General features: G+C 49.1%; 1 protein-coding gene across 1 annotated transcript; it reads right to left on the minus strand.

Annotated features, from left to right (window-relative positions):
• Positions 1 to 1138: 1138 nt before the first annotated feature.
• On the minus strand, positions 1139 to 97757 carry ITPKB (inositol-trisphosphate 3-kinase B). The gene is made up of 8 exons (XM_061187356.1): positions 97489 to 97757; positions 94000 to 96127; positions 15916 to 16015; positions 14370 to 14583; positions 9803 to 10007; positions 7605 to 7706; positions 5823 to 5894; positions 1139 to 4421 (listed from the first exon to the last, which is right to left on the minus strand). Exons 2-8 carry the CDS (start codon positions 95911 to 95913, stop codon positions 4206 to 4208), a joined length of 2823 nt encoding a protein of 940 aa, XP_061043339.1. The 5' UTR covers positions 95914 to 96127; positions 97489 to 97757; the 3' UTR covers positions 1139 to 4205.
• Between the last annotated feature and the right edge of the window lie 46422 nt (positions 97758 to 144179).

Consider the following 144179-nt stretch of genomic DNA (forward strand, 5'->3'; position numbering starts at 1 on the left):
GGGTGTGGTGAAGGGGCAGGGACCTATTGACCTGTTCTCATCTCCCATTGGGCAAAAGTTTGTACCATAGGGGGGTTAAACCCCAGACTTCAGGGTTACACGGGCACGGGCCTGGGTACATCCCAGAGCTCTGGGCTGACAGGGAAGGAAGGGCAGGAAGCAGTTTGCGTGAACCTGTGTAGACAATGGTTGGAGCCCACTGAGCCAGCTGTGGGGCAGGAATGAGATACAGGTGTGAGAATCTGGAGTGAGCATAGTTACCACATGATAACCTGGGGAGAGCAGTCCAGGCAGAAGGGAGAGAAGGTGCAAAGGCACTGTGGCCTTTTTGTACTTTTGTCCTATAATTTTTCAAAATGATAAAGGAAGGATGCACCAGCCCCCAGATACAGAATTCTGAGTTCTGCAAATGAAGCCACTAGCTATCCAGAGCTGGAGAGGCCTGAAGGGAAGTGCATGGTGAACCCTTGATGTGCTGCAGGGGCCCCTGCTCTCAGCTGTCTTCCTTGGCCATCCCAGCCATGTGGCCATTCATTAGTCCATTAAACCCTCGCTGGGCAGCTACTATGTGCCAGGCCCGGTGCTTAGCGCCTGGGATGCAGGGTAAAGATAAGACAAGCTCTCTGCCCTCTAGATGCTCCCTAGGGAGGGAGGAAGACAGAATTGGTTTTGAAACCAGACAAATTCTGGATCTGAAGACCTGCTTCCCACTTATTACCCAGGTCAAGGTGTTTGTTCTGAGCCTCAGTTTCCCCATCTGTAGACTATACAGCCTTTTTCATGGAGTTAATACAGGGATCAAAGGGGACTACAGATGCAAGCACCCAGTGCCTCGCACAGAGCGAGGCTCCATGAGCAAAAGCTGCTGGCAGCTCCGCCAGCCCGGGGGGGTGGAGTGGGGAGCGCTTTGTTGCTTCATCCCTGAGCTGCTATGTAAAAGTTTTCATGGAGAGAGCAGAAAAGAGCAGTTTTGAAGGGTGTTTAAAATCCTTTGCAGATTAAAATATTACCCAATCTGACCCCCATCCCTGGGGGTTGTCATAGCCCCACTGGATCCTCCAGCTTCCAAAGACCCCCTCACCCCCAGACACTCCTGGAGGGCTTGGGGTGAGAAGGACCACACGCAGACAGCACCCAGCACCGTGGTCTCCAGGGCCTTTATTCAGGAAGGTACAGAGCATCTGCAGTCTTTTTGACAGGCACCATGCGGGGGTTTGTAACAGCTCAGTTTTCTCCAAAGGTGTGGCGGGGAGAGGGGTGCAGAAGGAAGGAGGACGCTCAGGGGAGTTCTCTCCTCCAGAAAAAGGCACTGGCAGGGGGTGAGCACCCTGCTTCTTCCCAAGCAACGGCCTGGGTTATATACACGTGGGGGTTGACCAGACGCAGAGAAACTCAAAGCTAAATACAGCGAAGCGTGGAAAGAGTCCATGGCGGAGGGTGGCGGGGTAGGGTGGGAGGATGGCCAGGGCTGCATCCGGCTCTTTCCATTGGGTGGGAAAGGAAGTTCAGAAGGAAGGCAAAGCTTTAAAGGAGAAACAGAATCCAGCCTCTCAGACTTAGTGTTTTGTGCAATTAAAAAAACCCAACAAAATAAATATAACTTAAAAACTTCTTACATGACACTAAAGGCACATCTGGGACAAGCAGTTGAGATACCTCCCTCCACTGCTGAGCAGTGTTGAACCCCAAGAGCCCCGGGGCCCCACGGGGACAGGGCGGAAAGGGCGCCCACTCACCTGTGCGCAGGTGTGCACACCTCGTCCCACCCTCCTGGCACCTGCACGGCTGGGACCCAAGGAGTCCCTGCCTGGACCAGGCTGGCTGGGGAAGGTTTTCAGACCGCCTGGGCAGGGGTTCTGGGAAATCACATTCCAGGATCCATCTATCCCGCTCTCGGTTAAGGGAGTGGGGGACAGAGGGGAGAATGGGTTGAGAGAGAGAGTAGGTGTGCAGGAGAACTAGCATGGGAAATACAAAATCCCCAAACCCCTAATAGCATAACCCTAGAAAGATGCCACTTTCTACCATTCACATATATACTGTAACTCAAAGCAAAGGATCGCCAGTAAGAGGCCCGATGGGCCTCCTTTAATGAACAAGTCACTTGCATGTTAGCACATTGTTTGCAAACAACTGGTGCCTGCTTAAAGTGCTTGGAAAGTTTGTCCTCTTAAACTGGTTAAGCTGGTCCCCTGTAGTTTTTGTTCATAGCATTAATTTGCTTTAGCAGACTTTTTTCATAGATAGAATGAGGGTAACTTGGCCAGCCCATAGTTGTAGAACTTTTACATCTGAATTAATGATGTCCCTTCCCCGCAGACAGGAGCAGCCCAGACCCCCGGGGTCCCTTCTGACCCAGCTGACTACAGCTCCCAAGACCCCGGGCTGACTTTGGTGCTTCTGCCTTCTAGGGTCATGTGGTGTCACAAGGTCTCTCGTGCTCAGCCAGGAGGGGGTGTGACCTTTAGCAAGGCAGCCCACACAGGAGCTCACTGCTGTTTTGAACAAGAGCCAGGAAGTTCAAAAGTGATTTCCATTTTTAAACTCTGTACTTATGCATCCTCATGTGTCCCACCCTCTGCCCCCACCAACCGTCACTCACCCAGCATGAAAAGGGAAACGAACGTGTCACGTGGGCAAGTTGACAGTTCCCCCAGAGACCCTGCGGTGACAGGGGGCAGCCCAGGAAGGCTTCCCTCTGGATTGGTCCTCCAGGCACACACCCCTGGGGACACATCATCTCCAAGTGTCCCTGGAGCAGCTCCCTGCAGAGCAATGGGTCCAACCTCCAACAGCAAAGGTGAACACCTGGGGCCCAGCTCCAAATGGCCAAAGAGCTGGACTTTTGTTCTTTACAACTCACGCAAATTTACATTCTTCTCAATAATGTAGACCTACTTGCTTTACAAATAAAATAAGGCTTACAGTTGGTTCCTTGTGAATCTTCAAGCAACCTAGAGACCCCAGGAAGAGATGCCTGGCACCCTCCACATACTCTGGAAGCTGCTCACACCGTATCTGGGAAGCGGGTCTAAGCCCTTCAGGCTGTTAAGACTTATTTCGGGGGTGGGGGAGGGGGGGAATGATGGCAGTAAGCCAGCCTCCTGCCTCCTCCCTGCTTAGCACTGGCCTGGAGCTCTGCTCCATAACTGCTGGGGACCCTGGGCCTCATGAACATCCTGGGTGTGCAACAGGTGGACCACCTGGCACCAGGAAGTTGGGAGGTGAGGGAACAGGAGAGGAATGTCCTTGGCAGGTTCTGTCTTTTTTCCCCTGGGGCTGCCTGGGCCCTGGTCCACTGCCATCCAGCCCTGAGGACCCTGTCACAGCAAGGTGGGGAGTGGGAGGTACAAGTGGCTCTGGGGGTTGGGTGGCATCCCTGGAAGCTCAGGTTTGCAGAATGTCCCTCTGAATTCACGGGCGAAAATCACAGTCGGGAGAACACAGCTCCTGCCTGCTCCCTCCTGGGAAGGCCAATGTCAGAGAGCACAGTCAAGCTGGATCTGGACTTCTGGCTCCTGGGTCTGTCCCAATGCCGGAGGGTTTCAATACCGGATGGGTGGGGTCTCTGCTTTAGCAGCCCTACAAAGGCCACCACGGCATCTCTCGGAGTCCCTAGGCTGCTAAGCAGAGGGTACTTTATTCATGGCCAACATTCTGTTCCCAGTGGTTTTGTGCCCCAAATACCAGAAAGCCTGGCACCAGGCACCTATTTTTACAGCACCAGCCCATTCCCAGGCTGAGAGGATGGGGCAGGAACCGGCTGTGCCGAACAGTGGCGCCAATGGCACTGGCCACCAGGGGGCAGCAGGTCCTCACAGGTAACCTGCCCAGAGGCTTGGGGTTGGGGGCTCTTTTGTTAGGGTCCCCTCTGGAGCCAGGAACCCCACGGCTACCTGAACCTCCCTCCAGATCTAAACCCTACTGACCTCCCTGCAGGCGGCCAAGCCTGGGTTTGGGCATTTCTCTGCTAGTAGGAGATCCTATTGAGAAAGCAAAATGGAAGCCCCGGCTCCAAACCCTTCAATCAGGCAGTAACTAGAAAATCTCATCTCATCTCGTCTACAAAGTGTCTTGTAGTGCCATTCGGGAGGGTCAGTTCTAGGGCTTGCACCCAGGTGGAAGTGAAGGAAAAATTCAGAAGGAGAAGGGAAGCAAGGGGGAGGAGAGGCCAGGGTGGCGACGAGGTGGGGCGGAGGGTGGCCTCAGGAGAGGGGGGCGCCCGGGCACATTTCCGTCAGGATGTCTATGAGGTTGTTCAGACCCGACAGGTAGCCGTCCTCCCGGTTCCCTTCCTGCCACGGGATGTCGTGCTGCAGGGTCTGGCCCTCGGGCAGGGGCGTGGTTTTCCCAAAGTCGATCATCCACACCTTGGCCTGTTCCTTCTTGTCGTGGATGAAGAGGAGGGAGCTGCCGATGACCTGGAGGGGAGCAGGGAGGTGAGGCGGGGAAGGGCTGGGGCCCCGCCCTGCCCTCCAGACAGCAAGCCGGCACCTTAGGGGGGCTTGGAAAAGCCTGAGACCTCGGTGAAGTGAAGTGAGCTTTGCTCAGCCGATGGGCTCTGTCCCCCATTCTCACCTGAGCAGCAGAGCCTGCCCGAGTGGCCACGCCATGGATGGAGGACATGGGACCCAGAACAATGACCGCCCACACCGCCAGGGAGGACTGTCCAGGAGGGCAGACCCCGTCCCCATCCCCCAGTCCCAACCTGCACACTTTCCTCTATTTCTAGACCACAGCTAACCCATCCCTCGGCACCACTGAGTCCTCCCCAACTCCCCAAGGGGGAGGTGCCAAGGAGATGCCACACGCCTGCCTGCGGGAAGACCGGAAAGGACCCTGTCCCAAGGCACTCACAGCCCCCGGGGAGGGTGGGCCGTCAGGCCCAGGTCACCCCCCAGCCCGGGAGCACACCTGATGCAAGTCCTGGGCAGACAGGGCTTCTGAGGCTGGTCTTTGCTCACGGTCTCTGCCAGGGACAGTGGGCACCAAGACCCCTCCCTGCTGTGGGCCAGGTCAGGGCACCTGCGCGGGGTAAGGCGCTTTCCCAAATATGAACACACCCTCCAACCCCCTGGGTCACCTGTGTGAGGCCCGAAGGAGACATGGGGGTGTGGGGAGGCGCTGAAGTGTCATTCTAGCTCCCAGGGCCCCAGCCAGGGCAGGGAAGACCCCCTGGACATGCTGAGCCCAGAGAAGGGGGCATTCTCTTCCCAGATGGAAAAAAGCAGAAGCCCCAGCTAATTTGGCCTCGGTCTAGACCTGAAGTTTCCAAGTGAAACTCCAGAAAGAGTATAGTAAAACAGTTTTTCAGGAAATAACAGCAAAGTGCTGGAGAAGGGAGGGCAAAGCTGTGAGACGAAGCCTGGGGCTGCCAAGTAGGCAGCCGCGGGTCCTTCCGTCCACGCAGGAGGTCATGCGCGGCTCTTCGGCCTCAGGGCCTTTCAGCCTTGGCCCCAGGCTGTCCTCCAGAGAAAGCAGGCCAACTGGAGGAAGCTCTGCAGGCTGCACAAAGCTGAGAAGACAGAGAGACCCCAGGAGAAGCCAAGGACCCAGGGACACTGGGCTTCAGTGAGGACAAAGGGAGAAGAGGGCATTTCCAGAATGGCCGGACCCAGTGCAGCTACACAGGGCAGAGCCAGGCCGAGCCGGCCCTCCGTACGCCCCACTCCTTCCTTATGGGCGGCCCGTCTAGGAACAAGCAGGTCTGCTAGCATGGGGGTCAGGCCCACAGCTCAGGCGGGCGTGCCCAGGGGTCGTGGCCAACCACACGGAACACGGAACACGGCTCTCTGTCCCCGAGGACAAAGCCCAACACCTACCTCATGGCACTTGAAGAAGGGAGAGACTTCCAGGGTGGTCCGAATGTCCTTCAGCCGGTCCCGGTAGGCGATCTGGGAACAGAAAGATGACCAGATTTTTAAACACGTGGGTGTGGGAGGTGGATTTTAGGTGCTATTTGGCCCATTAGTCTCTGAGCGTCAGCATGAGAGGGCCTTACACCCTGATTATTCCCACCTCCTCATCTAGAAATGAAGAAACTGAGGCCCAAAGAAGGTGGAGCAGCTGGGGCCCTGGTCCCACGCTCCCTCCACTGCTTTGTGACAGGAGGCGCTGTTGGGGACGGGGGAGAGGGGGACAGTTCCCGAACAGCCGGGAGGCCTCCAGGAGCCCCTCGCACGAGGGTTAAGTCTATTCTGGAACGCCAGCAGTGTGGAGGCAGCACCCAGAGAGCCCGGTTGCCATGGTGCTTGTCTTCCTGATACAAACTTCAGTGCCCTGAACTCTTGAAAAGGACAGAATAAGAGAGCCAGAGCCACAAATATCTCTGCCAGTGGCCTCTCCACAGAGCTGTGCTGGCCCTGGGGGTGCCCACCCTCCCCAGGGGCCGCGAGGGAAGCATGTCGCACACAGGCACATAGGGTCCCTTGACGCCCATTTGAAGCAGCGCCAGCCTGGGGCTCAGGACCAGGAATAATCCCTCTCGTCCGGGTGCAGGCAGCACGCGTTCTGTGGTAAACTCCGCTGAGGAGCTGGAATCCTCCCCGGCCGCTGACCCGGAGTCCAGAGGCTCCAGCTATGGAAGAGTTGGGGTGCCTGCCCCGTGACTGAAGCCTCGGCTCTTACCATGGGCCAAGCGAAGTCTCCCAGCTGGAAAAGGGGGGTAGGGAAACTCCCCAGTTCCAGCCGGTGCTGAGTCTCCTTGGAGAAAGGCTGTCTGGGTCCAGCCCTCCCCACTCAGCATCCCGGGAGCCTGTGCCAGGGGAAGGTGCCTCTCACAGGGGCTCCAGAGCTCAGGTCCCTGGTGTACCCAGGTCTCTGACTGTCACAGGGCGCCCTGTCCTTGGGGTGTGGGGACTCAACACACCCTACCTCAGCTGATCCCAGCGCTCAGAGCATCCGTCCAGCAGCCTGCCTGCGGCGAATGAAGTCACTTTGTCGTGAACTTCTGCCACCCACACCTCCAGGCTCAGAGAGCCCATCAGTTCTGGCTGGGGAGGGTGACGCGGCACCTCGCCCCGCAATGCCCGCACACCTCCCTCACTCAGTCTCAGCCTGGTGGAGGCCCAGCCAGGCCTAGAAGCGCAGGGATCAGCAGGCTGCCGGCCCACCTGGGTGTGAGCTCCAGCTCCCCCTTTCCTAGCTGTGTGCCCTTGACCTCTCAGTCTCCTCATCTGTAAAATGGGGACAAGGATGCCAACCCGCTGCAGAGGGCTGCTACGAGGGTTTGGTGAGCACTTGGCACAATACTTGGCCTGCAGCGGGTGCTAGAGGAATACAGCATCGGGGGTGCTAGAGGAATACAGCATCGGGGGTGCTAGAGGAATACAGCATCGGAAAGGGTTGCTCTGAAGGGGATGGAGACGTTTTTTGGGAGCTGAGTTGCTGGCTAAGGGAAAGAGTGAGTGCATGTTCACCCGCTGGACGGGCTGACAACCACACCACCTCCCTCTTCACCTTCCAAGCAGAAGTTTGGGGCCAGGGTTTTCTGTGTGGGAACCTCGGCTCCGTCTCGGGCTAGGCAAGAACCTCCAGAGGGGGCGCAGCTACCCCTGCCCGGAGACCACACGGCCCGACCCCTTCGCCGGGGGCACCCGACTCACCAGGATGTTCCGGTTTCCTTTAGTGAATTCTCTGAAGGCCTCGATCACCTGCTCCCTCGTTTTGGTCTTCTTGAAGTCCCGGTTCACAGAGCCGTCTTCCTTCTGAGAAGGAGAATGATCCAGTGCCTCAGAGCCATGAGCCCCAGGCTGGCCCCCAGACAGCCAGGTGCCCACATGGGGCACAAGGAGGCAGGCGCTGCGTGGTCAATGCGACCGCATGGCACGGGGGAGCCTGTCCTGCGCCCTGGCTGAGGAGAACAAAGGGAGTGGCACCAGCGTCCCAGGCAGAGTAAACGGCATTAGGAAGGCCCGGAGGCACGAGGGGCGCTTGGACCAAGACTGGAGCAGCGAGGCTGCGGGGCCCGCCCGTCCATCCTGAGGGTCCTGAGTGTGAGCGGCAGGGGCTGAGGGAGGTGCACGGGCCTCTGCTTCCACGAGGGGCCGGGTCCCTGGAACCGGGGTGCCTGAAAGTCCCTGCTGCCCAGGGACACCCTCCCTCACCACAGGAGAGAGGCGCTCCTCGCCCCAAGTTCAGCTCGATCCCCTTTGTAATGGAAGGTCTCTTACTTAGGTCCCCTGAAAGCGAAGACATAACACAGCCCATCCTGCTCCCTGCCCCACCCAGCGCACGGGTGCCCATTTCCTGAACCCAGTACTACGTCTATTCCAGGCTGTTCAGGCAGCACATGGGGCTTAGCATCTCTACGAGGAAAGCTGTTCTTTAAGATCAAAGGGTGAGAAAGGCTGGCTCCACTAGGCCCCCAGACGTGCGTCTGTGCACCACCAGGGTGGAGCCGAGCACTGTCGCTGCCTCTGCAAGAACAGGCAGGACCCTGGGCAGAGGGAGAGAGCCGAGGGCTGGGCCTTCCCCACAGGGGTCTCTGCAGGGCCTTTCCTGGACCAGGGACGGGGGAGGCAGGGGCGTGCTGGTGAAGGCAGCTGGCTTCTTTGGGAGCTGGTGGCCCTCAGCCTGAGAAGATGGGCTGTTGGCCGTTCCTGCAGCTGGACAGTGGACAGAGACCAGGAGATCCAGCGAGAGACGGAGAGAGAGGTCAAGGGAAAAGCAGACTGTTTCAGCTAGATACAGAAAGGAACGGAGCATTAAGAGGAAGAGGACGAGCGTATAATTTACTCTCACACTGGCTCAAAAAAAACAGCAAAAGCCCATTTCAGAAGACAGGGGCGGGGCAAATGCCTTTCTCAGCCTGGAGATCGTAAAGCAGCTGTCACAGGGGAAGGTGAAAACTTTGCCCCACTCGAAACCATCAGCAGCGAGGCAGTGCCCCGCAGAAACTTCCAGCCAATGCCATCGGCAAGGAGGCTGTCCTGGCTTCTCTTCACTCGTGAGTCAGGGCTCCCCGCTGCCCTACTCTGACTCGAGGGCTGGCCAACGTGGGCCAAGAATGGGCAGAGAACAGAAACCCGAGTATGCTCAGACTGCCCTCTGCTTGAGAGGGACGGCTGTCCGAGATCGAGGGGCCACGTCTCACAGCCCTGCTCCTTGGGGTGAAGCGTGTGTCTGAGCCGGCTCTCAAATCTAACAGCAAAGGAGGCGTGTAGGAGCCTGGGTCTAGGGAGAGCATTCTCAGGCCCTTCTTGGGAGAGTGAAGAGGAAAGAAAAGAGAATGAGGTGGCCCAGACGTTGGGGGTGGCCTCGGTGCAGCCTCCCCAGAGGGGCTTGGTGAGCGTAGGAGCAGCGCCTAGTCCTGCCCCCCAGGCAGATGGCTCGGATGTCAAAGGCAGCCTGCACGCTCCCTCCTTTGGCTGCATCTCACTGCCAGTCCTGATTTTCGGGCCCTGGGCAGGATGAGCCGGCTCCCGGCACTGGCATCCAGCGAGCTGCCTCCTGGGTGGGTTCTCAGTGCTGGGCATGGTCTGGGCTAAATGTAGGGTCCTCGGCACAGGGCTCAACGCTGGGCGGGGCTAGAAGCCACCCCTGCTCCAAGGCCCCAGCCCCCTACATGGCCATCGCACCCAGACCCAGACCAAGGAGTAAGCCCACTTCCCCCAATGTCCGTCCCTGGGGCTGGCTGCCCATGCCCTGGGCCCATATGGGGAGGAATCTTACAGCCTCCGTAGGGTCTTGAGAGCAGCCAGGACCGCTGGGTGAATGCTGTTGGAGCCCAAGGACCCAGACCCTTCCCCACCCAGGAGCGGGGCGGCTCAGGCAGCCTCAGGCCACCGCTGGCTGTCCTCACCTTGATGCCCTCGATCCTGAACCCGAGCGTGGCTGTGGAGCTGATGGTCTCCCTCCACTGCATGTACCGCGGCTTGGTCACAGCCCGCTGGTCTTTCTCCTCCTCAGTAGGGGCCTCTGGGTCCACCTCAATCATCTTCTGGTACATGTCCTTCCGGAGGCTGGGCTTCTTCCGGGCCTTGGTGAGCTCCTCCTCCAGGTAGGTCCTGGGAGGGAGGGGAAGCCACATGAGGGCCGCTGGCCGGAGCGCGGCCCACTGGTGCCCTGCCCGAGGGCTGCAGTCAGCTTAGCCAAGTCAGCCTCATCCCGGACAGGCACACATTTGGTTGGGCTGGGCCTGGCTCTTGACCGAGCACGGGCCAGCCTTGCCTAGTGGGAGCAGCTTCGTTCCAAGGGCACTGGGAAGGCCCGACAAAGCCCAAGGAGCTCTTCCTTCTAGGGCACCTCACGGGACAAGCAGAGGAGGGAGGAGAAGGGGCAGCTTGGCGGCTCGTCCTGCTGGGGTGACGGTGGGGAAGGGGGCGGAGGGCAGGTCCGCTCAGGGTCCAGCTGTCCCCCCCCTTGGCTGCCTTCCACGAAGCGAGGGCTTCGTAGGCCAGCACCTGTGTGAGTCGGGGAGCGCATTTTGTCCACCCCACCCATCTCCCTGCTGCTCCGGCAGCCTAAGGGCTCTCTCCGAAGAGGGAACACCTTCAGGCCAGAAGACGGCCTCTGAAGTGGCCCCAGTGCTGGAGAGAGAAGCCCATGATGGGAGGGAAAGCCTCGGGGCTCTTTTTCTACCGCAGAGACGGGCTGGGCTCTCCCTGCCCCTCGGACCCCAGGGCTCAAGACAACGTCGCCAAGTAAACTGTTCACCGCCCTGCCCTCCGCACGGGCTGCGAGGGGACTGCAGGCCGAACTGGCAGGGGTCCCCTAGAAACTGGCAGAGGTAACAGGAGTGGGGACAGTACAGGATCTGGGCAGCCCGAGACCGGCTTCCTAGCCCCAGGCCGCCTCCCTGGTCCCCTTCGCCAACGGGGTGAGTCACCCCGGCTGCACATCACAGACGCCCACCCTCCTCCCTGCTCCTATTTTAAACTCCCCTTCTCCCCCACAGTGGGCTCAGCTGCTGCCTGTGACCCTTCCTGAAACAGGAGTCCGCAACGTCAGTTGAGTAGAGGGAAGTCTTCTCCCTGGGCCTGTGTGCGTGGGCGTTGCCCACACAGCGGCCTGTGACAGCAGGCCCAGCCTCCACTCTCCGTCTGTCCCCGGGGCCTTGCTCTACCGCTTCCCACCATACCTCCAACCTGCCGGTTTGGGACCCAGAACAGACTGGTCAAATCCTTTAAAAGATAAGTTTCCAGAACCACTGTACCAACTCTTTCAAGAAAAAAGCAAATCCTTGGTGGTGAACTTGGGTCTGGTCATTTAGGACCTTCCAGCGGGTGATGCAGACCATAAGGAGGTTCTGTCCTTGGTTGTGCCCTGGCGCACACACACACACACACACACACGCATGCACGTACACGTGCGTGTACAAACACTACTGCGTGCAGAGCCAGGTCAGTGCTGATGAGCGCTACAGGGCAGAGCTGCGAGGCAGGCTGCTTTTGCATGGACTTGTGTCATGCTGGCCCATGTGTGTATTTGTGTGCGTGCTGTGTGGCGGGCAAGGGTTTGCCGTCCCCAATGCTCCTGAGTGCACTGCAGGGGTCTGCGGGTGGGTGGGTGGTACACTTCTGCAAAGACTTCTCAGTAGCTCCTTAAGCAGGAAGCAGGCCTCACTGTCAAATCCCTTTCCACAAGGGGCTTGCTCCAGAAAGGGCCTGTGCAGCGCAGTCTGGGCAGAGTTGCTCACCCTCTGGGAGAGGAAAGGGGCCGGGCAGAGATGCCCACAGGGGTCACGAGCCTGGTGGTGGGGTTAGGGGTCCACCGGGAGGTGAGCTGCAAAGCCTCCCCAACCCTGGTGTCCCGACACTGGCCCAGCCCACTTCGCCCACCCCAGCAGGAAGGTCACATGTCCATGAAGCCTGCTGGGTGAAGCCACAAGACTAAGTAAAGGCAGTGTTCCTCTCAGGAAGGCAGCCAGCCCATGGGGAGCCAACAGGTGATACAACAAAGCCACCCACTTCCCACCACGCTCTCTCCAACCTGCTTCCCACCAGGGCACAGGTGCTACAGACAGCTCTGGTCTCCAGCTGCCAGCCCTGGTCCAGAGGTCAGGAAGACACTCCTGATTCTCCACGGCAGGCTACATGACACACAAGAGATACGGGGTCAAATCTAAGAAAACGCCCTAGAGCAATGTGAGCTTATGTCCATGTGGAACTGGGGTCCCAAGACACCCCTCGTTAGGACACCACAGGTGGCTGCATCACCTTTTCCTCAGGCCTCACCATGGCTGGGTCTGCTGACCAGCCAGCCCTTCCACCACTGTGACAAGTCTCAACCTCTCATGCCCCGGACTCAGGGTTTGTGGTGGCCCTGGGCTGCGGCCTCCTCCCTCTGGCAAGCACAGAATCCTTGGCGAGTGCCAAGCTGCAGTCCAGGCTCGACTGGTAGTCAGAGGCCTGGTGCAGAGGCGGGCTGTGTGGCTGCCTGCCTGCGTGGCCCTGGGGAGTCCCTTAGCCTCTGGTGTCAAAGGTCCTCCTGCTCAGACTGGATGGTGGCCCATCTGCCAGGGCGGCTGTAAGGAGCACCCAGCGCTCAGAGTACAGAAGGGCCTCCACCCCGTCCTCAGGACCCGTGAGACAGGGAAGGGGGTGCTGGGGTGGGACTCGTTCTGGGGAGACCTACCTCCTCCCCTCCATCCGGGATCCTCACACACCTCCTCCCTCAGCCTCCAGGCGGCCCCGCCCAGGACTGGGTTAAACACGTCCCAGCCTTGCTGGTCACTCTGGGTCTCTCCTGAGAGCCCTGGGTGCAGTGGGACAGAAGCTCCAGGCAGCAGGGGGATGGGGCAGCCTTGGTAAGAGAGGGGGCTCCTGTCCCCAGCAGCCTCCAGGGAACAGACAGGCACCCTGGCAGCCTTTTAGGACGGACTGGCCACACTTTCTTCCCACAGGGTGTACTTTTTTTGGCCCCGGTCTGAGTGAATACCGATCAGAATATTTATGTGTCTCCCCTTGAGAGGGCACATCCTGGTGCATCACGGGAAGGCCTTCCAGGGACAGAAATAAGACTCTGGGGAGAACAGTGGCTGAGTGGTGGCTGGAGGGACATTCTGTCTTCTCCCTGTGGGCTGGAGATGGTGAGACCCCTGGATGGAGGGAGGGAGAGGCTGGGGACAGTGCAAAGAGTGGGGTCTATACTTCCCCACCCCTTCGTCCCTGCCCTCGGGGCAAAGCCAAGGGAACACAGCGGGTCAGGCTGCAGGGTCAGGGTCTGATTTTATAACACAATTCCCAGGAGGAATGAGGCAGGAAGGAAAACTGACTGGCTTGGCCTGCTTCTTTCCTGCGGGCACACACACACACACACACACACACACACACACCCCTTTCTCAAACTCCTCTTATAAGAAATAAAACTGCTTAAACCATCCAAAGCAAACGCAGGCTCCAGCTGTGAGCTCTGCGTCTCGGAGCCTGGTCTCCCCGGAGAGCGGCGGGCCGGATGGAGGAGGCCCGCGTCTGGCCGTCCCGTCTGGGCACCTGCAGTCGGCGGCTCTCTGAGGCTTCAGAGGACTTCACCACCCGCTGACCCGCTGGGGAGGAGCTACTCCATGACTCCTGACACGGAATGGTCAGAGTTTGAGAGGAGATGAGAAAACCCTGCTGCCAAAGCAGGGCCCAGAGCTCAGGCGCCCCGGGCTCGCGTCCTCCTGGCTCTGCCCTCCACCCTGTCTTCTCCAGCCCGCTCCTCCCGCCTCCTTCCCTCCCGGGTCTTCTCTGGGAGGAGCCTGGTGGGGGGGACACCCATTTCCACACACATGCCCACATACCCATCTGGCCCTGTGCCCTGGACCACGCAGCCACTGGGCTGGGGTCACCGCCAGCCCCAGTCCAGAATGCGGCAAGCTGGTGACTGTTGTCAGGGCCTCTCACACTCCTCCCTCCTCCATTGCACCCTTATGACAGGCGCAAGTCTCTTTTGGCAAATCACCACAATCTGCTAACCGGCTCCCTCTTTGGCTTGGGGTTGGGGTGCAGGGCGGGGAGGGTGGGATGAGAACAGCCTCTACTCCAGTCTCCCCCTCGCAGCCCACATTAACGGGAAGCCGCCCCCTGCTCCCCCCAGCAATCCCACCTGACCAGATGGGCAGTTCTCTCTGCCCTCTCCCTGGGGAGGCTCCGCATCCACCAGGTCCCCTTTCTGGTCCCACCAGCTACCGGCTCCCGTCCCCTCCCCCGCCGGCCCCTGGCTCGCCAGAGAAGGGAAGGGGCCATCCTGGGCAAAGCCAGCACATATGTGAGATGACCAGAGCAGGGTCCAACCAGACCCCTGGCCCCGCCTCGCCCACATGAGGCCTCAGGGACAGCCCAGAAAGCCCGGCCTCCTGGAAGCCTGGAATGCCGTGCCTGGTATCTGCCGCCCGGCCAGCTGGGGGCTGAGGGGCGGGTGTGCCCCGTCTGAGGAGCCTGGCTCACCGGACGCCCATCTTGCAGTCCATCACGCACGGCGAGTCGAAGTCGGCCAGCAGGTCGTCCATCTGGTTGTAGCGCTCCCCGTCCTTCACCACGTCCCCGTGGTAGGCCGGCACGTAGGGTTTCAGCACGTCGGCCATCAGCCGGTCCAGGCAGCGCTGCTCCGACTCACAGTGCTTCTTCAGAATCCTGCCATTGGCAGCCGCCTTGAAGCTCCCTGCAGAGCAAGGTGGGAGGAGGCCCTGGGTCCCCAGCCTGAGCCCTCCTCGCTGTGACCCCCGCCCCTGCCAGACACGCCCTCCGTCACAGGGCCCGGGCCTCTCGGGGATGCTGTGGAGCTTGCCAAGCACGGGGCTGAAGGTGTGCCCAGGTCCCCACTGGTGGACCAAGCCCTTTAAGCGGAGTGGGTGCAAGTCCCCCCACCCCCCGCCATGCCCTGACGGCAACTCTGGGCTGGTTCCCCGACTTCCCAGACCCCAGGCTCCTCCTCTGAAGATGGAAGTACACCAGTGCTCACCGCTGGAGGGTGAGGAAGGCGAAGTGAGAGGTCTGCGCCAGGACCTATTCACCCCTCTCTGTGTGACTACCACCCCCCAACCCCACCGTCAACCCTGCTTCCCAGCCATGAAAGTGTCTCCGGTCTCAGTGGAGGAGAAGCCCTGATAGAACTGGATTTAGCGCCAGGAGAGGGAGACCGGCTGAGAAGCAGCGGTCCAAGGCTCTGCCCGCATGGGCGGTGCTCCTTCTGAGCCACACCCTCAGGTAAGTATTGAGGAAGGGTGTCCATCCACCTGCCTTGGGGTCTGGGCCAACGTGGTTAAGGGTGTAAAAAAAAAATGTCAGACCCTGTGCTGGCCTGAAGTCCACGGGCAGCCACTGAATTGTCCCCTGAGGACGATGCCCACCAAAGGACCACCATGAGTGGGTTAGACAGCTCTAGACATCCTCCCCTGTCACTGAGGGGCCACCTGGAGACCTCATGGCTAGCCCAGGGCGTGGCCACTGCAGCCAGTACTCCACTACGTCTTAACACTCTTGGGGCGACCTGCCTGCCTCTCCCACCAGCTACGAGCTCCTTTGGGGCAGACACTATATCTGCATACGTATTGTCACCCAGAGGAGCACCTTGATGAGGGCATACAACAGGCACTCAGGGAAGCACTTAGCTTTGTCTCTTTGTCCCAGGTGACAAATGGCAGGCAAGCTATAAAGACTGATGACTTCATCTGTTTTATTGAGTTAAAATGGTAGAGAGATTGAAAGAAAGAGATTGAAAGAGACAGAGAGACTGAGGGGGGAAAGTGTGTGATTTGTGAAGAGGTGGCACAGACTATGGAGAGGGCGGGTGTCCATGTGCATTTTCGAGGCAGTGTTAAGGCCCGTCTCTCAAGTACGCCTGCGACTGCAGACCACGAAGTCTCTCGGGGAGCACCTGTTCAGATGCTTCATCCCCGGGAGCATCCAGGGCCAGGCCCGTCCCCCACACGCGCTGGACGCCTCCCCAGAGAGCTGGACATCCTGTCAGAAAGTCCGGGAGAGCTGTGGCTACCTGCGTGTCCTGCCAGCTGGATCCAGGGGTACTTCTTCTTGAAGGACATGACAAAGGGAGACCAATGCACCATGTTTTTTATTTTCCTCCATGATTTGCTCTAGAAACAAGCAAACGAAAAGCTCTACATTAGAAACAGAACTACTGCTTTCCAGTTAGGATGAATTCAAAACCAGGGAACCCGCTGCCTGTGGCACAGGACAAGAGGTGAGTGCCAGGCCCACGGCGCAGGCAGCTCTGAGGACTTCACCTCCATCAACTACGTGGCATGCATCTATGGGCTTTGCCCCATTCTACAAACAGGCTGAGTAAAACACCCAGAATCAAGGCGACAAGGATCTGACAGGCTCTGGGAACAGAGGAAGGGAGGAGGGACAGAGTGTTCTCCATCCAGGGCTGACCCCATCCCACGCCACTCCCCCATCAGGGGACAACTAAACCCACACTGCCTTTCTTTGTGCCCCCTCTCAGTTTCCTCATCTGTCTAGTGAGGGATAGACAGCTGGTCCCCCATGCTCTTTGGATCAGTGGACACTCTAGGACTCTGGAAAATGACCTCTTGCATCCCAACAGCAAGGGCCCCTCAGAGGAAGACTAGAGAGGCCACGATCACCCAGCTGCAGCGTGTCACCTCCTACTGCATTTGCAGATGCGGTGCCAGCAGAGGCACCTCTTGCCTGTGAGAGGTTTGAGGAGACTTTAAAGGGAACTCCCCGGGGACAGCAGTGCCTCCAAGGCTTTGGTGCACACAGGGGTGAGCCAGCCCGCAGGACTCTCTCTCCACTGCACTTCTCCTTCTCAAGACATTTCTTAAGTAAAAACTCTGTGTGTGTGTGTGTAGGAGGGGCTCCTTGGGCAGAAAGGAGAACTAACGTTTATTGAGCACCTTATTTTATTTTCACAGCAAGCATGCAAGGTGATCATTGTTATTTCCATTTGCAGAACCCAAGCCTCAGACAAGTAAGTGATAAAGCAGCATTTAAACCTTCACCTATATGACTACTTTAAAGAAAATCCTTTTAATCCCCAGCTATACACATTTCTCTCTATAAAAATATCCCTAAGTTACTTTAATAAGACCGGGCTGTAGACATGAAGATCAAGTGTCCCCAGACTCGAGCCCCTGAAGGGAGTGATGAGAAGTGAAGCATTTCAAGCTCCTGAGAAGCGGATCCCTGACCAGCAAAACCACAGACAGTAAACCCCCAAGGCTCTGCGCTGGGAAGGAGGAGCTGGGAATTCTACAGAAGAGGGAGGTGAGGAGTGGTCCTGCCTGGACAGTGGACCCCTGGAGAGGCGGTTCCTCATTCTCTGTCCTGCAGCGTCCGCTAGCAGCCACACTGAGGTTGCTGGACTGACTCCAGCTGCTGGAGCCCAAGGTTAAATCAGTCTCCTTTGTTTTTTTTTCTCTGGTGAGACTCAGCTGCTTCTGTCATCAAGGTTTCAAGTTAAAATCTGTTTAAGGAGAAGAATTCTTCCCTACCGAACCTGGCAATGTTTACCCCACCCCAGAAACCCTCACTCTACCGCCAAGACCTAGTCTAAAGCGAGGGCAGCGCTCTGCCAGGCCATGTGACAAAGGGCCGGCCTCACCGACAAGGGTGTTTTTTCTAGATCCTTCTGATGGAGATCTCCGAAGAAGGCTAAGGAAAGCCAGCGTTTCTTATCCAAGTACCCAGAAGGCTGCACAAACACTCAGGACAGACAATGCATGAGGGCAGCAATGGGAAAACCTAATTACATGAGATGACCAACAAGTGATGGTTTGTTCCACCCACGGGGAAGACGTCTAGGTGGGTCCAGAAGAAACGTGCACAGCTCTCACCACCTGCTGGTCACACCCCTGCAATAGAGCTCAGAGGGGACGAGGGTCTGACGGGTTCAGAGTGGGGTGGGAGGAGGGGGAGGGCAGAGTGTTCTCCATCCAGGGCGGACCCCATCCCATGCCACTCCCCCATCAGGGGACCACTAAACCCACACTGCCTTTCTTCATGCCCCCTTCTCAGGGCCTCAGCTTCCTCATCTGTCTAGTGAGGGATGGATAACTGGTCCCCCCCACGCTCTTTGGATCAGTGGACACTCTAGGACTCTGAAAAATGACCTCTCGCATCCCAACAGCAAGGGCCCCTCAGAGGAAGTCTAGAGAGGCCACGATCACCCAGCTGCAGCGTGTCACCTCCTACTGCATTTGCAGATGCAGTGCCAGCAGAGGACCCAGGGAGGATGTGTCCCGCTGCCGGGGTCGGGGGCCTGCAAAGATTGATGCCTGCCGGGAAGGAAGGTCATCACAGAGGCTGACCCCACAGACACAGGCTGGGGGCACACTCAAGGGAGCAGGAGAAGACTACTGCAGGCAGCGGGGCCTGTGGGAACAGAGGTCCGGGACTGGGCTTTGGAGCAGTTGGGCCGGATGTGCTGGGAATGGGAGCCAGAAGCAGTGGCTGATAAGGGTGAGAGGGCGAGGCCGGCTCTGCACGCCGGGCCGAGACGCTTGGACTTCGGGGAGTGTGGTGTTGGGGAGGCAGGCTGCCCTGGGCCTGAGTCCTGGCTCCGTCCGCTCCTCACTGAGTGACCTGGGACAAGTTCCTGACCCTCCCCTTGAGGCCCTATTATCTTCCCTGTAAAATGGGAATAACACATACATTCCTTTGAGCCCGGGAGGTAAAGCCATTAGAAGTTCACGGGCACAGGGGTGTTTGTGGAAGAGTCTTAGTGGTCTGAGTTCAAGGAGGGGTGTCCCTGAAGTCATCCCAGGAACAGTCAGGCCGGAGCCAAGCGGAGGTGTTGCCATAGTTACTCAAGAATAAAGGTCACGGAGCCTGGGGCTGGACCAAACCCACCCTGTCAGGATGCAGCTCTCCGGGGATCCACGGGGACACACTGGGCAGTGGGCCTGGGACCCGGGAGGCAGGAGGGAAAAGAGCTGGGTGAGAATAGCCAGGTTCGAGTCCAGCAGGGGCATCTGAGCTGCGAAACCTCTAGTTCCCGGACCCCTCTTCAGGGGTCCAAAAAGGAGAGGGGTGCTCCAGGGCGGGGTCCTCTGATGGCTCGCGGGACCCAAGAGCCTCCCCACACGGCTGAGCTCTGAGTAAATGGGGCATTTTTCCGCGTAGCTTCCTCTTTCCCACACCTCCTCCACAAGGGAGCATTTCTTCAACATGAAAATTGGGCCCCATATGGCCAAGGCCTGAGCGTCCCCCCGCTTCCAAGGTGGAATATTCCACTGGGGCGGGTTTGCACACCACAGGATTTCTCGACTGTGCTGGCAGCAGCAAGCAGGGGATTTTCCTGTGGTTTTTAAATAGCAGCACCAAGGCAGTGCCTAGAGTCGCGGCCAAACATTAAACAGAAAAGCAGGTCCAGGAAAAGCCCAGGAAAGAAGGCGGCAGGGTGACCACCGCCCCTACCCCCGGCCCATGGGAGTAGAGAGAAACATCAGGGCAGGAGATTACAGAGAATCGATTCCCTTACGATGCCCGGGAGACCACAGCACCCATTTAGGAACCACCAACTCTAGGCAGAAGCCGCTTCCAGGTGGTGGGTCCCGGAGGGTCAGCTGGGCTAACAGTCTCCCGGCAAGCCCCTCGCTGGAGGAAGACACAGTCCTCAGAAAGGGATGCCAGGCCTCTTCCCCACCCAAGACAGCCGACGAGGCAAGAAAGGAGGGCAGCGCAACAACCTGGAAGAATTCCATCCAGAGGAATTGATCACCTTTTCTCTCCTGGGAGAGTCTCAATAGCCTCAGTCACTTCTCTGCAATCGGACTACAGTCCCAGATCTCGAATTTAACAAGCTGAGCTTTGTCAGACACACAGGCAGCTCTCAAATGCCTTGAACACGGTGTGGCGAAGGGCACCTGGTCCCTCCCCCTCGGCAGCGCTGGTTGCCAGCTGATTTCACTGGCCCCGTCCCTCCATCACCTCCCAATCACCAGGGTCATCTGGACACCCTCTGCTGACCCCTCCTGGAACGCCCCCCAGAGCTCCACATGCCTGACAGGCCCCCTGGCCTCTCTGGGTGGCGGGGTCCTCCTGTGTAAATCTGAGGAGTCAGCTAGCTGACTCCGCCAAGCTCTACTCTGGCACGCTACTTACACGCAGATCTGATGGATAAAATGGCCTACCTAATGGATAAACTGGGGTGTTCTTCCTAAGTCTGCTGGGCAAGACAGAGCAAAGGGAATGGCTCTTAGAAACTCCCTGCAAGCTGGCATCAGTTGTCATCTCACCGGCAGGGCTCTTTTCCCTAGATGTGCAACAGGACGGACGGCCAGCCTCCCTCAGCACTGGGCCTGGCGTGAGCGTTCATGACTCGTCACTTATGGGCTCTCACTATGTGACAGGAGCGGGACCGGGCTCCTTATGGCCTCATTTCTCATCTTCAAACAACCTGGTGGTAGATAGGATTATTTTCTCTGTAAGATGAAGAATCTTACAAGCTGAGTTGCTTCCCCAAAGTCATTCCATTCTCCTCCCTGCCAGTAGGTGCCAGATCACCCTGGGAACCTCAAACCGATTCACCAACTGCTGTGCCTATCAACAAGCAGGGGCCCTTCCAGCCCAGAGCACGCTGGGCAAGGTGATGGGGACAGAAGATTGGGCAGGGAGGACAAGGAGATTTCTTCAAGGAGGTTCCCCTGGGCAGCCAGGGAGGTGGGCTGGCAGGACAGTGCTCCGGGGTAGGGGGTCTTCTGGCTGCTTCTTCAGCAGAGGAGCCCAGAGCCTTTGGGAGAGGCTCCACAGCTGGCCATCAAAACCCCAGATAGGTCTCATTCTGGGGCTGGGCAGGTGCCACTTCCAGCTTAGCTACCAGGTGACACAAGGCTCTCCCATGAGTCAGATCAGACCAGCTAATCGCTCCTAGACTGTGGCTGGAATTTTACACTTGGGATGTTCTTGGGCGGCACTTCAAGGGAAAGGCAAGCCCCACAAAGCTGATTGCCTCTTGAGCAGGGAAGGAGCCACAGGGTGGGCTGACGACACACAGCTCTCACCTTGATTCTGTGCTGGGTGTAAGCCAACTGCAGACCAGAAGTGAGGTTTTTCAGGTAACACCTCAGGTTTATGGGCTTGGATGACCCAGCTCCACAAATCCCTAGATGACTGCACTCCTGGGTTAAATAAGCACTGATTTTGGTTTCACTCTGTTTTCTACTTGAGTGCAGGGCAGGGCCTTCTGCTGATGTTTGTTACAGCCCTGACTTCGCTCTGTAAGAGGTGGGGTCATGTTCTCTACTTTGGCTGCACAGGAAAAGGTAGGGCCCTAATTCACTCAGAGAAGTTCAGAAGGATCAGGAAATAGCCAGACCTGAGGAGTGGAGGTTGGTCCTTTAAGACTCAGAGTGGCTGGAGACGTCTGGTGCTCTGAAACTTCTCTGGGCAGTTCCCTCCCTTCATACCTGACTTGACAGGAGCTAAAATATTCAGAGAATGTGGAGAGGGATTTGTAGCAGGAGAAAAAGCCTAGTAACAACAAAACCCCAACCCTCTTCAAGCTTGAGGTGACAGAGTCACCTGGAAAGGGAGTTTCAGAACCTGGCCAACCCCAGCTGAGCCCTCTCCAGCCACTGGTGCCTTTGGAAGGCTCGGGGCTCTCACTTTTCCCTCCTCCTCTTTGCCCAAAGACTTCTGGCCTCACAGCAGATGTGCATCTACTCCCTAACGGCCGATACCAATGTGTGGCGACCTCTCCACTCAGCACGCAGAGCCTCAGAGCGCTCAGGCAGCCCTGGCGAGGAAGGCAGCTCCTCATCCCTCTGGCCTGGACTCACCCAGAGCCCTTGAGAGCCCAGCGCGGAAACGGTCCACTGGCCAGTGGGGCCCAAGGGAGGAAGCCTGGGCAGCGTCTCTGATTCTGTGTTTATCTAAACCAGACTCCAAGCCTCCCAGGGATGCTAATGGCTCCTGCGTAAACGCCACCCTCTGGCTGGTTCCCCCAGCCAGTCATCCGCCTCGTGCCGCAGGGAACACTGCCTTATATAAAAGGGCTAAGTGGATGACCTCAAAGGCAGGCCTTTGTCTTCCATCACACAGGCAAAAAGGACTGGTGGAGATGAGGAGGAGGAGGAAGAGGAGGAAGGCGGGGAAGCAGGGACCCAGAGCCGAGGCTGGGGGCTGAGGGGGCCTCTAGCCACCCCACTCACAGGACGCTTTAGCTGTCATCAGGATCAGCTGCATGACATGCACGGCCCAGAAGGGGCAGTGACATGGGGGCCAGCTGTTCCTTTGCTGGAGGACTGCCTCACATGCCCTAGGATGTCTGCAGCCCTAGTTCTCCTCCCCCATCCACACACGGAGGTATTTGCAGTTCAGCAAACACATGTTCTCTCAGGCCCATGAGATTCTGCAGGCGACTCCTGGCTCGCTGCATGTACCCCTCCTCACCCACCCTCAGGCACCGCAAGGGTGACACCTTCCGCCACCAGGGATTTTTCGCAAGCACGGGCGCAGAGGCAAAGGACTCCGCTAACCCCCTAGGCAGCTCAGAGACCCCGGAGGCCCTTCCTCTGCTGGAGCCGTCCCTCCTGGGTGCTCCCACAGTGCCCGGGGCACGCCTGCACCCCAGCTCTCCTCTGGGCGAGTGTACCCTCCCGACAGCCAGGACCCCCAGCACCTGGCTCCACCAGATCCTTGGCAACCCCCTGCCGCGGGTCCTGGAGAGGCCACCACAGCCAGTCAGCTAGGCCTGCAGGCTGAGCCAAGCCCCGCCCGGCTCAGGAGGACGGAGACCAAATTCAACATCACCCGATGGGAACCTGGTCAGAGCCTCTCGGAGTAAGCTGAAGTTTCCAGGGTGCTGCGGGCTCTGCTCCCCTCTTGTCGGCCCCAGCAGTGCTTGCACTGCCTCCTGTCTGGAGAAGCAGGCCTGAAGACAGCTCCCCACAATCCCACTTTACCCAAGGCAGCCGGCCCTTCCTGCAGCTTCCCTTCCCGCTGGCTTTGCCAGGCTTGCCGCTGTTTCTGCCCTGCAAACTCAGGCTGAAGCGACGCACTCTTCCCCTCCGTCTCGAGTGTGTTTACAATCCTCTGCCTCTGAGGCAGGCCACAGCATTGGATTTTGTTTCCAGAAGACAGCACACGACCCAGGCTTTGGAGCTAGAACGATCCCTTGCTCTGCCATCTCCTGGCTGCAGCTGTGAGCAAGGCTTTGAACCTCTCCGACCTCAACGTTCTCACCTGTAAACTGGGCACGATAACATCACACTTGCCCTGATGCACACTCTACCTGATCAGCTCTGAGAGAACTGATAAGGTGGTACACATGTACACGGGTGCTCTGTATACCGTCATTGGACAGGTGAACCTTAGATGTTCACTTTGTTTGTACTTCTGTGTCTGTTTTTTGTTTGTTTGTTTGTTTTAATTGAAACAGTTTTCTCCTCCAAGGCATAGGAGACTGGCAAAAATCCGCTGGGCACTTCCAGAGGGTCAATCATTGCCGGTGGCAAGAAGATGAGCTAATTGTGTGGTTAATTGCTTACAAAGCTTCCCATTGGATGTTCATGGCAACTAGGAACACACAGGGCGGCTCCTGGGGCCTCGAGCTCTGTGACTCAGGGAGAGCAGAGTCGACCGGCGTCCAGGTGCCTCGACTCCAGTTTCTGGTTCAGAAGGTCAGTAAAGTTGCTAAAAGGAGAAAGAAGAGTTCCCCAAAGAACGCCATTTCACACATGTGGAACTCTGCTAGGCACCAGCGAAGAACATAATAGATAGTGAGACTGCTGAACGGATTTCATTTTACACAGAGGGTTTACACACTCTTCTTAACCCCTTTCCCATCTGAGCTGTTCCCCCAATATTCTACTCTTTCCTCCAGTACTTCCCTTTTTATTTAAATAGTTAGATCACTTGCCAAACTTTTATTTTTAGATAATTATAAAGAGTATCCTTTTTTTTGAGTGAAAGAGATGAAGGGAAATCTCTAAAATATCAGAAAAGGGAAATTATCTCTGGACCCTATGACTCTCCAAAGCAATATTGCCAGAATCCTTTGCCTTGCTGCACATGTGTGCATGTGTATATGATGCCTGTGCATATGTGCTGGTTAGTGGTGATAACCTGGCTTGTCCGGGGAAAGAGGCAGAGAAATCACATATTAAATGCCTAACATGTTGCTAGGTACTATTCTAATATTTCATGTAATCCTCACTCACAGCACTGATACTTATCTACATTCTGCAAATGATGAAACATGTTCAGAGAGGTTAAGTAACTTGCTCAAGGTCACACAGCTTCCTGGTTTGCTCCGAGGATTTTGTTTTGTTTCAGCCAATAGGGTAACTGGGCCCCCATCGTCTCTCCTCCAGTTAAAAAATAGCCTCAGATAAACAGCAAGTGCTTTGTCAAAAGAGTGACCTTGCAGATGGGGCAGGCCTGAATAATGACCCGCCTTGCCCTCCTTTCCAAGTGGTTCCCAGAACAGCCTCACTGACACCCACTTTGGGAAGACACATTAACAAAGGGCTGAAAGTGGGTGAAGACGCCCCTGCCCGGGAAGGTTCATTCTGTGTCAGTGCCTTTGTTCTGGCCTTGCAGAAGTCTGAGCAAAAGGCATTGAGTTGTCCATGTTTGGAAAAAATGCTTTTTTCTTCCTTCTTTTCTTCTTTTGGTCTTTCTAAAAAAGCAGTTTGGGTTTCCCTAGTGATCGTTCTTTCCTTCGCTGGGGAAAAGCCTGTGCTTCTCCCAGGAGGCAGAGCCAAGGCAAGCCAACTTTGTTCATTGTATTCGCCCTGGCAGGGCCCTCCTGTGACGGCAGCTGGGTGCAAGCCCAGGCAGGTAGGGGCCCCTGGCTCAATAGCTCCGTCCTGGAGGCCTGGTTAGAAACCTGGCTGGGGCCAGACCCACCCCTGCCAAAGTGAGCTGGGAGCCTGGAGCGGAGAAGGGAAGGCCTTTCAAAACCAAGACACCAAGGGTAGGAGAAACAAAGCCCAAGGACTTGGCAGGGCAGGTAGCTCTGGCTAAAAATAAGAATCTGGATTTTAAGACTAACCGTCTTTCCCCTTAAACAAACAAGGAAACTCCCCTAAAAACTGAATGCAGAAACACTCTTTGAGAAAGACCTGAGTAATGTTGAATTTCATCCCTACCTCTCTCCCCACCCCACATGGTGTTCCCACAAGATGAGTGGTTCAGAGTCTACGGCTGGCACAGCGTTTCCTCACCTGTCCTGCAGGGAACCCACCCACAGGTGGTCGGAATCACGCTGAGGGCAGTGGGGTGGGCGATGTACCTCCCACAGCATCAGTGGCAGCTCTAGGGCAGGAGAATGAGGACGGCGGGCCCTCACCAGCCCCTGCAGGCCTGGACCCCTTGGCTACTGAGGGCGTGAGAAGCAGGAACCAGCTCTGTGTTCTCAGGGTGGGTGCTCCGTCCTCTCCACTCCTGGTCGGGTCAGAGGGCTGCTCTGCTCCGGGTTTGGAGCGTAGGACCCGGTCAGGGCCCAGAGCTCCTGTTGAAAAACGGGAGCTCCTGATGCAAGTGTTCAGCTCGGGCTGGCCCTCCCTGAGCGTTACCACCTTGGTCGGTGAACTCCCAGCAGCACATTCTGGCCAAAGCCAGGAAAACCCTGAGCGGCTGCCTAGCTGCCCTCTCCTGAGCAGCTGCCTTCTTCCTGTCGCAACCAGAGGCCCAGTTTCTGGGACAAGGGTAGCACCCAGATCGGCACACAGGGGTCCATCCCTCATTGCCATTCTCCCTCCCCTACCATCATTCAGAATCCCTGCCTGAGGAGTCCGCCCAGGCCCAGCTGGCCCGACTGGCCACCAAGAGTTCCCTGACTACCTACAGGCGGGATCAAGGCCCCACCAGGGACAGAGGGCCGCCCCAGACACCTGCCCACCCTCCTCTCCTACGCGCACGTTCTCGGACACCCTCTCTGATCCTGCAGGGCTGGCCACCTTCTTGTCCCATGCCTTCCCCACCTCTAGGTCCCCGCTCACGCAGGTGCTCTGCCTGCAGTGTTCTCCCCCCTCCTTTCCTTTATCCACATCCCACCTGTCCCCACAGCTGATGGTGCTGGAGTCCGTGAGCTGGCCCTACCTTCTCCATAAAGACCAGCCACAGGCCATTCCAAGAATCCTCCTCCTTAGCAGGATAGGTTTTGAGAGCTTCATGATTCTTGTGTCCTGTGCTGTGTCTCCCATCAGAGGGTAAGCTTCTGGAGAACCGGAATTTGCCCTAACACTTCTGGACGCGCCCCCAGGCTGGACACACAGTGGGAGTATGATACTACCAGCTGCGTGACCGATGAGAAAATTTTACAGGTGCATCACACGGCAGGGGCTCAGGCCCTGCTACGTGCCATCTCCTAGAAGTTGAAATACACCTCAACCAGCTCATACCTCTTCATGCTCACATGCTCAAGCTTGGATCTTTCCAGAGAGATCTCCAGGGGGAATACTTGGGGGAATTTCCTGTCCAATCTGCCTGGGGTTCACTACACACCACCAGGCTCCAGGACAGCGGGCCCCGGCCCCAGGGGCCTTTTCACATGCACACATGAGGGTCACTCTTTCACTCTGGTTAGTCAATCCAGCAAAGAAAGCACTTCTCCCAATGACTGTTCCAGATCCACCCTCCTTCCCTCTTCCTAACTTTACAGGAGCTGGCAACAAAGGGGCTCACAGTCTTGCCAAACCAGCGTTTTTTTTGGTTACCAAGGAATGGAGGTATCCTTCACCCAAAATGGAAATGTTCCAAACACTCCCTACCAGGAAGGCCCAGCAAATGCTCCATCTCTGATCTAGAAGGTCACAGACTTGGCTCCTCCTTCCTCCTCCCTCCTGGACTTCATCCTCTTAAGAACTAAAAATAATGGAGCGCTAGAAAAAAGAGGCGAGAGAGGGGAAGCAGTTGAAAGCAAAGGAAATGCTTTGGTGCACAGGGGCCTAGCCTACCTCTCACACCAGGAGCCTGCTGGGGCCGCTGGAGCAGAGGCTGGGGGGAGCCAACAATTGCAGGAAACAGGGAGTGGCCAGGGGGCTGAGGAAGAGCCCTGGGGGATGGGGAATGGCAGCCTCTAGCAGCTGACTTCCTAACGGACAAAGCTCAGAGGACAGAAAGGCTCAGCCTTTCCTCTGGGAAAGGGCATCCAGAGCCCTGCCCAGCTGGTGGAGGCGGCCCCTGCGACACACACCAGGTCCCTTCCCTCCCTTCGCTTCGTCCACCCCTCCCCAGAGATTTTATTTTTACTTTGGTTAAAATGCAAAAAACAAGGCCGAGTTACAGAGGGTGGAAATTTACTGAAGGTCTTTACTGGTCAACAGACAATTGGCACTGAAGGCCTGGGACGGCTGAGTACCCCCAGTGCCCCTCCTGGGCGACTTCCTCACAGGGGCCAGTCATGACACCCCCAAGCCCCAACACAGCTCCTCCAGCTCAATCCCTCCTTCTCAGCTCCCAAGACGTAAGGCCAGGCGGGCAGTGGGGTGGAGCCAATAGCATGTGGGCTGTTCTAGTAATAAATAGGTGATATGTCTCGACTGTTTTCTAGAGCCAGACACAATGCCAAGTGCTTGATAAGTATTATGTATGCATGATACAAATATCTCAACCTGTCACACAGGTCATCTCATTAGCCCATTTTACAGATGGGGACACTGAGGCACAGAGCGATTAAGCAACTTGTCCAAGGTTCTACACATGGTAAGTGGCAAAGCCAAGATTTGAACCCAGGCAGTCTGGCTCCAGGGTCCAAGCTCTCCATCACTCTGCTAGGCTGCCTCATTGGTCATTTGTAACATGTAAACTTATAGCCGGATAAACCTAGGTTTAGATCCTGTTATTCTTGGCTGGTGGTATTAGGCAAGTTACCAAACCTCTCTGAGTTTCAGTTTCCTCCTTATCTGTAAAATGGGAATACCACCTACCCTACAAACCTCTCATGTGTCCAGTCTGGTCTGTAAGCCCCCTGAGGGCATGAGACTGTCTGTGGGATGAAACACACAGGAGGGGACTCTGCGTTGGCTCAGCAGAATTAGCAGCAGGGTCTGATCACCTCCTCCTCTATCCCAGCCCTGGCCTTCAGGGGCCACTTTTCCAAGAGGAAAGGGCAGAGGGTGAAGGCCACAGATGGCAGGCAGTCCCCAGTAACAAGCCGATTCCTCGCCATGAAATGAACCCTGGAGGAGCTGGGGGCTGGCCTTAAACAGAGACTTTCTGGAAGTCCAGAACGCCCAGGAGCCCTTCTAGGATGGGTGTGAGAGGCAGCACATAAGGAGGCGGCCTCGCACGGAAGCCACCAGCGGTCCTTCTGTTTCCTGCAGACCCTCCCCTCCCACTGCCCCAGTCCACCCCATGGACCCAAAGTCTGAAGGAAGTAACTCTGCCTGTTCCTAGGGAGGCTCAACCCAGCAACAGGACCCATGGGCTCTGACAGGTGGCCCATGTGGAAACAGACTGCTTCATCCCATGCTGGAAGATGACATTTAAATTAAGCCAGCAATCTGAAAGGAAGTTTTCTGCAAAAAGAATCAGAAAAGTCTTCTTCTCTGCCCCCCGCTCTTACAAGCACAGCCCTGCTTATGGAAACAAGCTTCTCCTGTGTTAGGAGCTCCTGTATTTTCTCCGAGATTCCCTGAGATTGAAAATCTTCTGGTTGTAAATTTGAGAACCTAAGGATCCTACTGTGTACATAGTAGAAGGGACAAGATTTCCTCAATCTCCAGCTTGCTGAAAGTTTACTTCTCTAGGCTAAGAACATTCACAGACAAAATACTACCTTTTAAGTAGTTTCGGAGGACCCAGAAAGCACTTGTAAGGGATTTGGTAAGGGGCTTACTCTGGACTAACTCCAAAGTCAGACTTGGGGGGAACTCCCACCAAAGGAATTTCTAACAAGGAAACTTTTCAGGAAGAGCATGAATACCACATGAGAACAAATCATGTGCAGTATCAAATATTTAGCTATATTTAGAAAATATTTCCCAGCAAGACATACTGGTGCAATTCATATTTCTGACAGATTACACTGATTTGCCTGTGGCTAAACGGCGCTCAGCAAATGGGAAGGCAGACTCGCAGAGGCTCAGAAACCCAGCTGCTGCAGCCCTGCCCACCAGAGGCTGAGGTACAGCTCTGACACCGGCTCTGAGTCACCCGGCCTCCCTCTCCCGACCAGGGCTGTTCGGGGCACAGGCCTGTCTCAGTGAGGCGGTCATGCATCTGTTCATGTGTAGACTGCTGGAGGCCAAAAAGACACACCAGTGAACCCCCAAGTATGAGCAAGACTCGTCAGCTCTCAGAGCGCAGCTGTGAGATGACCCCGGGGGGGTCATCCTGACATCCGTGTCGGTATGTGTGATTTTCATAAACAGATTGACTCACCGCCTGTCCCCGTGCATCTCTGTCAGCTGGGGCCCCGAGTGCTTACTTAGCACTTTCCTGTGTAGCAGGAGCCTCCCGGGGCCCTGAGAAACAGGCAGCGGACTCACCTCTCATTCCCTGAGCAGCAGGGGCCAACGGGCTCAGCCAGGCTTGGGTCCCAATCAGGGGACAGACCTGGAGCTCCTGCCCCAACCCCTATCCCTGGCAGCCTGCATGCCCAACTGCAAGGGGGTCTCCCACACCCTGGAAGCAAGGACACCCCATCACTGTTTCCATCACTTTTTGGCTTTAGGCTACAATGCATTAACATTCATTTTATATTGAGGTATTTTACAGCAGCTCTTGGGGTAATTACACGGGGACGGACCTTCACAGCACTGTGGTGGGGATCTCCTGTGTTAGAGATGGGCAAAGCCGACTTCCGCTGCAGTCTCTCCTGTCCTCTCCCTCGGATTTAAAGAGAAGCTAACCCACAGCCCAGCATCAGCACCTGCATATGGATGGTACCTTTTCTATCTCAGGTACACACCATCCTCTACCTCAAAGCTTGACCCACAGAAGTCCCCCTCTTGCCTGTGCAGCTTACGGAAGGCTTCTGGTTCTCTTAGACGTGTTTCATCCCCTTCCTACTGAGTTAGAGGAAGTGAAACGTTATTGAGAGATGCGAGCAGGTTGTCTGGAAAATGTATTCTGGAATGGGAGGGGCTGAGGAAGGGGCTTAATGACTGAGGGTCCTTCCGGCCAGTGGCCCTGAACCAAAGGAACTGGAGAGACCCTTTGGAGGACTGGGCTGCTCAAGACAGACTGGGTTTAGGTGTCACCAAGCTCCGGGCCTCTGGGCACAGGGAAAAGGCAGGAGCTGAGTGAGCGCTTTGTCTGCCAATCCGTGACAAGTGCAAACCTTCTTTGCGATGTCCACCTGCCATGTGCTGGGAGACCGGCAGCTAAGCTGGGAGCCCGGACGAGACGTGAGAGCTGCCCTCCTGGGTGAACAGAGCCGCAGGGACTCTGTCCCAGACAGAGGGACACTCCGGAGTCTCACAATGACCGTGGCCCTGTCGCAGGCTCCGCCCGCACCCCTGGGTCTCTGGGGACGGCCCACATTTAGGAACTGTAAGATCACTTCTAGGGAACAGAACCAGCTGGCTGATTTATTCCCCTCAACTTTCAATGCTATTATTAGGGCACATCTGTCTCTGAATGAGGTCACCAAGGAAAAACCCAAATGAAGAAAATATTTTCAAGCCATCGTCATTTCAATCTTTGGAAAAGGAAGTGAGGCGATAAACCTCCAAAGAACCCCAGAATTCAGGGTGACCCAAGAGGAAAATGGAAAGTATTTGCCCTGGGAATGCAGGCGGCTGAGCTGTGTACACGGTGCTTGGCCAGCATGACGCGGATGGGCTGGCAGCTCCTGGGACCGTTTCCTCTTCCCTTGCTTCCCAAGCTCAGTTCTCCCCTGCCCTTCGCCAGGGAAGTCAGTCAGTGGAGCTCCCCCTCAACCCTGAATCAGACCCAGAGGAAAGCCACTTAGTGACCAGTGATGCAGGGCTGAGTTTCCGGCCAGTGGCCAGCAGACTTATTTTCTTTGGCAACAATTTTTGTTGTTGTTCTAAATTAGTTGCCAACATTTAAAAATCGGGACATTTCACACAAACATCCAGATCTCCAGCGTTCTTTGAAATACTGGGCCCACATTCCCGGTAGCGACCGTCTGTGGGCTGCACCTGAACTGCACACCTTGAGACGGGCCTTCCGCCCCCTGTCACCAGGCCCTGTTCATATGCATCACCTGTCCGGCCCCCGACGGCATTCGAGGACAGACGAAGGGGACGGAGTGCCAAGGACGGCCTTAGGACCCCAACTGGTCGTAAGCAGGCCACTCACTGCCATGTAACATGGACAAGTCACCTCCTTCCCTGAGCTTCTGTCTCTCCATCTGCAGACAGTGCTCAGAACCTCCCCGCCTCTCAGACTGTAGGGAGGATGACGTGGGGAAACAAGAGGAGTGCCTTGAACACCTGCCCACCCCACAGGCCAGGTGAGATGGCCGTTTAGGTCTAAAGGATAAAATAAAACACTCAAAGAAAGTTGGCCTCTATGATTGGATTAGTAGCCGGGGAGGGGGAGACAAGAGGTGGCTCAGTAGTTGCTTACAGGAGCTGAAATAGAACCGGGGACTTCTGAACCCCCCAACCAGGCCCCGCCTGCTCACCGGAGAGGTGGGACATCACTCAGTCACGGCTGAACAGAACAGGCTCTGATGGGCCTCGAGTCAGTTAGAGCAGAATTTAGAACTGGGGGTGCCTGGCCCTTGGGATTGCCAGCTGTGGCCCAGCCTTGGAGAGGTGACACTCGCCATGGCATCTGCAGCGGGTCAGGAGGAAGCCTCACGTCCTGGCTATGAAACTTAACACTCAAATGCTAGGGGAAAACCAGAGGGTCCCATGACCTCTGAGTATTTCACAGGACAGTCGCCACGCCAGAGCCAAAGCCCCTGCCCCATCCTCTCTCTTCCCCCAAACCTGCTGAAAATAAGAACGAAATGACAGACTCGACGGTAGAGGGCTAGCCACCCAGGGGCTTCTCCCAGACGAGGAGAGGTTTCAGTGGTAAATGCACTGGTCCCACCTCCATCCTTTAGTCCTCCCAAAGGCAACGCACGAGGGAAGGCTGGGGAGAGAGTGACTGAAACGAGAAGAGCAGGGAGCACGGGATGGGATCCCATGGCATGTGGGATGGGATCAGCGATGGGCCACCCAATCAGGGCGTCTCCCAAAAAGCCAGAGGCGCTCAGAGGGCGGAGCCCAAGTGCTCACTGCTCCTGGCATTACCAGCTCCTTCCCAGAGCATCCGGAGGGTAGGAGCCCCACTGCTTGTCCTCACCCCCAACCGGTTTCCTGGTGGCTGGGGGCTCTAGGGACTCTGGGCACAGTCCTGCTCCAATGCCCGGCCTTGTAGCTCCCGCCCAGCAGGCCTGATGGAACTATGAAGATCACAACGTATGTGGGGGACCCTGGAATCTCCCCTCAGGGGAGCTAAGGAGACTCTGGTACTGTGTTTCCAGGACATCCAGGAGATCGCCAAAGGCCCCCGATTCTACCTCCCTGACACCTCTCCCGTCCCTACCCGCGTCACCCCTTGCTCCTCCCATCTCTCCTGGATTAGATAGCCTTCCCAGTTCTCCAGGTGTGCCCTCCTGCAGGCCCCTCTCCACACCTCTGCCTTGGAGATCTTTCTAAAATGTAAAGCTCATCACAGCAATTCCAGCAGACCCCTCCCTGCTTTAAACCTTCATTCAATAGCTTCCCCAAAGCCTTCAGGACAAAGACCAAACTCCTTCAGATGGGCTCTCAAGAGCTCCTGCCCAGCCATGCCCCTTTACCCCCTATGCTGAAGAAAAACTGACCTATCCGCCAAGACACATCCTGCTGCTTCACGCTTCTGAGACTTTTGTGCTATTCCCTCTGGCTGGAGAGCCCTCCCCTAACCTGCCCAGAGAGTTCTCCTCCATTCTATCAAACCATGCTCACTTATCACCTCCTCCTTGCCCTTCCCCAGACCCCACTTCCCCTTGCCCAGCGTATGAAAAAGCTCATTGCTTCCTCCTCTGCAGAACTGCTCCTTCATACCCTGTACATGCATTCGCCGCTCCTTTTAGAGTGTATTCAAATCACCTGATTGTACCCCGGCTGTCGCCCCCACTACAGAGAGCCATCCTTGAGGGCAGCGAACAGCTGAACCCCTAGGCCCTAGCACACTACTTTCCCAGGGTCAGGAAGCAATAAGTGCCTGTTACACTAAACTGCTGGGAGCCCCCTAGACTCAGAGCCTGGTTGGGAAGGCAGGAGGGAGACTTGCCCGGAATCCCCAGCCCTCACTAAGGAGTCTGGCTGAAGGCTGGGGGTTCCTAAACCAGGAAGGGGAGCCTCACACTCACGCAGAGGTCAAGAAGCAGAGGCAGCAGCCTCTGAGGCCTGCACGAGGTCCCGCCACCAGGGCCAGCCCCTCAGGGAGAGCCCCAGAGCCCAGAGCCAGGCAGCTGTCCCTGGGTGGGCCCCCAGGCCTCCCCGCTGTCAGAGGCTGCTCCTGGCCTGCGCACAACACACTGTGGGTCAGCTTCCTCCCTCAGACCTAGGGCAGGGCCACCTGGGGACTAGGACACACAAGGAAGGCAGATCCCCCAAAGGCACCTTGTGTGATGCTCTGACCATTGGAGCAAGAAGCAGCCAGAGTTCAGGCCACACTGTGCAGGTCCATCACCGCAGAGAATGCCCAGAGGGAAGGGACCTGCCCAGATCACAAGCTCAGCAGAGAAGAATCCAGGTCTCTCCGTACCCAGGCCAAAGCTGGTTCCACAAGTATGTCTGTCACCTCTCTTTGTCAGCCCTCCTCTCCAGAAGGGTCTATCCTTACTGAGAGCAAACAGTCCAGCTGTGCTCTCTCCACTACTAATCCCCTGCCCCCCACCAAACACACAGTTTTTATTTACTGCCATGATCATATACACAAAATTCAGTAAGAGAAAAGTTTCACTGTCTGCAGTTCTTTTCTGGCCATTTTCACTATTTGTTTTCTCTCTTAATTATCACTGAAAATAACTCTGTCATACAGAAGAGAGGAGTGTTAAAAAAATCATCCATGCCAGGTGCCAAATATGATAGATATGCCACTGATTCAGCTTCCTGACAAGAAGGTTTCAAGAGGAGAGCAAAAGGTGAGGCTTTGGCAAGGGAGAACCGAGCCAAGATCACCAAGGCCTGGACTGCCAGGCTAATGAACTTGGACTAGAGTCTCTAGGGAAATAGGTAGAAATGACGGAGGAAATTAACAAGAGCTTTGACTATCCAAACTGTAAGACTTCCAAGTATCAAAGGCAAAGAAACCCCCAAATCAAAATAAAAGTCAAATAAACTGGAAAAAATATTTTACAAAATACATTATGGTGGAAGGGTTAACACATCTGTACATAAAGAGCTCAAAGAAATGGGTGAAAAAAACCTCTTAGATGCCAACAGATAACTTGGCAACATACACAAAATTCAACAAACACATAATGAAAATAACAATATACAATTTCCCTATTAAATTAGCAAAAAAACAGAAAAATAATCAATACAGGTGATTGTGAGGAGGAGGACGCCATGGAAGTCTGCTGGAGACACCCCAAGTGCACAGGACCCTTGGGGAAACCAGCCCTCGAATATGTTTCAAAGGCGATAGAAATTTCTGAACTTTTCATTAATTATTTTCCCTCTGGAAATCTCCTTAAGGAAATACTCTAAAATATGGAAAAAATTACAAGCACAGAGATGTTAATTAGGCCATTGTTTATTTAACAATAGCATTGAAAATAACCCAAGATCCAACAATAGAGGAATGATTAAATAAATTAGGGGTCTGTCCTTGGGATTTATCATTCGGTCCTGAACAATAAGACTTAGAAGGAAACATGGAAAATTTGGTAAAATGTTAAGTGGGGGCGAAAGCAGAAGAGACTGTGAAGAATGTACATATTTAAAAGGCCAGGAGGGGGAAATTCCCTGGCGGTCCAGTGGTTAGGACTCTGCGCTCTCACTGCTGAGGGCATGGGTTCGATCTCTGGTTGGGGAACTAAGATCCCACAAGCCGCGTGGTGTGGCCAAAAATAAAAAAAACAAAAACAAACAAAAAAAGGCCAGGAATTAATATACCAATTTATATGAATAGGTGCATTAGTAAGCACTTCTGCATATTAAATTTATACTGACTTCCATAAACTTATTTAACCCTTTGCTCTGATTTCTTAGCTATTTATTACATTCTATTGCACTACATATGTTTGTAAGCATCCTCAGACCTTTTTAAATTAAGATGGAATATAAAGTAACCAATTAATAATCAACAGAAGCAATAGATTTAGTTAAGATTTTAGGGTTATGATGATAGTATGGTTATAGGCCCTTTTGCTTTATTTTTTAAATGTCTGCGTGTGGTTAGTCTGCTTTGGACACAGCAAAGCCCCTCCCTTCCAAGTAGAAAAAGGCATAAATATATAAATAGTACATCATATAAATACATACACAGTACCTTGGATGGCAGCAAGTGTTTTGAAGAAAGAGAACGGGAGGTGGAGGAAAGGGTATGGCCGAGGGCAGGGGGAGGCTGTGCCATCTGGGCTGGGCGCTGAGGGAAGCCCTTCCTGCAGGAGGTGAGGGGCTGAGCCCTGCACACCTCCTGGTCCTGGCCAAGGGAACAGCCAAGTACAGAGGCCTGAGACAGGGCGTGCTGGGCAGGTTCAAAGGCCAGCAAGAGCAACAGAGTGGCCGAATGGAGTGAGCAAAGGGGTCGTGGAATGAAACCAGGTTCGCTCAGGCAGAGCTCTTCAGGCTGCACTGAGGATCTTGGATTTTATGTGAGTGAGACAGGAAGGCACTGGAGGGTTTCGGGAGAGGAGTGTCAAAATCAGGCTCACTCAGCCTGTGAAGAGCAGACCTGGGGAATAGAAAGCAGGGCAGAGAAGCGAGATCAGTTTTGAGGCTGCTGTAATAGTCCAGGTAAGAGAGGAAGATAGACTTTTAAGAAAACCAACAGCTCTCTGCTTTGGACCATGACTGTTGGTCTCTGGGTGTGAGAGCACAGCTCCTTAACATGCCCACTCTAGCCTGGAGGCGAGATCCCTGTTCAAAGTAGGTGCTTCCAAAGACCTTGGGATCCTGACAACAGGGAAGTGGGAAGGAATCCTGTGCCAGAGATAAGAGCCTGTCTGTGGGCAGGTGAGGGGTGCTGCCCTGGGTGGGCCTCGGTGGGAGGTGAAGCCTGGAAGGAATTCCACGTTTGATTAGGGGTGCAATAATCTCACTCCAGACTGCAGCTCCTAAGAGAGGTGTGAACTTGGGCAGACAAACAGGAAGTAGGTCCCAGGTACAGAGTCTGCACTCGGTTTCTGTCCCCCAATTCCAGTGATGAGAAATCCCCACCACGTTCAGAACACTGGCCCTTCCTAACCAGAACCCTGCTTCTGACAAGTGGAGAACATGCTTTAAACTGTACCAAGTGTAACGACAAGACTCTTCTTCTAGATATTCCCATTTTTTAAAAAAGGGATGCATTGGAGAAATTGTGGAAACAGGTTCAGTCTTGCTCAGGAGTGGAGATGATGTGAGGAAGGCCAACACAGAGGCCTCGGTCAGTCTAAACACAAGCACAGCAACCGGGGGCGGTACTAGTAACCAGTTCGGCCAACACCTGACCCGTAGCCAGAGTCTCAACTCCTACCTATCAGGGGATCCTCCTAAATTCTCTAGACATATGGAAATATTTGATAGGTCTTCTGGAGCCTGTAGAGTACAGAGTATAGCATAGCTATAGATGGATACATAATACACACCATATACATTAGATATATACGTCATATATTTTTGTTTCTTGGCCTTTCAGCTTTATTATCTATCTGCACAAAGTGGGAAACGTTACAAGCCTGTGTGCAATTTAAGTTTCTGTATCCGGACTGTCCTGCAACCCGGCCAGGGTTGCAGGAAGCTCCTTCTCGTTCTGCCAAGAGATCTCTCCCAGATAGGCTCGGAGATCTGCTCTTTTATTGTTCTATTTAATAACGCGTAAAGATTAAGCACAAACACACAAAGAGTGGCTTTACTTTTTTCCGCCTCCTTTGGCTCAGTTACTGCATAATTGGAGGACAGAGTCAGGAAGTTTTACAGCCCATACATGCCTCAAACTCCTCCACTTCCTGGTCAATCTCAGTTGCCACCCTCCAAAGTCAGGGGTGATCAGGGTGATCTACATCATAAGCATTTTCTGGTGATGGGATTTCACGGTCTTCAAGGCTCTAAGAAAGACTGGGGTGGGTTCAGAAGTTCTTGTAACCCCAAACCACCAATTACAATTTTTTTTTCAGTATTAAAGTACTTTAAAAATATCTAAAATCAACAGTCTCTCTTCAGACATTTTACTCATCCTTTACTGACCCTTTCCTTATATTCCCCACACCCTTTTAATTTCTCTAGAATCCCTATTTGCTTCCTTTTCATCATTACCTAACCACCAAGTCCTGCTCTGCTCCCTTTGCCACTTTCAAAAGAACCACTGCAGGGTCTGTTCCTTATCCTTCCTAACAACCTGACCATCGAGTCTGCGATGTGATGCAGTGTGTCCCCCTCCACCCCTGATAATTAACGGCTCCGTATTCCTACTAAGTTGCCTCCAACCCAGTGCCCTCCAAAATGAAGCAGGATGACAAAGCACCTCGGCAGACCTGCATCTGACTTGTGTGTGGATTTTCTGTGTTCCGAAAACCCTACATCAGAGGGGAAAGGGACCTATCCTTCACAGCCCTGTGTGTGTATTTAAAGACAAGAGGAAAAAAAAGGAACCCGATGAGGCTCTCAGAAGGGAATACTCTTCTGTAACTGGTGTTTACCATGTTCCACTGGGTGCTGAAGAGGAAGTGGTTACTATAACCCCAAGGGGGAAATGCTCGCTTGAAACAGGAAAATGGAACTCTTACTACTTTCCACTAGCAGCGTGCAAGAAACCGGCCACACTTGGAAACGCTTGCACAGCACTCTCCAGAGCTGAGTGTCTAAGACTCAGTCCTATTACCCTAAACCTTAAAAAGCACAGATTAGGACACAGACACAGGTCCACTTTTTTCCAGAAACATCTCAGCACTGGAAAAATTCTCACTATCACTTCCCTTACCTCTAAGCAGACAGACGGCCAGGACCCCCTGGGCAGCTGAGGGGAGGAGAAGGGGAAGAAGCCTGGAAAGCGGATTGGAAAGAACACTCAACTAAGCAAGGGTCGGAAGACCCGGGTTTAGTCCCAGCTCTGCCATTTACTAGTTGTGGAACCTTGGGCAAATTACCCAACCTCCCTGCTTCTCGGTTTCTACTTCCTCTATAAAACGGGGATATTATTGACTGCTCTGCTCACATCCTTGGCTGTTGTGAGATTGATATGGAATAAGGCATAAAGGTGAAGGCATAAAGGACACTCCAACGTGCTATGCCCATGCAGGCTGTTACCATCAGCAAGATTCAAGTCTTTACAAAGCTTTCCTGAGTGCTGAACTCTGGCTCCTCCAACTCATCCCCTCAGCTACATTTCCACTTGAGTACCTGCCCAACTCATCCTTCTGAGCCTTGTTTATTATTCTGCCCACAGTTCTGCAGAATTTTGGTAGAATACCCTATAGAGTCTGGTGAGAGGATCTAAGCAAGACCAAACAGAAAAAGTGGGGAAAAATAAACAAAACTACCTGACCCTGGGCCCCTGCTCCCACATCTTCTATAATCAATCCAAAGACAAAGACTTCATCCTCAATGGCTAATTTGCCTGCTTGGTGGGTCAGAGTGGCCCCAGTTCGGAGTCATATTTTCCATTTATTAAAATGAACATCTGGCTGCTGCCTGATGCCTTTGTGTATGGTCTTTTAACTCACGATTACCTGCAGGGCAATTCTGATGTGTGAAGCAATGCAGAAAAAAGAATCATGGACACCCCCAGGCTAATCCACGCCACTGTGCACGGTGCAAAAGCAGGCTGGGTCTGGCACAGTAAAAGTCAGCCATCTTTGTTTACGTGCAAATTCTAATGAAGAAAAGCCACAACCAGCAGGTCCACACATAAAGTTCATAAAGAACTGTGGGGACTTCCCTGGTGGCGCAGTGGTTAAGAATCCGCCTGCCAATGCAGGGGACACGGGTTCGAGCCCTGGTCCGGGAAGATCCTGCATGCCGCAGAGCAACTAAGCCCGTGCGCCACAACTACTGAGCCTGTGCTCTAGAGCCCGCGAGCCACAACTACTGAGCCCGTGCGCCACAACTACTGAAGCCCGCACGCCTAGAGCCCGTGCTCCGCAACAAGAGAAGCCACCGCAATGAGAAGCCTGCGCACCACAATGAAGAGTAGCCCCCGCTCGCCACAACCAAAGAAAGCCCGCGCACAGCAACAAAGACCCAACGCAGCCAAAAATAAATTTATTTTTAAAAGAACTGTGAATTAATTTAATCCAAGAACACCCCCACCCCACCCCCAGATCTTGGGTCCCAGGAACCATCCTGCTGTTTCATCTCAGTGGGAGGCAGGCCAGTTAAGGAAAGCCTGAGCTCCAGGGCCCTCTCCGCCCCCTGTGTGACCTTGAGCAGGCCACTGAACCCTCCAAAACCTTGGCTTCCCTATCTGTGAAACAGGGATAATAACAAGACATGCCCTGCCTGGCTCCCAAGGTTATTGTGACAACTAAGTGAGAAAACAGATGTGAAAGTGCTTTGCAAACCACAAAACATCATCCAAGTGCGAGGTATTACCTAGCAAAAGTGCCTGGAGAATAACCCCCAAATCTGGAAGTGTTTTATTGAATCCATTAATGGACATATATCCTACATTCATTTAACAAGAATTTAAGGTAGCTGCCCGGAGGGATGCTTAAACAATTTCTAAAGAAGTTCATACAAGCAAGTTACAAAAACCACCACATGAACTGGATAGTAGGCTTTGGGGATTTTTTTAAATAGGAAAACTGTAGATCTTTTACTTTTCTTCTTTCACTCTGATTTCTGCTTTAGAGCCTTGAAAAGGACTACCATAAGAATATTGTGTTGCCTTTCAGGTAGAACTATGCAGCGTAGCCTCCTCACATTTACACACACACACACACACACACACACACACACACACCCCGCCTTCCCACTTCTTCCCCCAGCACCTGGGGCAGCAACTTGGCCAAACCTGCAAGCCCTCCCTTCCCAGACCCCAGCTGGGTTGGAAGTCTAGGGCTATTTGAAACTAGGTTTCCCTAAGATCTCTAGGCCAAAGGCATCCCCGTCACACTTCCAGGAGGGTGGTGCCCTCAGGGAGGGACAGCAGGAGTTTCCAGGACACACAAAGGCTTATTCTGCTCACAAAGGCTATTTACCAAGTCAGCGCAGCGAGTCTGCCAGGATCAGGGCGGAAGAGCAGAGCCGGGACAGCCTGCTGAATACGCTGCCTGGCAGATCTACCCCTCTCTATTATCAGCACCAGGCAAGACGCCACCGGGCTGCGGAGAGACCTGGGTGTCCAGGTGGAAAAGGCAGGAAGAGGTGTGTGTGCAGGAGAGAAGCATGAGCTGCTGCTTGAGGTTTGAGGGGGAGGGAGGGGGCGTTCAGGCTGTCTCTCCTTCCTCCTCAGTTCTCTAACCTCATCTGGATCTCAGACAAGCCCAGCCCCAGGATCAGAAGGCCTGGAACTCAGACCCAGACCCAGACCCACTCTGGCTGGGGCTCGAGGTGGGAGAGGTGAGCTCCCACCCGCCTTCTGGGCCTCGCTGGGAGTCACCAGCCGCCGCTGCCCACTCCCCTGAGCTCCGGGCTGTGCCAGAGGCTGCAAGACGGAGGAGCCTGGAAAAACACGAGCGAGTGGGAAAGCTGGCGAACCCCTCTTTCCACGGCAAAAACGCAACTTACTGCAGCCCTAATGGACATATGTTCCCGCTACATAACAACTACCATTTTATTTATTTATTTTTATTGAAGTATAGTTGATTTACAATGTTTCAGGTGTATAGAAAAGTGATTCAGTTATACATATGTATCTATTCTTTTTCAGACTCTTTTCCATTATAGGTTATTACAAGATAGTAAATATAGTTCCCTGTGCTATACAGTAGGACCTTGTTGTTTACCTATTTTATATATAGTAGTGTGTATCTGTTAATCCCATACTCCTAATTTATCCCCCTTCCCACCCCCACTTTCCCCTGTGGTAACCATAAGTTTGTTTTCTGTGTCTGTGAATCTATTCCTGTTTTGTAAATAAATTCCTTCGTATCTTTTTTTTTGGTTCCACAAACAACTACCATTTGAAGAGAACCTTCTAGGGACTTCCCTGGCAGTCCAGTGGTTAAGACTTCACCTTCCAATGCAGGGGGTGCGGGTTCGATCTCTGGTCGGGGAGCTAAGATCCCACATGCCTCGCAGCCAAAAAATCAAAACATAAAACAGAAGCAATATCGTAACAAATTCAATACAGACTTGAAAAATGGTCCACATCAAAAAAATCTTAAATAAATAAAGAGAACCTTCTACATAAATCACGCTCAGTGCTTCACAAAGTGGGGCATCATGCTCGCATTACAGACAAGAAAACAAGCTTGGAGAGGCTAAGTAAATTGCCCAGGAGAAGAAAGTGTCTAACACTGATGAAGAGGGACAGCGTTGAAGGGGGAGATGACTAACTTCACTTTTATACATCTTGTAATGTATTATCCCGCCTGTACGGGTATTTCACTTATATTATTTCACTTGCTATAGCAAGCTTGTATAGGCATTACTTGAACATCAAATGAAGGAATTTTTTTAAAAGATATGTTGCCAGTCAGTGGTGATCTATATTTAAACAGATTTGTCCAATTCCAGAATATGCTCTCTGGTCACACATCTACACTTGTCCAAACCCAAACCAGGACATGGAAGCTGACAAAGATTATTTTTCTAACATTATTGCTATGAAAAATTTTACAAAAGAACCAGTTACTGAATGACAATTAGTTATTAAACATGACAAAAATGGCCTGTTGGAAAGAAAAGAAAATGACACAAAATGAAAACTGGCTGCCATGCAAACTTAGGACAGGGCATAGGAACCAAGGTTTCTACCTAGTGTTCAAGACCTCAGACTCTGGCTCAGGAGAGAAGAAAATAAAATCCCTGCACAGATGGCTGCAGACCTCTTATAGTATGCTGTCACACAGGGAAAGGGCTGAGCCCCTGTAGGAAACCAATTAGTCTAGTCTAGTGGTTAGAAACATGATCTCTGGAGCCAGGCCAAGTGTGAATTCTGGCTCTGCCATTTACTAGCCCTGTGACTCCAGGTAAGCTTGTCTGTGCCCCATCCGTTTCCTCATCTGTGAAATGAGCATGGGACACATTGAGATAGCATTAAATGATCTCTAGGTGTTGTAGGAATAAATGGGGTGCGAGAGGATAGTCATGGCTCAGGTCTCGTGTGAGTCTCCGGGATGGGCCGCCAAGTGAGGGTCCTTGGCTTCGTGCAGGGAAGAATTCAAGAGCAAGCCATAGTTAAGTGAAAACAGGTTTATTTAGAGAGATACCTACTCCATAGACAGAGTGTAGGCCGACCCAGGGCATGGGGTTGGGGTCTTGGAAAGGGCACTGGGAGAAACACATTCCACAGACAGAATGCATTCTGGTCTATCTCAAAAGGCCCAGAGGTGTGGGGTGGTTAGTTTTTATGGGCTGGGTAATTTCATAGGCTAACGAGTGGGAGGAATATTCTAACTATACTGGAGAAGGGGTGGGAATTTCTAGGAATTGGGCACCACCCACTTTTTGGCCTTTTATGGTCGGCCTTGGAACTGTCATGGCACCTGTGGGTGTGTCATTTAGCATATGCTGATGTACTACAATGAGTGGATAATGAGGCTCAAGGTCTACTGCAAATCAAATCTTCTGCCATTTTGGGCCTAGTAGGTTCTAACCAGTTTTTGTGGTATCCTGTTCTTCTTAATGGTTGTGTCATTCTTTCAATGATTGTGCCCTGCCCCCTTCCTTCCAGTCTCATAAGTGTCCATTTTTATTATCATTACCATCCCAGTCAGAGAGAAAAAGAGTGAATTATCTATTCCAAAAAGAGCCAAGCTGGGCTAAGGCTTTGGTTGGGTTTTTACATGGTCTTGACAACCCTGTTCACATGAGGCTTACTCTAGGCTGCTCTCAGGAAAGAGGTTTCCTGTGTGAAGAGCGAGGCCTCCCAGGAAGTGACGAGGAGTGTCAATTAATTCTCCCAGCAAGAGAAACACGGCAGGCACAGAGCGGATGCCAGCAAGTGGAGCATCCCCAAGGCGCAGGCCCCAGAGAAGGTGCTAGTAATGGGCGAATGGAGAATGGTGGCAGCCCAGAGGACAGACCAGCAGGAGAAAGCACACAGCTGTCAGGACTTTGGCTAGAGGATTTGGGGGCTGACTTCTTCATAGATACGGCCATGTATCCCAAAGAAATGGGCGCCTCTCTAAGACAGAGACCTCTGCCTCTCTATGTATCCATCTCCTTGCTGGTGTTTTCTTCCAATGGGGACAGCATCTATTTAGAATTTTAGAAAATGTCATTTTATTTCCATTTGTAAAAAGAAATTAGAATGTATCAAAATTCCAAAGAAAATTGTCCCTCTCTAACTTGACTGCCTACTTCCCCTGTACCCTTCTCTGCCTTTCTTATTTTAGATTTCCAACCTGAAAATGAGTTGGCATATTCCGTGCTCTTGGAGTTTGGGGAGATCTGCAGCTAATTCGGCAACCCCAAGCTTGTCATGTCACTTCTGAGTCTCAGTCCACAAACCGGAAGGATTAACCACATAAACTCAAAAACAATAGCTGGCTCTGAAATTCCGTGGTCTTGGGATAATCTCAAAAAAGGCCAAATTGTGGTTACTGACCTGCATTAATATTCTGCTTCCCTTTTGAAGTGATTTTCAAGAGAGAAAGCAGATAAGAGAATGGAAAATTTGTACCTTATCAGAGTAACCCAAAAGAGTGTACTTAAAATTGCATTTTGACAGTATGAAAGCAATTTTTTTAAAAAATGCTTTAAAATGTCTAACACGATAAGTATAGGTGATTTTCATTTCTTTATAGTTATCTGGATTTATCCAATTGTCTACAACGGACGTATAACGTTTTCAAGAAACTTAAACGTTACTGTTCCATATTATATTTCCTGAGACAGGGTTAAGAAAGAATCTGACTTCAGAAATATCCCTCTTCACCACTGTGAACTGCCCTCACTCCCAACCAGGCAGAAACCTGACAAGAGTTAACGCGATGCCAGGCGTGGGAGAAAGAGAAATGCGAAAAGCCCCTGACAACGTGTTGTTTTCCTACTGATATGGGCACCTTGGCCCCGCGTCTACACCTCTAACGTGCTTACGGAGACCACCTCCAAGCCTAAGACACATCTCTGAGCGGGCAGTCAACTCCCGGGCCGCCCTGGCCCCAGCAGGGGGCTGAAATTTAACCCGAGAGTCAAAAGGCCGAGCCTCCCAGCCTCACGCCGACCACGTGACCGCGGCCCCGCCCCTGCCTTGAAGAGTCGCGGTGCTGGAGGGCGGGGCCGGAGCGCAGGGACCGGCGCACTGGGCTCATGAGCCGCCCAAATCAGCGCGACCCGGAAAGAGCGCCACGCTTCTGGAAATTTAATTCGCATTCCTTTGAGATTTGAGGTTCTAAATCCCTTTTGGCCGCGAGGTGGAAGGCAGGAAAGCCCGAGGGCAGCTGAGTACCGACAGGAGGAACAGAAACTCTTCCCCTAAAGAGATAAGGCTGAACGTTTCAGGGTCCTTGTCTAAAAACAGCGGGTGGACGAGTTACTGGACAGGTGACTTTACCGTGATTAATTGTATTAAGTTATCCACGATTTGTATTAAAAAGGAAAGCAAAGTCTCACAATCTGGGGAGGAAGGAAAAAGGGGACCCAGGCTTTTCAGCTTAGCTGGGATGCAACTCAAGCCGAAGAAAAGTCAGATCAAGGGAACTTAAGCCAGGAACTGTTGTCCAGGAGACATTTTAAATGCCTTCTGTCATCACAGGGATTTATGCTACCCTCTTGCCTTGAAGCCCACTGGACATAAGAGAGCTAGCCTGTCCCTGCCATAAACAGGGAAGAATGTTCCACCTCATGCTGGGTGAATGCGAGGCCACACCACGCTCCAACACACACACACACACACACACACACACACACACACACACACGCCTTGTGATGGCTAGGTGGGTGTGTTTCTTCATATGCTGAGAAAATGTCCCCAAACAGGAAATGGTCAGCCTGTGAGGTGAAGTTATTGTGCCTGACACTGCCTTTGAGAGGTACTGTCCTCTGAAACCAGAATTCACCAGGGATGGCAGAATTATTAGTGCCACCTCCGGTGGCCTTTCAGCTGAGCACCTTGGTCAGAAAATTAACCATCCGCTTTCTTTTACCATGTCAGACCGGGTGGTCTTGAGAGAAGATCTAACACTGTGTGGTGGGCTGTTGCCAGTTCCCACGGAGAAGCCAAATAGCTCCTTTCTTCCCAGCCTGTGGAGCCTGCCTAGACCAGGCCTTCTGCTCTTGAGGGGTTTTACTTCACTTAATATTGGGTTGACTGGCAGGTTTACTACTGCAGAGCAGCAGACATTCCCATCTTTAAAATGGGGCAGAGAAGGAAGGGGAAAGAATTCATATGCGTCGGGTGTGCGTTCTGTGCCTGGCACTGTGTGAGAGAGACTGTGTCCATTCTCTCAGGCTTATCTGCCACCCTGGCAAGGGCACAGAGTGGGTAAGTGTAGAAATTTTGATAAATCCAGAGCCCAGATCTAACCCAGGTCTGCTAGATGTCAAGCTGCCTTCCTGCAATTGCCTGGGGCACCTACATCAAGGTAGAAGATTTGATTTAAAAATTAAATATAGTATTTTATTTTAAAACCCAATTTGCATATTTTTGCATTGCACAGATTTGGATCTGTGCTTATCCTTTCCCACCTGCAACATTTACATGCCTCAACCCGAGTGCTGAAAAAGGGAGTGAATGTAGGTCTACTAGCTGGCCATCTTTTTGGCATCCCTGCAGGACACAGTTCTCCTGACAATACCTCACCTCCCTCTTCAAAACAAATACCTTCATTCCCACATCTGTCTTGAGAAACCCAGACTGGGAGTTTCTCATGCTGCTTATAAAGCTTATAGGCTGGGACTTCCCTGGCAGCTCAGTGGTTAAGAATCAGCCTGCCAGTGCAGGGGACACGGGTTTGAGCCCTGGTCCGGGAAGATCCCACATGCCGCGGAGCAACTAAGCCCGTGCACCACAACTACTGAGCCTGCACTCTAGAGCCCGTGAGCCACAACTACTGAGCCTGCGCTCTAGAGCCCACGAGCCACAACTACTGAAGCCCGCATGCCACAACTACTGAAGCCTGCGCGCCTAGAGCCTGTGCTCCGCAACAAGAGAAGCCACCGCAATGAGAAGCCCGTGTGCAGCTCAACGAAGACCCAACGCAGCCAAAAATAAATAGATAAAATAAATTAAAAAAAAAAAAAGCTTATAGGCTGTCTGACACCATTAAATAAAAAGTCAGTGGCAGAGCTATCTGGAAAGAGTGTAGCAGCCGTGGAGGTGGGCCACCTAAAGGGCGGGCTGAAGAATTTCTTGGCCTCCTGAAGGATCCCAGGCAGCTGCCACCATCTAACTTCCGTTACTCAAAGGAGCACCGCCGGCTAGAGGCCTGGTGGGCGAGTGCAGTGGTCCTTACTCCTGGCTGCACAGCATCACCTGGGAGCATTACAACCATTGTTGCCTGGGTCCCACTCCCAGAGAGTCTGACTTATTTGGACTGCAGTCTGGCATCGGGATTGGTTAACGCTCCCACGTTTCCAGTGTGCAGCCTACGGAAGAACCATTGGGCTAGTGTTTGGTCATAGTGGCCCCAAAGAGCTGGGAAAACAGAATTAACATTCAGCAAGCCATTCGGGGTTCCTGAGGACTTCTGTTGACCAGCAGTGAAGGTGAGTTGGCAAGGTAGAGCATAGGTTTCAGAGCCAGGCAAGCAGAAATCAGAACCCTAGCTCCAGCATGCTGCCCACTGTGTGACCTAGGCCAAGCCACTTAATGGTTCTGAGCCTTAGTTTCCTGGTCTGTAAAGTGGGGGTGTTAATAATAATACTTCCCTCACAGGGCTGTTTTAAGGACTAGCTGTACTAGGACATTGCCTGGCACGTATTAGGTCCTCGGTAGGGGATGCCCTGACTGTTAACAAACCACCTAGGATTAACTCGCACTTGGTGTGAAGAGAAGGGATGCTGTGGGCTGACGGCACTCTTCAGCGGGGCCCCCTTGAGTGAGTGAGATTCATACCTCTTTGGGGAGGAGCTCCATGAAGCTCAGAAGTGGCATGGGAGACAGGCAGGGCAGCCTTCCAAGCCTCCAGGACACCTCCCACTTTGGTTCCCCACCTCCAGTCCCCTTTTCACTTCCACGTTCAGCCTCAGGAGGAGGTGTGTACTCGGGGGGGAATCCAAATGCATTTGGCTACAGCTCTACCTCCCAAAGTGGGTGGCCATCAGACTGGATTGTGTCACCCTGGGTTATGTCACCCGAGGCAGCTCTGCCCAGGACAAGTCTGTCCACCCAGGGACCCACGCCTCCTCCCTCCCTCCTACTTGATGCCATGACGTCATGACTCTCCGAGGGGAGCCAGGCCCCAGGGGGGCAGCCACACCACAGCAAACTGCCACCTGTCCTGTACAAACGTGTGCAGACCTGGGTGGAAGAGACAGAGCTTGGGAATCTGTGACAGGTGTCCGAAGGCAGAGAGGAAGAGGGGAATCCCACTCTGGAACAACGGTTCCCCATTCATGCTCTGAGCAGCCCAGCATAAAAGACCCTGCTGCCAACATGATGATGTCTCCTTTTCCTCTCCCCTCCTTCCTCCACATCCGCAGAGTTGATGGAGCTCTTCTGCATATATTATGTCACATGATGCTCAAAACAGACCTGTGAGGCAGGCGATGCAGGGACTAAATTACCCTCGTTCATCAATAAGAAAACAGAAGCTCAGCAGATCCCATGATTTGCTCAAGGTCACAGAACTCATCGGGGGGCATAACCAGGACTTGAATCCATGTCTGTGTACTGAGAACCCATTTCTCTCCACCACGCTATGTCCCCTTGCCCCTACCCATTTCAAAATCCCTCCCGCTAGCTGTGTAGTGTTAAGTCGATTGTGAAATATGGGGGTGGGGGGGATGAGGAGAGGTGGCAGGCTTGATTTTCAATTCCCAAACTGTAAATGTGGGCAACACATCATTCCCTCTTTTCTATGCCTCTCTCCTATCTTCAACTGAGAAATGGCCAAGCCACCTACCCAAGGCCAGGTTATAGGAGGACTAAAAAACCAACCACCAAGCCCCTTACAAGATCTATGCCCCAGAGCAGAGCTTTAATCTTACCAAACTTCATTTTAAAAAATTAAGGAAATGAGGATAGTGCAAGGTATTTTGCAAAGAGAGTTTATTAGTTGCTGATCCAAAGTGGGAAATGTTAAGTTCCAGCCAAAGAAGGCACAGATATCCTGCTAATTCCCCAAGGCGTGCTCCATATTGACAAACCATCTGGCTTGCTGGGTCTCAGGGAAATGTCCAATACAAACAGTAAATGAACTTGAAATAGTAGAAAAATAGCCCCTGTACAGCACCCAGTTCTCACCAGCAGAATTCTCTCCTGCCCTTAGCATGAAGTAGTGATGTGGCGCTATTAGGAACAAAACCGAGGGGAATGAGATGGAACCCGCACAAGCATTACCAGAAGGGAATGTGGGAGAAGTAGAGACTCATCCCCAAAGAACTCAGGGCAGGAGAAACTCCTGCTCATCTGTTACCAGGCCCTCTCCAACCGGCCCGCCTGGCACAAGGCTTCCAGAAGGAGATGAGTACCAGCCCTTAGACCCCACCAACCTCCTTCAAAAGCCTGTGCGGAATGCCTACATTTGGATTCACAGAGCAGCCCTTCTGTCAGTGAGCGGGGAGGGGTGGACAAAAGGTAGCTCTTTTTTTTTAAAACCAAAAAGGGACATGCACAGGTATAGTCCATACAAACCCAAAATCACGCATGACCCAGAACTGGGGTCTCTAAGAGCCCTTCTCCTCAGGCAGAAAGTCGCTTCCACAAGGAAGCCAGTGAAAGCCATTGGGAGGGCCAGGTACAGGACTACAAATGCATGCATGCAGGAGTATCATTTGCCATTCAGGGAGAATCCAGAAGGTGTGCAGTCATTCACATCTACAGATAAGAAAACCCAGGCACAGGGGCCTAAATGACTCCCCCAGAGGGACACAGGGGGGTTCAGAGGCCACTGTGCTGTCCTCTCCATCCTGGCACCCTGCCTCCTGCCCTCCGCCACTCATGCCCATGGGTCAGCATTCCCGGGGCAGCAGAATATAGAACTCAGGATCAGACTGATCCACAGGTCCATCGAAACCAAGGTGGGGAATGAAGGAGGTAACCTTCCTTGCACCAGGAGGGAAACAGTCCATCAACGGGAGCAACATGGTCGGAGAGGCATCCCAAAGTCCCTGTCGTCAGAGTTGCCTCTCTACATCTAGATGTGTTGTTGCCGTTTTCAAACCTCGACATGTCGTCTTGTCACTCACAGGATATCTGAATCTCCTGAGAGTAATGCCCATCAAAATTCAGCTCCCGTTGAGCTCAATATTCAGTACCCTCGGTACAGACACTCTGGCTCTTCCCCACCCCTGCCCCACGGTCCTGGGATGCCTGCTCACTCACCATTTCCCGGTCCCACCACATTCTCTCAAGTCTCTTGGTTGTTGCCTCTTTTGACATGAATCTTACTTCCCTCCCTGTCCAGCCACCGATGTCCAGCTCACCAGTGAAGACGTGGCTCCACTGACCCCGCGTCTGGGAAGCCTTCACGGATGGCTCTGGGCTGGAGGCTTCCCAGTGTGCCCCACGGCCCTGCCCTGCCACTCCCAGGCTCCCGATCTGATTGCACCCCTGTGACCAGCTACACCTCCAGCTCCTCCAGGGCAGGCACTGGGTCTCGCTCAGCTGGAATGCTTAGCATGTAACAAGTGTTTAGTTCAGTGGTTTAGTTCAGTGTTTATAAAATGAACTAATGAAAAGTCCAAACACACTGTAGAAGGAAAAAAAAAAAATCCCCTTTCTTGATTACAAAGCTCTTGATCTGGGGAAGTGAAGTGGCTTGCTTCTGAGTGCCAGGAGGGCAGGGGACTGATGGGCAGTCTTCGGGAAGAGGCCTTCCCTGAGCAGATAAATGTGGAGCAACACAGGAGCTGATGGTGGGTGTAAGCAGCTGAGTGAAGAGTCGGGGGAGGATGACGAAACCCACCCCCAATTAACAGGACAAGTTGCCACAGGAAAGCGAATAGCTCGTCCAGCATGGTAGATAAGGCCCATGCCCGCAGGACTCCCAGGGAACTTCAGGAGAACCCAAGGGAAAGCCATGTGGGATAGCAGGCTTCCCAACTGGTTTTGTCTGCTGTAAGGAAGCAGTGGAGGTGGGTAAGCTGGGGGCAGGTCACAGAAGCATCTGCTCTTAGATCAGCAGCGAGGCTCTGGCTGGCTGGAGAACGTCTCCAACTCCTTAGCCACCCAGTGAGCCTAATTCCTCTTCTGGGCATGCCTGGTATTGACTGAAAAGGAGGGCATGGTTAGTTACCAAAGGACATGGAAAAATTCCCTCGGGTTCACACAGATACCATTACTGGACTCGAGTCCCCTCCAGCATTTTGCAGTCCAGAGCTGGGGATCCACCTTGGGCTTTAGGAAAATGGGATAAATTCAGAAGGATCAGACCATTCAAGCAAGGCTCCTTGGGAAAACACGCCCAGTGGGAAAACACAAAGCTCCTGCACCGCCCCTCCCCAGCCTCTGAGAGGCCCCGCCTCCTCCAGCCTGAGCTGTGAGCGCCCTGCACCCAGCAGAGACCAACCCAGCACTAAAAGTACCTCCTGCCCACCTAGGATTCCCTTCTGTAGTATTAGCTACGCACAATGTTGGAAAAGGGCACCCAAAGGGTTTGGGTGTATGTGCCTGGGGGCTACTTGTGGCTGGTTTACGGCGATGGGAGGGGCTGGAGCAGAGCATGAGGTGCAGGAGGACACGTGGGGAGAGAAAAGGCGCTGCTCGGGAGGATCTGACTGTGTGACAACAAAAGCCCCCGGAGGGCTCGCCTGGCTGGGTGCACGGCCTGAACCTCCAGGGAGTGCTGCGGCCCTGGACCAACCCCTGCCTCACTGATGTGGTACAAGTCATCTGCTGCCTTGAGTTTCCAGTTCTGTAGTTGGTGAGCAAAAAGGAATACCTAAAAAAGGAATCTTTCTCTAGCATCATTTACACGTGGGCTGAAGTAAGTTCAGGGTGGAGCAAAGTAAACTCTGGTTAAGAGGAGAAAGCAGAAACAGAGCATAGGGATAGGAAATAGGAATGCTGCCGAATATTTAGCCCATGAGGTATGGAACCATAAATTATTTGTGAAGAGAGCTCTTTCAGAGTCATGAGTCCACAGCTCTCATCCTTGGATGGAAACAAAAACCCCACCCAGAGCTGCGAAAAGTGGGCCACCGAAGGGTCTCAGCTGCCATCTGCTGCATTCCATGTCCCCCAAAGCTCCTTGTTTCTGTTCTCCAGCCCAGGGGTCAGCCTGGAAAAGAGACTCTGCCTTTTGTCCCCGGAAACTGCTTCCTCCACCGTAAAGGAACGTGAGCGAGCTCTGACACAAAGTCTGCTTCTGAGCTTGCAGACTTGAAGCCAGTGAAACCAAGGAGTTCCCTGAAATCCTGGTCCTAGCAGCCCCACTCACCTGGAGACGCAGTGCCTCCTGCCCTCCCTCGGCCCTGCCTGGAGCAGAGACAGCCAAGCAGATGCCAGTGGGGACTGGGGCAGCTCCGTGATCGATCCTCACCTTCAAGGGCCCCTTACACGTGGCCCTCTGCGAGGCAACAGAGGCTGAGGTCAAAAGACACCATCCCCACACCTCCTCAAGGAGCTCACCAGCTCCTGCAGGCATCTGGGGAGGGGAAAGAGCTGCTCCTGAGAACCAGGACCAGCCAAGGGTGTCTGCAACAACCTTTTCCCCCCTGTTTTTTTTTTTAAAACAAGAAACAGGAGAAAGCACCCAATCTTCCTAAATTTTTCTTAGGATAAGGAAAAGTGGAAGCTTATATACCAAGTCTGGCCCAAATCCAAGGCAAGGAAAAAAAAACCCTGGGCCTAACCCATCTGATAGAGCTAAGCACCGATTCCAAGTCCCTCTGAAATGACAAACTAGACTAGTGATATTACTGTAAAGAAGATCCCTGCAGCCCTGAGGGGCCCAGAAAAGAAGAGCGCTCCCTTTATCACCGCAGCCCTCTATGTGACAGCTGCCATGTTGGGCAGAGCTGTTCCTGGAGACCCAGAATGTAAACCCCCGGCTCTGCCAGGACAGCCCCCATCTGTTTAGCGTCTCCTGTAAGACAAAGAGAAGAGCCACCCCCATCCCGCTATATTTGGCATTAGGTAATAATGAAAGCCACGAGGAGAAAGGAGGAAGGGAGGTCTCATCACCAAAGCAACCCTGACGGCAGAGACACTGCTGGGCCCGTGGCACGATGCTAACGAGGCCCATCGCAATTAGGGGGCTGCTCAGAGCCACCGGATCTCAGAGCCAGTGCAACATTCCCATGTGTGGGAGGGGCCTGTCCAGCCCAGGACAGCGCTTGTATGCTAGAACTTTCTCCTCTGCCTTCCACCTGGCGTCTGGAACCCCACCAACAATCCCTGCATCCTCCTCTCTGCCCAAGCCACCAACTACCCACGGAGGCTGGTATGATTCACTGGTCAAACCAAAGACAGGCACCCTTGGTGGGGTGGAGGGGAGGGTGGTGGTCGGATTTGAACCCTTTATGCTCCCGTCACCAATCCTTCGGCCCCCAACGCCAACACACAAGCCCTCCCCACTTTACTGACATCCAGATTCCACGCCACTAGCTTGGGACAGACGGAGTTTGTTCTCCGACTTCCTCAAGGTATTTAGTGACTCTTCATCCAAAGAGCTCTCTCCAAGGACAGACGTTTAGCTTTATGAAAATACCTAAAGCTACTGGGATATGTTTTCTTGCCAAGATATCTGACAACTGGCCTATTTTTAAAGTCCCAACCAATAATCTTTGAGAGGCACTCTACACACAGACAAGGAGGCGATGACCAAAAAAGTAATGAGACCAGTATTAGGTTTTTGTTCTTCATCAAGCCAGAATCTACCCAACCAAATAAACAATATTTTCTTCAAAGGGGTCTCCTTAGGGGGCCCTGCCCTCATTGCACTGGTGCTTTGTTTGTTCAGAACACTTTTGGAAAGTCCTGTCGTAGCAGAACCTCTGTTTCGCATATAATCCAGCATAATGTTATAAGCACTGAACTAGCCGCTGCTACTGTGAGCCAGGCACTGTTTAGGCCCCGAGGCCATACAGGTAAATAAAACAAGGCCTGTCCCAGCAAGGTGCTCACTATCTGGTGGAGGAGGGAGGAGAAAGGGAACAAAGATTTCGGGGGGAATGCATACCATAAGCCAGGTACTGGGCTAACAGCTTTTGCTACATTGCCTTTAATACACGCACACCAAAAAAAAGGTCCTCTTAAATGCAAAGACTGAGACTGAGTGAGGTTCAGTGATTTAGCCAAAGTCACACAACCCGGGAATTACAGGACTGGTGCTGGCCCCAGGCTGCCAGGCTCCCAGCTGGATCTCCCACCACTGCAGCACCTGGCAGTAAACAGGCCATCCTAGTACAGGAGGTGAGGTGGGGCTGGTCAGGAGAGGCTGCTCAGAGCAGGGAAACTCCATCTGGGCCCAGGGGAGGAGCTTGCCACGCGTGTCTCCTCTTGTGTCGAGAGCTGGCCTTGCACGCGCCTACTGTTTATCCTTTCATCAGGACTCTGTGACAAGCCAGGTGGGCAGGGAGAGTTTCTCCAGATGTTAAACAGGACTCTTATACCCTAACTATTTATGTAAACGTAGACAGACAGACAGACACTCAGACACATCCAGACGTGCCTCACTCACTCACACAGAGTACCATCCACGCAACTTGTCAACCTCACAAGGAGGCAGGGAAAGCAGGCCTTCATCCCAACATGTCAAAACTAGTTTCTTACAATAGCCAAAAGGTGGAAACCACCCAAGTATCCATCAATGGATGAATGCATGAACGAAATGTGCTCTGCACTTACAATGGAATATTATTCAGCCCTGAACAGGAAGGAAATTCTGACTCGTGGATGAACCTTGAAGATATTATGCTAAGTGAAATAAGCCAGTCACAAAAAGACAAATACTATATGACTCCACTGATATGAGGGACCTAGAGTGGTCCAATTCATAGAGACAGAAAGTGGAATGGTGGCTGCCAGGGGCTGGGAGGGAGGGATGGGGAGTTAGTGTTTAATGGGTATGGAGTTTCAGTTTGGGAAGGTGAAAAGGTTCTGGAGATGGATGGCTCTGGTGTTGGTTACACAACAGTGTGAATGTACTTAGTGCCACAGAAATGCACACTTAAAAATGGTTAAAATGGTAAATTTTATGCTGGAGAGGATGTGGAAAAAAGGGAACCCTCCTACACTTTTGGTGGTAATGTAAACTGATGCAGTCACTATGGAAAACAGTATGGAGGTTCCTCAAAAAACTAAAAATAGAGTTACCATATGATCCAGCAATCCCACTCCTGGGCATATATCCAGAGAAAACTCTAATTTGAAAAGATACATGCACACCAATGTTCATAGCAGCACTATTTACAATAGCCAAGACATGGAAGCAACCTAAATGTCCACTGATGTACGAATGGATAAAGAAGATGTGGTGTATATATATATAATGGAATACTACTCAGCCATAAAAAAGAATGAAACAATGCCATTTGCAGAAACATGGATGGACCTAGAAATTATCACACTAAGTGAAGTAAGTCAGACAGAGAAAGACAAATATATCACTTATATGTGGAATCTAAAATATGACACAAATGGACTTATTTACAAAACAGAAACAGACTCACAGACATAGAAAACAAACTTATGGTTACTAAAGGGGAAAGGGGGTGGGGGAGGGATAAATTAGGATTTGGGATTAGTAGATACAAACTACTCTATATCAAATAGATAAACAACAAGGTCCTACAGTATAGCACAGGAAACTATATTCAATATCTTGTAATAACCTATAATGAAAAAGGATATATATATCTGAATCACTGTGCTGTATACCAGAATCTAATACAACATTGTAAATCAACTATACTTCAATTTTTTTTTTTTAAAAAGTAAATTTTCCACACTTTAAAAAAAAACTTGTTTATTCTCCTTGGGGGTAAGATGCATATTCTTTTCCTCAAATTAACCATAGACACATTCATAAGATCAGTTTCTTCTATTCTCTTCCCAACCTCAGGCCATAAGGCTTCCAGTGTCAGCAGCAGGCGGTGGCCGAATGCAGCTGCACACACAGTAAGCAGACATTCTAAAATGAGCCCCAGAAAAAGCCCCCAAATGTATATAAATGCCTTAGCTCGAGCCTGAATCAACAGGAGGAAAGGGAGGATCTAGAATTAGCAGACACACGCCCCCTCCCAATTTGCAAAACAGTATTTTGGCTCGTGTATTTGGCCCAATAGAGAGCACAGCAAATAATTTTAATGCAGGAACAATAAAAAGAGACTTCTGGTACTAAGACTGATGTGTTAAGGAAAACTTTGTTCTCTGACCAATTTCAACTTTCCCTGATAAATAATAATGCTGTAATGCCCAGGAGTCTGTCCTGTCACCTAAACAGCTGTGTACTCTGCTTCCAAATATTTCTTCTGTGTTGCTTCCATCTCTCCCCATGGAGTCTTTGTACGTGATGAGTTCAATTTTAAATGACCCCAAACTAAAAATAAACACAGAAGAGCTCTGGGAGCAGCTCTAGATTGTATCAGCCCTAATCCCCAAGGCAGGTTGCAGTGGGTCCCGGGAGGCCCAACCACGACCCACCCAGAGTCCATAGCGGTTACTCTTTGTCCTCGGCTCCCAGGTACCGGCTGGAGCCCAAATGGTGACTTATGAAGGCCAGTAATGAAACAGAACAGCTCTGGGAAAACAAGTATAAAAGGCCTGGGGTGGGGAGGTGGGGGGGGGGGTCAGTATTTATCAAGGGCCTACTATGTGCACGATGCTAGACCTTAATTTTTCATGAGCCTTCACAACCGTATAGTTGTCCAGTTTAATGAAGGAGAAGAAAGTCAGCAATCTGCCCAAAAAGAAGAGCTAGAATTCAACTCCAAGTCATCTGACTCCACAGTTTACACTCTTTCCATTACGCTCAGCTGCCTCTCACAATGACTTTTATATTTTTTTTAAATCTCACTTGACTGGCTTCTAAGCTTTCCCAAGTTTTCTGGAGGCCCCAGCCCAGTCCAACTTTCCATTTGAGTAAAAAGAACATCATTCCAGCTGCTGTGTCCCAAGTCACATGAAATGGCGGGAAGAGGTTTCAAAAACACAAGTCCAAAAGCCTCTTCAAATAAATAGGAAACTGGAAATTATTTTTAAAGGGGTAAGCTTCTAAAGAAAGCACCCCCATTCTGCAGCCCTGGAATCCTCAACAGAAACCAGGGCCGATCTCCACCCTACCCGGCCCCAGAGGAGCTGAGGCTGAACTTGGCCTCTAGAGAGCCTGGGGGTCTGGGCCATGCTGGCTATTTCTGAGCCACCACTGTAAGGAAAAGTCACATCACACCACCCCCCGGCTGAACCCCAAAGAAAGAGCTGGATGGCACATGGTGTTCCAGAGACTTAGCTTCACCTGCAGAACTATTAATGTCCAGAATATAAATACTCAAGTTTGAGGAACATGCCAACTTCTTAAGAAATGGAAAGAAAGAAAGAGACAGGCCAACTCACCATGCGACAGTACCTTGTGGAAGTATTTTTGCCAATGGGAATGCTGTCTCTCATTTCTCCTCCTCCTCTTTTCCTAACACGTACCAACAACCAGCAGACAATAAAATCTCAACATCTGGCCCTAAGTCCACGGCTTTAGTCTTCTGGCCCTGGAGCTACTTCAGACCCGACTGGAACAGAGCTCGCTGGTCAGGGAACAAAGCAGGCATTTCGGTCCAGTATGCTGCTTTTGTCCGAGGACCAAAGAGCCCTTCAAGGCAACACTGTTACAACAGACCTTCTGGTCAACTTCTGGGAGCAGACAGCACAGAGCTTTTCCAGAAGCTGGACGAAAGTTACTGCGTGGAATGGGAGGCCCAGGAGCCCAAAAGCAGAGCACGGAAGACACTGAGCTAAGTTTGCCTCGGGCTTCTGGAAGGAGTCAGGGCCCTCCATCACCCCCTTCCACCTCTCCTGCCTTTTCCTGGCTGGTCTAAACCGAATACCATCAAGCAATGCTGAGAACCTCTTTACACACAGAGATTAGGGAAACGCTTGTCTAAGAGTCATGGTTTTAAGAACTTAATTTCTAGACTTTAGAACTACTTTCTATGTCCATAGCAGGCAGTCCTCCCATTCTGAGTTCACATCATGTGCTGACACCATGGGTCAGACAGAAGGGCTACGTCGGGGGCTGATGTGTATCTTAATCCCCTTTCCTGGATAACCCCAATTTCCCCACAAAGCCTCATGTGGTTCTTTTAAGAGAACTCAAGTTATCCAAGGGCCCCAGCCACAGGGGATCTCCCAGCGCACTTTGCTTACTATACTTGTCTTCAGGGACAGCCCAAAAGAACTCAACTGTGTGTTCACAGAACCGCTACTAGTAACCCTTAAGACAGCACAGAGAGTAGGAAAAGGCTCAGAGGACTACAGACAGGTCAATATGTATTTGCCTAATATTCTGCCAACCTGGATTCTGAAAGCTGCCAACTGGCAAACAAAGGGCTGGATTATAGAACAAGTGATTTGTGAACAAACAGAGAAAAGTAGAAATTGCTAACAGTCTAATGCATTCAGTAAGAAAAAAATCTCAACAAACCACTCTCATTTCTTCTTTGGATGCAGGCTACAAAACCAGGAAGAATGCCACAGAGAATGTGTTTATATCTCACCAAGTTGCATGAAGAGGCAGAGAAATAAAATCTGCACGAGAGCGTGGTTGAATAGTTTTGAAGCTGTTTGAACTACATCCTGGGGACTACTGACAACAGACTTTTAGGAACCTTGAGGGATGCTTCTGTTAGGACCCCACAGGGTTCCTTCCTGAGTCTAACCCTAGACAACCTTTTCACTGATAGCAATGACTTCTTATAACTGGTGAACACAGCAGGACTAACTGGTCTGGAGTGCCTTCCATCATAACTGACCGGATGAACTGGACGCCCATATTGCACATCACAGTTTTATCAAGTACTTTCACATATCTTATCTCATTTGAGCCTCCCAAGTGAGGGAGCCTGGGATCAGGACACTCATTTTGCAGCTGAAGAAACTCAGACTCAGCCATCAGGGTTTCTCAACCTCTACCATACTGACAGTTCGGATGGAGTAATTCTTTGTTCTGCTGTGCATGTAGGATGTTGAGCAGCGTCCATGACCTCTACCCATAAAATACCAGTAGCACCCCCTCCCTTGTAGTTGTGACAGACGAAAAATGTCTCTAGGTCCAGAGTTAAAAAGTTGCCAGGGCTGTATCTGCATTCAAGTCTCCTTATTCTTCCCACCCTTGCAAAAAGCTGGGCGGGACGGTGAATAGGATAAATCACAGAAATTCACAGGAGTCAGAATTATCTTGGGTGAAATGTCAGGCCAAAATCAATAATAAAAGAGAATGGAGTCCGTATTTTGGTGTTAAAGATACCCATTGTGCAGTAAGGCTGATGCCGGTTTAACAGCAGTTATATATGGCAGACAGGGGCAGGGGCCGAGCTCGTGAGCAGCAGTGCAGGTGTCTCCCACCCTTCAATCCAGCTCCGCTGCCCCAGCACCGCCCCGTGGTCCTCTCTCCCCTCCCCACCCATGGCAGCGGACCCTGAGACACTGCAGAGCCCCCACTGCCCCTGGAGAACTTGCCTCCGCCCCATCCTCACCCTGCCCTTCCGAGGAGTCCGGCGTGCCGTAAAACTGGCAGACAGACGGCAAGAAGGAAGAGAGGGGAAAGGAAGGGAGGTGGGGGAAATGGCTAGGAGGAGAGGAGGAGGGGAATGGAGAAACTATGGCAAGGCCCACACCACCAATGGAACCCCCAGTGCGGGGGCATTGCAGGAGGATGCGGGCAGGGAGAGGGCGGAAGGGCCCTAGGCCCAGGACCAAGAAGAAAAGAGAAAAAGGCAGAGCAGGGGAAAAGACTCATGGCCCCCAGGCCTCCTCCTCAGCCCTCCAACTGTCATTCCCACTTTCATTTTCCCTCGTCCCTCCAGCTCCTGCCTGCCCCTCACCTAGGACACCCAGCTTCGCCCACTACCCACTCACTAATGCCCTACCTGAGAGTCTTTGGAATTCAATACAATTGGTTAAAATCCTGGCTTTACCAATTACTAGCTTTATGATTTGGTCCAATAATTTCATCTCTCTAAGCCTTAGTTGCCTTATCTGTGAAATGGGGATAATAGTTTTGCTCATAGTTTTGCTATGGGATTAAATGAGAATTAGGTTGGCCCACAAAAAGTGCTCCTGGTACCTAGAATTAGATGTAACTGACAACCCTGGCAGGTAGATAGTAACCTTATTCTACTACCCCGAATGCCAGCTCCCATCTCTGACGAGGCCACAGCTAAGAGAGGAAACGGTGGCGGGCCAGGCCCTGCACCTTTTCCTCCGTTTCCTGAGGACATTGTCTTCCAGTTGGAGCATTAGCTGCTCCTGTTTCTCAGGGTCCCTTCAGAGACAAAGTGACCACTAAGATGACCGATTTTCTCCGGAGAAGTCACTGCTGGCATTAGCAATGAGAAAAACAACACGCAACGCCTTGACATCCAGTGAGGGCTCTGCAATCACACTTAGTAAGGTCACAGAATCTCAGAGCTGAGACACAGCAGAGGTGACATGGTCCCAGCCTCCCCCTTAGGCTTGAGTCCCCCCGTAGGGATTGCAGGGAGCTCGGCACAACCCGTCCCCACTCCCAGGAAACATCCCCAGCATGGATCACACTCAGGGATGCCAGCTTCCTACATACATAAGGACAGGTAGAGTGCCCCTAATTAAAAAGAGGACGCACCCTGATGTTCATTCATCCAGCCTTCTTGGGAACAAATCATACCAGGAACCACTAAACAAACTGGTTCACTTGAATTTGGAGTTGTAATCATCTGAGAATAACAACCATATAGTTCACTGAACCAGAAAACACGGGCAAGCGTCAACTACAAGTTGGTAGGTCCAGGAGGAAATCCACTGATTCAGGCTACGTGCCTGTCGCAAGGTGGTTAACCTTTCTGCATCTGTTTCTTTGGCTGAGAGATGGCGGAAATAATCACTGTGGGGTGTGATGAAGGCATGACGCATTTAAGGGCACGGTGCAGTGTTTGGCGAATATTCAACAGAGGCGAAGTTTCTTTCCCTTTTCTCCACCAATAAGCAAATCTGAAAAGATCACGAACACACAGCACAGCGAACACGAGAAACAGAATCCCTGCCTTGGAGATGAGCGAGCACAGCAGACAGAGCCCTGGCACAAGCCAGTGAAGGCACTGGTTCCTCTTCTTGGCACCCTCCCTGCTCGGACATCGGGCGTGGGATCCCTTTGCTCCGGTTCTCCAACTCTGCAGTTGACATCTAGCCACTTCCACGCTGAGGGGGAAGCTGAAACGGAGCACATCTCACATGAAGACGGGCTGCACGTGTTTCCCAGCACTCTGATCAGGGCTCAGTCACTTCTCAGCACAACTGCCAGGGCTGGAGGGTGGGTGATTACAGGGGAAGACACCGGCACCCCGCTCCAGGTGGCGTGAGTGAGGGAGACAGAACTCTCAGCATCTTTGCCCAGAGCCCTGAGCTCTCCCAGCGAGGGCTGCCCCAGCAAGGCCACGGTTCTCCGGCCTCACCTGGCACACTGGGCCCCAGCCACGCCCCAGGCCAGGGCCCTTAGCTAGGATTGTTGGTGTCTCCTGGGAGACCTCACAGAGGTGGGTGAGGGCCTGAGGGGTTAGGACTGAGGGGCGACGGGCTCTCGAGCCTTCCTTTCCCAAGCCAAGCCCTCAAAGGGAAAAGTAACTGCCAAAACCGAACCCTAAAAGGAGGGCAGAATTTGGTGATGTGGCCGGTCCTCTGTTACACATTATCCCCCAAAAGTGCCTTTCCACGTGCATGAAGGCTGAAGCATCTCCTCAGCAATCATTCCAGGGAAGGGTCCTGTCAGAGTGGGCGAGAACAGCCAGCAACAGAGGTGCTTTACATCTGGATGTAAAGGGCCCCAGAGAGGAGCAAACACCTTCTTGGGACAGTGCTGGTCAAAGCTACCAGACCCAGAGGCACATGTGTCACACTGCCCCCTCCAGACAGATGGTGTGGCACTGTCCCGCGGCAGGACAGCACCACAGGCTGAAAGGCAGCTTTGGGTTTGTCTGCCCAACCAGTTCAAATCTTGTTTTCTGTTCCCTAAATGTCACGGATGTGACTGTCAAGGGGCCAAGAGGAATCACTCATACTGGACAGTTTCCTAAGGGCAGAAGATCTGTTGAATTTCTGTTTCTGCAGCGCCTAGCATGGTGCCTGGCATAGGGTGGATGTTCAGGAAATCTCTGTTGATGTGAAAGATGAGAAAGGTCACTGACTTGTTAAGGCCTCTAAAGCAGGAGTTACAGCTCATTTCTGGACTGCACAGGGCTGGCCTCGGGACAGAGGGGCAGGGCTAGGGATGCTGAATGCATGCGTGATGAGAAACCTCTCTTAACTGAGAACGTGGATGCTCTGAGCTATTAGAGGAGGAGCGCCTTTCAGAATCATAAGGCTGGAAAGCGCGTGTCTTTTCACTTCATTTTGCCTCTCCCCAAGCTCAGAGCAGGGCCCAGCCAAACCACACCTGGGAGGCTGGGGGACAGTTTTTGTTCACTCACATTTGAATGGGTCATAACTCCATAACTCCAGCAGCTGGAGACAAACAGAAAAGACAGACGCCTCCTGCACGTGGCTGATCCCAAAGTTAGGGAGCTGCTGACTGAGGTCAGAGCATCAGGGAGAGGAGAGGCATCCTCTGCAGGAGGTTCTGGAAGGCTGCATCCTGGATGGGGCAACCCTCTCCCCGCCAGGCCACTGAGCTCGAGCTCAGCCCTGCACCTGGCTTCTCCTCCCCTCCTGCTGACTCAGCACTCACAGATCTGCTGATGAGCTCCAGGAAGAGCCCTGGGCAGCACTAGCTCTGCTATGCTGGTCACAGCTCAGGCCTCTCCAACCTGCTGCACTTACTTGCTTAAAATTAAGAAGATTGAGCCTGGCAGCTCAAGAAAGAGCTGGAAAACTCGTATCAAACCAGGGTCATCTGGAAGCTCCAACAAACTGCTGGGGAGGACCCAGGGAGGAGCTGATGGCCAAGGAACAATGCCTTAAGTTTCCCTTGGGTTTCTTGAACTCTCCATGGCCCTGTGCCCTCCTCTCCCCCCATGGCCTCCTCTCCCCCCAGCCATCTTCCATAAAGAACAGCCTTGACTTTCTAACACATTGATAATAAGGATCTATCAGGCCAAGAGAGAGGGAAAGGTCTCAGCCAAAAGGGAAGTATTCAGTGGGCCGTTTGTTTAGTAGGAAAGCTGAGTTAAGCGGCCTCCAAGTCACAGTGGCACTGGGACAGAGTAAGGAAAGGTTCAAGGGCAGGATGCCTGGAGGATGACCTCTGAGGGTCTCAGCACCACCGGGCACCCACTGGCTGCTGACAACACTGATTCCCTAGTCTAATAGCCTATACTGAGAAGCAGGGGAGAGCAGAGTAGTTCAGAACCCAGACCCCAGAGCCAGGCCGCCTATTTTCACATACTAGAACTTTCTCTGAGACTTGAGAAGTTACTTAACCTGTGTCTCAGTTTCATCATCTGCAAAACAGATATATTAACAGCCTTACCTCACAGGGCCATTATGAGGATTAAATAAGCCAAGAGATTGAAAGCGCCGAGAACAATGCCTGGTGCATAGTAAGCCCACAGTAGTTAACTATTATCATCTTTACTGTCAGCTTTCTGAGAGCAGTCCTCACTCAGATATTCTCCGTAGTGCCCAGTGTAGCACGGCCTCATCAATGTAAAACAAAAACAAAAACAATTAGTACCATTTACCACGTATGCACCGTGGAGACTTACATCACTCACTCCCCACATAAACCCAATGCAGGAAGTATTTTCACAGAAGATAAATATCTTGCCTAAGATGATACTAGTAACTGTTCAGGCTGGGATTGAAACTCAGCCTCTGACTACAGAGCCTGCTTCTTCTTCCCACAGGCTACACTGCCTGACTGCTAACCACCACCTGCTCAGTACAGAGCAAGACAGGAGCAGAAGCCCAAACAGAAGTCAAGCAAGAGAAGAAGAAAACACAAAAAGAGACGCTGTGGACCTCAGAAGAAATTCACTGTCTTGTAAAGGTCTGTGTCTTTCTCTGGACCTAGGTTTGTCATCATTTGAGCTTTCCCTTTGACTCTGGATTTCAGATTGCACAGGGCATTGCACGGCAGTACACAGTGCCTTCCATTCTTCATGTGAACACACTTCCAAGAACTTCAAATACTCTTGGCACTTGGATCAGAAGCCAGCCATGCAGGGTCAGTGTGAGCTACAGGTGAGGCTCCCTGCTATGTTAGCCGGGAACTTCCTGCTTTTGGAAGAACCATTTCTACAGAACAGAAAGTACAATCCCAACAGGAGAATTCCTGTAAGGCTCTGAGGACTCTTAACATCTTCTAACAAGAGCCCTACTTGGAAAACTTGACTTTCCCAATCTTCTCTAAGGACCTCATCTTTTAAGCGCCACAGAGACATGGGAGACCTGCTCAGTGAATTGTCAGCATGGCAGGGAGTAGAAGAGGTGGGGATTCCGCCCACTGCTGACGGGGCCTGAAATGAGCACGCTTCAGGGACCCTCACTAACCTACCCGCTTGTGATGAGAAGGCTCCTGGTCATGAACTGAATGCTTCTCACTGACCTCACAGCATCAGCACCATAAACACTCCCTACTTCTGCAGAACAACCAGTACCAAATAGCTATTTCCTGCTCACCAGTTGCTCCCTTATCAGCAATCTTCCTCCTCCTTCCTCCTCTAACACTCCTGCACACACACCGAGAGGATCAGAAAAAGCAGGAAATGCTTGCCTAAGACCAGAGAAAATACCAGAGAACAGAAAGAGACAAGAAAACTGCACCAGGTATTCGTTGAGCAGGGCAACTATTTCCCTAACAGAAAGATCAACTTGAGACTCCCCCTCTATCTCATCACAGTGAGGTACCAAGAGTTACCTTCTGCCGTGCTGCCTGTCATCTTCCTAGGGCCTCACTGTATCTCCATTAAAAAGGCAGAAAACAACAGGCACTATGCCTAGAGAGAGAGGAGCTGAGGCAGCTACACTTACACAGTAAGAGCATAGATTTAATTCCCATCCTTTGGCTCTAAGAAACCCATGCAACAACTGCTCACAGTCTCTTTACTGGGCAGGCGGTAATGCAGACCCATTAACAGGGCGCCTTCCCACTTCATCGGTCTAGAACTCTCTAAGACTCGAGCGGAGTAAGAACAGGGAAACCCAGAGCCAGGGAACCTGGGGCCACGTGCTATGAGCAAGAAAGCAAATTTAAGGAAAGTCCGTCACCAGGAGCCCACAGTCATTGCATTTCAACAGGGGTTTCTTTAGGCCCTGGTATGTTCTGTACTCATCTATGTAACTGCTCCTTGCCTCAGCTCCCCCCAGTCTCCAGGAACCAGGAGTTAGAATAATTTCATTCCTTTCTAATTAAACATTTTTTCCTCCAGTAGATAATCTACATTGACCCCAACGAGGAAAAATCTGAGCTGGTGAAACTGCAGGAGGTGGTTTATTTTCACAACAGTAAAATATCTAAACCAAATATGCCCTGCGTTTCAGCAGCTTAAACACTGAAGTCTGACAAGGACCCAAGATTCCACTTCGCTTGCCAAGGGCTAAGTGTGTATGTTTAAGTAGGAGAAAGTGATTATGAAGAAACACGGGAATGTCTGAGTAGGTGAAGGGGAAAGAGGTGCAGATATTGCTGGAAAAATGAGATTGCACACAAAGTCCTACTGCCTAAGTATGAGAAAAAGCGAGGGCCAGCACCCCTGGGTGTGAAGGTCTGAGCCTCCCTTGAAACCAGCGAAGCCTGCACCGGGGACCCAGGGGGCCAAGCCTGACTTCATTTCCCACTAGAGCTGTTTACAATTAAGCGACGGAGCGGCGGGCCTTCCGCCCTCCGCTCCGGTTCGCCCTGCCAGGGAGGTCGGAAGAGAGCCTGCTCTCGGAGGGGCTTGGCCGCCCAGCGGCTCCTCCTCGCGCCCGGCCCCAACCACCCAGCGCGTGCTCCTCCGGGGCGCCCCGCTCGCCGCCCGCTCGCCGCCCGCTCGCCGCCCGCTCGCCGCCCGCTCGCGGAAGCCCGCGGCCTGGAGGGGGGCACTGTCTCCCGGCATGCTCGGCGGCTGGGCGCGCGCCCGCAGCGGTCACGTGACGGCAGGGGCGGGCCCGCGCTTCTGCCCGCGGCCGGGTTAAGGGGACCTAAGAGGCTCTCCTGCGAGTTTGCTTGGTACCCTGGCGGTGGGTAAGGCTGGGGTCCGCCACTGCACCGTTTGGGAAGGAATCTCAGCGCCGCTATTTGCCAGCTCCGTGGTCTTGGGAGGATTTATCGAAGTCTCGGTTTCCGCATTTGTAAAATGGGTAGAATAGCTCTTTTGTAGGGATTTTGTGAGAACCGAAAGGGACAATCTAGGTCTGCTGACCTAATTTACTGAGTTAGCAATAACTTGTAATTGGTATTTTATGGCACGCTAAACAGGTTTTTCTAAAGTATTTGTACTGTTACTATTTATACGACTCATTAGTTGAGCAGCCCCCGTTTTTCATACCGCCAAGTATGTTGAATTCAGCCCACATTGCATTACCGAACTTACCGGTTCTTATGCCTTCCCCATCCCTCTCACACCCCAGGAGCAACAACTTCTGGTCTCACTGTTTGTTAACTTTGTGTAAGGGCTGATACCCCAAAACCCACAAAGAAACGAAACCCTTCATTTCTTCAGAAAACACTGTGCCCAGCGCCACGGACAGCTTGCGAAGGGTACTGACCAGTTCCACAAACGAAACCGGCAGACTTAAGCTTGTATTTCCCTAAACCTCAAACACTGAGAGGGTCTAATACTATTTATTCACAGCCCAGAGAACCTGGGATAATTCAGTCTTAGGCTGAATTCAATATATTTCGGAGTATGAAAAAAGGGGGCTGCTAAACTAAGAGTTTAGAGCAGAATAAACATTAACAGTACAAGCACTTAAGAAAAATCTATTTAGCATGCCATAAAATATCAGTTACAAATTATTAACTGTTATAAAATTAGGTCCCCGATGTAATTGTACATGACTAAGAAAGTAATAAAAATGACTTATCTTTTTAAAAATTGTTATATAATCTAGGCTAGCCACACACCCACCCCCCAACAGCCAACATGACTGGTCAAAGTTGTGAGAATTTCCTGTATAAAACTTGTGTGCGCTGATGAAAATGTATGAGACTGAAGAAAAACCCAGCTAGTTTCTTTCCTGGATCATTATGAAGAACTGAACTGAGCAGGCAACAATGAAGACTGTCTTTCTGGGAGATTTTCTTGGGGAATGCAGCATTTTCTCACTCTGGAGAACAAACAGAAAGACCTTGACCAAAGCACTGGAGATAAAAATGACATGCGGAAAGAGAGTTTACAGTGGCTTGAAACAAAGCAGTGCATCATTTTGGCAACTTTACAGGCAGGCTTTTTTCAGGGATCACTGGCTACTTAAACAGTAAGTGATGGACGTTCAACAATGCAGTGCCCAGTCTAGGAGTAAGAGGCTTTCGCCTCCTCAGCTGATAGTGGGAAAAACTGTGGCCCCACACAATTTCAGCTTCATCTGAAATCCTGTGCTGGAATGAACTTTCTTAAAGTTGTAGGCTCTCTTGCACTGTGAAAAAACTCCTCAAAACTTAGAACTGGAAGGGAGAACTACTGGCAAAATCGTGTGTGTGCTTTTTAGAAGAATCACAGCATTGCTCCTGCTTGGTTAAAAGTGCTAAATGTTCAGAGATGAGTTCCAGAATATGCAGGAAACAAAAAAAGTACCAGTAACTATGGTAGAACCAGGTCCATAGGCTCCCCACACTCAGGCCACTCTCCCACACAGCAAAATCATCCTAAAATTTTGTAAAATATTTAGGGGCTAATTCCTTTATCACTTGCCCCACATTTTACGTAAACATTCTGACGGCCAGAGGGAGGGAAGAGATCCCAGAAACCTAAAATCGGGGTTGAAGATTCTGATTCTCTCCCTCCTGCCCCAAGTCCTGTCAGCTTCCTGGGTCGAATCCAAATATTGAGAAGCAGCTGTGTGCACACATATGCACACATACCTTCAACCTCCGACCAGAAAGACTTGTATCTGTGACTGTCTCCGTCCCATTGCAGGAGGCTGGGCTGGCCTGGACAGCTGGAGGCTCAGCTGGTGACTGTGGGCATCTCCCCTCCAGCTAATGCCAAATTACACTGGGACTTTTCTCCTGACCCCTGAGAACAGATCTCTGAGACCCGAGTCATTCCTTTCAGCTCCCTCTCAGGCAGGTCATTTGAGGAATTAGAAAAGTCCCTGGGAACTGAAGCAAAGCCTCTTAACCAAGCAGGCCCAGAGGTGCTGGGAAAGCACTCTGATCAACCAGAAGAAATTTTCCTCCCCCTCTTCCAAGTCCCAAGGACCCATCTGCTCACAAAAACATCAATGCAACCAGCCCATTCTCTCATGTCCCAAGCTGCTAAAGGCGAAAGGTCAGCAGGCGAAGGCTAATAGCTGCTGGGAGTTGCCAGGAACATCTGGGCAGATGTTCCCCTCCCCCTTCCTGTGATAGGAATGTCAAAAAGCATTCGGAACCCATCTCCACCCCCAAAACCCTAAAAGATTTCAGGAGTTTCAGAGGCAGTACAAAAGTTTGAAAGAATAAGATATAAGAAAAGAAATAGTATCACAAAGTTGAACTCAACCCTGGAAAATAACAAACAACACAAAACAAACAAACAAACAAACAAACCAGATAGTAAAACCCTTCGGGCTGGACAGTTGCTTCCTCCAAGTACGTACAAGAGGCTCCCCTTTGCCCACTTCTAATCCCAGGTTCCTTGACCGGAAACTTTCTGGAACTTGGACTTTCTGAGCTAAAAAGGGACCTCAGAGATCAACGAGTCTTTGGGTTCTAAACCTGCAGACTGTGGAATGAAGTTGAGATGGGCTTCTAGCTGTACGTGTCCTGAAAGAGCATGCAAAATGGTTTTTGAAATGTGCATTTTTCCAGGGAAAGGGTGCACTGCTTTCAACCACTTTCCAAAAGCACAAGACCCAAAAAGGGGTTAAAAACCACCGATTTCGTCCAACTCCTGGACTTCAAAGATCCAGAAACTTAATTGAGTGCTCCAGGTGACAGAGCAAATTACAAGCCACCTTCTAAAGCTGGTTGGGCCTGTGGGAGGGGAGGACACCACATGCGCTAACAGGCTCTTTCCCTTTCTAATTACAAGGATTCCGTTAAGTCTCCAGCCGCCACTCTGTCTGGCTTTCTGGGCCTGGGTGTGTCGGTCGCCACTCGGTTGCCAAGGTGTATAGATGGCCCGGGGGCTGGGGCTGGCTGGATATGGCCAGCCGCCAGCTAGCCAGCACCCAGGCACCAGCTCTCCACCAAATTGCCTCCTGGGAGTTCAAAAGGGGGTTTTCAAAAAACCCAGTCTTCACAGGGTGAGGCACAGTTCAGTCCTCCAAGGACCCATCACAAAGGTTGGTTGCATAAGAAAAATCAGTAAAAATCATTGCCCTCAAGTACCACATGGTCCCTATTTCCAGGCCAGGACAATTAAGAACAGTTTCACAGGGGGGAAAAAAAAGAGATAGATAAGAATAAATCGGAATGAAACACTGTTGCAAAATAAAGTATGCTTTTCAGAGAAAACCACAGAATAGAAAGACATTTGTAAATAATATAACTGATCACTTACTATAGAAAAATGCTATCAACACGGGCCATTAATACTACAATTCAATTACATGGTTGCTCAATGGGGATAAGCAGCCAGTTTGCATAATTAAAGGCATCATCACAAGGAAACATGTAGGGTCTCACTTTAACTAAAGAATTACAAATTAAAACTTTAGGGAAAAAAAAACTTCAGGGACAATTAGACAATACCAAACTAGAAAGAAAACCCAATGGTGGTAGGGAAGCCAGAGCATTTAGACCTTGCAGATGACCCTGAATTGGTTCAGTTTTTCCAGACGGTAAGGTGGAAAAATGACACAGCCATATGTTCTTCTTGGGCTCTGACCGACAATACCACTAAGAGGAACATTTTCCAAATTAGTAACCAAAGGGAGTAGAGAAAGGGTAATTTTACGAAAATGCTCATTGCTGCATATAGCAACAGCTACAGTAAAGGCATGACCATGTAAATTACGTAGCGGTTCAAAGCTGAGACTCAGGAATCAGGCTGCAGTACCTTTCTAGATCCTCTGTGCCTCAGTTTCCTCATCTGAAAATGGGCTGCTATGAGGATTAAGTAAAATAATCCATAGAAAACACTTAGAACAGTGCCTGCTATACAGTAAGTACTTGATACAAGTTAGGTGCTATTACTATTATATTCACTTAAAATGACAAGCAGATGACCCCATGTCAATTCATGAAAATGAAAATGTGAGATGACATTAAAATGATACAATCAAAAGATAAAACTATCAATACTACAATCAGATTACACGTATGTAAAACAAAACTATGCAGCTTATCAACGTACACTCAGAATGAGTGAACTCATTCGTTTGATCATGGTTATCGTTAGTCTTTCTCCCTAATGTTTATGTTAAAAATCAAAAAGAACAAAGAAAATAATCAACACTGCCTCAAACCCTTTGTAGGATGAGGCAGGGAACAGAGAGAGGGACCTGATATTGTTTGGGTGTCTACATCTGCCCTGAAGGAACCCAGCAAAACATGTGCTGGGTGGAGCTTTCCAGGAGTAAACCCGTACTAATGGTTTTAAGTCACTTGCACGACAGAGGCGGACTTGGGCACAAGCTTGTGACACATTCTGGTCAGTGAGATGGGGCTATCTGCCAGCCATCTTCTGAGAAAGATGCCTCAGACACAAGGAAGAGTCATCCCCTTTTTCCCTCCACACAGGACACTTGGACCTGCACCAGCCGTCCTGCCACCCTGAGAAGAGGGGCATCACCGTGCTGTGGGGACGGAGCAGATCGATGCAAAGGACATGAGTGACTCTGCTGCTCTAATGAATTACCCAGCACTGCAGCTGCCTATGCTGGAGCTAATTAATTAAGGTGAAACATTATATTTTCCTTACTGTTCAAGCCCACAGAATTGCAGTTTTCTGATACTTGCAGCGAGAGCATCTTAACTAATGAGGCAGGGAGCCTGAGCAGCCCCCTCGAAGCCCCGGGCCCTGTGGATTCTGCCAGGAGGCCTCACTGTAGCCCATCCTGGGAGAGAGGTCAGGGCAGGTGGAAGAAGACAAGACACTGGCTTTTCTATCCCCATCTTACAAAAGAGGCCTAAGGACAACTCCAGGTGGCACAGCAAGCAGGTGACAGCACTGGGCAGCAGAGCCCCAGACGCCTGGCTCCTTAAGAGGGGACCTCCAGAGGCCTCCTGGCCTCCAACGCTCATTTCTGGATTCACACATTTCACAAAGCCTGGGACAAAACTGCCCTCTGGAGTAGGGCTGCCAGGAAAAGTACAGGACACTCAGCTAAGTTTGAGTCAGATGAAGAACGGTAACTTTTTAGTGTAAGTATATCCCATATGTGAGGCTTCCATGCCTCTGCTCCAGCTCTCCCCTCTCTGCCAGGCACCAGACTAGGGACAAAGGCCTTTGCCTGCACACTGGACATGGAGATGGCCCCCCTGCCCCCCGGTCGTCATCTGGGCTGCCCTGGGTGTGTCTGGCCCAGAGGTAGGAGGATGACCTGCGTCTGGCCTCACGAGGTCTCCGATGAGTCTAGGAAGGTCTGATGAGCATGATATAGTAACAGACAAGAAGTGGCTGATGCTTCAAATGCAGGGGTGGGGCAGGCGTTGCTATGGTCCTGGGAGGTTTGGCAGCTATGCAGCAGGCGGTAGAGGACCTGGAGGAGCACAGAGGCTCCTGACCTCCAACTTCCCCCATAAGAGCTTCACTGATGAAGCAGAAACTTCACTGAGCCTGCCCTGTCTGAATATGACTCCCCTGCCTCTGGCCAGCGCCGGTCCACTGTCTATAGACTCACCTCATCTGTGGTCAGTCGGCCGCATGGTCTCTCTCCAGCAGGCCACGTCTTATGGCACAATCCCCCAGGCCGAGCACGAGGTGTGTGTAATTTGCTTGGTGCGACACTATCTACACCTGCTCACAAACAATCCTTTAATACAGCTTGCCGATGAGAGGGGAGCCTCATTTCCTGGAACCTGGCTTCATGGTTCCTGTCTGGTATCCCTCCAGTGTCCTGACCAGGCCAGTACTGGCCCAGAACTGGCACACAGTAAGTGCCTGTGAAGAAACAGCTCACTGACTAAGGAAGATTTGACTGACTGGCCAAAAACTCCAGCCACGTTCCAGCGACAGACAGATATCCCTTCCCCTCCCCTCTCTCTCCTCTTCCCAGTTTGCTGCTTCCTATAGAAGCTGCTGTGCCAACAGGTATTGTTGGAAAAGTTTGAGGCTGGTGACCATGACCTTCAGAAGGACAGAGGGAGAAAACACATGGAATCTCCTACATTCACAGTGATCCCTTTTAATTACTTGTCTTTTTTCCTTCCAGAAACGGGAAGGAGAACTAAACAGAAATGGCAGGTAAGAATGCTATATAATTTGCAGGGCCCAGGGCAAAGTGAAAACAGCAGCACCTATTGTTCAAAATGCAGGGAAAAGGGCCAGGAAAGGTAGTAAAATATAAAACTTTTTTCTTTCTTCCACAGTCTCTCTTTCTCTACCTGATGTAGTGTTGATTCTCTGCTGTTTAACATCTCTGGGCTAGTGCAGACCCTCACGGGACCCAGGGGTCTCACCCCATGACTCTGGCCACTCAAGAGGGCTGCCGGGTCCCCTCCCACCAGCCGCCAGGTCAGGGGCAGAGAGGTCTCCTCTCCCCACAGGCTCGCCTGCCCCAGGATGGGAGCACCCAAAGGATCACAACCTCCGTGTGGGACACACTTGGTACCTGGATGGGGAGGGAGCGTGAGGCTCGACCCCACTGAGTTGTCGCTTTGCGGCGTTGCCAGCCTGGGGTGGGGATGGCCACCACGCCCCACCTTGCGACACCAGTGGCACAGACCCTGGCCCTCCCAGACCCCTCCCCCAGGCCCCTGCTGGGACGTCAGCAATTGCTGGGGGGTGGGGAAAGGAGGCAGGTGGCGCCCCAACCCAGGGGACCCAGGCTCCATTGTCTCACAGGACTTCATTTACAAAACACAACTCAAAGACAGAATTATTAAGAATGTCAAGATGGCGACTGCAGAGCATTAAGCCCACGGGTGGGGACTTTGCAGGGAGCTCGGGGCCCTGTGTGACTGCCCTGCTCACGCACCCATGAAGCCGGCCCTGAGGTAACAGTGCTGATTCAGAGAAGATGGAATGAAAATGTAAAATAGCTAGTGGGAAGCAGCCGCATAGCACAGGGAGATCAGCTCGGTGCTTTGTGACCAGCTAGAGGGGTGGGATAGGGAGGGTGGGAGGGAGGCTCAAGAGGGAGGAGATATGGGGATATATGTATACATATAACTGATTCACTTTGTGATACAACAGACACTAACACAACATTGTAAAGCAATTATACTCCAATAAAGATGTTAAAAAATAAATAAATGACCAAAAACAAACAAAAAAATATATCAGGCCCATACCCGGCTCAAGCTAACAAGGTGTTTGCCTAATATCCCACTCCTGTCTTCTCTCCACCTCTCCAAAATCCTTTGGCTCTGACTGGGGTCCTCCTAAGATGCTGCCCAAGTAACTAATTCCTTGCAGTGGTTCCTAACCAGACACAGTATGTGGCCTGGCCCCAGGGGGTGTCTGGAAGGGGGGTGCACAGCGGACAGGGGGGTTACTACTGGCAAACAGTGCCCAGTGGTGCAAAATACTAGATGGCCAGCAGTGTGCTGGGCAGTCCCAAACTATGAGACGGGTCCTACCCAGCATATGCCAGCAACGCCCCAGCTAGAAAAACCACGCAGGGGAATTTCGAGTCACCAAAGCTTCAGTGGAAACCTGCCCTTCCGGACCTCCTCTCCTCTGTCATGGAGGTGTCAACAGAAATAGCTCAGGAGTCCTGCCCGTTGTCTCTTCCAGGTTTGAGCTGAACTGCTGGGGTGTCTGCCAGTACTTAGCATCCCTCACCCACCACGCCGGTCCCTGGCCCCGAGGCCCCACGTGAAGGGCAAGAAAGAGGGGTTTCACGGCAGGCTGGGGCCATTTGGGGCCCCAAGTCAGTTAGCAGGAGCTTGAGCGTGAGGTTGATCATTCTTCTAGACGCCCTTCGTTCCCTTCCACCCTCCTCCCAAGCAAGCCCTGCAGTGCCCTCGGGGGGAGAGTCCCCCAGCCCCCGGGACTGGGAGGAGGGCTTCAGGAAATCTCCCTGCGGTGGCTACAGTGAGCCAAGCCAGGGTGGAAACTTAGCAAGAGTGAGATAATCGCCGAGTTTTATATATAGCACCTGTGTCTTCCGGAGACCTCACAGCGGGGAAGGACAGGTTTAACCACCTTCCACCTCCCCAGGGGTGGGTAGGGCTCACCAGGAAGCAGCCCTTCTCGGAGCCCTGCTGGTAAGGGTCGGGCCCTTGTGGGGGCCACAGCAGTCTGGGTCCCCTGCCCTCTTGATCACTGTGGGCACAGTGCCAATCCGAGGATGAGTGAAGGGTTAGCAAGAGTTCACAGCCTCCCCACACTAAGTGGGCAACTGAGAAAGACGGCAAACGCAGCTGGGCTACAGGCCTCCTCTGCCCAAACAGGTCCCCAGAGCCCGTGCACTTGCAAACAGTTCCTGCTCGGCTACCTGCAGCATGCCCACTTTACAGCCGAGAAAAAGGTGTTGAAGGGATGGTGGTCCTGGCTGGGGAGCCCTGGCCTGGGCGGAGGGGGAGCTGGCCTGGCCCTGGCCCTGCACCCTGCAGGCCCACCTGTCTGTTCCCATCTGGTCCTGCATAACCTGCTGAAGGGCACCATCAGCTTTGATGCTCTCAGAGGGAGAAAGAACAGGACAGGCTGGGTGTGTGAAAAATGGAAGGGAGCCACGGTGCATCACGGAGCACCCTGGGTATCCAACAGCAGAGGGAGGAAGCCCGTGCAACCCAGGTTAGGCAGCTGTCAGCAAACCGCAGGACGGTCAGGAACGCTACCCCACTGCACACCTGGCATCGCAGCCCTCCCTTGGGTACAGACACCCCACACGCCCCTACAGCTGCACACACGCGCGCGCACACACACACTCACACTCACACACGCTCCAGCAAGACCCCAGAGGTAAGGAGACTCTGGACCTAGCTGGCTGTTCTCGGCTCTTCTGGTCTCTGGAGCCCCTACCTCCAAGTTCCCAGATTGTGACTCATCCTGTCTCCCTGTGGGTCGATGCCTGTGTGTCCCCCCTGCCCGCCCCATTTCTGTCCACCTCACTTGCCCTGTCTCCCTACACACCACAGGGAGAAACAGTTTGGAAACAGAGTGGAAACCAGGTTTGGAGAGAGCACTTCACTGGGGAGGGAAGTGGCCAACGATTGCTATCTTTATTTCTATTTTTCTAAGACCTCTGTGCCCCCTCTGCCTAGGGGTGACAAGGACTGCATCCTCCCCACAGGTTTCCGGTTTTTTCCCATTTTAGATCCACTGCAGCCAGCCTCTGTCTCTATCTCCTCACCCCAGGGCCTGGGACAGAGGCGCGGTCTGAGCGAGTTTCCAGCAAGGAAAATGCTCCTGGGTTATTTATAAGGCATTGGTTGAGACTTTCTAAAATCATCCCAAATGCTCTCGGTGGCTCCTGCTCTCATCCAGGGCTTCCTTCTGTCTCAGAACAGCCCCATAAATTTACAGTCCACGAAGGACACCATCTTGCTACTTGGCTCGGGCTTGAAAGCTGTTCTACTTACTACAGGATCAGCCAGGGAAAGCATCCTGGGTGTTGAGATAACTACCAGTGTCCTGAACAACTACACCCACTTCCATAAAACAACCTACTGCATCCAGGTCTTATTTTCTTAACTCTTTTCTCCTACTCCCACCCCCAACGTCCTAACTCTAAAATGAGGGCCTGTGACTTGGTCCTAACCCACAAGGACCTCTCTGGCTTATTCAGAGTATTAAAATTTTTTGGAATCTTAATAGTTTAATTTTCTCTTTTTGCTCAGCGATTTCACACTGGCTTTGGCAATAGGCCATCATTGAAAGCCAAGCTAGGAGGCCCTCAAAGAGAGGATGACGTGTCCGTGGTCGCACATCCCAGGTGAGGACCTTTGACACCTGTGGCAGACGTGAGTGCTGTCTCCAGCACATTTCCAGTTCTTTCCCCGGGCATGTGGTAGGACTCGAATCCCCTGCCGCCTTAAAGTTGAGGACATGAGACTTGCTTGGCCAATTAAATATGAGCAGAAGTGATAGATGCTACTTCTGGGCTGAAGCTTTACGAGCCAGGATGGGGTACGCCACATTCTCGTTCCCTCTGCCCTGGTGCCCAGCAGTGTTCCAGACAGTGGCTGCACCACCAGCCTGGGTCACAGAGTGAAGACGACAAGCAGCGGAGCCCACAGTTGACCCAGATCAGGCAGGAGGCATGAGCAAGAAACAAATATTTGATGTTTTAAGCCGCTGATTGCGGGGTTGTTATGCAACAAAACCTAGCTCATCCTGACTGATACAACACCTTTGATTGAAAGTAAGCATTATATGGCTGCTGTGAACCCAGCCTGATGCTAAGGAAACAAGAAAACATCAAGAGAGGGAAGTGAAGGGTCCAGAGTGAACGGTCATCCCTTAAACCTGCCTTGTCTTCTCACGCTTTCATGCTTTTGTGCCTGTGGGTCCTTCTACTCCGAATATCCTTCCCCTTTCTCTGCCTAAGTGAATTCCTCCAAAATTGAACTCAAACAGCACTATCTTGGAGACTTCTCTTCCCAATGACCCCAGATAGAGTGGCATCTGTCCTCTGCTTCCAACAGGACTCTGCATGGACTTATCATTCTAAACACACGGATACTGTGCTAAGCACTTATTACCTGGGTAGGCAGTATAGAGCCGTGGTTACTAGGACAAGCTCTAGAGCAGTGGCTCAACCAGAGGTGATTTGCCCCTCGGGGGATATTTGGCAATGGCTGAAGATATTTTTGGTTGTCACAACCTGAGGGAGTGCTATTGGTCAGGGATACTGTTAAACACCCTACCGTGCACAGAACAGTCCCCCAAACTATATATATGTATCTGGTCCAAAATGTCAATAGTGCCAAAGTTGAGAAAACTTATTCTAGAATAAGAATGTCTGCATTCATACTCTGACTCTTCTACTACTGTGATTTTAGGCAGGTCACTTAACCCCTCATTCAATGCCGACCACATAATAAATGCGTAATAGGGACTTCCCTGGCGGTCCAGTGGTTAAGACTCCGAGCTTCCACTGCAGGGGCCATGGGTTCGATCCCTGGTCAGGGAACTAAGATCCCACATGCTGCGTGGCATGGCTATAAAAACCAAAAGACAAAACAAAACCAAAAAATGAAGTAAATAAACGCATAATAGATGTTAGGTATTGTCATTTGCCTCCTCGATTGAAATGAAAAGTCCTAGAGGGTAGGAACTAAGCTTCAGTAATATACAGATCCCTACCTGTCAGCACAACTTGGATGCAGTCAGCACACAATAAATGTTTGTGGGCTGTAGGAATAAAGAGTTAGTTCACCCTTCCCTGAAAGTTAGCTAGTTGCAAATAGTAGATAAAACCCTCCGCCTGGTCCCAAGAAGACAAAGTCTGTGCATCTAGCAAAACCTCTGCTGGTTTTAATGTTAAGTATTTTATTACTTCTAGTTCATTGCAAAGTACTAACGCAAGTATAGTAACTCTCATTATCCAGAATATTTAAGAAATGAGGTCAACACACACACCATCCTGGAAGAATGCAAGTTCATGGGAAATGAGTTTTATAACAGTGCTGCTATCTGGAGAAGTGACTTGAATCAAAATGAACTTCTCACCAATAGCCATAATACGTTTTATTTATTCAACCTCAAACCAAGTGCAAATATATAATTTTAATTTGAACCAGGAACGTAACAAGAGGGTTTTTTTTTTTTCTTTCTTAACTCTATTGAACAAGTTCAAACCAGAAATAAACCTAGATTTTCAAAAAGTACCAAACCAGAAAAGCATTCTGAACCAAACCGTCAAGTGATTCAGCTCCATCTTTGGTCTTGGACCCAATCAAATGACCACTACAATGTGCTGGAATATTCTAATGGGCCACGGGGAAAAGCCCGTGACCATCTACGTTCAGGAGACTATCTCCACTGCCCGGGCCGGGCTCAAGGGACACTCTTCTGCCCTTTCTCCGAAACTCCTCTAAGCCCACACAGAAAACAATTCCTTCTTTATGATAGATTGTTTGTACAATTTCACCAAAGGAGATTTTGCAAATATTATACTTCATTATACCGAGGGAGAAACAACCCTGTCTTTTCATTTCTTATGACTCACTGACGCGAAGATCAAGGATGCTTATTTCACACGCTGTAAAGTCCCATATACATCATTAGGCAGAAGAACAAAAATAAATACATTCTTAAGCAGATGTCATCTACCCTGCTTCCCAGTGGCGACCAAACCCTCCAGCAGGCCCTCAAACTGGTAGCAATTCCATTAACACTCAAGACCACTTCCGGCCTCCCCTACTCCTGACACAGGAGGCAAGAGGCGAAAAATCAACAACACTGCCAAGCAGCCGAGGGTGAGAGGGTGCGATTCAGTGCACCCCGAAAAATGACTTCAGTCACCACTGTCCTTAGCGGTTTGAAATTACAGAGACACATTTTTTGTTTAATTAACATAAAAAGGGAAGCACTGCTGGGACCTTCAGCATGACCCTGTTGCAAAACTAAACCGCACAGCACAGGCCCCGCTGAGGAGACGCAGAGGGAAGGAGCGTCTCGGGGACGGGGGCCTGCTGGGCCACAGCCTTCCAGGAGGCCCAGAGGGGGCACGGAGACACTCGACAGTTCTTCCTTTGTTTTTCCTTTTATTTCCAGGCCCAACGACACCTTGCCTTAAATATAGCACCCGTGAGTCAGCCTCGGCGGGATCCTGAGGAGACAAGAGCTGACGGTGTGTGGGTGAGGAGGCCCGGGACCTCCCTCCTGCACACCGCGGTCCCGCCAAGGAGGCGCTGCTCTGGGGCACCACGCTATTTTGGAGTCAGAGAAGCTTGGGGCATGAAGGGGGCCTCAGAGACGACCAAGCACCCTCCCCTGAAGCCCTGAGAGGGGGAGCTCATGCGGGGACGGGGGACCAATGCCCAAGGCTTTTGACCCCTGCCCATGGTTTCACAGCAACTCTGTGGAATTTTTTTTTTTTTTTCTCTAAGCCAGGTGATTTCACCGAAGAGGATATACAGATGGCAAATAAGCACATGGAAAGATGTTCAACACCATCAGGGAAAAACCAATTAGAGCCACAAAGAGACAGCCCTGCATAGCTATCAGAGCGGCTAGAATAAAAAATAGTACCACCACCACGTGCTGGCGAGGATGCAGGGAAACGGCATCACTGCTGGTGGGAACGTACAAGGGTGTGGGCACTCTGGAAACAGCTTGGCAGTTTCTTAAAAAATGTGATAAATATGCAACAGCCTATGACCCAGCGACTGCACTCCTGGACATTCAGCTCAGAGAAATGAGAGCTTATGGTCTCACAAAAACCTGTACGTGAAGGTTCGCAGCAGCTCTATCTAAAGAACCAAAAACTGGAAACCACCTAGATGTCCCCTCCTAAAAGTGAGACTTTCTTCAGAGTCTCAGAAGGCCAAGCCGAGGCTGAGAATTCCAACTGACAAGCTGAGGGGCCCCATGAGAGGGCGGCGGTCCCTCCACCCCTGCCTGCCTTTGCCCTGTGGCGCTGCTCACTGCCCCACGTGGCCCCTACATGGTGCTCACTGGAGGTCACCTTCCGGTGGTGACAGTGCTGTGCTCCTCTCTAAGGAGACGCACGGCATCCCCGGAGCTCACACCCTCAGGTCTCAGCTCTGCCCACTGAGGCTATGCACAGAAAAGTCTCTTCTTGTAGGTCAGGAGCCCCGAGGCAATCATCTATGGGAAGCCTGGGCCTCCCGGCCACCTGCCCCTTTGGAATAAACTTCCTCCCTTAGCTCATCCAGTGTCTCCTAATTTATCTGAAGTCTGTAGGCAGGTGATGCAACCTGATGCACCCACTTCCAAGTGAGGTGCTAATACTGTGTTTGAAATATAAACCCAGGACAGGCTTTCACTGGTGCCATTTGAAAGGGGCCAGAATGCCTGGGGCTGCGCCGTATAACCGAATCCAGGAACCCATGAAACGAAGAGGCCCGTGACGCCCCTCTGGGTGGCCTGAGGAAACGGGACACGTACAAATCATTGCTCTGTACCTGCGGGGACCCCTGTCCTCGGGCAGCACTGCCCTCTCTCTCCTATGGGAGGGGGCAGGCGAGTCCCCAGGGCCCCTGGGGGCTGCAGAACGAATGCCTGATGCCCTCCCTTCCCGCCACGGTGAGGGGCTCACAGCCCAGCTCTGTCCGAGCAGTGAGGAGCTTTCACTTTTTATTGCCCTTTTGGGTTAGGAGTTCTTCACTTTTCCACTCCACCAGGCCGGGGGCCGAGAGGCAGCTCCAGAAGCTCACTTCTGCTGCGGTTCCATCTACCGATCTGTGTTTCTGTACAAAGGCCCATTCATTTAGAAGGAAAAGAATCCTCTCTCAGTTCCACCCCTGCGAACAGAAAACTGATCTTGAACCAGACTAAAATGCTACTCCAAGGCAACCATGTGAAGGCAACTCTCCCGCCCCCACTAGATGTAATATGTCCACAGCAACAAGCAACTCCAGTTCCCTCAACCATCTCCAAGGCCTGTGGTTCAGACCCCTCGTCAGCCCAGCATCTTCCTCTGCACTCAGTACAATTAGTCCCCATATTCCTAAAGCACGGAGCCCAGAACTAAACGCAGCATCCCTCTGCACAGAGCTCCATCCCCTTCCTCTCTCCTCCAGGTGACAGACAATGGAAGGAGCAGGGAGCTGGGAGATACCCATGAGTTCAAATCCCAGCCCTGCCAATGCCCAGCTGTGCCCCTGGGACTGGCAACCTCATCTGCCTGATCCCTAGTCTGCTCGCTGTAAAAGGAGGAAAGTAATATACGCCTTACAGAAATTGAATGAAGTCACTCATGGAATGTACCTGGCACAGAACAGATACTTCTGAAATCCTAGCCACTGTTATTTGATTATTGTTGTGCAGCCTAAGACTGCTGGGCATTTGTAACAGCTGCACCACCAGCTAATGCATGCTGAATTTTTGTTAACATTATAACTCCCAGCGAAGTTCATAAGAAATATTCCTGAGCCGGGTCCCCTCCATCCCATCCTTCGTGCAGCTTACTTAGTAAAACCTCTACTCAGGACTTACATCTTCTTTTACAATACCTGGTCATGGAGTCATACTGAACTATTTTCTGAAATTCTTGAAATCTTATTTCCAAAGTCAGTGTAACATGTCTGCAAACCACGGTCAAAAGTCAAGCTAATGATCCCCAGCAGTGTGCCACCTGGGACATTCAGGGCACTTCCCGCCAGGCTCACCCCCATTGACCCTTAGGGCCAGCTCCCTTCCTCTGCATCTCCTGGTGAGACACTCCTGCCTTCCCCTGGGGATGTGGTATTTGAGGCCAATGGTGACAGATCAGAAAATCTAGGCCAGTCCAGAATGCCAAAGAAAGGATGCCAGGAAGAACCTCTGACCTGCAAGACTTTGTTCAGCTTCTCAGCGTGAACCAGCAGCCAGCCCACAGTGAGGGGGGGAGGTGGCTCTCCGGAGGGAGCGGGCTGATTTTTAATGTGCAGTGTGATACCACAATGTAAACAGCAACCCAGACGCTGCTCCATATGGCTTTAGCCTGGGATGGAAACTAATTACCGTCCTGTGTGTATTTCCAGGTCGGGGCAATAGGGAGGTACTGTCCTGTGCACTCACTATCCAGACCGCCTCTGAGGTCAAGGCTGCCACACACTAACAAGTTCCTTTCGTGGTTTCATTCCTTCCAGACATCAGCCCCTCCATCCCTGCAAAGGACAGGAGGAGACTGGGGCTCGGGGGAGGGGGGATGCTAGCACAGGCCAGCCCTGAGACCCATCTCTCCAGAAAGGTGCGTGGCCCAGTAACGTCACGTGAAGGACCCAACAGTTTAGGGCCTGGAAGCTCTGCCCGGATGCCTAGTGGCCGTCTTGGGGTGGGAAGGTGAGCGTGGACCAGTGGCAGACAGAAAGGATGCGAACCCCAAGGGTGCACACCACAGGCTGCCACCCCGTATTACAGCCAAGAAGGAAAGAGGGATTTCCACATCACACATCGAGTGTGCAGCAAAGTAGAAGCCCGTGTTTGGCAGGCAGGGTACCCAAGACTATGGTGATGTCTGGCCCCAGAACAGTCTGTGCTGCTCGGCGGGGACTTGTGGCCACAGAGCCCCAGCTCCTGCCAGGGTCTGCACAGACTCCCACAGGCCCTCCTGGAACTCCGAAGTATGCTGGTATGCCCAGGTCAGTCCAGCTGAGCCCGGCCACCTGACTGCATTCTCCCTCCATACCACCCTCCACCCTCCCAGCCCTGAGAACAGGCCAGCAGGCCGGGTCTGCTCAGCCAGGACAACGGCAAAAAGCAGCCGTGTGGCTAGGAAGTGTTGGGCAGGCTCTCCTTTGCTCACTCTCCTTTGGGGTGTGCAAAGCTTGCTGCAGAGACCACCAGCCTGGGCCTCAAGACCTCAGTTGGGCCTGCAGTGGAAGAAAGCATCTCTTTATTCTAAGAAAGAGAATAAGAAACATCTTAATAAGCATGTGCCCAGCCCGCCACCAGACACGGCACAGGAAAGCAATGAAGGCCAGTTAAATCACATACAAGTTCAAAGACCTCCCTGGCAGGAAGAGCCACAGCGATACACAGTGGTGATGTTTCTAATACACATGTATATATATTTCATTCTCTCTCTTATGAGCAATGGTGACTCTAAAAGACACACCAAGAAAGCAGAGGAGTGAGGGGAGGGGAGAGAAGAGATGGAGCCTTCTTCACCCGCAAAGGCTGGGCCTCCCGTGCCTGGGTGACCTCAGCCAGTTTCCACCTCCAAAACAGAATAAAAAGAGGCTGGTCCCCGGTGAGTAACCTGACACCTCTTGCCAAGCTACTGAATATAATGGATTGTTTTTTAAACTTTAAGCTCTGAGCCCTGGTGACAAAGTGAGGCCTCTCCTGCAACTGAGAAACCTTCTTGGAAAAATAAGTCCTGCTGCCTATTTTGTCATCATCCTTTACGAGTAACTGCACTTTGGGATGAGGTGGCTGAGGCCACTTGAAGGCAAGTTAGTGTCACAACTGGGGAGGGGGGGCCAGAAGAGGGGCTGCCTCTATCCCTGCCTGTTCTGTACCAGGTCCTCGGGCCACAGGATCTCAGTTCATCTTCACAACAGCGTGTGACAGAGGGTTGTTATCCTCACGTGGGAAATGAAGAAACCAAGGCTCAAAGAAGTGAAGTCCCTGCCAAGGTCTGGGATGGAGTGAGGGTGTGGCTGGCCGGAGCCCCCTCTCCAGCAGACCCTCTCACTTCCTCCCCACTCTAGCACAGATCTCCTACTAACCTCAGGATCAAAGAGCCCCCAGGCCCCATTTTTTCTGCTAGGGGAAGAAGGGCCCCAGCAAGCAATACTCCCGTGGGTACCCTCGTCACTTTCACCTAAACAAAGAGAATGGTGGACATTGCAGGTTCAGCATAATACGCTCAGGAACAAGAGCACGGCTGCCTCTAAGTCCTCGCAGTTGCTGTTTGTTGGGCATTTATAGTATGTCCAGTCACTGTGCCAGGCACTTCACACATGACCTCGTTTAAGGCTCACAACCTTAAGGCTGGTATTAGCAGCCGCACTGCACGCATGGTGAAACTGAGGGACAGAAAGGTAAGACATTTCTCTAGGGTCACGCAGTCAGGAAGTGGCAGAGCTTAGACTCAAACCCAGGACTGTCCTGACGCCACACCAGGGCTCTCTCCCTGGAAGGGTCTACGCAACCCCCAGCCCAGCCACCCCCAGGGCTCTTCCAAAGCTTCAGACTGAGCAGACACTCACTGAGCAGAAGTCCCTCCCAAGTTTTCCTGACCACGTCCCTCTGGTCGACTGGGGTGGGGATGGGGGTTCTCCCGAGGCCCTATTTTAGCCGTCCAAGCACTACATCCTTTATCTGCTGAGCATCAATTTGTGTGGTGCTCCACGCAGGGCGTTAAGGCTTGCGGGGGGGTGGGGGTGCCCTCTTCCCTTCCAACCTCGCAGAGTCTTTGGATCCAGAGTAGTCCCTTTGCTTGACCACTTCTAACAGAGACAGCAAACCCCTCAAGGCCTTGACTGTCTTCAGTGGCTGTCGCCCAAATTCAATTCCTCTACTCCCTGTTCCACGACACGCACTGAAGCTTCCTGCATTTCCCATGCCAACACTGGTTCATTATTTATTAACTCATATTTAATGAATGTGCTCGTTTAATAGCTAGACAACTTGTTCTTGAGTTTCACAAATCTCAAGTCTGTCTGTTGGCATCCACTCTGCCTTAGAGGGCACATCCCCAAGGACAGGGATAGCATCAATTAAGCCATTCTCCCAAGCACAGGTATCTGCAGACAGAGGCTGTAGATAAATGCCTGCTGTTTGGGCAGCCATGGGGGTGCCACGTCCGCCTCTCAACGTGGGCAGCCACCAGAAGGGAGGTCCAGCTCTATGAAAGGGTTTCAGGATCTAGCCCAGGACCCAGCCATACTTAGGAAGTGCCCAGGAAATATCTGCTGAATGTAATGTCTGCTTTAAAAAAACTCAAGACTTTGCTGAATTCCTCCCTTTCACTTTCCAGGACACAGAAGGGAAAACCACAACTCGGTATTGGAAAAATCAATGCTCCCATTAAGCATCCTCGGACTCTGGATGGAGCGGAGTCTGCTCTCAATTATTCAGGAGCTGACAGACCTGTTCCAGGAACATCAGACCCCTGCTCTGTGGCCCCTCCTCGCTCCCTCCAGCCTTTCCTCAGGTCCATCACATTCGCATCTCCATGGACCAGTTAGCAAACCACAGGGGCATGAAGCTTTGTCCACAGTCAGCACTGGCTTCGATGGTCACTTGGGCAGGAGGTGGCGCTACTGAGCAGCCAGAGTGGAACTAGGATGTAATTCCGAATGTCTACTCATCCCTGCTCCCCGGGCCCACTGCCACATCCACGTCAGAACTGGCTCTGCTGTGGACATAGAGGTTGTTTCTGACAGAGTCCTTAGCAATTTCTCTTTCACCAACACAGATGTGGGAATATCTTGCACTGGTGCAGTGCTTGCCCTGGTCCATCCTCTTGGGAAAGCTTTAAAAACAACATCAGAGTTGTACACCTGAAACTAATATAATATTATAAGGCAATATTACACGTCAATTAAAAAAAAAATAGGGCTTCCCTGGTGGCGCAGTGGTTGAGAATCTGCCTGCCAATGCAGGGGACGCGGGTTCGAGCCCTGGTCTGGGAAGATCCCACATGCCGCGAAGCAACTGGGCCCGTGAGCCACAACTACTGAGCCTGCGCGTCTGGAGCCTGTGCTCCGCAACAAGAGAGGCCGCGATAGTGAGAGGCCCGCGCACCGCGATGAAGAGTGGCCCCCGCTTCCCACAACTAGAGAAAGCCCTCACACAGAAACGAAGACCCAACACAGCCAAAAATAAATTAATTAATTAAAAAAAAAATAGATCATTGTTTATTAAAAAACAACAAGTATACTTAGAGTGTGCATGACAGAAATAAACAAATGAGTACTGTAGAAATCAAGAGAAAATCTGGGGAAAAAAGGCAACATCATAGTACTCGTGAAAAAAAAAATTTAGGCGGGAAAGAATACACTCTCAAAATGACTCTACAAACACAATCTCATTTAAGACTCACAAAGACCACATGATGTAGGAAGATTATCGATGCACCCATTTTACAGATGAGGACACCAAAGCCCAAAGAGGCCAAGCGCCGAATCTGAGAGTCCTAGTCTTTCCAGCACACTGCACTCCTAGAGTATGCCCAGGAAAGTTCTCAGAGAAGGTCTTACATGTCCTAAATTACTTGGAATTAGCAAGATGCTGAATACTAATGAGTACTTAAATGCTGTGACAATGATGATGACAATGGTGAAGAGGAGGAAAAGGTTTCAATGGCCTCATACAGACTAAAATATCAATCATAACGCATTCAAAATGTCCCCTACGTTAGCATATTTTTGTATCCGTAAGGATTTTTCAGTAGTTTCTCAAACCAGTGTCTTCCCAACCTCCCAGCTTGAACATACAGCAACCAATTTTCCTACCCTTGGCTCAGCAACCTGGGTCTCAGGATCTGCTGTCCCAACAAAACCTCCTAGCAATTTCTTAAGTTACTGGCTGTGGTTGGATTTTCCACTTGACATTGTTAAGAGATTAAACTGTTTATCTCATTGTCATACACAGGCCTTTTCAGTTTCCTGCTAATAGATTCAGGTTAGATAAGGATTACAGAAGTGATACTCCCTGAGTTCCTCTCCATCCCCCAGCCGGTCTCCTTTCCCCATAGTTACGAATGTATTGTATTAAACCTACTCTCCAGAGAGCTAACTTACAAAAAGAAAATCTTACACACCCATGCATAGCAGAGGATTAGCCAAACACCAGCTCCCGCAAGACTGTGGAAGAAGCACTTAACACAAGATCCTGCTGAATTATACATTTTATGACTCAGTCATCAATTGCCATAGAGAAGAAGAAAACAAATTGAGCTGAGCCTGGAAAGAATGTCAGTGAAATTGGAAAAAACACTCGCTGGGAACCGCCTGGGGGTGCAGGGACCTCCCGGGTAACTGCCGGGGTCCCACCAACTCTCAGCATACCAAGAGAAATTGCCAGGTGAGCTGGTGGATGGCCAGTCACCAGGGAACCAAATCCCTCCGTCCCGAGGCACGCTGAAGACTCCCCATAGTGAATGAAAATATTAAGCGCTGCTAATATAAAATGTATTACAGCTTCTTCTTGGAAGAACAATAAACAATCAGTTTATTTACCCTGATTAAATGGAATGGGGGGGCAGGATGCAGAGGACCCATTAAGAAGGGTAAAGAAAGAAAACAGCTGTCACAGCCCCAAAAGCCCAAGGCCAAAGTACCTCATTCCTGCCCTCCGGATGCATTAAGACCAATTTTATAAACGTGAGCAAATGGACCAGACCACCCTTTCGGCAAGCTCTGCAAGGACAGAGCCTTACCGGGCCTCACAATACATATATCATCTCTGGGTTAGGCGAACCCTAATCTTAGTCACCAGGTCAATGGAAATGATCTCAATGCCTTTGTTTGAGATGCTGTATCATTTTATTTTCCCTTTCCACCCAGAATCTTACCACGAAGGTAAAATGCTAGATTAACAGGATAACAGTGACCTTCAAGAGGGTGGAGTCTCTTCAGTTGAATACTGGTTACCACCAGGTCGAATGAGAAGTTTTTTCCTACTTATTCTGAGATGGGAAAATAAAAACATAAAAAAAACAAGTATACTTAGAGTATACAACAAGTATACTCCCCCTCACCCCATTAAATCATACATAAATATGAACTGCAGAGGTTCATTCTGCTTGCTTACTGTCTGCAGCTCCTACTTCTGGTTACTTATAAAACTTATCAGCTGGTTTGGAGCAAAACAGAAATAAACATTTCAGGAAATAAAAAATGTAGTATTGACTAGCGGCCTGAAGAGATATCTTTTGTTGAATGGGTTTCCATTAAGTGATATCAAGTAAATAAAATGCCCAAGTAAAGCTCAATGGAGGGGAAAGATCAGATCTCTAGGAGTGAATTCTTAATGGAACTGCTGAGAAACACACCGGACAAGTTAGTCAAAAGCCTGTGTCTTGGCTTACCAGTGAAAGGATGATCATAAATCATTCCTCATCAGAGAAAGCCTGGAGGGCCCTGCCTTCCCGTAAGAAACATCAGAGTGGTCTTCCCTGCACACACACTCTGCGAGAAGGTGTCCTCACTGATCTTGTTCCCTGAGGCCTGTATTGGTCTTTGATCCCCAGCCCCATAACTGAACCAAAGGAAACTGCACTAGGAAACAGAGACAGAGGGTAAGACCAGCCTTCTTCTCAATGTTCCATGAAATACACTTCAGGAAGCTGTTGTGGTCCCACAATTGTGTGTGAATTCACGGGTAGCCTGTGAATACCCGTCTTTGAGAAATCAATTTCATGGCAGCCTTATTGGGTGAGGCAGAATCATCTTCCAGGATGGTACTGGGTGAAAGTGGCACCTCAACAAAATCCTAGAGTTGCTACCAAGAATTTCTTCCAAGGGACCCAACGAAATTTCCAGACAGATACTGCCTCACCAGTACTTAAGATGTCTCCTAATTCCACCTCCACTAACATTAATTGAGCCTGTACCATGTGCCAGGAGCCATTCGAGGCACTTTTAGAACACTGCATCCCTGAACTCTCATCCCCCACCCCGTGAGGTCATGTCTACTCTCTCCATTTTTCAGAGGGCTTGCAGGCCATGTGCAGACTGGGATTTCACCTAGGTCTCCTAAACCCCAGTCTGGCACCCCTACTCCTATGGCAGGAAGGTCACAGGAATAAGCAATGAGCCTGCCTTAATTGTTCCTTTTTTCCCTTTTTTTGTTCCTCCTCTCCCGGATGACTCGACAGTTCTTTTATGGGTAGATAATGCAGCACAGCTACTGTCTATCATTCATTCATTCATCCATTCCTTTAACAAACATTTTAAAAACACGTCCTATATTTAAAGCCAAGGTGGATCTCCCCAGGTGAGTAAGGAGTTTATCCACTAATGAAGTTTTTTAAGGGAAAAGAAAAATGTAAACATGACTGTATTGAATACGCTCTGGCCTCGCTTTCCTTACCTGTAAAATGTGGATATTAGAGAAAATAAGCTCTAAAGCCTCTCCCAGACTCAGATTTATATTATGATACTTATGTAGGTTATAGAAAAAAAATTGTTATTTTTTAAATTCTAAGAACAGAGGCCTAACTTCCTAATGAGATCATATTTATATCTATAGTGTCTTTTAGCCCAGGAGACCTGAATTGTCTTTAAAATAATAATACACCCCTGGAAAAATGAACGACCAGGTGTCTGGGGGAACCACAACGAGATAGTTCATGGCAGAATTACAGCAAGTCGAGTCTGACTACAGGATCATGGGACCAGGTTGGACCAGATTCTTCCAGACTCCCAGGGTGGCCTCCACAGTCTAGCAGACTGGACCCATCGGTCTGAGGGAATGCTACAATGCTGAGTGTTTCCATGTTGTTGAGGCCACCTGTAGTACCACAGTCCTTAGTTAACTAAGATAATAGTATGCAACCACAGGAGGGCACACAGTCTCAGGAGAACCGGACATACAAAATCCCAAATATCCCAATGAGACGATGGAGGTTGGCACTCTAACTGGCTTTTCATGTTACCAGAGAGTTCACGGTTGGGTTTGGTGTGATTTTGTAAACAATGAGCTCCCCAATTCATGAAAAATACATCATTCACAATGTCAATTCCACCCAGTCAGGAAAAAATCATTGCAAGGCACATTTGTCATGGGCTGGAGGGAACAATGTGTATAACCTACAATGCCAAGACCTCGTCTCTTATCAAAACTCATAGACCAGGACTTCCCTGATGGTCCAGTGAATAAGACTCTGCGCTCCCAATGCAGGGGCCGCAGGTTCGATCCCTGGTCATGGAACTAGATCCAGCATGCATGCTGCAACTAAGAGTTTGCATGCCGCAACTGAAGATCCCCAGTGCCGCAACTAAGACCCGGCGCAGCCTAAATAAATTTAAAATATGTATATATATAGACCCTCCCATGCTGACGGTGTGTCCACAACACAATTTAGAAGAGTTCGTGAGTTAATCCCGAATCACTGATTACCTGAAGTCTACGAAGTTTTTTCAACCAAGATATAAAATTCTTTCCATTAAATATTTTAAAATTCTGCCTTTAGACAACTAAGTTGAAACCTGACAAAATATAATAAGCCTAAACAATGTTATCAATGCTCCCAGGAATATAAATAAACTACAGAGAACTAATCTAATCTGTAACTACATTTAACTGGCATGTGCCAACAAAATCAGAAAAGTGGCTTGGTAGCAATTTGGCGCTAAAAACCAAAGTTCTGAAAATGCTTTCTGTAACACCTGAAATACATTTCTCTAAAAGCAGAAGCCGTCCAGTTTAATACGTTTTTTCTTGTTAAACCTAAAAGCCTGGTAAATCTTGAGCTGTGTTTCTGTGATGCCTAAACAACAATCTCCCTTTTTCTCTACACCCCACCTTTATTTGAAATGATTCAAGCTGGATGAATTACTTTTATCTTTGATAAAACGAGGTCTTTGAAGTGACGTTTTGGCTCTGCAGAGGCAAAGCCTCAGTTTCCAAACTTAACTATCTGAGGAGGCCGAAGCCCTCAGAGAACAATGCATTTTTCACTTGTCAGGTTAATGTGCTGGCATCCTACCAGCACGGCCTCTAATATCAGTCTAACCATTAACGAGAATCTTGGGTATTGTACTGATTTATTTTGATGATACTATTTCAATGTGAAATTACAAAGAACCATTCTTCCAGTTAAGAGAGATAAGAGGCAGATAATTAATGGATCTTAAGGAAAAGCACACAATTAAATGTGCCCAGTTTCGGCCTCAACTGCCCGAGGTCCACACCAAAGAAATCTTGTCACATTTCCGGACACCCTGATACGTACTTCACATACAGCAGGTTTTGAATCAAATGTCTGGAATTACATAGTCACAGAGAGTTAGAACTCTACAGGCCCCCATGAGCTCGTCCTCACACAGAATGCATATTTTAAAAGGAGGAATCTGAGCCAGAGCTGCAGCCCTTGGGTCCCTTTGCCCCTGAGTCTTGGTTTCCTCCTTCTTAAACAGATCAGGGTAACACCCAGAACCTCACATAAATGACTAGGGGTCCTCCCAGATCTGAAAGGTCCTGAAGCCTTTCCAGAAAGATCCTGGCTGCACACCTGAGGGGGAAGGGTGCCCCATCTTAAGAAAACAGCATATGCAACCCGAGCTCATAACCCCATAAATCTGGGCCTTCCATATTCTCTTCCAGATAAGAATTTCCCACTTAAAGGTACTTACCACTAGATTCATTTTTTTTTTTTTAAGTAAGTATCCCTCTAAGGCTTTTAAATTTTAATTGGGTTTACCCTCAAATAAAAATTTCACACTTTTAAAAACCACATAAAACCATTTTAAACTGCTCGAATTTTTTTACCATATATATTAGTTAGTTTTTTACTTTAAAAAAGGCAACAAAACTAGTCAACATACAAAAAAAGTAAAGGAAACAAAATTCCAATGGCCCTGAAAACATAGTAAGCACCAAGAAGGCAAGGATTTTGTATTATAGTTCCTTAAATGTCCCCCAGGTAACTAGACCAGCATTTTGTTTTGGTTTTTGTACACATGATTGATAGTACAATTTTGGAATAAATCAACAAAATCTATTTTTGGAAGATGCATGCTTATTTTAATTTAGCACTTTAAACCTGGTGTTTCAATGCCCCAGTTACTTTTAAATGGAATAACACAGGGAGGTCAAGAACTGTTGATTAATTTCTAGTTGTCTTAAAGAACAAGAGAGAACACCCTTCTTCCTCAGTGCAATTCGCTTCTGTTCAGATCTCAGAAAACCATAAATGTGAACACGCCTGAATTTAAGCCATTGAACGCAAAGCGTGTGATACAACTACTTCTGAGCAAATTTCAAGCGCCTGCTCCTTTAGAAACAGACACAGAGGAGCAAAAACTCGGAACACTCTATTTCAGAGACAGGCATATCTGAAGCCTGAGCTGTAGGAAAGGCCTGAAGCACTTTGCATACAGCTCCTACCCATGGACGCAAATGAGCAGAGGCGCTTCTCACCACATTCCCTTTCAGTAAAAAGGTCTCTGCTAATTTGCATAATCTAAATGGCTAAATAAGTTTCAGAGTGCATTTCCAAACAACCTGCTTGTCACTTTGTTTTTAACTACAGGGACATCTTCGAATTCCCCTACACTGGCGCTGGGACTTCTCACAGTGATAAGCAGGCAGGGAGGCCACACAGCAGGAGAGCTAACCCAGCAGCCAGGTTCCAGGCTTTGCAGGGCTGTCACCTCTGCCTGCGTACCACGTCACACACAATCATCCCTCCGCAGAAGCAAAGAACTGCCACACGAGGCATGGAAGGTCTAACTCTGCTCAAAGACACAGCAGCACAAAAAAAAGTGTTCTCAGTATGGGTCTGAAGGTCAGGGGTTGGTTGTGTGACCAGAAGGCTGAACGTGCAGTTTCCAACCTGTGTGTGTGAGTGGGCTGCTGGGAGTGTATGTGTGAGGGTGCGCACGGGTGAGGATGGGTGCCCCTGAGTGCAGTGCAGCAGTGTAGACAGAAGCAGCACAGTTTGAGGACAGGACCGAGTATGGATACTGTAGAGCCTCAAACAGCGCCCGCTGGGGTTTTATCTATAAAACACTGAACGGCCAAGCCAAAAGGCCCAGTCAATCAAGTTATCTGGCCTTCTGTAGACAAAATATCAATCTCAGCTAATCAAGTGATTTTTGACTCAAGGAGCAGATGTTTTGGTGTCACAGATAAGGCTCCACCGCAACAATCTGTACATGAAAAAGAAAACTGAGCTTATCGTGCAAGCACTCAACCAAAAGCTCAAAAGTCCCTAGGATCCCATAATTTCCAGTTGGTTACCCACCCTTCCCCCCACAGACACTCCCTATCAGCCGCACATGACCAGAGAGCAAGGCTGGCAGGGGCTTTTTCCCTGGCCCTTCTCTGTGGGTGTCTGAAACCTTGTTTAAAGAAGGGAGGTAGGCTGGACCACGGGCAGGCCTCGTTTCTACCTCTGGACCCGTTCGCTACCTTGACACCACTCAACCCTCTGGTTTCTTAGCTGGCATCCCTCTGGCAAATGAAAAAAAAAAATATTGTCATCTATCATTATTTATCTCCCCTTTAACTCACTTCCAGACAAGAGCCCTTTTCAAACATCGGGACACACAAAATACTTTGAGAGCCAGCCAATAGGAGCTGCTAATCCACCACTAGAAAGGGCAAATGGAAAGTTGGAGAACAAGTTAAAACAACTTGGCTATGCTGGCCACGCTCCAGGGTATAAAAAGCCAAAGGGAGGAGTGGAACAGAGGACCATCTCATAGATCTTTAATTGTGGGCAAGAAGGCAGAGAAACCTGAGCCATATCTTCAGTGAGAAGCATTTTCCACCTGCCCTTCACCACCATCCATCCCCTTCCAGGTGGACCATCCCTCCTCTAAAGGTGGTGTGCCCGTGCCAGATGCCCTGTGCTGGCCACAAAATGCCAGGCTGATTGGGGCCAGATTCTGCATACACATTTGCCTCCCCATCATCAGCAGAAAGCAGAGTCTCATGAAAAGAAATGCCTGGTCTACAAAGATTCAGACTGTGATTTCTGAAGTGGGAGTCTGACAGACACATGCTTTGGAGTCCAAAATAACTTATAGAGCAGCATGTAGAGTAGAAATACAAAGTTCTCAGTTGCTGTGGTTTAAGTTATTGAGGTACAGCAAATAGTACTTGATATTCAAGATTAAATCGGAAGACTACCTACTACAATAAAATGCAGACTTTCGCCCAAGGTAGCACAAGAACCCCTTACACACCGAACAAGGAAATTCCCCAGACTCTGGAAAAGCTAAGAGAAAGTCCAGACCTTTTCAGAAGCGCTAGCTTCAACTCTTACATCTTTCATACGATGCTCTGATCCTCCTAAGAGTGAAAACAGCCTAGGACTGAGATGAACTGTGTACAGAAATAAACCCCTGTCTACTGCCATAGCCAGAACGAGATGTCAGTGTGCTGAATCACAACAGATACACTTGAAAACGTACTTGAAATGTACCTGTACCAGCCAACGAGCATATCCATGACGAGGTATCTACCCTAGGGATATCACCCAGATGCAATTCAACCTAATGTAATATAATATTCTGTTATTAAAGAAACTATCTGCTTAGCTCAAAGCCTAGTTTTCATTTTAATTCATACATCAAACTGTATCTTCTGCTGGCCCCACAAATATTGCAATGTCCCGACAATTTACTGAGGCTAGGTGGTTGTTCACCCAGAAGACCGGCCACTGCCACATCTGCAGGTTTCAGGGCCCTGTTCCAGAATCACGTCACTCATTTTCCTGGCCTATTAGTAGAGCCTAAGTTAATTGGATGACATCCTTGTCAGTTCTCCTCCGCCTAAATGAATCACAGAATTAAGTGTTTCACCTGATCAGACAAAAGCTACACTCAGCAGCTCTGTTCGCTATCTTTGGAGATTCACCAGGAAGCTTTTGGTAACACTCATGAATATTATCTTCCCCAAAAATGAGTGGTGACCTGCCAGAGGTACCTTAAAAAATGTCTTTTAAGATGTACACGGAAATAACAACAGAAGTGACTCCGATTCGCTGTCCAAGCTACAAAGTGCACGGCCAGTGCCTAGGTACCTCCCCAGCAAACACACCTGGAGAGAATTATAAGTTGTGACTGCCCCAGGGCCCTGGTCAGAGTCTTTCTGACTCAGTAGAAGGTAAGAAAAAGGGACACATGGGTATGAAAGCAGCACAAGTTCCAGAAAAATCTCAGGGCAAGACCTACCACTCTGGGCTTCTGCTGGTCCAGGGTATGCAGGAAGGCAGAGTTGGGGTCCAGGCAGCGCTCGGGATCACTGGAGATGTCCTCCTCCGAGTCCTCATAGGAGGAGGAGAAGCCAGTGGAAGACGCAGAGGAAGAGGACAGTTTCCTCAGCGGCAGGCCGCCCCGAGGGCTTCCCTGCGCCTCCTCCAAGGCACCATCCTCCTGGGCACCCATGTCTGTAATGATGACAGCAGGGATATTGCTTCGGCTGCAGGCCTCTCCCCGGGAAGGCTTGTCCTTCTGATCTGGGGAGAGCTGCTCTGGGCTGGGGTGGGCATCTCTGCCCTGCGGCTGGCTTCCCCAAGTCCCCTCGGATTGCACCCCTGTGCCACACGTCCAGGCCAGACCCGCTTCTTCCATGGAGCCCAGCCAAACCCTGGAGCTCCCAGGCTGCACACCCACCCGGTCCCCAGGAAGGCACTGAGGTTCTTTCAGATCTTTTGCTTCCCAACAGGGCAAAGGCACCAGCATTCCGCCAGAGGGAATCCCCGCCTCCACCTCCCCGGGGCCTGGCTGTGCTGAGCTGCAGCCCCCAAGCAAGCCCAGCGTCGGAGACCCTTCATCCACTCTGTTGGAGCGCGGCCGTGCCTCCCTGGCCACTAGGGCCCCACTCTGGGTCCCCTCGGAGCCTACTGAGCCCCGGTCTCCGGGCTGCCTGAACCAGCTCGGGGCCTCAGAGGACTCCGCCGGACTTTGCGCGTTCACAGTCCTCTCCTCTGGCCTTTTGTCCGCTTCAGGCGCCCCGGAGCCCGGCATGCCACCGGGCAGATTTCCTCTCCCCACCTTCCCAGGGGGCTCTCCACTGCGAGGCCCGCCCCTCTCTGGGGCCGGACTTGTCTCACTGCCCAAAGACTGCCCCTGACTCTTGGCGAGGGCCTCCTGGGGGTGCACACCCCCAAGCTCGCGGGCCTTCTCAGACAGCTCAGTGAGGGCAGGGTCCTGTGGATGGTGTGGCCCAGTGGTTGTGGCTCTCGCTGCCACTTCTGTGGCCATCGTTAAGGTCACTCCGACCAGCCCCAACGAGGGAGCTTGGTAATTCTGAGTTCCCAAAGGAGGAGAAACCCTCTTGTCAACTTCCATAGCAATGGGTGAGCCACAGTGGGGTCCGGCCGGGACCGGCTTCCTCATTTTCACCGAAGCGCCTGGACCCTGAGCCGCTGATCCTGCCCGGGCAGCAGGGCCGGGGAAAGGTGCTACTCCCTCCTTGTCCTTCGAGAGGCGTTGGCTGGGCGTCCCTCCTCTTCTCCCGGACTCGGCCTCCGAAGTCTCCGGACATTGTTCCCCCCAGGACTTTGTCCTCCGCTCCTCACTCTGAGCCAGGACCCTTCCTGGGGGCTGACTGACGCTGCGGAAGGGGCACGGGGAGGGCGATCGAGCCCTGCCCAAACGCGGGCTGCGGGGCGCTTGAGTGGCGGAGCTCTGCGCCTGGATGTGCGCCTCGAACATGCCCACTTTCTGGTTCACCTGCACGTTCTGTAGCTCGCGCTGTAGGATTCGAAGCTTCCTTTTGGCCTCCTCCGGCCCCGGAGGGGAGAGGGTACCGGTGGTCACCACCTGCTGCCGGTCGCCTCTTAGGCGACCCGCCCAACTCGGGCTGCCCACGCTGCTGCCGCTGCCGCTGCTACTATTCAGCCTGCGCCGGCCACTCCGCCAGCCCGGGGGGCTCCCGGGCTCCTCCGGCGACAACGACTCGGCTGCGGGGAAGAGGAAAGAGGAGCCACTCCCGGGGCTGAAAACGCTGCCGGGGCTCAACACGGCCCTCCTCGGCGGCGGGGGCGTCTCGCTGCTGCTGGGCCGAGGGCCGCCGCCGCTCTTCACCTGGTTGGCGCTATTCATGATCACCAGGCTGTTGAGTGCATAGCAGTACATAGCCATAGTACTGGGTCCGCCGCGGTGCCGGCCGCCGCCGCTCCTGTTCCGGCTCCGCCGCCGGCGCCTCCTCCTCCCGCGGCTCTCGGCTCCCGGCTCAGCCCCAGAGGCCCGGCGGCCGCGGCTCCGCGCGCGGATGGGGTGGCATGGCCTGGGCGTTGGGCGGGGGGCAAGACCGCGGGCTCAGCCCCCGCCCAGAGTTCCGTAAACAACAGCGCCGCTGTGGAGACACAAGGAGAAAAGTCAGGACCCCAGAGAGTGGGGGCGGGGGACGGCTTGGGGGATTAGGACTGGGATTGGGATCCCCCAATCGGTCGGGGATCGGCGCCACTGGACATCTTATCTACAGGGACTGTGCGGCACGGCGAGGACACAAACCCCGGGGGCCCTCGGTCGCCAGCTAGGTTGTGGGTGTGTTTTCCGAGTGCGCTCCCACCCTTCGCCCCAGATTGTGATGCGCTTGAAGGTCCCTTCAAATTCCAAATTCTAAGAGTTGCCTCCAGAGCCGCGCGGACGGGCGGGGGACTGTACAACCACTTGATTCCTAAGCGGGCTATGTGCGGGGCGCGGCAGATTCCGAGCTCTCCGACAGTGAGGACACCCCTCCACCGTCTCTGGGTCCCCTCGGCTTTGCAAACACTGGTTACATCGGGTATAACGGGGCAGCTCCCCACCCCCGCCTTGGGCTTCAGGATCTCCTCGCTCCACTCTCTCTGGCCATCAAGGACCCACTCGGAGGGAACCTGAGCTGGACCTGCCTTCCCCGGCCGCTGCCTGAGCCCGGATCTAGGAAGACCCCTGCGTGCCTGCCTTTTACCTTCCTGACCCTGGCCTTGGTGCTGTGTCCCTCGGCCTACGACGGCCTGGGCGCGCGGCGGGGCCGCAGCCTAGGCATTTTTCAGCACTGGCTTTGTCGCCAGTCCCCAAACAAGTGTGTATTGTGAGTGTGGGTGCGTCTGCGCGCGCCCGGGGCCGAGGCGCTGCTCGTCCCCTGTACCGGAACCAATACACGTCGCCCCCCCCCACGCTGTCGCCCCCCGCGTAGGGGTGTGTGTGTGTGTGTGTGTGTGTGTGTGTACGCGCGCGGACAGCGAGTCCGCACTCCGCACACCCTGTGCCGGAGGACGCGGCTGCCTCTGCGGGCTCCGGGACCCTTGCCCACTCGGAAGGACTCCAGGGTGTGCATGGCTGCAGCCGGGCGGAAGCCCGGGCTCTGCAAACCTCCCGGGGCCCCGCTCTAAGCCCGGAGGCGGCGCGGCCGAGTGCAGGGCTTCTCCGCATCCTGGGCAGCCTCGCCCGGCGCCAAGCCGGCTGCCCGGCGGCCGGAGCCCGTGGACGCCTGCAGCGCGCCGAGGTAGGCGGCGGGGAGTCAGCGGCCCGGAAGGCGAGCACGGGAAACGCCGAAAACTCGCCTCTCCCTCCTCTCCACGCCACCCTCCCCAATCAAACCCCCTTGCCCATCTCCCCGGCCCACCTCTCTGCGCCTTTTCAGAACCCGGAACCCTCAGCTTCGCTCCAGAGCAGAGAGAGAGGGGAAAGAGGGTTCGGAGGCGAGAGCCATTAAAAAGCCGCCAAACTTACCTGCAATTGCTCAAGATTCCCGCGTCCTGTGCAGACTACATGGCCCGGGGACGCAGACCTCGAAGGAGAAAGATGGCTTTAAAAGTAAAAAAGCTCGGAAATGGTTTCCTCACTTCTTTTGGAAGACAAAAAAAAGGGGGAATGGGAAAAAAGAGGGAAAGCTCCTCGGCCGGGGCGGGAGATCCGGGCGGTGGCGACGCCGGCCGGCCCTGCACGCCCTTGTGGGCTGTGGAGATACTACCCCTGTCACTGTCTGCTCCCGGCTACTTCAGTGTTTGTTAAATGTGCGATTAAAAAAAAAAAAAAAAAGTTGGGGCGGGGGGGGGTTTGGGGTGGAGGAGGGAGGAGGGAGAAAGGCGGGGGCTTGGGGGAGGAAAGCAGGAAGGAAGTTGTGAGCCTGTCTGGGGTTGAACTCAGCGGAACAAGTTTTTCTTTTCTTCTTTTTTTTCTATTGCTTGGCAAGACCGAGGGAGGGAAACACTTTAAAAAAAAAAAAAAGTTTCCATTGTTAGCTAACAACCAAAAAAAAAAAAACCTTTTAACTTCTGCGGGTTAAAGATATACGATCCATTTTCCACACCCTCCAGCGAGCCTCGCTGACGGCTAGCTTTATGAAACTTTTTTTGAAAAATGTTTTTAATAAAGTTTGAGCGTGCATTTTAAGCAAAGCAAATCATGGGGACTTTTTTTAACATTTAAAACGGGCTAAAGCCTTATGTAAACGGTTTGTGTTCTTGTACACAAATATGCAAATTCGAAGAAGGTACTTTGTGGGCACCTCGTTGCAGAGTTGCAGATTTTAAATGCTTCACACTTGTATTTTGGAAGACTGGTTGGGCTGTGAGCTGCTGATGGTTTTGCAGTGCAATTGCTAGTTGTATAAACACGCCTTTGCACTGCACATTTTTCTATTACTAAATGCACACAGCAAATGTGACATTGGCATATTTTTGCACTCAATTCTCAAAGTTATTTTAAGAAAAATGATAGTCCTGGAACTAAGAAGGCCTGAGACCCCTTGCTCAGTCTCCTGCAGCTGGATGATTTTCAAGAGACTTTTCCCCCACCATCAGCAATTACTACTGGGCAGGGATCTTACCGCATTTAAGCTCTGGTGCTGCAAGTGTGTTTTCCATAATTCCCTAAATTCTACACTACAGAATTTAGTGGAAAGAGGGAAAACACAGCTGCCAGGCTCAGGAAATGTAAAACTCTAAAGCCTGAATCAGTCCTAATAGTCTTATTAGCTAAAATTTAGATGGAAATTTTGACTTTGCTTGTGGCAAACCCATCTCTTGCTTGTTTATGTAACAATACTCTTTAAGTGAGAAAAGCAGCCTGCTGCTGCATCAGAAAAAGACTCATGTTAAATCTGAAACTGAGATCTTCTAGCTAAGAAATCCCAGGAATGAGACACTTTTGAGTCCTACTTGTTTTTTTAACATGCCATGTTGAAAAGACTGAGCCTTGTTCCTCTCCCATCCCCAATGGGGCTAAATAAAAAGAGCCCAGAGTTTATTCAGGTGTTGACTCAGGATCTGGGCAGTTGCTAAGGCAGAGAAGCCAGCCCTACCCTTGCCCCTAATTCGCTTCCCCAGTGGCAAGACACAGGAGCTGCCAGTTCCCAGGAGACCCACTCCATGGAGCTTATTTCTATCATAGGAGATGCAAACACCCATGGCAGGTGTCATGGTGGAAACAACTGGAGGACCTAGCAGTGCATACAGTGAACACCGAATCTTAGCTTTCCAGCCTCTGGGAACTCTCACTGTCACCTCACAGCCAGACATCATTGGCATTCCGAAGAACTGAGAAATTCAGGCTTCCTGAATGTTCAATCAGCCTGAAGAGTTCTTGCTCAGAACGCAGCCAGCAACTGGTCAGGTGTGGCATGCTGAAGGGATTCCTGCCTTGGGCTGGCGGTAGAACTAAATGATAGTTCTACCAGTCTAAAATTCTAACTGTGCTACCAAGGACGGCAGGGATTAGGGAAAAGATGGAGCAAAAGCCATATCTGGAAGCCAGCATGGTTGGCTTGCATCTTGAAGCAGAATCTGGTAGCCTTCCATGATTTTAAATCAACAAAGAAAAAAAGTTATATAGCACTTATTATCCAGGCACTGTTCTAAGCACATTATAAATATTTACACATTTCAATCCTTATAACAACCGTATGAGATACTATTATTATCCCCATTTTATAGATGAAGAAATTAAAGCACAAAGTGGTAAGCAATTTGCCACATCTATTCAATATTGTACTGGAAGTCCTAGTCAGAGCAACTAGACAAGAAAAAGAAATAAAAGGCATCCAGATTGGAAAGGAAGAAGTAAAACTGTATTTATTGACAATATGATTGCCTATGTAGACTATTCTATGGAGTCTACAAAGAAGCTACTAGAACTAATAAGTGAGTTTAACAAGTGTATTAGTTGCAAGGGCTGCTGTAACAAAGTACCATAGACTGAGTGACTTAGACAATAGAAATTTATCTTCTCACAATTCTGGAGGCAAAAAGTCTGAGATCAAGGTGTTGCTTGGTTTGGTTTCTTATAAGGCCTCTCTCCTTGGCTTTTAGATGGCCATCGTCCCCCTGCGTCTTCACATGGTCTTCTCTCTGTGTGTCTGTGTTCTAATTTCCTCCTCTTGTAAGAACATCAGTCATATTGGATTAGGACCCACCTAATTTTAACTAAATTACCTCTTTAAGGACCCTATCTCAAAATACAGTCACATTCTAAGGTACTGGGAATTAGAACTTCAACATGTAAATTTTGGGGTACACTATTCAGCCCATAGCAACAAGGTTGCTGGATTCAAGACCAATATACCATAATCAATTGGTTTCTACATATTAGCAATGAACAATCAGAAATCAAAACTTAAAATATAATATTTATAATATCAAAAACTATAAAATATATAGGGATATACATGAAAAAAAGATGTATAAAACAATAGAGTAAAAACTACAAGACACTACTGAAAAAAATTAAAGAAGACCTAAATAAATGGAGAGATATACCATGTTCATGAATTGGAGGACTCAATATTGTTAAGATGTCAATTCTTCCCAAATTGATCGATAGAGCCAGTGCAATCAAAATCAGTATCCCAGCAAGTGTTTATTTTTGTAGAAGTTGACAAGCTTATTCTAAATTTCATTGGAAACTGCAAAGGATCTAGAAGAGCCAAAACAGCTTTGAAAAAGAACAAAGTAGAAGGACTATTTGATTTCAAGACTTATCATAAAGTTACAATAATCAGGAACATGTGGTATTAACATAAAGTTAGACAAATAGATCAATGTGACAGAATATGAGTCTAGAAATAGGCCAACATATATACATATGGACAATTGATTTTTTTTTTAAAGATCTTTATTGGAGTATAATTGCTTTACAATGGTGTGTTAGTTTCTGCTTTATAACAAAGTAAATCAGCTATACATATACATATATCCCCATATCTCCTCCCTCTTGCGTCTCCCTCCCACCCTCCCTATCCCACCCCTCTAGGTGGTCATTGGACAATTGATATTTGATACAGGTGCAGAAAAGTGGAGAAAGGAATCTTTTTGACAAGTAGTGCTGTAACAATTGGATATCCATATGCAAAAAAAAAAAAGAACTTCAATCCATATCTTGAACCACATACAAAAAATTAAATCAAAATGGCTCATAGATCTAATTGTAAAAGCTAAAACCATAAAACTTTTATAAGAAAACATAAGAGAATATCTTTGGGATCTTCAGTTAAGCAACTATTTCTTAGATACAATACTGAAAGCATGATCCACAAAAAAAATTTTGGCAGGTTGGACTATATTAAAATTTAAAACTTCTGCTCTGTCTGAAAAGAATGAAAAGACAAGTTACAGACTAGAAGAAAATGTATGCAAAGTGTATATTTGATAAAGGACTTATATCTAGAAAGAGAACTCTTAAAACTCAATAATAAGAGAACACTCAATTAAAAAAAACGGGCAGAAGATTTGAGCAGACACTTCATCAAAGAAGGTATAAGAGTGGCAAACATGCATATGAAAAGACGCTCAACATCATTAGTCAGTAGGGAAGTGCACGTTAAACCACAATTAAACAACATTACACACCTATTAGAATGGTTAAAAACGTAAAAACTTACTTGGTAAAAATATGGGGGAACGGAGCTCTCATACACTGCTAGTAGGAATATAAAATGATATAACCACTTTAGAAAACAGTTTGACAGTTTCTTAAAAAGTTAAACATATACGTATCGTATGACCCAAGCATTCCAGTCTTAGGTATTTACTGTAGAAAAATGAAAGCATATGTCTATACAAAGATATGTACACTAATGTTCATAGCTGCTTTATTTGAATTAGTCGTAAACAGGAAACAACCCAAATGTTCATCAACATGTGAATGAATAGACAAATTGTGATATGTCTATACAATGGAATACTGTTCATCAACAAAAAGAAATGAACTATCGATATACATACAACATGGATGAGTCTCAACATAATTATGCTGAGTGAAAGAAGCTAGACTGAAAAGAGTATGTACTGCATAATTCCTTTTATAGAAAATTCTAGAAAACACAAATTAATCTATAATAACAGAAAGCAGATTGGTGGCTGTCTAAAAATGGGGGGGTGTGGGGAGGAATGGGAGACAGGGAAGACAAAGGGGCATGAGGAAACTTTTGGAGGTGATAGATACGTTCACTATCTTAATTGTAAGGAAATGTATACACCAGGGAAAATTTATCAAATTATGAAATGTTAGATATGTGCGTTATTGGACTGTATATCAATTATAACTTAATAAATACTTTTTAAAAATAGCTATGGACAGATACAGCCTTTGATAAGGATGTTATGGGCCCCCATCCTAGTGCCAAGCACAGTGCCTGACATATGATATACTCTCTGGGTGAAATATGAAATCATTCATCACTCAAGAACTTCATGGAATAATTCTGTGTCCCCTCTCCCCATCATATATAACTCTGTTATTTGCTGCACTGTAAAAATCTTCAATCTTACTATCTTTCCTGTTCTTTCCTAGATAGTGAGCTCTTGAAGGGAAGGCCCCTGATTTATTTATTTTTCTAGCCTTAGGTTTTAGCCCCACACAGAATGGATCTATACATGTTTTTATTTATTTTTTAATACGTTTTTATTGAAGTATAGTTGATTTACAATGTAGTGGCAATCTTACATGTTTTTAAATTTAAAAAAAAATAGACAAATGAATCAAGCAATCAAATCATTATGCAAAAGGACCAAGGAATCAGCACCATCAGGAAAGCTGTCTGCCCTGGACCCTCTGACCCCTTCTTCACTTATTTCCCTCACCTTCCCCCTGATCTGGGTAAGGCAGTAGATGATTCACTCATTCCTTAGGTATTGGACTAGTGAGTGGGAGCTGTGCATCAGGCCTGCAGCAGCTACTAAACACAAGATGATGAAGACTATCCCTGCCCCCAACTCTAGGGGGAGACCAGCAAGTGCATCAAGAATAGGCTGTACCGGGCTTCCCTGGTGGCGCAGTGGTTGAGAATCTGCCTGCCAATGCAGGGGACACGGGTTCGAGCCCTGGTCCGGGAAGATCCCACATGCCGCGGAGCAACTAGGCCCGTGAGCCACAACTACTGAGCCTGCGTGTCTGGAGCCTGTGCTCCCAACAAGAGAGGCCGCGATAGTGAGAGGCCCGCGCACCGCGATGAAGAGTGGCCCTCGCTTGCCGCAACTAGAGAAAGCCCTTGCACAGAAACGAAGACCCAACACAGCCAAAAATAAATAAATTAATTAATTAATTTAAAAAAATAAAAATAAATCTGGTATTTGGTACATTTGGTTTAAAAAAAAAAATAGGCTGTACCCTTCTTTCAGCTGCTGACAAGGAGGGAGGGAGGGAGACACAGCTCAGTTAGAGCTGAGGGTCTTATAGCCTCCTCCATTTCCCATAGCTGTGTGTCCTTAGGCAAGTAACTGAAACTCTCTGAGCCTCAGTTTTGAGCTCTGTAAAGTAGCAAGCATTCTAATACCCTTCTCCACAGTGTTCTTATGGAGATCTATTAGATAAAGCACAGTTAAGCACTCCAAAAGATATGCTTTCTTAAAAAAGTAGCTCTCAACCCCTTAGCCTCTCACACCAAAAAGATCCAAGACTTAGTGGATCTAAGAATCTGCCTTACACAAAGCAGGTACTCAATAAATAGTTGCTTCTAGAATAAGATTCTTTAGTACCCAGATACCCTTCCTTCCTATGCTGATGCTACTCTGATCTCCTGGTGGGAACACCAAGGGTGGAGGGGTTTGAGCAGTTTCTCTTTGTTCTATCTTGAGAAACTCTGAGGTCTAATGACACCTAGATTGGCTATGCCCACGTTCAGGCAGGTAAAACTACATGAGAGATGCCTGTTCCCAGGCCACATCCCCTTCTAAGTGAATCTGCCTGTCTGTTCCTGATTAGAAATGCTGGGTTATCAAAGGGTCATGCTGGGCCCACAGCTAATTAGACCAAGATGGGCAAGGCTCCCAAAGTCAGCTAATCCACAGGCTGGCTAATGACCTGGCATGAAAATATGAGGCAGTCAGTTGGATTCTTCTCACGGGGCTTTGGAAGCCTTATTACAGGAATGAACAGAAGGAACACATAGTAAACTCGGGGCTAGTGAAGCACGTATAAGAGAAACCAGGAATGAGCAAAAGATTTCTAGGGAAGTGGGGAGTGCAGGACAGGTGTGGAGACCAGAGAAACTACAGCTCCGGATGAAAGCCAGGGAGAGAGAAAGGAGTTGCCTCACCAACTGGTGGCATCCCAGATGCCATGCCCGTGAGGCTGGCAGGTTCTGTGTCTGCCCTTAGGTATGTGAACAGCTGTGGCATTTTATGAACAACCCCACCCTCTCCCAGCCACCTTAATACCTTACCTTACACAGAAATATTTATTCACGATTAATTCCTTAATCTTAAAAAAAAAAATGATTTAAAAAAAGACACACACACACACAGAGTCTTGCTGCCCTCTGCTACTACTAATAGGCCACAGAATCTAGAGGAGCAAAATGCAAATAGCACAGGTTGTGATTCTAGGTTGATAGGAAGCAGAAAAAGCCCATCTTGACCCCTGCCCACCCCCCAGTCTTCTTATTTTCCTGTGTACAGCCCTTAGCATCGGGGCTTCCCTGTGTTATGATAGCTTATTCTTTATTTCTTCCATTCATTCATCAAACATTTACTAAACACCACTCACTACACATCTGTTGTAATCTGCTCCCTTTGTCTCCTTCTCTTTGAGGCAGGGAATAATAATGCCTCATTCCCATCTGCAGCTGCAGGGCCTGATGTAGAGAAGGTACTTGATAAATGTTTGTTGAATGATCACTGTCTCCACCTCAGGTAGGGGCAAAAAGCAGAAGGATTTTTTCTACCTTCTATTTTGAGATGGTGCTGGAAAATCAAACTGGCTGGAAATATTCCTGCCGCAAAGCATAAATAGGTAGACCCTACTTACATGTGGAACAATTATCTAGTTTCAAATAGACTTTTCAACCACTTGAATAACAGATTTCTGCACGGTTGGATTGGATGTGTTACAGATCTGATTCAAGCATGCACATGCAAATGCTGTGGATCAGCCATTATCTAAGCCAGTGGTTTATATATATAAATATTTTTTTTTCATTGTCTGCAAGCAACCATGAACTGATAAGAGATGGATTGAAAAGATGTGCTCCTGCTTTTCATATCTAATTGTGAACTTAGCCAACTTCAACACTCAAGTTGAAATGTGGTGTCAAGACTTCGTTCAAATTTAAACCAAGTTGTTTGTTATCAGTTTAAGATACTGGTAGGGACTTCCCTGGTGGCGCAGTGGTTAAGATTCCACGCTCCCAATGCAGGGGGCCCCAGTTTGATTCCTGTTCAGGGAACTAGATCCCACATGCATGCCACAACTAAGAGTTCGCATGCCACAACTAAGGTGCCTGCATGTCACAACTAAGGAGCCCACATGCCACAACTAAGAGCCAGGGCAACCAAATAAATAAGTAAAAAAAAAAAAAAGATACTGGGTCTATGGTTTCGTACCACATACGCCCCTTCTCCAGGGATCCCCTCCCACTCACTCAGCCTGTTTGTGACTGAAAAAGCTGCTCTTATAGTAAGGCTTAAAAAGTGAAGCAATGAGGAGCAGCCTCAGCATCCATACCCCTTCCATAATGCCTTCTCTAGATAGCTGGATTTGTGTGATATCTGTGGACCCCCTGTGACAAAAAGAAGTGATGAGAAAGAGCATGGAGGACATGTAAGTTACATGAAATTTATAAGACATTTCCTTTGAAGTTATGATATAGTCTGCCTTGGGCTTTAGTGGTCTCAATCAGCAAGTCCAAGAGGGCCAGAGAGAGCCTTTGAGTCAAACCTATCCCATCATCTAATATTTTAGGAAGAGGAAGGAAGTGTAAAGTTTACATACGGAGTCTTTAAGGACAAAGTCTCAGAAAAGGTCACTGTGTAATACTCTAATACAAAATAGACAGCTATCTCCAGCAAAAAGAGGAAGTTTCTTAGGCCTCCCATTTCTCCTGTTCCTCACAATGAAGGAACAGTATCAGCAACAGGAGATCATATCTCTCTTGCAAACCACCGTCCATCAACACTGTAGGTGTCTAGAGCTTTCCCTGTGTACCCATGCATGCAGCCTATTTAGCTCTTGTTTGACCCATGAGCACCTAGTTTCAGCCTTGGGTATTATTATTAATGCCATTCGTTCACGCATCAATCCATTCCAGAGTTTTCCAGGCAGGGAGAGCGGGAGAGAAGGACAGGAGGAGGTATATGAAGAAGACTAGAAGTCTAGGAAGTTCTTCAGAGAACTCATAGACTAGCAGGGAAGTCGAGTTTGAAAACAAGGATAACTCAGTGTAATACGTGTTATGACAGCATTCAAAGTACCAGGAGAGCACAGTGGCGGGCTGCCCTTGGGCTGGAGGAAGAGGTGGGAAGCCTCCTGGAAAGGGCACTATTTGAGCTGGGCCATAAAGGCTAAGTAGGAACTCACCGGGCGAAGAAGAGTCTTCTAGGCAGGGAGGGACCCAGCATGTGCTAGGGCTCTGAGCTATGGAGGAACAGGTGGAAGAGTGGTAGGTGAGTGTGGCTGGAGCAGAGGGTGGGAGAGGCTCAGTACTGGGGGAGAAGAGCCCGGAACAGCAGTTTAGGGACATGTAGTGAAGTTCCTTGATTGCTATGCTAATAGGACTTTTATTAAAAATAATAAGGGGCTCTGAGGAGTCTGAAGCAGAGAGTGGCACAATTACTTTAGCATTTTAGAACAATCTCCTGAGGCAATGTGGAGGATATGTTAGAGGGGAGACAGAGGTCACTTCAGTGGGGCCACATTCTTAGAGCACCTGTGCTGGGTACTAGGACTTCAAAGATGAATAGAACGCCATCCCTGCCTTTTAGGAGGTTGCAACTGAGGGAGTATACCAATTGCCTATTGCCATAAATATTACCAGAAACCTAGTGCCTTAAAACAACACATATTTATTATCCCACAGTTTGTGTGAGATGCAGTGTGGCTTAGCTGAGTCCTCTGCTTCTGGCCACAGTTAAGGTGTTGTTCAGGGCTGAGGTTTCATCAGAGGCTCAACTGGGGAAGGATCCTCTTCCAAGCTTATGTTGTTGATGGTGGGATTCAGCTGCTTGCTGGCTTTGGCCAGAGGCAGCCCTCCGTTCTTTGCCATGTGGACCTCCTCAGCATGGCCACTGGCTTCATCAAAACATGTGAGTTGAGAAGGCAATAGAGAGAGACTGCTAACAAGACAGAAGTGGTGCTCTTATATAACAATCACAGAAGTGATAGCTCACCATCTTCTCCATATTCTATTGCTTAGATGCAAGTTCCAGATGCCACCCACGCTCAAGAGAAGGGGATTACACAGGGGTATGAACACCTGTAAGCAGGAATACTTCGGGGTCATTTTAGAGTCTGTCTCTAGGGAGGGAGACAGATCTTAAACTATTTCAGAATAATCAGGGGAAGACAAGATAGGAATACTCTTGGGGGCTGTGAATCCAAAGACAGGTTATCTGGACCAATCTGGCAACTGTGGGGATGCTTCCTTGAGAAGGTCAATTAGGAAGCCATTGCTGTGGGCCTATGAGATGTCGAATATCTGAACTTTTCCTGTTATTTTTTTTTTATTACCCATAGGGTCCTTTGTTTTAAAAGTCTGTGATGGACAAAGGTTGGGACTCCTGCTCTGCCATTTAGAGCTGTGTGAAGCTGGAAGTTAGGTAGCCTCTCTGAGCATCAGCTTCCTAATTTGCAAAACAGGGATACTGCTGCTTACCCCACAGGGATCTTGAGGGATTAAATGAGACGGCATATATAGAAGAACCTGGCACGGGGCTTGCCACATCCAGGCTTAGCCAGTAACTAAGGCCAATAGTACAGACCCAGATGGACATTAGGCCTTGTTCAAGGTCACACACAAAGCAAGCCCCAGCTATGAGAGAGCCTGGGTTCCAGGCTTCTCCTGAGAGGACTGTCATCAAGACTGTCACAGACATACCCAACATCAAGGTCACCTCAGTGGTAAAAGTAGGAGGCCCTTGCATCTCGTGACGTGGACACTCCACCCATTTGGTAACTACCTGATAAATACTTGTTGACTGCCCTCTAGGATGTGGGCTCCAGGGCCACATCCTCCTCTCCAGATGTTCTGCCAGGGCCCTGAAATGGGCAGGTCCCCTCCACCCTTAAGGTCCAGCATTCATTCGATGGCATGGCACTGCCAGGCACAGAGGGGATGTGCAACAAGTGCAACACAGTGGACTTAGAGACAGCTGAAATCCCTCAAGGTCATTACCTCTTTCTCTCCCTGAACAGTAGTAACCAAAATGACAGATGAGCTCCTACTGCCCCATCCCAGGTTCTAGAGTTCACAGCCTCCTACACTGGACTTGACTTCCATGCATCCCTCAGTTTTACTTATCAATTACCTATTTAAAACTGTCTCCATTTACTCTTTTTTTTTAAAAAAATATTTATATTTTTTAAAATTTATTTTCCTTATTTTACTTTATTTTTTTCGGCTGTGTCAGGTCTTAGTTGTGGCACACAGGATCTTTGCTGAGGCATGTGGGACCTTTTCGTTACGGTGCACGGTCTGTTGGGGTTTCTCTCTAGTTGTGGCGTGCGGGCTTCTCTCTAGTTGTGGTGTGCGGGTTTTTTCTCTCTCTAGTTGTGACACGAGAGCTCCAGGGCGCATGGGCTTTAGAGTTTGCGGCACGTGGGCTCTCTCGTTGAGATGCACGAGCTCAATAGTTGTGGCGTGTGGGCTTAGTTGCCCCGCGGCATGTAGGATCTTAGTTCCCCCACCAGGGATCGAACCCACATTCCCTGCATTGGAAGGTGGATTCTTTACCACTGGACCACCAGGGAAGTCCCTGTCTCCATTTACTCTTATCTGCAGTCCACAGACCAGCAGAAGAGAAAGACTTGGATTGCTTTTTTTTTTTTTTTATTTTTATTTATTTATTTATGTCTGTGTTGGGTCTTCTTTGCTGCACACGGGCTTTCTCTAGTTGTGGCGAGCGGGGGCTACTCTTGGTTACGGTGCACAGGCTTCTCATTGCGGTGGCTTCTCTCGTTGAGGAGCACGGGCTCTAGGCGTGGGCTTCAGTAGTTGTGGCATGCGAACTCAGTAGCTGTGGCTCATGGGCTCTAGAGCACAGACTCAGTAGTTGTGGCGCACAGGCTTAGTTCCTCTGCAGCATGTGGGATCTTCCCGGACCAGGGCTCGAACCCGTGTCCCCTGCATTGGCAGGCGGATTCTTAACCACTGTGCCACCAGGGAAGCCCTGGATTGCTTTTTAAAGTTATTTATTATGTGCCTACCTCTGTACTAAACTAAGACGCATGATTAAGGATAGAAGGCTGGGGTAAACGGGGCTGACGTGGGGTGGGGTAGCTCCCAACTAAGGCAGAGCTCAGAAGATGGAGCTAGGGATAGGCGGGGAGCCTCTTCCTCAATCAGGTCTCCTGAGCACAGCTGCAGTGGTTGTGATTCTAAAATAAGATATGCAAATATCCTGGAAATGGAGCTCTAGAAGAATATCTCCCAGAGAAGTCCTGGGTCGTGAATGCTCGGGTTGAAAGCTTCCCATCCAAATTCTGCCTCCATGTGGTGAAATTGCCACCAGCTTGGAGAGCTCACATCATGTGCAGGAAATCCATCTGAAGAAGACTCCAGAATGCCCAGATGCATAATAACTTCAAATATAGACATCTTTTCCAAAGACCACAGACACTCTGAAAAAGCACAAAGACAAATGACTTCAAATTGTGAGCTGCAAAGAACACTAAATTGCTCACATTTGGGAAGCTAGATTGTGAGAGGTTAGGAAGGCTTATATGAGGCTACTGCTTTTCCAGTCGTCCCTCTGATCTCAGTGGTCACTGAATGTCCCCACCCTCTGTTGGTGCTGGTGCTTATTGCTGTGGAGTATCACAGAGCAGAGCCCTGTAGTAGGGTTCTTAATGGCAAGGAACAGAAACTTGAGTTTAGCCTCTATAAGCAGAAGATAAATTTATAGTAAGGGATATTGGGGAGCTCATAAAATCATCAAGAATGCTGGAAAATCAGGCTTAGGAAGTGGGGCAAGAAAGAGGGAGGCTCTGAGCCCCAGAACTAGTCCAGTGCCAGGCATGGCAATGTCAACACAGCTGGTACTGCAGTGGGTTACTCCAGGATGTGACAACCACTGCTGCCCCCATCACCGCTGCCCCCATCACCACCAAGGTGGCCTTGCCAGGCCCCTGCTGCTCTGTGTCCAAGTCTGGTGGGTGTGCGTGACAGGGTGAGCCTGGTCATGAGTCTGTGCCCACTGCAGGGAGGCTGGGACGAACACGTGGGGCTCCGAGGCTGGGCCGCTAAAAATGACCAGTGTCCACTGGAGCCCCAGGGTTTATTTCCAGGTCTCACAAAACCTTCTCTCTTTCAATAATTAAAAAGCAGTTGCATGTAAAAAAGGAAGAAGACAAATTTATTCCTTATCATGTGATTGAGCAGGCAGATTCTACACAGTGAGGATAGGGCAGTGAGCCAAACAGACACAATCCCTGACCCTGGAAAGATTACACTTTTGTGGGAGACAGGAGTAACAAGGGTGTGGGGGCGGTATTGCTAAGTGCTCTGGAGAATAATCAGGGTAAGAGGGGTATCGAGACCACAGAGGTGTTACTTTCTTGAGTTGATCAGGGAAGACTGACCTGCTAAGGTGACATCTGAGCAGAGAGAGAGCTGGAGGGAGGGAGGAGGAGAGTCAGGGGGCTCCCTGGGAGAAAGCATCACCGACAGAGGAGACAGCTCGAGCAAAGGACCCGAGGCAGGAGCACGCCTGGGTGTTCAAGGAACAACTGTGGCTGGGGCAGTGAGAGAGGGAGGGGAAAGTCAGAGGAAATAAGAGCAGGGAGATGGGAGAGGTTTTATCCAGCACAAGGAGGGGTGCTGTTGGAAGGTTTTGAACAGAGAAGTGAAATTATCTGACTCACATTTTAGAAGGAGCCCTCTTACTCTGGTGGGGAACAGACTGTTGAGGAGAAAGAGTGCAGGCAGGGAGAGATTAAGTGGCTACTGCACGAATGCAGGCGGGAGGGCGGAAGTGGGACCCGGTGGGAGGGTGGTGGTGACGAGAAGGAGACAGATTCTGGATGCATTTTGAAGGTAGAGTCATCTCCCGATGGATTGGATGTTTCATACTTTCTTTTTCACGTATACACATATACATGTATATGCGTATACACGTGTGTGTGTGTTTAGGCAAAACAAGAAAACTCTAATTCTAATCAGAGTTCTGTTCAAAAGTTAACATAGTAAAATAAAGATAAGAAAGGAAAGAGAGATCAGTTCAGTTTTGTTTTTTTTGTTTTTTTTTTTTTCAGTTTTTAAGCTGAGAATTGATTAGCACAAGCTCCCAATTCCTTGCCACTGGGTGATAATAATCATAATGATATTTGAATTGTTTGAGTGCTTACTGGGTTCCAGTCACTGTGCTAAGCACCTTACACATGTCATTTCCATGTATTACTCATTTCATTATCACAGCTATGCCATAAGGTAGGTAATATTATGATTCCCACTTTAAAGGCAATGACATTGAGTAACAGAAAGGTTAAATAAGTTAGATAAGGACCACTTACAGAGAAATGCAGTTTGGGGTTTTTTAAAAATTTATTTATTTATTTATTTATTTTAAAATTTTTGGCTGCGTTGGGTCTTTGTTGCTGTGTGCAGGCTTTCTCTGGTTGCTTCGAGCAGGGGCTACTCTTCGTTGCGGTGCACGGGCTTCTCCTTGCGGGGGCTTCTCCTTGCGGTGGCTTCTCATGCTGCGGAGCGCGGGCTCTAGGCGCGCAGGCTTCAGTAGTTGTGGCGCACGGGCTTAGTTGCTCCACGGCATGTGGGATCTTCCCGGGCCAGGACTCGAACCCATGTCGCCTGCATTGGCAGGCGGATTCTTAACCACTACGCCACCAGAGAAGCCCGAGAAATGAAGTTTTGTCTGTAGTGAAAGATGGAATAATTATTAAATAACCATGTAAACATATACATTCCTCACTGGGGCCCAATTACCCATCTACAAAATGAGGGTGTTGGAAGGGACAATTGCTAAAGTCCTTTAGCTGTGACTGTCCGTGAATCCTTTGCTGCTAACAAAGAAAATATTGTCCTGTTTGCCTCCCTCGCATTATAAACATTAAAAAATCAATTCACGTTTTCTCAATGCCTACAATGATCATTTAAAGAGTAACCTGATTTCATGAAGTATTTGTTTTTGCTTAAAAATTGTCATTGATAATAATTAGTTTGATGAATAGTGTGTCTTCATTCAGAAAAATTGTACCTTTCACTTATACAGAGCCAAATATTCTCCAACACAGGTGAAAAGTCAACAAAGGGCTGGAGTTCAAGGGACAGCTGCTTGTGGCACCCCAAACCATCCCATCCAGCTGTCCATCTGTTCATTCATACGAAAAGTATTTATTGAGTTCCTATTATATGCTGAACTGTTGATTGCAAGTTAAGATGTTACAAGACAGCAACATACTCAAGGATGGACAGTGTAAGAGTGTGCATTTTGGAGTCAGGTATGCTTGGTTTCAAATACTGGCTCAGCAATTACTGTGTAACTTTGGGCAAAGCAGTAAACTTCTCTGAGCCTCAAATTCCTCATCTGGACAACGGAGATAATAATATCTAACTTTCCATGTTATTGTAAGGATTTGATGCTACATATGTAAAGCCCATGTAGCCTGTGCTTGGCTTGGAGTAAACTCTCTGTAAATGGTGTCCCTTGGTGGTCAACCTCTCCTGGTCAGCACTTTGATCCTTTGAATTCTTTGAACCCCAAAGCCCAGCGTCCTTGGGTGTGCTGTGGTCCCCACACACTCCTGCAGGGCCCCCAACCTGCTGCCACTGTACATCGTCAGTGTGCAGTCCAAGGCCCCTTCAGGCAAGCTCCCCGCAGTAGAGGAAGCCGGGTGGAAGAATCCCAGAGCAGGGTGGGGTTGAGAGCAGGAGGAAGGGATAGAAAAGCCGCAGAACCTGCGCTCTCTCACAACATGCCTTTTAGTCTCTATTTTCTCAGCGTAGAGTCTAATGTTAAAGTTTATTGACAGGAGGAAGGAATGAAGATTAAATTAGTAGTATTATTTCAACTTTTAAAAACTGATAAAGACATTAGGACTCAGAGAGGTTAATTGACTTGCCTAAGATTACACAGCCACACAGATATATTTGAACTCAGATCTGTCTGAAACAAAAGCCTATGCTCATTCTACTGCCCCAGTGTGGTAGGTGGGCCCACCAGAAATAGAGCCTGAGACACCAGTGCACATCACTTATATATGAAGTGCTCACAGGAGAAAGGGGGTGAGGACGGGGAAGGATGTGAAAGGAAGGATATAGTCTTAGCTGGAAACTAGGTAATTTCTTCAGCCTAGTCCCATGGGGAGCTCTAGAGCATGAATTACACCACAGAGTTTGCCCATCTTGAGGCGAGAAGGGAGCCAACTTTTTGTTCCTCTATGTGCAGGTGAATCATTGGCTATGGGCTGCAGGGGAGGAGGCGGAGGACCCTCCCAGTTGAAGCAGCTCCCTTTTGGTCAAGGGCAATTCTGTGAGGCATTAGCAGCCAATGGTCAGAGCCACTGGAGACGGGCCCACCTGCCCAGTGAAGGGATCTGGGTGAGCCATCAACAGTGAAACAGCATCCGTTTCATTCACATTACATCCCTAACCATCGACTGAATGAATAAATGAGTGAATGTGTTTTCTCGGTAATAAAACACAAATGGTAATGTGTACTTCAGGGGTCGTTAGGAAGCCTAAATGAGCTCATGTGTATAAGTTAATTGGTCTAGCATTGTGAGTGCGTAATAAATGAGAATAATTATTAGCCACAGTAAAATTAGTATTAATTTAGCAATAATCAGCCAATTATGTTATTAATGATTATAATTTTATTTTTGTGACCATTGGCAGTAGCCCTTACTCTGAAGCCTCAGTTAGTTGACTGAAGAAGGATGAAAATTTGCAAAACAGGAACTCCTTCCTTCCTGACAACACCTGGCTCAGATCTGCACGTGGCAATTCAGTAACTAAAGCCCTTTGGAGTCCAACGTGACTCCACTTCAACCCGCGTTCCCCAATGTCCAATTCCTGTGAGGATGCCTAGGGATGGCGCTGGTCAGCATGGCCTTGGGTGTAGCTCACAGAAATTGGACTCATCACCCCAGCCCTAAATACGCTGTAGGATAGAGGGGGTGCGGGCAGGGAAGACGAGGTAGGCTGGGAGATGATGGGAAGTGTCCCCAGCCCTGGGTCTCAGACCCAAGTAAGAGGAGAGCTGTCTCGATCGCAGCATTGCTGCTTGTACTGATGTCATTGTTTCCAGACCCAGAGTCGTCACTGAAGGGAAACCTTCTTGGGATCTTCCCTTGTGTGACACTCAGCATTTCCTGCCTGGTGCTTGTCTACCCCCACTGCCCTTCCCCCCGCTGATTAGAGTATTAAAAAGCCCAGGTCCTGCTGAATTTTCAGAACCTCAAATGACTCATACTGTGCACTTTAGTGAATGCGAAAAGAAAGGAACCATTCCTGTTCCAAATGCAGTGGTTTCACTCTTCTTGACGTTATGCAAATCTGCATTTTCTTTTTGTACCTTGGAAACACTTGATGGAGGCTGAAGGATGGTAGGGAAGACTGGGGGAGAAGGTGGACCCTGGAGGAAGTCAAGTTGGGCACAAATGTGATATACATCTGCATAACCGTTTTGGTTTTTTTCTTCTACTTCTAGAAACATTTTCTAGGACCTGGAGCTTCATGAATTGGATTTCTTTGCCCCTCATTCCTCCCCCACCTTAAATGCCGATAATTTGTTCACTCCTGTGCCCCATTCTCTTCTCTAACTCCGCCACCTCAAACTCCACCTTTGCCGATGACACTGCAGACTGCCCAGCCCTGTTCTCTCCCAAACATCAGCCTCGTATCTAAGGCAGCCCGATGAAATCAAACGTGAGTCCACATCGAACCAGTATCTTCTGTTCCTTTGGTGGTCTCTCTCTCAGTTGAGGACCTAATGACACCACCCGGTCATCCGAGCTAGAAACCCTAGAGCCTTCAGTTTACCTTAAGGGATTGACTTGGCTTCTTTCTCACTGCCCCTCACCCCAACTGAAACTCAATTCTACTCCAACTTGTGACTCAAATCCACCCCTACCTCTCCATTTCTGCTTCTACTTCTCAGGTGCACGTCATCCCTGCATGAAACTAAGGTGATAGCCTTCTAGTTGATTTCTTTGTTTCTCCATCCCTCTATCTGTCCATCAGTCTGTCCATTCTACACATTTTATTGAGCACCTACTATAAGCCAAACACTTTTCCGGACCTGGGAACACAGGGATAAACCAAACAAGATCCCTGTCCCCGTGGAATTTACATTCCAGTGGGGTTACCAGATAACATACAACAAATAAAAGACTTCTGGACTAAGATATCGGATTGAAACTTTCTCATAGAGTTTTATTCTGCCAATACCTCAACTAATAGCCAAAACAATAAAGAAGTAAAAATAAGCAGAAGAAATTCACCAACAGCAATCAAATAAGGAAAGAGGCATACCCTGTACAATAAATTTCAAAAACTGTTAACCAAGAAAGGAAACAAAATTTGGGCATAAAGTAGAGAAGGCCAGCAAGGCTTGGCTCCTAACCTGGTCCCTGCTGACCTAGAAGCTGCAATGGAGAATCTGCAAAGTCCTGGGAATTCTCACTAATACCCCCAAAGCCAAGAGAAGCCAAGCATGTAGGTGTCCACATCCATTTCCTCCACTGACTGAAAAGTAGTAGAAATAGCTATTGGGGAGAAATGGGTAAAATTGGGCGAGTGAACAATGGGGCTGATTCTGACCAAAGTAAAGTCTTCAGGGCAACGAACCAAATTTGGGCAACAATGAAAGCTTGAGGTTCTACCCGCCAGGGAACGATGTATACTATCCAAACCTGAGGATTAAATCCTGACACATCTCCAAAATAGCAGCAGAAAGAGCAGAGCCCAGACATTCCAACCACCAACACTCTGCCCACTGAGCTTCCCTTCTGGTGCCACCACTCCGCAGCTCCCTTGATCCTCACAATGAAACAGAGAGAAAAACAAACTGATCTCAAATACAACAGGGAAGGAGTCAAGAAGTCACCCACACTCTATCAGAACAAATAAACTGAATGGATGTAATTCCCTATACGTGAGCAAAATGAAAGAATAAGCATGACAACAATAAAACCATACTATAGAGTGAGGGCTAGGGAAAAGCAACATGCAAAAGACCAGGAACCCAGATGAGAAGAAATAGTAAATCAAGCAACAGAAGGAAATTCCTCCCAATTTCTTCATGCTATACGGCTTAATTAGAGCATGAAACCAGTGAAAGAAGAACTCAAAGACGAGACGGTAAAATGACAGAAATGAGATGAAAAGGGAGATTTCAGATTTAAGGAAACACACAGAGGGCAATATTATACAATGAAAATATAAATTAGAAATAAGAAGAACAGAATAAGAAGAAACAGAATAGATACTGTTGAAATTTGAATTATGATGCAGAGGTAAAGCTTAAGATAATCACTGTGAATGTAACTGAGAAAGAAATAGGTATGGAAGAGAGAGATTGGGAGAGAAATAGGTACGGAAGAGAGAAAAAAATGATTAAATATAAAGATAACTGATGGCCCTTAAGTAGAGGGCCCAACACATGGGACAAAAGATGTATTCAAATGTAAATATGATCAAGTGAGTTTCCATGAAAGGAAGGGCTAAATATATAAAAAAGCAGAATACACTGTTCCAAGAAAACATGATGCAGAAAGTTAAATACCAACATATAGTCTAATGAAATTATGAACTTCGATGATAAAGAAAAAATTCTTCAGGCATTTGACAGAAAAAGCAAATCATTCCAGGGGAGCAAAAACCAGCAGGACTCAGCCCTCTTCACAAGTGACATTCAAGGCCAGGAAACAGTGGACACAAAGCACCGATCGGGGACAAGTTCAGCCCCCCACAGTGGGAGTGGACGTTTAACGGCAGTATTTGACATTAGATTATAAAGCTGAAAATGCACATCCTCTATAATCATACCCATTCCACCTTTGGATATATATCCTAAATTTTTATTTGCAATAAAAATTATTGCAAATATACTAGGAAACAAGCATAAAAATGTTCATAACAGCACTGCTCAAGATAGAAAACAACTAGAAACAACCTGTCAATTGACAACAGAATGGATACATTGTAGTATATTCATAAAACTGAATACTTTACTGCAGTGATGATAAATGCGCTTACAGCTACACACATCAATGTGATCAAATCTTAAGAAACATGCCACACATTTCATGTTAAAGAACAATTATATATTACTTAAGGAAAATTTTGTGGTAAATCTATAAAGAAAGTTTAGGATAATGATTTTCTCTGAGGGTTGTCTGGGGAACTCAGCTTGGGGAGGTGCCCAAAGGGAACTTCACCAGTAGCAATAATGTATCCGTTATGAGGTGAGCTGATGAATTCATGCATGTTCATTTTATTATGATGATTTATAATATATGGTTTATGCACATTCTTTAATAGGTATCAATATTTCATAAGATAAAGGAAACAAAATTCTAGACATTTAAAAAATTAATTTATCAAAAAAGTTTTCTATAGAAGTATAGTTGATTTACAACACTATATTAGTTTCAGATATACAGCATAGTGATTCAGTATTTTTACAGATTATACTCCACTAAAAGTTATAACAAGATAATGGATAATTCCCTGTGCTATATGATATATCCTTGTTGCTTATCTATTTTATACATAGTAGTTTGTATCTCTTAATTCTCTACCCCAATTTGTCCCTCCTCCCTTCCCTCTTCCCTTTTGTAACCCCTAGTTTGTTTTTCATATCTGTGAGAATGTTTCTGTTTTGCATATACATTCGTTTGTATTATTTTTTAGATTCCACATATAAGTGATATCATACAGTATTTGTTTGACTTATTTCACTAAGCATAATATTCTCTAGGTCCATCCATGTTGCTCCAAATGGCAGAATTTCATTCTTTTTTATGGTTGAGTAATGTTCCATTATATATATATACACCATATCTTTATCCATTCATCTGTTCATGGGCACTTGGGTTGCTTCCACATCTTGGCTATTGTAAATAGTGCCTCTGTGAACACTGGGGTGCACTATCTTTTTGAATTAGTGTTTTCATTTTTTCCAGCTATACACCAGAGGAGTAGGATTGCTATGGTAGTTCTATTTTTAGATTTTTGAGGAACCTCCATACTGATTTCCATAGTGGCTGCACCAATTTACATTCCCACTGACAGTGTGGAAGGGTTCCCTTTTCTCCACACCCTCTCCAACATTTGTTATTTGTAGATTTTTTTACGGTAACCATTCTCACAGGTGTGAGATGATATTGTTGTTTGACATTTTAAAGATTCTTTTAGTCACTAGGAAAATAATTAAGGAAGAAAATAGAGCACTATAAAGAAAAATATATATAGTACTGTAAACAAAGCATGTCTGAGAAAATGATACTCAGACAAGATGCCATTTCAGTATAAAGACAAAAGGCAGACATTCTCAAACTTGAAAGAGCTCCGGAATGTAGCACCTATCAGTCTTTTTTGAAAAACAAAAACCAAAACAAAAACCTATTTGTTATAAAATCAAACCTTTAGGGGAATGAATCAAATGAAGAACTCAAGAATCAAGAGAACTTTGTAAAAATTACATTTAGGGAATTAGGGAGAATATTGAATCTATTTAAATATAGTATTATTGCTAAAAAGAAAGAAAAGAAAGGGGTGGAATTATGGCTACAAAACCAGAACAGACGTGTTATAAACTTGGACAATGTAATAATAATCATGATCATAATAGCAATTTTCTACTGAAAATCAGGGATGGGTTTTTGTATCTGGCCATCTTGGAGTAACTGGTACTGGATATACTGTCCTGCTTAAACGACTATAAACATGGGCAAAACGGATGAAACAACTGTTTCCAGGAATTGGAGCACGAGCAACACAGGGCTGTGATCCTTGAGAGCTGGGATACACACAGGTGACCGCACATCCACCCCAGCTTCCTGCTCCTGGGACCACTCTCTGAACCACAGCAAGGAGATGCAGAGAGAGGCGGTCTTACGGAGCCGAGGAGGAAGAGCTAAAGCCCCCGGAATTTGTGGGGTGGGAAAGTGGAGAGAAGGGAGCCCAGGAGTTTGAGTGTGGTGGTCCTTGGCAGAGGGATGGACAGAGAGCTGTGAGGCTGTGAGGCTGCAAGCTGCCTGGAGACCCCAGAAGCCAAGCAGTACCGTGAGTAGCTGGCCTGCCCCAGAGCCAGAGTGGGCGAACCCTGCTGAGCACCTGGGGTGCCCAGCGGGACCCTAGAAAAGAAGAAAGCCTGTGAGAAGATGACATGAAGTCAGGCACAGTCTGAAGTCTACACTAGCAAAAGAGATACTGATTGCAAAGGCAAAATCAAAATCAGGGCAAGGAGATGAAATATTTTCATCATTGCATAGGAAATGAGCTTACATGAAACAACGTGGACCCTCTGGTCCAACTTAAGGATGGTTTTGGATGCACTTTCAACAATTCAACCTGTGTCAACACAAATGGAAAGGTCTTTTTCTACCTCTGGAACACTTGCCATGAAACAAAGATCAAGACCATTGTTTAGGGCAATTGATGCTTTCTGTGTTTAAACATTTCATTTTAAGAACAATAGCTTTCAGGGACTTCCTTGGTGATGCAGTGGTTAAGAATCCGTCTGCCAATGCAGGGGACACGGGTTCGATCCCTGGTCCGGGAAGATCCCACATGCCGCAGAGCAACTAAGCCCGTGCGCCACAACTACTGAGCCTGCACCCTAGAGCCCACGCACCACAACTACTGAAGCCCACACACCTAGAGCGCGTGCTCTGCAACAAGAGAAGCCACCACAATGAGAAGCCCACGCACCGCAATGAAGAGTAGCCCCCGCTCGCTGCAACTAGAGAAAGCCCGCGCGCAGCAACGAAGACCCAACGCAGCCAAAAATAAATAAATAAATAAATAAATTTTTAAAAACTTAAAAAAAAGAACAATTACTTTCAGTATCTGTGATAATATCTTTCAATTTTAATGACTTTTATTTGGTATTTATTTTGTTCTTCTGGTATAACTTTTATTGTTTTCTACTGTCAAATGTCTATATCAGGTAGAGATTATTTGTGTTATTGAAATATATAATCTACAAGCACTATATATTTCTTCGTAACAATAATAAATTATACATTTATTATTATGTCTTTTTAAAAATGGAAAACCTCTGAAACATTTATTATAACCCTACCACAGAAACATGATCATGATTTATTATTATGGTCACCCATTATTTTTTGAAAACAACTACATAAAGTGTTATAAAATACAGAATAATTTATGATTTGGGGGGAAATCTCAAGAATTCCAGGGAATTATGATTTGTTACTGAATCTCAAAGACTAATGTTACTTTTTTTGCCTCATGAGCTCCTACATGTTCCTCAAACTTCAGCTCATATATCCCCTCTTCTTTAAAACTTTCTATAATTGGAAAAAAGACACCTTTCTGTATTAGCCAAGGCTGATGGTTGCAAATGTCAGAAATCCAATACAATCTAGCTTAGGCAAAGGGGTAACTTACTGGCTCATGTGACGGAGCGGTTGTAGCTTCAGGCTCAACTGGATCCAGAGGTTCAGAATGCCATGATTGCTCTCTGTCTCTGTCTCTCTGTCTCTCCTTCCCTCCAAGATTTTCCTCAACTTAGGTTAAGTTTCTCTCCACCTAAAGTTACAGATGGTCACTGGGAACTCCAGGCATGCATTATCTTTAAAGCTCAGGACCCCAGACAAAAAGACAATGAATGCTTTTCTAATAGGTTTGATAAAAGTCTTCAGTAGTTGATTGTCCTTGTGTGTGCCACATGGTCATCTTTGAGCAATGATTGTCATCAGGGAGGTAGATATTCTGATTGGCCAGACTTGGGTCACCTGCCCTCATCATCCTTCCTGACTACATGGAATGAATTCCCCACAAGTAAGATGGCTTCTCCTATCTGAAGACGGGAGGGATGCGATGCTGGGTATACAGAAGCCGCAGATCTCCACCTTACCTTCCATTCTTCGTTCCTGCGCCAGAAAGAATCAGTACCTCCCTGTCTGTACTCCCATACGTTTTATTTCTTCCTGCTGCATTGCTTCTCACAGTGTGCTCTTGTTCTGCCCATGTCCATCCCCACGGTGCACTGCTCAGGGAGCTGGTCTAACTCCTTTTGGCATTCTGGTGCCTAGCTCGTGCCTGGCACATAGTAGATACTCAATAACTAACGTTTATTGGAATGTATTATGTGTTAGGCATAGTCCGTTCTATATGAATTTGTTTACTCTTCACAGAAATACTAGAAGGTAGATATTATTATCCCCAAAATAAATATTTATTGAATGAGATAATAAGGATAAGTCATGGTTTAAGGAAGTTACAGACTGAACGCCATTAGAGAGCCCAAGGGCTGTCTGTCACAATTGGAAGGATGTGGTGCTGTCAAAGGGAGCTATTGTCTTGTGGGTACTTCCCTGAAGGTAGCCAGGCTGACCGCATAACAAGGGTGGGATGACCTCCACCAAAGAGCCTGGGCCGGTGCCAATGACGGGGGCCCCGAGGCAGAGGGAAACCTGCCAGTCACTCACTGCCACCCCCGCTCCCTTATAACATCATAAAATATCTGGGTTCCCCCTGAGGACAGCAAACAAAAGAACAACTGCCTTTGGGAATAAGTAATCCTTATACTGGATGTCGTCCAAGACACACAGGAGGAATCCCTCTGGCAGATAAATCGTGGAGTTGCAAAACAAGAAGGACCTTAAAAATCAGCTAAGACTATGCTTTTGTTTTCAAGATGAGGAAACAGAGGCCTGCAGAGGTTAAAAAAAATTGTCCCAGGTCGCACAGGTAGTTAGTATCGAAACTAGAAACAGAACCCAGGTCACTTTCTGTGTCCCCTGAAGTTTCACATATGCTGAATCTTTCCTCAGATGATTTATAGCCCTAACTTTAATACCTGGGCAGATGGCATTTTGTCTTCAGTTTCTTATAAACATGCTCTGGAGGAGCCTTGGTTTGGGGCTAATTTGAGCTGGGAGCCCCAGGACACAGTTCTGTTGCCTGGAACCTTCCATGCTCAGGGTGGACGGGGTGTTGGTCCCATTGGAGAAGTCCTTCAGGGCTAGACGGTGAGGTGTATTGATTTCTTGTTCTGATCAGCAGAACGAACAACTCTCTGAGGATCCTTTCCCTGCTGTTGCCATCGTGGCCCTGCATTTTCTCACCCCCTCCACTTCTGGCTTCCAGGCTGCCAGGGTGGACTTTTTTCAGCCCTGCGACGATGTTTAGCACTATTATTGGGGAGTTTCTAGCTTGGTTCGATGCTGTTGCTGTCTCTTGTTCTGAGATTCGGGGCGAGACCTGATCAGAATATCAGAATATCTGCTAGGCTGAGCTGCTGCTCTTCTTGAATGCAGACTCCAAAACGCCCCTAAACCCGCCAATCTCCATAGTAACAGGCCCACCCCAGAGCAAGAGTACAAATGGAGCTCCACATACACTATGTCTAAAAAGTAAGAAGAGATCAAGCAAACCAATAAGCTGTAAAATAAAACATGCTCCCTCCTCCTACCTTGATAAATTTATCTTTCTAACAATTTATCTATTTAGAATAGATATTTATGCATCTATTTATTATTATATATAAATATAAATTTATTTATAGGATATGTCTGGTCTTCAGTTGATAGGCTTGCAATCTAGATGAGTAACAAAATAAAGACATACATAATTCACATATTATATTATTTATTCCATAAAATTAATTTTTCTTATCTTTATTTTAGCAACATTATTAATTATGGTATTGTAATAAAGATATTTGGATAATTTGTTTTCCATTAACAATAATGATCTAAAGAATTAAATAATAAAAAAATCATATTCAAAGTACACATTTCAAAATATTTTCACAAAAATATAAAGAAAATGCAATAGATTAAAATTATAATTTTTTTTTTTTTTGGCCACGCCCTGCAGCATGCGGGATCTTAGTTCCCCGACCAGGGATCAAACCCGTGCTCTCTGCATCGGGAACGTGGAGTCTTAACCACTGGACTGCCGGGGAAGTCTTTATGCTTTCTTAAAAGTTATTTTTCTTTAAAAATACTTAAACTTATCTAATAAAATTAAAAGCCAAATTATAAATTAATAAATATAAACATTTTGATCAAAATTATTTAAAGATGAAATTTTAATTTACTTTATTGAAGGTTTAATTAAATCTTATTACATTTTTTTTAAGAATAAAAGTGTTTGCATTCTGGCATTCCATGCCCAACTAGATAATATAGTGTAAAAAATTAGTATCTTACTTCACACAGGTTACATCTAGATCATATACAGTTGTCCTTCTTTATGCATGGATTCTGTATTTAAGAATTCACCTACTTGCTAAAATTGATTTGTAACCCCCAAATCAATATTTGCAGGGCTTTTTAGGTCATTTGGGGACTACGGTGAAAAATTTGAGCCACGTGACACACATGCTCCCAGCTGAGGTGGAACAAGGGACACCCTGCCTTCTTGTTTCATACTGTAAATAAGCATCCTTTTTGTGGTCTATTTAGAGCCACTCTATTCGAATTTTTGTGCTTTTTGGGGTGACTTTGCTGTTCAGAATGTCCCCCTGCATAGTGCTGCGGTGCTGTCTAGAGTCCTAAGTCCGAGAAGCTGTGCTGGGCCTATGAAGGAGATACGTGTGTTACATAAGCTTTGTTCAAGCATCAGTTACAGCACTGTCGCCATGAGTTCAATGTCAATGAATCAGCAATACTTATTACATAAGGTGTTTTTAAACAGGAACACACATAAAACAAGGTTATGTATAGATCAATTGACAAAAATGTTGTGACCAGAGGCTCTCAGGAACCTAATTCTATATTTCTTGTAGGAACAGTGGTTCAGTATTCATTAATTCAGGGTTTGTGGTGATTTTATAGAACATAACTACTTTGAATAATAAAAACTGACTGTCTATCCAAATCTAAGAGTGATGTTTAACATTGCAAAGTATTCCAAGGTTGGCATGTGCAACTGTGGCAGACACTGCACTAGTGAGGGCCTCCGGAACCACAAGTGGGAATCCAAGGATAAGGAAGAAAATGCATGTTTGACCCCCCGGGAAATGATGCTTCATTGTACAAGAATCTATTGCATTCGTGCTGAGAAGAGGACTTAGCAAGTTAATTAATTTGTCTTTTATCTAAATTCTTCCACTGCTCAAATCTTTCCACACTCCAAAAATAGTGTCCTTCTCCAAAGTTGGCAGTGATACAACCCACAAACTTCATGGCACTCAGAAGCAGTCACTTTTTGTCTTGAAAATATGCGGCAATAGATGTAGAGAAGCATGTTTCTTGGGCCTGAATGGTGTTAGTTAGTAGAGTGGATGTTTACGGTTACCACCCTCGCTGTACTCACGTTGACCACCAGATCCCAGTGACAAAGCCATCTGTGTGTGACTTGATACATTTATTTCTGGTGCACATGTGTGATATGCAGAGTGCTGAAGGCCCAGGCCCAGGGCAGAACAAAGGGCTACAGAAGGCTTGTAGAGGCAACCTGAGTTCTGCCCAGGAGGCGTCCAAACCAAACACTGCATCGATATGGCTCTTCATCCACTCTTTTAACACAATCCAACTCTATATGCTCTGAAGTTCCAGTAGGATAGTGAAATGTTGTATGTGAGTTTTTCCAGAATAATGTGTTTGTGTTAAATTGTCATCCCTGTCCAATTTTCATAAGAGGAAGTTTCTTTATTTGTTTGGAGAAGAGACAAAAGATAGTTCTCTTTGGCCACCCAGTCAATGTATTCAAAAATCCAACATATTTTTTTTAAAAATGTGCCTAGCTTGGTACACAATTCTTTGTACTAGTTCTTGGCCCCAGATTCTAGAAGATCAGGATTTCCAGGAGGTGTTGTTCTGCCACTCAGTAACATTTCCCTCATTCTTCCCTTGTTCTCCTTTTTCCTCCCATCCTTCAGGGCTTAGCATCTAAGACTGCCTGTCGCTAGCTGTGTGACCTTTGGAAAGTCCTGTCAAGGAACCGTTGACTCAAACCTTGGCCAGGCATGATGATAACTGCTTGCCTGAGTTGTCTCACAACAGGAGGTCCCGATAAAGAACGCAGTGCGGCCGCCGAAAACTAACCGGGAGAATTCGGCAGGGGCCAAAAGGACGTCCTACCAACCTCCCAGAATCCTCCTCACCGGAATGCATCTTGGCTGAGGGATGCACGCACCACCAGGAAGGACCCTGAGTCAGACCAAATATGGGCCAACCAAGATGATTGGCCAGAGACAACCCGGAAACCAACCCCATCACCACAAAACCTGAGACTGTGAGCCACGTGGCAGAGCAGGTCTCCTGGGGTCCCTCACCCTGCTGCTCTCCACCGGGGCGCCCCTTCCCAATAAAGTCTTTTGCTTTGTCAGCACGTGTGTCTCCTCGGACAATTCCTCTCCGAGCGTTAGACAAGAGCCCACTCTCGGGCCCGGGAAGGGACACAGTCCCTCTGTGCCTCCGTTTCCACATTGACAGAGTGTGGGTGCTTGCACTCCCACCACCAGCACGGAATTGCTGTCACACTGAGTGACATCCTCTCTGCCGTATGTTGAGGGCCGGGCTGAGCAGCATACTTGGTCCGGACACTTTCATAGTCATCATTCTCTTTATTGTGGCAGGAGGATCTGACCACCCTCCACACCCCTCCATCAAAAGAATTTCATTGAACTTGGAGCCCTTCCCAGGGTAACAAATCAAGGAGTCATTAAAGATTAATGTTGCTCTTTTATGACCCAGGTAGGCCCCTGGGTGGAGCAAGAAGAAACCAAAGCTGCTCGTCCCCGCGATGCGGTTTCATTGGCAACAAGGGCTGGTCGGGCGCCTTCTGAACTAAGAAAAGAATTCGTCTTAAATATGGAGTTGGACAATGAAAATGAAATATATGAACATATGAAAAATGAACATGCGTTTTCATGGAAGAGCTTCTGTAATTTTGGATCCGCCTCTCACATGTGGGAATTCCCAGATTCTAGAAGATCAGGATTTCCAGGAGGCGTCGTTCTGCCACTCAGTAACATTGCCCTCATTCTTCCCTCGTTCCTCTGGTTGGACATTCCCACCGGAGCACCCGCATCCATGCTTTCCCAGGGCAGGCAGCTGGCCTCGCTCCTCTCCTTGAGAATGAGGGCCACAGCCCACTGCAGCCACAGAGCTTGGGAGGACAGGGGACTGAGATCTGAGGTGTGTTGGGGGCAGGGTGGAGGTTGAGGTTGAAGATTTGGTGGGAGACACAGGAAGAAAGAAGCTGTGGGGAAAGGAGCGGGAATCCGGGACAAGTTTGGGGACAGAGGCTCTCTGGGAACTCACTCAATTGACAGGGAGCTGGAGAACAGGCTCGGACAGAGCCAAACAAGACGCGATCTAGTCAAGACTCCCCAGGAGCCATCCGTTTAGGCCACTGCTGCCCTCATCACCATGCACATTTATTACTGCTCCTCTGACTCCCAGACACTCACCAGCATCCTACAGGATGCTGCAGCCCCTGAACTACCCCCACCCCCAGTTCTGGGCTATAGGGTCCACCACAGCTGTGCTGGTGGCTCTGACTCTGTGTCTTAGTGTCCCTCCCTCAAGAGTCTAAGTCCTGCGTAAGAGCATCTGCCTGATCCTTCAGGCCTTGTGCCTGCACTTCCCTCCCGCCAGGGCTGGGATTCTCCCAACCGAGGGCTGTTTGGCAGGTGGGTGGCTGAAACGACACAGGTTCTTCACAGGCCCCCAGCTTTACTGCAGACTGATGGAATCTCTTAGCACCTCTAAATTAAAAATCATCAGTCAGAAGGGAATTAGTAAGTCTCAGAAGAATAGGAAATAGAAAATTTGAAGGCAGGCTCTGGTTGTGTCGATTTGCGTGCCTGATTTGAAAAGAGATTTATTGAGTTCCTAGTCCCTACCAGGCACTATGTTAAGTGCAAGGAATGTGTCACAGCTCCTGTTCTCAAGGAGCCTGAATTTAGACGGGGAGAGAGAAATAAGCAGGCACTTTGCAAACTGGGAGATGGGTAGGGTGACCCAGGAGAACACAGGAGCCATGGCAAAGCCAAGGGAAGACTCCTGTCCCACCCGGCGGGTGGGTGCCTCCTGAGGAGGAGGTGTCTAAAGGCCAGCAGTGGCCTTTGGGCAGGAAGAGGGTGTCGCAGGCCAAGACACCTGCCAGGTCTGGATGAAAGGACAGCCCTTGACTCTAGCCAATGCGCTGCTTAGAGCACTCAGGGGAGCAGAATTTTTAGCCGAAATCACTCTCAATGGAAAAGAATGCTGTACTGAACTAATACGTCTGCTATAGGTGAGGGAGTGGGGACCGGCAGGACACTGCACAATCGTCAGGCCAGTCTTAGAGAAAAGGAGGGAAGACGTGATTACTTAGATAGTGGATGCACGTAACAACAGCAAAATTTGAGAGCCGTCATTATCAGCTCTATGTGACCCAAAGTCCTGTTCTCTAACAAATAGTTTATATCTCCGGGAAGGGAATAAGTGCATAATATAACCTACATGCATACATATGTTTTTAAAAAAAGCAATATCAGGCCCTAACTAGGTCATAGAGGCTCATATTGAGGAAGAAAAAAAAAGGAACATATTTATAACAAAATAATATGTATTTCAATATGTGAATTTTGGGACACAACTACTCTAGAAGACATAGTGAGATGTTGGCATCTGCACTTAGAATCTCCATAAAGGTGACGGTGACAAACACAGGCTGATACAGGTCTGTGGATTTGGCGAGTCAGCCATCACGGGTACCTTTGCCTGAAGTGAGGAACGACTCTCGGTGAACTTCTGAGTAGTGGACCCCCAGTCTTCCCTGGAAAATCTGGTATATTCTAAAACTGTGAAAAAAGTGCCCTGGGTTTGTACATAAAACAGACTTAGGTTCTAGGCTCAATTAATTATAATCAGATGTATCGGCTGCCTCATGTCCCCTCTGACACACCTTTGTGTATTAGTTTCCTATGGTTGTACGGTTGCTGTAACAAATTACCACAACCTTAGTGGTTTGAAACAACCCTGATTTATTCTCTTACAGGTCTAGAAGCCAGAAGTCCAAAGACAATTTCTGTGCTAAAGTCAAGATGTTACCAAGGTTGGTTCCTTCTAGAAGCTCTGAAAGGAAAATCCACATCCTTACCTTTTTCAGCTTCTCGTGGCCACCTGCTTTCGGCCCCTCTGTCCACCTTCAGAGTGCATCACTCCACCCTCTGTTTCATCATCACATGCCCCTTTTCTCTGACTCTGACTTCTCCCGTGTCCTTCTTATAAGGAGTGCTGTGATTACATCAGGCCCAACTGGATAATCCTGGTTAATACTTTCTCCTTGAGATTCTTAACTTATCACATCTGCAGAGTCCCTTTTGCTGGGAGGTAGCATTCACAGGCTCGGGGGATTAAGATGCAGGCATACCTGGGGGCTAGTATTCTGCCTACCAGACACGGAGTCCAGCTCTTGCTGCAGTATGCAGTCCGTGCAGACTCCCACCTCCGGGAAAGAGAGGCTTGCCTCAAGTGCACCCCAAGTATGTTGGCTTCCTGCCTCAGGCATCTCCCACCCTGGATACCAGTGGGGCACACATAACAGCACCTGCACAACTAGGAAGTGGAGGCGAGTGTAGCATCTGGGACACTCCTGGCCAACAAGGAACCATGGATAGATGCCTCTCATTCTTCACGTGGGATTGAGCCCCAGTTACTATTAGTTTTTTCTCTTTCCTTGCTTCACTCTCTGTATTAGTCAGGGTTCTCTAGAGAAACAGAATCAATAGGAGAATATATATGTTTTATATATATATATATATATATATAAAATTATATAATATGTAATTATAAAATATATACTAGAAAATATATTATTTTATATTATGTATTATATAATAATATTATACAATAGAATATATATTAAATATATATATATATATATATATATATATATATAGAGAGAGAGAGAGAGAGAGAGAGAGAGAGAGAGAAAGAGATTATTTATTATAAGAGATTATTTATTATGGTGGCTGAGAAGTTCCAAGGTCTGCAGTCAGTAAGCTGGAGTCCTGGGAGAGCCAATGGTGCAGTTCCATCCAAGTCTGAAGGCTGAGAGGCGGGAGAGCTGATGGTGTTTCAGTTTGAATTCAAGTCCAAAAGGAGCAGAAGACCAATGTTCCAGCTCAAAGATAGGCAGAGAGAAAGTTGGACTCAACCAACTCAGCCTTTGTTCTCTTCAGGCCTTCAACAGATTAGATGAGGCCCACCCACACTGAGGAGGGCAATCTGCTTTACTCAGTCAACCAGTTCAAATGTTAATCTCATCCAGAAGCACCCTCACAGACACACTCAGAATAATGTTTAACCAAATATCTGGACACTCCATGGCCCAGTCAAGTTGACACATAAAATTAACCATCACATACTCTTTGCTTCCTGAAATCACCTCCTAAATAAACCACACATAAGCCTATACTTCAAGATCTGCTCTGGGGGCAACTCAAACTAAAAGAACAGGATTTTTACCAACATTGATGTCAGATAAGACATACACAGTTCTTGCAGGACTATAGACAGTTCTCTGCTGTGTGGAATATTCTACACATTGCAGAATATCTAGTATTCCTGGCACCTACAAACTAAATGCCAGTAACACCTAACGTCCCCAAGCACTATGACAGCTAAAAGGGTCTTATACATTTCCAAAATGCCGCAAGGGGTAGTATTACCCAATCATCCCCACAAACTGAGAACCATTTGTCTGGAGGATGTGAGCTTCAGATAAAGTCACTTTTCTGCCCCAATTGATGCTTTATTTGGAGTATGGAATTTTTAATGGATTTTTGGGGGGCCAGTCATGGTTCAGTTTGGATTGGGAGCTGCAGATGGAGTCAGTCTCCCTGAAACCCATGGGGTGTGCGTGGCTGATATTGTGATAACAGTTTGAGCCTTGTTAGCAGGGGAAAGGTTACTGGATGGGGAACCAACAAATGCATACAATAGGCAATGTGGCACATCCATGGAAACGCAAGTTGTTTGGTGTGACTGTGGTGTGGGGAACAGGAGTGAGCAGATAATAGACCATTTAATTTAATGAATGTGATCCGTTCCCCTTGTTCCTCAGCCATGTTTACCAAGCAAAGTCCCAGTGACACTTTCACTTCCCACATCACTCACCCATCAACTGGGAATGCTCTGACTGGTCCTCCCAGTGACTGTATTCTCACTTTGAATCAGGGCACTCTGGTCTATACATCAGTCTCTGTGAGCCAGGTTAGTGTTAATTGGCCCTTGAGAAAATGGGCACACTCATTGTGACTGACATTAGATTCTTGAGCCTGAATGATTGAACCTGACCTGTGGCGAATTTGCCAAGTTAACTGTGACCCCAGGAGACCTCCTGCTGTACACTCACACCCACATGAACACATGCACACTCTATCTCACACACACACCACCCATCACATCCCTGGAGGCGGGAGCCTGTTAAAAAATAGGGGAGGGGGAGGCTGGCTCGGCCTGTGTCTAGGTGCCTGTGAAGGGCCTCGAACAAGCCCTGACTGCACTGGGCAAGTTGGCCTGAGAAGCTCTGGTCTTCATCAGGTGGCATCCATCCATGCCACAGCGCCTGCCATAAACCATCCAGCTGTCTTTACCCCTAAGCCAGAACAAGTAGAGTCACGAATCTCTCTCTCAGTCCCTTAAAAACAAGAGCTCTCTCCTAGGCACTTATAACAACACCAGGAGGCTTCTGGGGAAGAAAAGACTGGCCAGGGTGGTGAAATCCATCGATGGACATCCTCATAATTTGGAGACTCTCAGGACACAAAGCCATCTCCTGCCTTCCTGCCTCTGTCACAGACACCACAGAGCAGGCTCCGTCCCCAGGCCCAGCAGCTGAGCCAGCCTCCCCCCAGCTGTGATAAGGGCTCCAGCGACTCTGAGGACCAGGCTGGGATGGCAGAGCCCCAGACTTCACGCTTCCACAAGACGAGGTTCAGCTTTCTCCATTTTATTCTCCGAAAGCTCAGCTGCCCAGACTGTGGAAATTTCGATTCCATTTCCTGCAGCTTCTTGTTCATCTCATCCTAAGAAGGTGCTATGGATTATCTCAACAGTGTCAAGATGTGAAATAAATTTTCATGCAAGCAAAAGGCCAAAAACCCCAGGGCTGGGGGTGGAGTGGGGGGGATCGGAGAGGGAGAGAAGAGGGAAATGGAAAGTCTGAGGCTGATATTTTGCAGACCAAAGAAGTATCGTTTGCTCTTTTCCGGCCCTAAGAGTCAAGACTCCCTTAAAGCGCCGCTCTCCTCTTCCCTATTATGGAGATGCAGTTTGGGCTGGAGGAGCAGTGCTCCCAATAAACAGATGGGCAGCCCGGCTCTCCCTTTCTTTTCCTCTGGGAGTCATTCAGGCTCTGTCTGTGGCCCTTGAACCCCTCCCTGCCACGGATTACACTGTTTAAATTCACAAAACCTTGTGGGGTTTATTGCTGTTTTGAGGGCCCAGCTCCTTTTCTGGTCTTTGGAAGAAGAGTTTTCCTGCGGATTCACAGCCCTCGCATCGTTCCGGCACAAGGAGGAAGCTGTGAACGAGGGGACACAGACTTGCTGAAGCAAAGGCTTGAGATGGGCACACGCGTCCGACCTCTGTCCTTGTGTTGTCCAGCATGGTCGCTCATGTGAACACAGGGACAACTTCTTTCACGGGAAGGGGGCTTGGGAGCCTCAGAGTTTGTCCTGTTAAGGCATTGCTCACGTCAGGAGAGGCAGGGTGGTGATGATAGGAGACTTGTGTGGTCAGACACATTTGGGCTCAACTCTTGGCTTCTCGCCTATTGGCTGTGTGCCCCAGGACAGTCGTTTAACTTCTCTGAGCCTCTGTTTCTTTACCGGCAGAATCGGACAAAGACCACTGCACAAGGTGGATGGCCATTGAAACATGGCAGTTTGGAGAGGGGTCACGAGGTAGTAGGGAGAGAGCAAGCGCGTGTGTGAGTTGATCTATGTTCACTTTCTTCAGGGCGCATGGCTAAACTGTATTTCCCCACCTCCCTTGCAGTTAGTATGCCCATGGGGTGAAGTTCTTGCCGATAGAATTTGAGCGGAAGTAATGTGTGCAACTCCTGCTAGGCCTCAAGGCAGTAGGCTTTCCTCCTGCATGCTTTTTCTCTCTTTCCACCAGCTGGCCAGTTGGAACTTGCAGCAACTAAGCTTTGACATGCAGATGACAACAATGTCTCAGTGATAACACAGCAATGACTAGGAAGGAGCCTGGGTCTTTTTTTTTTTTTGTAAATTAATTTTTATTGAAGTACAGTTGATTTACAATGTTGTATTAGTTTCTACTGCACAGCAAGGTGAATCAGTCATACATATACATATATCCACTCTTTCTTAGATTCTTTTCCCATGTAGGTCATTACAGAGTATTGAGTAGAGTTCCCTGTGCTATACAGTAGGTCCCTATTTGTTATCTATTTTATATATAGTAGTGTGTATACGTATATCCAATTTATCCCTCCCCACAGCTCTCCCACCTTGGTAAAACCATAAGTTTGTTTTCTACATCTGTGACTCTATTCCTGTTTTGTAAATAGGTTCATTTGTACCATTTTTCTTTGAATGACCAGGCAGAACAAAGATGCCCACCAGCCTAGAATGCTCACGTGAAACTGTACAGGAGAGAGATTTAAATGTATTTGTTCTTTTTATTTTTTTAATTTTTAAATTTGTAGAAATTTTCTTGTTATACCTCCTACTGCCTCACCCCTATACTGCCTCTCCCCCCCTCCCCACTGGTAACTACAAGATTGTTCTCTATATCTGTGAGTCTGCTTCTTTTTTTGTTATATTCACTAGTTTGTTGTATTTTTTAGACTCCACATATAAGTGATATCATACAGTATTTGTCTTTCTCTGTCTGACTTACTTCAGTTAGCACAATGCCCTCCAAATCCATCCATGTTGCTGCAAATGGCAAAATTTCGTTCTTTTTTATGGCTGAGTAGTACTGCATTGTATATATGTACCATGTCCTCGTTATCCATTCATCTGTTGATGGAAACTTAGGTTGCTTCCATATCTTGGCTATTGTGAATAATGTTGCTATGAACATTGCGGTGCATGTCTCTTTTCGAGTTGGTGTTTTTATTTTTTTCGGATATATACACAGGAGTGGAATGGCTGGGTCATATGGTAGTTCTATTTTTAGTTTTTTGAGAAACCTCCATACTGTTTTCCACAATGGCTGCACCAATTTACATTCCCACCAGCAGTGTATGAGGGTTCCCTTTTCTCTACACATATTTGTTCTTCAAGCCAGCAGTCCTCAACTTTTTGGCACCAGGGACCAGTTTCGTGGAAGACGATTTTTCCACGGACGGCAGGGGGTCGGGGGGATGGTTCAGGCGGATGGTTCAGGCGGTAATGTGAGCAATGCGGGGCAGCAGATGAAGCACTGCTCGCTTGCCCACCACTCACCTCCTGCCGTGCGGCCCGGTTCCTAACAGGCCTCGGTCCAGCCCGGGGGTTGGAGACGCCTGCATTAAGCCACTGACATCTTGGGATTTCTGCTATAGCTGTCTAGCCTCCACCCTAACTAATGCACATAGGAAAGCTCTGTTTCCCCTTTCTCTCCTAGAGACAGGGGAAAAGCACAGGCTCTGGTCTATTGATGGCCACCGTTGCAAGGAGACTTTGTTTTTGATGCAAAGAGAATAAGCTGCCTAGCAGAAAAAGTTGCAAAAGATTCAAAAGAGCTCTGAGCCAGTTCATTTGTCCATTCATTCATTCAGCCCACAAACATTGCCTAAGTGCCTCTACGTGTAAAAGGCATAGTGCTGCCTGCTTCCATTCGGAACATTCTCTGCCCACCCCACGCCCACCGTGTCCAGGATGCCATCTTCCCAGATCTACAGGAAGCAGGATCCGCAGAGGTGAAATGGGAATTCCTGCTCAAATGCTTTGATGCGTGGGCAGCAGATGGAGAACAGCGAGGATGGAGTGTTGGATGGAGAAAGGCATTCTCCGTGCTCAGTACCAGTGTCATTCCTGCTCTTACAGAATTGCAATTGTTCACTTCCATTCATTTGCCACCAGATTTATTCCTGACACGCAAATCTCCCTCCCACCCAGGTCTTTGTCTTTCACTGTGGTTATTGTTAGTGGCAACCGTTTAAAGGAGGTGAGGGATAAATTTGATCACAAGGACTGGGTGTGCCCTGACAATGAATATTTCCCAGCCAGGTCATCTGACTTCTAGTCTCTGGAATTCAGGTCCCTCATCTATAAAACGGGGATAAGCTTTTCTATCCTGACTGTCTCACATAGGTGGAAAGTTGGGAAGCAAATATGGAGTAGAATTATAATGAGGTTTTCTGAGTCCCATCAGTTATACCCCAGGGGCACTTGAGTGCACTAGACACTCCCAAACTGAGAGTGATATGGGCTGACATGGTGACCCTAAATGAACCGCTGCCCCCTCCCTATGAGACCTTGTCTGTAAATCCCAGATCTGCAAATCTTTCCTTTTATAGGTACCTCGCCGAAAATAAAGGTCCATCAACAGATGAATGGATAAACAAATTCTGTTATATACATAGGATGGAATATTTTTCATCCATAAAGAGGGAGAACTAATACTTGCTACACTGTGGATGAATCTTGAAAATATTACGCTAAGTGAAAGAAGTCAGACAAAAATGTCACATGTTATTTGATTCCTTTTACATAAAATATTCAGAAGAGATAAATCCATAGAGACATAACACGGATGGGTTGTTGCCAGGGGTTAGGGGAAAGGTGCGATGAGGTGAAACTGGGTGTGGGGCTTTACTTGGGAGTGGTGGAAATAGTTTGGAGCTATTTAGAAGTGGTGTCTGCAAAGCGTTGTGAGTGATTGGATGCCACTGAATTGCTCACTTTAAAAAAAAGGCTAATTTTTTATATCATGTGAATTTCACCTCAGTAATTTTTTTAATTAAGGGAGACAATTAAATGACAGTGTTTCACAGTGGAACCTCAGCAGTGGCTGCCTGAGGATGAGTTATTCATTAAGCTCTCTGAGAAAGCCTCTTCCATTCTCTCCACTCAAAGCCTGTAACACACTAAAGCCTCCTGTGGTTATCATTTCTTTGATGCAACAAAGGTCTTCTTCAGGACTTGGCTCACTTCACCAGCTGGCTGCCCACCTCAGCTTCTGGGTCCATGCTCAGGGCGGCTTCAGTCAGAACACTCTGAAATGTATATATCTTCATGCATTCTACAAATATTGGGATGGCCATTCCAGAAAAATTAGACCCAGATTTCCAGGTCAGAATCAAAAAAGTGAAACCTATATGTGTGACTGTGTGAGGATGTACACTAAAATATTGAGTGGTTCTGTCTTATCTTTGGATTGTGGGATTAGAAATGGGAATTTTTATTTCCTTTTTTGTGTTTACCTAGATACTTTATTTTTTAAAACAATTGGCCTTTCAATGAGTTCAATATGGTTATTCTAGATTTACAACAACTTATTTAACAATTTATTTATTTATTTATTTATTTTTGGCTGTGTTGGGTCTTTGTTGCTGCACACCGACTTTCTCTAGCTGTGGCCAGCGGGGGCTACTCTTCGTCACGGTGCGCGGGCTTCTCATTGCGGTGGCTTCTCTTGCTGCAGAGCATGGGCTCTCGGCGCGTGGGCATCAGTAGTTGCAGTGCGCGGGCATCAGTAGTTGCAGCACGTGGGCTCAGTAGTTGTGGCGCATGGGCTTAGTTGCTCCGCGGTATGTGGGATCTTCCGGGACTGCAGGGGCTCGAACCCGTGTCCCCTTCGTTGGCAGGCGGATTCTTAACCACTGCACCACCATGGAAGTCCCTACTTAGATATTTTAAAATAACTCTACAATAAATGTGACCTGTTTGTGTAATTTAAAAGAAAATATTAAGTGGGGATGGTTCATTAAAAGCTGTAGTATGTACACTCATAAAAAATTATATTCATTCATGGTAACTTTAGAAGCTCATGTAGGTGTGGGGCTTATAAAAATGAGGATGTATCACCCTCCTGTGATATTAGAAGCATTCACAAAGCTATATGGACTTACTTCACTTAGTATGATAATCTCTAAGTCCATCCATGTTGCTGACAATGGCATTATTTCATTCTTTTTTATGGCTGAGTAGTATTCCATTGTACATATGTACCACATCTTCTTTATCCATTTTAAAAGAATATAAAAAAGAATGTATATATATGTGTGTAACTGAATCATTTTGCTGTACAGAAGAAATTAATACAACATTGTAAATCAACTACACTTCAATTAAGAAAAACACACACAAAGCTACACAGAAACATAGCTATGTGGAAAGATGGATTAATTCCACCTGGGGAAGTCAGGAAGGGCTTTACAGAGACGTCATTTGAGCTAGACTTCTCCCCCAGCCAACTGGTAGACCCATTTCCTTCTTTTCTCTAGCCTTCATTGTCATTGCCCTTTTTCCTTTATCAGAACTGTATCCTTCTTCCAAGGACTGTAGTTGCTCCCTCTTCTGAATTACCTTATCACTTGCTGATTGCATTGTTCTTATGACACATGTTGTATGCTACTGATCTTTTCATGTCTATTGCCCTAATTATATCATAATTTTTTTTTGAGGAAAGGAATTGTTATTCTATACCTTTCAGTAACCACAGCATCCTTAAAAAAAAAAGGTGTGTTATTGATGGTTATGATATCATACATATATTCTGAATCCATCAATAATATAATGGACATGCCAGAAAAATCTTTACTATTTGGTTTTTAAAATACTTAAGACGTGTTCTTAAAAGAACACCATCATAAATTAAGAGTTGGTGGGCACCAAGCTAGTTTACTAATAAATGCTCTTTTGGGGGAGACAAAAGCAAACTAAAGAAGTGGCTGAAAAATGAGAATTTCAAAAGTTACCAAGTTTAGTAGTTGTGTCAGAAAATGGAAACTGAATAAAATATGTTTCCACACAACTAGCTTTAAAAAAAAAATACTACGTATACGGTTAGGCCCTGAAAGAGTCATCGCCTAGGTCTGAAATGATTCTTTCTCTAGAATGAAAGATGATTTCTGAAAACTCTTTAGATAAACAACACCATTTTCGATTTATCTTCTGAAAGGCTTGCTGCATTAGTTTGGTTTAGGCCTAGTGGCGAGTAACATAAACCCAGAATAACAGTAGCTTAAGTAAACTAGAATTTTATTTCCTTCTCATATGTAAGAAGTCTGGAGGTAGTCATTCTAGGGCTGGTGCAGCCTTCCATGCTGTCAAGGAACCGGGTCTTTTATCTTGTTGCACTACCATCTGTGGCTTCCATTCCCAAGGCCCAAGATAGCTACTGGAGCTCCAGCCATTATGTCTGGAATCCAGGAAGCAGAAGGGAGGAAGAGAGAAAGGATATATTCCTTCTTTTTAAGGACTCTTTGAGGGAATTGCAAACACCATTTCTATAGCATTACACTTGTCAGAACAAACTGGAAAGTATATCTCTAGTCTACACAGCAACATGCCCAACTAAACATCAAGGGTATAGGGATTTTTATCTTTTTGTTGTTGTTGTTGCCATGGATCCCTTTGGCAGTCTAGCGAAGCTTTCGGACACCTTCTCAGAATAACGTTTTTAAATGAATAAAATAAATACATAAAACTACAAAAGAATCCAATCATACTGAAATATGGTTCTATTGACAAACCCTTTAAGGTCTGTAGACCCCACGTTAGGAATCCCTTCTATTATTTAGAAAAAGAGGGATGGTTATCAGCCTCTGACACTTGACAGAGAAAAACTCTACAGAATGGCTTTATTCATCCATTAAGCAACTGTTAAGATCCTATTTTAAGCCTCGCTCTGTGTTGTAGAGTATGATGAATACAAGAGAAATCTGGCCTCTCCTCTTGGTCATTCTCTAATTCATCTAAATACTTAATACAGTGGAAACCTTCAACTTATAAAAATGGGTAGTCATATCGGCCAGGTTTTATATATCAGTATTAGAGGAGTTCAAAATAAGGGGGAAATCATGTGGAGTGGGCTTGGAGAAAGGGAAGAAAGAAAAGTATAAGGTTTATTCTGCAAGAAGGGAGAGGCAGCTTATTGGGGGAGGGGCAGGGGAATGTGAGGGGAGGTAATGGGAGTGGCAGGAGGGTCCCAAGGGGGTCTAAAGAAAATGGCTGAGGACACATGGTTGGCAAGGAGTGGGTTGTATTTGAGCTAATTTGAAGTAGAGAATTATTATTAGTTCTTGAAACTAAAAGGATGAAAAAAAGTCAAAAAAAGGTCAAAAATGTACATAGGTTGGTATGTAAAAATATTTTAAATGGTCTAGAAAGACAGACTTCAAGTTTCTGATAGTGATTGTGGTTGCTCCTGGGGAGTTGGATGGGGTGACAGTCAAAAGGATTGAAGTTTTACATACAATATTTTATTTCTTTGAAAATAAAAAGAGATGGGACAAATATGACAATATATGAAAAATTAAGAATAGGTTTTTGTTATATCATTCTTACACCACCCCACCCCCTGGCATTTTTAAACATTTCACAAGTTTAAAAAGCTAGTCATCACTTTAAAAAGTTTAAATGCATTTTTACTCTGTACTAGATGTGATTTAACTTACCCAGTAAGTTCTGGCTACACGTATTCTAAAGTTTTATGTTGACTTTGAAGAGGCTGGTCTCCTCACATCCCCCTGAAACATGTCATGATGGTACTTTCCTCAATTTCTTTCCTTAGTCTGAGTGTATTTTCATCTCCTCCCGGCCCAGCCATTGTCTGACTTCCTTTCAGGACCTCCCAGCCGGTTTTGATTTCTCCCTCATGGGAACTCCAGTAATATCACTCATTTTAGCACATATTATTTGACTTTGAATTTAATTTGCCTTCACCATAGAATCATTATGCTCCTTGCAGGCCTAACCATCTTATAATCAAGCTGGCAAAAGACATTCCATTCCCCATCCCCATTCCATTCCCATGGCAGACATAACTAATCAACCACATTACTTTTTCCCAGTGAACTTGGACGTGACTCAGAGTCCTCCTCAGAGCACCTGCAGCTGCAGTCACCAATTGTATAGATTGAGCATGCAGATGAAACCTCTTTCCACCCCTGCCTGTGCTTCCTTTGTGGCTTCCAAAGGACCAGTGTTGTTCCCAGGAGAGACTCGGAAAGAACAGCATCATCTTGAAAACCCAGAAATTATAAATGTCTTAGGCAAGTAATTTTGAAGAAACTTCACAACTCATTTTAGTGACATGCTGATGGCTGAGTCAACTGTTTGAAATGTCAGCTAGTCTGGAAAGGGACAGAAAAATTGGAAAAGAATAATAGTGCAAGAGATTAACATAATGCCAAACACCCGTACACCTGACACCCAACACCAGGAGAGCTTGGCTGCCAGCTACAGGGGAAAAGCTCAAGTCCAAAGTCGCTTCTTCATTTCCATCATTAAGTGGAGAGCAGCCTTCCCAAAGCTCGTCAAGGCCTTGGGAAAGCGCTAGGACAAGAGCAGGGGAGAAGGGTAAGAATGGTTCCCTGGTAAATTGGAGAAATGGCTGTGAGTGAGGCAGCTGGGAAGGAGGCCTGAGAACAAGTCCTGAGGCCAAGGCCTTTGAAATCTTATTCTGCCCCTAAGAGATGTCAGAGTCCTGAAGGAAATACACCAACAAACCGACTATTGAAGCGTCTTCATGATGGGGTCATGAGTAATTTTTTTTCCAGCTTCTTTATGCTTTCTTCTACTTAAAAAATTCTTATAACAACCATGTTTTATTTTCATGGTCAGAGGCTGAAAGAGGAAAAAAAAGAACAAAAAAAGATTCCAGAGGAATACCAATCTTTTTTTTTTGTCCAAATTTATTTATTTTTATTTTTGGCCGCGTTGCGTCTTCATTGATATGCATGGGCTTTCTTTATTTGCGGCAAGCAGGGGGTACTCTTCGTTGTGGTGAGCGGGCTTCTCATCGTGGTGGCCTCTCCTGTTGCAGAGCACGGGCTCTAGGTGCGTGGGCTTCAGTAGTTGTGGCTCACAGGCTCTAGAGGGCAGGCTCAGTAGTTGTGGCGCACGGGCTTAGTTGCTCTGTGGTATGTGGGATCTTCCCGGACCAGGGATCGAACCCATGTCCCCTGCCTTGGCAGGCGGATTCTTAACCACTGTGCCACCAGGGAAGTCCCACCAATCTTTTTTAAAAGTGTTACTATTACTCTACCTTTGGAAGCAGAGGGAAAGAGAAAAACATATCATTTCACCCACCGAGAAAGTGGACATTGGAAAACTGAAAGCAAACATAAAACTCCTTTATCAAAGTGCCCAGTTTGGTCACTGATCACTTTTTCCCTCATTCATTCATTCTTTCATTCGTTCAATGGTCATTTGTGTAGTGACTTCTAAGTGCTGGGGACACAAGACAAAAAAATAGGGGAAGGATACATTGGGAGATAGGGATTGACATATATGCCCTACTATATATAAAACAATAACTAATAAAGACCTACTGTATAGCACAGGGAACTCTACTCAATACTCTGTAATGACATACATGGGAAAAGTATCTAAAAAAGAATGGATATATGTATATGTATAACTGATTCACTTTGCTGTACAGCAGAAAGTAACACAACATTGTAAATCAACTATATTCCAATTAAACAAAAAAAAAGACAGAAAAATATACAACCCCTGCCGCCGCAGAGCATTCAGTCCGGGGGTGGGGGAGGGGAAGGTCCACAGACCTTCATCAGATGACCACACATGGATGTTAAGTTACCACTGGGCTAAGTGCTGGGGAGGAGGGGCTGTAAGTGGCCCTGTGAACGTGGGTGATGGCCTGGGCTGGGGGTGGGGCTAACTTCTTCGTCAGCCCCAGCTCTGGGCTGTCCCCATCATCGCCGCATTGGCTGTGGGCTGTGACACGCCTCCTCCCAGGCTCTCCCTCTTCAGTGCATCCGGCAGCCCCTCTCACTGCTGGCTTCCCCCAGCCTGTCTCGGTACTCAGTAGCTCCATGACACACAGTGGCTCCCTATTACCACCAATTGTCTCAACATTAAACAACTCTGTCTGTCTAGCTTGCCCAGTCCTGTGGAATCTCACCTCTGAAGGTCTTTCCTAGTCCAGAGAGTACCTTTGGTGCAAGTTTTAAAAAGGTGGCTCTTCCAACCCCTACCAGGGCAACTCCTACTTGGAGAGCAGAGCTCAGGCTGCATTTCAGTCCCTACTCTGTTTTCTAGCTTTATCTCCACATGTAGACCACACACCTCTTGAGTAGGAATTTTGTTCTTTTGTGTTTTAATTCCCATGGTGCCCAACTCAGCACTGGACACGTGGTGCCAGGCCTTCTCGGGGACAGACAGGCTGCCAGATTGAGTCTTAAATTATAGAAACTTTCCGGCTAACCTGTCTTCTATGATCTTGGAAAGTGTCCTTACGCCCTGAAGACCTCCATCTCTTTCTCTCTCTTTTTAAAAAAATATTTATTTATTTATTTATTTATTTATTTATTTATTTATTTATTTTGGCTGCACCAGGTCTTAGTTGTGGCATGTGGGATCTTCGTTGTGGCATCCATGTGGCATCTAGTTCCCCGATCCGGGATCCAACCCAGGCCCCCTGCATTGGGAGCACAGAGTCTTACCTACCGGACCACCAGGGAAGTCCCCCGAAGACCTCCATTTCTTCATCTGCAAAGTGGGAGGACTCACTGGCACTTCAGGCATGCAGCGAGCTGGGAAGAGAGAGCAAATCAGGGCTGAGGGGAGACAGAATGAAGACGGTGGGGTGGGGGGGGCGGAGGAGCAGGAGGAGGTGACAGGTTCCTTCTCCCTTGATCTTCTCGAGTTTACCACAGGAGCTGAGAAGTAGTTGGGGCCGCCTGCCCTGGGGAGAACGCGTCTCTCAAGGGCGCCTTTGCAAGAGGCGCCTCCTTCCTGGGCCCCAGCCACCTGTGGTTGACGGGAGCTCGCACATGAAGTTGAACCCAACCAAACACCCACCTGAAGACCACAGGAGAGACTGGATTTTCCAGGGAAGTCCCGATTTTGAATCTTTTGTCTCACTGTCTAAACATGATATATTGGACCACGTGTTCCAGTTTGGGGCCCAGAAACCTGATCAGCTATGGACTGGGGGTCCCTAGATGGAAGATGGAAGCGGAGGCCTTGCATGTCTGTACTCACCCACGGGTGCTTCAAGCTGCCCTCTCTGAGCTGCAGCCACCTTGCCTGCTGGCCCTCTATTTCCTTAGTGCAGCCTTGGTGCCATGAGCCTGGGCCTTCCCTCACACCGTCCCAGGACCCACCTGGCCATCAGGCCAATGGCGGGTTCACTGGGTCCTCTGGGAGACCGGGGCCCTCCTGTCTGAGTCATTAGGGACTCTAGCAGGGGGACTTTCAAGTGTTGGCCAGCTGCTGAGAGGCGAGGGGAGTGTTTGGGGATGACGGACACTCAGGTCATATCAGGACAGAGGCGAAAAGCAGGTAGCAGCCAGGAGAAGCTCCTCTTGCCTCTGATCCTGCATGGGAGGACAGAAGCAGGAAGCAGAGGAGTGTGATGGGTTTGGAGATGCCAGAACTGAGTTTGGTCCTTGCTCTGCCACTAATACTGAATCTTCCTTGGGGGCCATTTCCTCACCTATAAAAAGGGCCAGTCCCTGACCAGGCTATGGTGCTGAGCAGCTGCCCAGCTGTGGCTCTTCATTAAGCGGCTCCCGGCAATTTCTCGAGCATGGGTGACCCTGTTCTGCACATGTGACCCCACCACTGATTGGACCTGGGAACCTCCAAGGCAGCCCTGTGGGAGCTGCAGAGGCCCTCAGGGGGCCCTGCAGAAAGACTCTGCCTGCTGCACCGGAGGGTGGCTGCGGAGAGACACACGGAGGGGACTCCAGGGGCTGAATGTCAGCCAGGAAAGGACAGTGAGGAAACCCATGAGTCAGCAGAAGCCTTGAGGCAGAAAGAAGGTGCTTGAAGAGAAATGGAGAGAGTAGGGGCAAGAGAAGCAGCTGCAGATACTACAGAGACCCGGATAAATTGAATCACTGTCGGGCAGACACTCAGGTGGGACCCAGCACGTGCACGCCTGCTTCTGAAGGCACACCTGATCCAGAACAATCTCCCTGTTCTCCTTGAGGTTCCATTGTCTTGACACCCAGAGACCCTGTGTTTCTTTACTTCCAATATGTCTTTACAGTAGCCCTCCCTGGCCTGGGGCAAATAACATTTGTCTATATCCCTTGCAATGTGAAAACAAAGATTTACCTTGCAGGATTCTTATGAAAATCAATCAAAATCATAGATTGAAAATGGCCTCCAAGTGGCCCACGTGCACAGCAGATAATCAGAAAGGGAGTTGTTATCGCCAAGGAACCAAACACAGTGCTTGACTGCAGAGCCCGAAGAATTCAGGAGGCCACACAGAAGCCAGGGTGTTAAGAGCCCTGAGCAGACTTCAGTGAGACAGGCTGCATGGACCCAACCTCATTCTCTTGGTCTGCCCCATAGAGACCTCACAGCTACATGAACGGCGTTTTGGAAACAAAACACAGGACTTATGCTTGAACAAGGCACACTTGTGCTAGTTTCCCATATGAGAGGTAGTCTGAGAGTCATTGGATATATGCTGAAATATTGGATTTCTCAACAATTTTGATGTTATATGAGGATATCTGCAGAGAACATTTGAAAGGAAATCGGGGCTGTCCTGACAATCCCAGAACACGTGGGATAGACCAAAGCTGTCTGGATCGTCCCTGACCTTGGTCTCACTGGAGAAGGTGGATGAGACAGGAAGAAGCATTAACTGAGCCTCAGGGGGGCCAGGACTGTAGTGGGCAGTTTGACAAGTGATTCCATTGGCAGCCCAGTTGTCTTGACGCT

This window comes from Eubalaena glacialis, chromosome 3 (genome assembly GCF_028564815.1).
Source record: "Eubalaena glacialis isolate mEubGla1 chromosome 3, mEubGla1.1.hap2.+ XY, whole genome shotgun sequence".
In the NCBI taxonomy this organism is placed as follows: Eukaryota; Metazoa; Chordata; class Mammalia; order Artiodactyla; family Balaenidae; genus Eubalaena; species Eubalaena glacialis.

Coding starts and splice junctions, on each gene's coding strand:
- ITPKB (XM_061187356.1), bottom strand. CDS start 95,913: ATGGCTATGTACTGCTATGCACTCAACAGCCTGGTGATCATGAATAGC. Junction 10,008..14,369: donor GACTGCAAGATGGGCGTCCG/GTGAGCCAGGCT, acceptor CCTCCCTCCCAG/GACCTACCTGGAGGAGGAGC. Junction 5,895..7,604: donor AAGGAAACCGGAACATCCTG/GTGAGTCGGGTG, acceptor TTCTGTTCCCAG/ATCGCCTACCGGGACCGGCT.